General features: G+C 51.3%; 1 protein-coding gene across 1 annotated transcript; it reads right to left on the bottom strand.

Moving 5' to 3' along the window:
* Positions 1 to 26,513: 26,513 nt before the first annotated feature.
* VRK1 (VRK serine/threonine kinase 1) lies at positions 26,514 to 105,872 on the bottom strand. Its single transcript, XM_056108279.1, has 14 exons — positions 105,787 to 105,872; positions 69,640 to 69,734; positions 69,118 to 69,282; positions 63,801 to 63,856; positions 55,617 to 55,686; positions 53,558 to 53,645; positions 50,483 to 50,591; positions 50,275 to 50,367; positions 48,023 to 48,155; positions 47,183 to 47,303; positions 46,836 to 46,894; positions 42,611 to 42,789; positions 30,970 to 31,060; positions 26,514 to 26,585 (listed from the first exon to the last, which is right to left on the bottom strand). Exons 3-14 carry the CDS (start codon positions 69,275 to 69,277, stop codon positions 26,554 to 26,556), a joined length of 1,191 nt encoding a protein of 396 aa, XP_055964254.1. The 5' UTR covers positions 69,278 to 69,282; positions 69,640 to 69,734; positions 105,787 to 105,872; the 3' UTR covers positions 26,514 to 26,553.
* Positions 105,873 to 144,179: the final 38,307 nt, after the last annotated feature.

Below are 144,179 nucleotides of genomic sequence, written 5' to 3'. Positions count from 1 at the left end.
TGCTGAGCCCTGCCCCTGGGTGGAGGCTTTAGAGGCCGCGGGACACGGGACTTCTCAAGTCCCCAACTGCCCTCCCTGGTGATGCCTCTGCCTTGGTGAGGGACTGCGCTGCCACCACAGGGGCCGTTCAGGATTGTTGCCAGTGAGCGGACCCTCAGCCAGAGCCAAGCCCCCAGGTCAGCCCCTCCCTGCTGCCCGGGACCAGTACCCAGACAAAGGCTACTCCCTTCAGAGGGAGACAATGGCCCCAGCACACACTTCCCTCTCAGCTCTGGGCAAAGGCAAAGCAAGCAGCTCCCGAGAAAATCTCAGACACATGAATCATCTTCCCATAGGGGGAAAAAAAATCATCATCTCTCTAGGGGGAAAAAAATACAGTTCCTTGAAAACCCAGCCATCTCCTGCATATGGCCTGTTTAAATGCATTTTATTAAGATTTATACCACTTAATGATGGCTTAAAGAATCACTACATAAACAATACTATTTTCGTGTAGGAGGGCTGGAGTATTTCTAATTCGAGCCAGTAAAACTCACTCTTCGGTGGTTTATGAAACTTGAGTCTGTAGATGTGCAGTGCTCAATTAATGTCAGGCCGTATGGATTTCAATCTGGCTTGAAATATATTTAAACAAATGAAGTAGATACAAATGTTGGCTCTTTGGCCAGCCAGAGCTAAAAAAAAAAATCCATTTTCCATCCCATTTATAATAAGAACTAATTTGAATGTAATTTATCTAAAGCACAATGTTTCCTAATTTTTACACGCAGCCATTACTTATAGTTTAAGTAATAGTTATATCCATGGATCTTAGTGCACTTAATTGAAAATGCATGTTATTAAAACGCAAGACTTAATCCTTCAAAAATAAAAGCATTATCCTTAAGAATAATTGAATACTCAGATACCGAGCAAGAAAGAACGTGGGGGGGGGGGTGAAAAAGCTTTCGTTTAAAAAAAAGGGGGGAAAAATCACTCCCCTTTTTAACAGCACTTCTCTCTTTTTACGTGGTATTAGAATTCTGTCAGACTGAAATTAGCCGTCTCGACCCGTTATTTCAATTCAGATTACTCCAGCCTCTCGTCCCTGTGTCAGACTTGGCATCGGAGTCAAACCCGTCTGCCGCAGAGTGACATGTCAAGGGTGACAGTGACAAATTGTCACTAAGCAGGGAATAACACATGACAAGGCGTGTGTCCGTAATGAGCGCATGCATGCCAGAGCCGGGGACGCACGCAGCTGGGGGCGGGAAATGGGGGAACCGCTTCCTCATGACAGCTCCAAACCCCCTCCATCGTTAAACCACATCAGAGCTTCCTCACCTCTTTCTGTTAAAAAAAAAAAATAAAAAAGGAAATTCCACCAGTGTCCAGTCCAATGATCCACTGTGACCAGCGGAAATCCCAACTTCGGGATGAAGCCATTCTATCCCTGTGTGGCTACACATTCTTCTTCTTTTTTTTTTTAACATCCAAATTTTGTGTTATCTTATTTATTTGGGGTGGGGAGGATCACAGCCAGTGATGCTCAGGGGTGAGTTCTGGCTCTGCACTCAGGAATTAACTCCTGGCCATGCACAGGTGGACCATATGGGATGCCAGGGATCGAACCGGGGTCGGCTGCATGCAAGGCACATGCCCTACCCACTGTGCTATTGCTCCAGCCCCTACACAAATATTCTATTTTTTTTTTATTGAATCACCACGAGATACAGGTACAAGCTTTCATGTTTGAGTTACAATCACACAATGATCAAGCACCCATCCCTCCACCAGTCCACATTCTCCATCACCAATGACCTCAGTATACCCCCCTCTCCCACCCTCCCCCTGCCTCTATGGCAGGCAATTTCCCCCATACTCTCTCTCCTTTTGGTCATTATGGTTTGCAATACAGATACTGAGAGGTTGTCACATTTGGTCCTTGGTCTACTTTCAGCACGCATCTCCCATCCCAACCAAACCCTCCAAACCATCATTTTCTTAGTGATCCCTCCTTTTACCAGCTGCCTTCTCCCCCTGCTCATGAGGCAGGCTTCCAACTATGGAGTAATCTTCCTGGCCCTTGACACAAATATTCTTATGAGGACTTTCTGGGTGGTCCGACAGAACCAAGTGGGGAGAAAATCTCTTCGCTCACAAGCACTCAGAGAGTGAGTGGATTTCACATTGTTCCCAGTATAAGTGACTGTATTTGTATTGTTAAAACTTTTAAAATTAAATACTTTTATTATTAAATTAAAAAATAAATAAAATGTGTATCTCATGGTGATTCAATAAAGAAAAATGTTAATAAGTAAAATTTTAAAATAAAATGTGCATTCAATAAAAATATTTTTAAAAATAAATCTGACTAGTATTTTTACTGCAAGAAAATGCAATCTGCTAAAGAGGTGGGGAGGAATCATTATGAAAACTTAACTCGGGAGGCCACAAAATAGGAAATATCATTATTTTATTTTGTTATCTTCGATTTTCCACATGGGGTCTTGGGAATAGCTTTGATCCTTGTGAGCACTGATGTATGCCTACCCAGGTCACATGAAGAAGTGCTGTTGGATCTTACTGGGTGCATGGGTGGGTGATGGATAGTGGATGGATAGGTTGGTAGGTGGATGATGATCGTTAGTGGATGGATGGATGGATGGATGGATGGATGGATGGATGGATGGTGGGAGATAGATGGGTGGGTAGTGGATGGATGGTGAGAGATAGATGAATGATGGACAGGGTAGATGGATGATGATGTATATTTGATGTGGTGAATGAATGAATGATAGTGGATGGGGGTGGATGGATGAATGAATGGATAAATTGGATGGACGTATGAGCAGATTAACAGAGAAGTACGACAGGAAGTAATGAGCCCATAGGTAATGGCTAGGTTAGGGCTTGGAGAAATCGAATGGCACGGAAGATCTTGGACTGTGTGCTCTTACAGGATGTCAGTGGGAGTAACACGTCTGCCTTGGTCAGTGTAGTCACCGAGGGAGGGTGACAATGGGTGAGCGTGTCCAGGAGGGGACCTGCTGCTGTCTGAAACATGAGGGCCCGAGATACAGCACAGCGGGGAGGGTGTTTGCCTTGCATGCTGCCAACCCTGGTTTTATCCCCGGCATCCCAATATGGTCCCCCGAGTACCGCCAGGAGCAATTCCTGAGTGCAGAGCCAGGAGTAACTCTGAGTGAGCATCGCCAGATATGGCCAAAACAAACAAAAAAAGGTGGAACAGTAACTCAGAGAGAGTACCAAGGGAGACCCAGCGGAGTGGGTGGGCAGAACGAAGGCTGCTGAGAAATCGGTTACAGGACAGGCTGGCTGGCTGGGTTTACCAAGTGGAGAGAGGCGTCCTGGAGCTTTCTGGAAGGATGGAGGAAGCACCGACCAAGACGGCAGCGATGATGAGCTTAAGAGGAGAGAAGCGGAAACTGGCCGTGTGGCCAACCCAGGGGCCTTGGTAAGGAAGCTCAACACACTGGCTGGGGCTGGAGCTCGTGAGAGGGAGACTCACCAGACGGCAATCCCAGCCAGACTCAGGAGCTGGGCCACGTAACACACTCTGATGGCTCTACCACACCCGCACTTTGTGAGTGACACAGCACCTTGAACGCTCTTTATAACTGGCTTAACTCTCCTCTGAACAAAAAAATGGGCACATTTTCCTTCTCCCTTTGCTCTGACTTCATTATAATGGCTCGTTTTAATGAGAAGGTCAGAAATGACTGTCCCCGAGTGCTGGGCGCTTTGTACACGCCAGTCTCTCAGTCCTGTGGAATGTGACTTCCAGCAAGGGAGCCCACTGTGGCCATGGGCCAACCTCAGGGCAAAGAGCAGAAACAGCCGCAACGGCCGCCCCCCACCCCCAGGGTGACGTGTACCCACAGAAAACACCTTCATCAGTCCTGATGATTTTATAAAAACCGTCGATAAAACGGGTAGGCACTTCCATGTACACACACATGTGTGCAAAAGAAATACGTACACAGATGCAGAGACCCACAGACACATGCCGTGTGACACAGGCAGACACACACAGATGTACACGGAGACACACATACGTAGACACACATAGATGTACATGGAGATACACGTGCAGACACACAGAGACGCACAGAGAGGCACTACAGAACCACAGATGCACACAGAGACACATACACACAGATATGCCCACACGCCCCCCCCAGAACTCTGGGGGGGACATGGAAAGACCCTCCCCAGCTGGGCACCCTCTGCGGGGAGGGTGAGTCCCTGTTTCTAAGTCGCCTGCCTTCCAGGCCCTGCCCACTCCCCTTCCTGGGCGAAGGAAGACCTTATTTCCAAAAGACCCCGGTGGACCAGAGGACCTCAACCCATCTTCTTCTTCAACTGACTAATTGTTCACTAATTGTGTTGTTGTTTGGGGACCACACCTGGGCGGGACAAGTGTGCGGCTGACCCAGGCATAATCCCTAGCACCCCTATACAGGGTGATCCCTGAGCATCGAGCCAAGAGTTAGTCCTGAACAGCACCTGGTGAGGCCCCCAACCTCCCCCACCCCGCCCCCATAATTCTTGGCTGCTAATAGCCACGGCCCTGTGGGTGGCCTTTGGGACGGGCCCTCCCTGGGGTGCTCACAGCTGTCATCAGCTTCCCTGTCCCGCCCACCCCCAAAGCTACTGCCCAGTTTCTTTCCTCTCCCTGGGCCTCCTCGTGCCCAGAGGACAGCTGCTCGTGGGCCTCTCAAACACCATCAGTCCGACCTGGCCTGTACCCGCCACCCGAGGCTGGTTTGCTCACCCCGTGTGTGGCCCTCTATTCTAGATGCTTCCAGCTGTGCGCTTCCTATCACTTTGGGTCCTCTGTAACTCTCCATCCTTTAAAACAGAGCATGGGGGGGGGCGGGGCTGGAGCGACAGCCCAGCAGGTAGGGTGCTTGCCTTGCATTCCCAGTATCATCCCATAGGGTCCCCTGAGCACTGCCAGGAGTAATTCCTGAGTGCAGAGCCAGGAGGAACATCGCCTGAGCATCGCCAGGTGTGACCAAAAAAAAAAAACAAGAGCACGGATAGATGCTCCTGCACCAGCCGCTGCAGAGGTGACCACGGGCACTGAACTGGGAGAGACAGCATGATGTCACGGGGTCCGGGGCCAGTCCTCAGGCTGAGCTGAGACCCCATCGGCAGCCTAAGGGGACGAGGCTTCTGCAGAGAGGTCAGCTTGGAGGCCCAAACCTCAGGCGCAGCTCAGAACTTGGCCCCAGAGCGCCCAGTGGCTGGAGCCACCGTGCCCATGGCCAGCCCCCAGGAAGAACATCCATTCTTGCCACCTGCGTGGTGGCCAGCAGCACGGCCCTGGTGGGGCGGGAACTGGGTGGGCAGGCACTGCCAAGGAGTGTCTCCCCAGGCCGCGTGGCCCCCTGCCTCTTGCTCTGGCTGTCAGCAGCGGCAGACCCTGGGGCAGCTGCTCTCAAGCTTCGGGGCCCTGACGGGCAGGAAATGCCTCCAGGTGCCACCCTCCAGGACGCCCGCCCCACCATGCCCACCCCTGCCCTGAGCACCGGGTGAGGAGCTGCTCCCGGCTGCAGAGACTGAGCCAGCACCAGCAGGATAACTCTGCACGAGTACTCTTGACTCAGCACCAGAACGCTGATCCAGAACCAGGTCCATGATCTGGCACCAGCATTCGGATCCAGTACTCTGACTCAGCTCCAGTACTCTGACTCAGCAGCACCCTGATCCAGCACTGGCACTGGGATCCGGCCCCAGAGCCGCACGCATCACTAAGGCAGTGCCGCATGGGATCAAACTGTCTGACCCCTGAGAACCTCTTTGTCAACCTCACCTTGTGCCTCCACCAAGGTGCCTGCAGGCCCATCCTTCCTTCCAGGCCCCCTGGAACATTCCTACTAGGTCTGGAAGCAGCCAGGAGCCCCAGAGACAGCGTAATGGAGGTGGGGGGTGGCGTGCTCTGGAGTCACAGGCAGCCGGGGGCACTGGGTCCAGCTGTTGTGGAAAGGCAGCAGGAAAGGATCACCAGCAACGCACGGACACACGTGGCCGAGCCCGCCCTGTGCGGGGGACCCAAGTGTTCACAGCAAATGTCCTTGATGGAGGCGACCCCTCATGGCAGTGACTCTGGAAAAGCAGCCGGGGGCTACAGGGCGGGTGAGGATGGGTCTGCTGTGGGGGCGGGGGGGTCTCTGGCCCAAGCTCGAAGAAGCCCCCTCCGACGCCCCTGCAAACTGCAGCCCCTCTGCTCTGCCTGCCTCTCCCCTGCTGCTCCCTGGGCTCACAGGCAGCGCTGGCTCCGAGCCGATGCCCCTGGAGCGCGTGCTGGAAGAAGGAAACCACACAGTCTCCACCGCCAGGACACGGGGGGTTGGAGGCGTCTGCAGCGGCCGTGACGTGCCCCAGCCCACCGGCCAGCCACGGCAGGCTCTGGAGTCAGTGTGAGCAGCCACGGGCCGGCGCGGACCCTTGCTCAGCCCGGTGTGGGAATCTATGTGGATGGGGGCAGCGCGTCCTTCCTCATCAGCTCGTGGCCTGGCGCAGGGCAATTGGTTAGCCGGGGTCTGGCTGGTTCCGCAGGCAACCAACACCCTAGAGCATGACCACTTCTTTCCTCGCCCATCAGCTGACCTCAACCACCCCCCAAGGATGCGATCTCACTCCCCCAACCCCCTCCAGCAAGGATGCGAGCAATCTGTGGCCTCATTCCCGTGGCGGGAGGCTATGTTGTACGTGGCGGGGGTGGCAAGGGACAAGGGTCTGGGTGTCCAGAGTGCTCCTGGCGGCTATCGTGGGACAGAGACCCAGCCCCGAAGCCTCGTCCTGTGAACCTCCTACGGCAGCCGAAAACGTGCCCCACGGCAACACAGGGTGGGCGGAGTAAACCCCCTCTGCTTGGTGGCCGGGGGTATCTGGGTCTGTTTTTGCACTCAGCGGCTGCCCTCCTCTTGCATTCAGAGACGTTAGAGGTGCCACCAGGACCCTGAAGGCCCTGGCCAGTGGGTGGCCCCCATGGAGGGCCGGACATGCACCTGCCATGAGAGGGACATCCAAGCTCTCCCCCCCCCTCCCACCCCGCCAGGAGTCTCCGTGCTCCCTGCCAGGCACGGTCCTCGCTCGCTGGCTGGCAGCATCCTGAGGGGTGACCCCCTGGCTCCAGCTCCCACGCCTTGCACACTGGGAAAAGCCTGATCTGCCTCACGTATCCTCAGTCACTGGGAACCCACGGACTCCGCACGGACTTCTCCTCCCCCGTTATTACCGAGCTCTAGGCTGGGGGAAACAGACATTTCTCAACCCAGCCCTTGATCAGTGATTAGCGTTATTGCATAATTGGGGACATCAGAGGCAGGAGTGCCGCGGGCTGCCAGGCCCACGCGCCCACTCAGCCGCACTCAGAGGGGCCGCGAGGAGACGGAAACGCAGCTAATTGCGACGAAAGGCTGTTCTTGGCGCTCACAAGGGCCCGCCCCACCCCACCCCCTCTCTGCTCTTCCTTCGCAGTGCGGCCTGTTCGAGGACTGACTCGCGGAGGCACCTTGTTGGCAATCACGCTCGACGGAGGTAACACTTGCGGCAGGGCCCGGAGGGCGCCCGGGGTCTAGGGGTTTCAGGGTGGGAAGCAGCTCTCCGGGGCTGGGGCGCCAACAAACAGCCCCAGACACGCACCCGCCCCGGGAGACAGCGGGGAATCACCTACAGGGGAGTTTAGGGCAAGTGACAGAAAGAAGGGAGTCTTGGGGCTGGGTGGGCCGTTCAAGAACATCTGATTAGCTACCTAGCCCATGTCAAGCATAGAAAACGGGGGGGACAATTCCTGCCTCCTCAAGGCTCCGTGTGTGTGTGTGTGTGTGTGTGTGTGTGTGTGTGTGTGTGTGTGTGTGCAGGAAAGTCTACGTGATAGTCTGAGCAAGGCAGGAGGGTGGTTCCTGGCATTCAGCGAGGTGGAGGGGCTAAGGCAGCCTAGTTCTGGGGTATCTGACCACCCCTTCCTTGCCTGTATGGGACCGTCATGACCCCTTCACGCCCAAGGCTCCAGGTCTTGTCCAACTTCCATTGGAATCTTCTTTCCCAACGGCCCCCCGGAGCCCCTTTGTGGGCCCATAGCAGCTCAGCCCCTCCGAGCACCCACTGTTCCTGGTCCTTCCTCAGCACCACCTGCTTGGTGGCAGGCTTTGGCCCCACGGAAGCTGGAACTCACTATGACAGGAAACCTCTGCGCAGAGGCTGATGGGGTCTTGGTGGAAATCTAGTGAGGGACACGTGTCCCTCCTGTGCTGTGCCCGTTCTTCTGGCCACCTGAAGGCTCCTGGTGTCCAGTGGTCAAGAACAGTAGTGTCCATGGGGGCAGTGTCCACTTGAAGGGATTAGGCAACTGAGTCTGCTCCCCACCCCTCGGCCTCCTTCATGGGGCCTTCACCAACCTGTCTGCTCTCGTCGGAACACGGGTCATCTGAACACGCATCCACCCACTTCCTTCTCCTCTGAACACGCATCCACCCACTTCCTTCTCATCTGAACACGCGTCCATCCACTTCCTTCTCGTCTGAACACGTGTCCACCCACTTCCTTTTTGTCTGAACACGCATCCACCCACTTCCTTCTCCTCTGAACACGCGTCCATCCACTTCCTTCTCGTCTGAACACGTGTCCACCCACTTCCTTCTTGTCTGAACACGCGTCTACCCACTTCCTTCTCGTCTGAACACATGTCCACTCACTTCCTTTTAGTCTGAACACGTGTCCATCCACTTCCTTCTCATCTGAAACATGTCCATCCACCTCCTTCTCATGTGAACACACGTCTATTCACTACCCTCTTGACACCTAAGGGCAGAGTCCAGGATTCTGGGAACAGTGACTGGACACGCCCAGTGGATGGACACGTGTTCAGACGAGAAGGAAGTGGATGGTTGCATGCCCACTCTGACAGGTCACACTGCGTGGAGATCTGCACCTGCACCAGGGAAGGAGGGTAGTACCTTTGGGGGGGGTACAACTCTAAACCCCAGAGAGGACGGGAAACGGGGCTGTCGTCTTGAGATTCCACTTCCTGTCTTCATGCATGGTAGGGTTTGGGGGGCTCCCCGCCACCCACCAGCCAGCACCAGTGCCCTGGCGAGGCACGGCTGTCCTGGAATCTACTGACAGCCAGAGCCCAGGCCCTGGGAGCTGGGGGGAGGGTGCTGGCATTTCTGGGCTGGGAAACACAGATTGAGGTGCCCGGTGGGGTCCGCGGGGCCTGATCCTGAGGCCGACGGCCCTGGGAGCTGGCGGGTGGCCTGGCCCTGTCACTCACCGAGAAAAGTTCAGTTCCCTAAATGCCATGCGCAGGTGAGTGGGAGAAAGGGCAGAATGGTGTAGGTGAGCGTGTCCTGAACCAGCTCGTGCATAAAAATTGCCTCGCTGCCGGGCAGATGCGGAGGAACAGGGCCTGGCATGAGCAGAGGAGAGCGTCCCCGCACCTGGCACCTGGGGGTGAGGGAACTCTCTCCACCCCCATGACACAGAAAACCAGCTCTGAGAAGAGCAGGGAAACATCCAGAAGAGGCTCTTGTATTCAATTCAGAGAATGTGCTTAAGGGGTGTGTGTGTGTGTGTGTGTGTGTGTGTGTGTGTGTGTGTGTGTGTGTGTGTGTGTGTTTAAAATCTTAAACTCTTGTCCCAGAATTTTTATGAGGAGGATTTTAAAGGTATCCATTTCCGCTGTTCCGTTCAACAAGATACGCAGTGTGGGATTCGTGTGAATCACGGGTGGCTGACTTCGGTTTCTGTTCGATTTTGAAGATCCTGTCGTCGCTGCTCGGCTTGGGGCTCGATCTTCGGGGACACCAACTCTGCAGAGACTCCTTGTTATTCAAAGGTCAAGTGGCTCTGGAACGATTCTCGTTTAAAATTATAAAAACTTCCAAAGGAAAACACCATTTATTGAGTACCTAGTATATTCTAGACACTTGGGTATCATCAAAGATGAGGTCCACAACTGATGTTGCAGCACTTCCGAACAATCTGAGCTTTTTGGAGAGAGAGCAAAAGGGAACTGAGTGAGTGAACAGAGCGAGGCAGGGCGTGAACCTCAGAAGGTTGGTGGTACCAAGAGGATTACTCCATGGCTTGGAGGCCAGCCGGACATTCTGGGGGAAAGGGCAGCTCAGATAGAGAAGGGAGCACCAAATAAAGGGTGTTGGGAGGATCCTCCCAGGATGGGAGATGCATGCTGAAAGTGGACTATAGACCGAACACGATTGCCACTCAATGCCTCTTTCGCAAACCACAGCACCCAAAAGGAGAGAGAAAACAAAATGGAATGCCCTGACACAGGGGTGGGGTGGAATGGGGGGGTGGGAGGGATACTGGGATCATTGGTGGTGGAGGATGGGCACTGGTGGAGGGATGGGTACTCGAACATTGTATAACTGAAACCCAAGCACAAATTTATAAGTCTACAACTGTACCTCATGGTGTTTCACTAATAAAAATTAATAATAAAAAAAGAAGAAGGTTGGTGGGTCTGGGAACAGGTTTGGGGCCCATGTGAAGGACAACCGTGGTCTCTGCAAGACCCAAGGTCTCAATTTGTTGGCCCAGAGAAGACAGTCCCGTTTCCTAGTGGTTTTCCTAAGTAACAAGAGACAACCCAACCTCAAGTTTTGTTTTCCCTGTGTGGCCTGATCACGCATCAGTGTCCTGAGTTCGTGCCATGCTCCCAGAAAGTGCGGGTAGCAAGCACGAATACATGAGTCAGGGGAACTCTGACTTCCAGAGAGATGGGATGAGGGAGAGGGCGGAAAGGGCGAGGTTCTGGGGAAAGGGCTGGTGGGAAAGAGTGGCCGGGACATCCCCCCGCCCTGCAAACTCACCACCGAGCCGTACCAATCTGCAGATCGCAGACGCAATGCAAGCAGGCCACACAAAAATCTGCAGGCATGCTGGTCTCCGGCTGGAAACTCTGGGGCACCCTCGGGAGGGGCTGAGGCCCCAAAAGCTGCACCCACACCCCACAGCTGCCACCATGCCCACAGCCCAACTGCACTACTTCCCAACTCATCTCTGCAGACGCTAAGGCAACAAAAATTCCGGTATACCAGTTTTCAGGCTGAAAATGCTAGGGTTTTCTGGGAGTTGGGGTGAGGACCCTCCCCCATCACCCTGGACTTCCAGAAACCCCAGCCACCACCCCATTGGGTCGTCAGCTCTGTTCTACAGAGCCTGGAGTTCCTAGAGTCAAACTCCACGACCCCGAGCGCCCAGGAGGAGCACAGCCAATTCGCTGGGAACACGCCACAGCAGCCCTCTAAGCCCAGTGAATGAAAACAACAGCACAGAAGGCTGAACTGAGTGAGAACCGGCTCAGTAAACCCTCAGTGACTTTAATGACCCCATGGTGAGCTGTAACAATTTTCACAAATTTTCTTTTCCTGAACTATTTTTTTTTTTTTTGGATAATGCCATTAGCGATTTCGTTGTAACACGCAATATAAAATAAATTATCTCGTGCCTGCAAAGGGGGCAGGCTTGGGGGTGGGGGGTGGGACCCATAGCGGTGGGCTGGCGTCAGAAGACGCCCAGAGCAGCTCTGCACCATGAACAACTGTGTAAACCACCAGGGTGCTATAAAGGGAGGAAGTAAGAGTGGCCGGGGACCACGGCCTTGACTGACCAGCACGCAGGAGCCCACAGGCAGCGAGTGACCAGCACGCAGGATGTCACACATGACCAATGCCTGGGAAACAAGGCCAGAGAGGGCTGACAGAGACAGTCACCCACACGCCAGGAATCGGGTCTCACGGCCAGAAAGGGGATCACCCAGGACCTCAGCTGCCCAGTGCCCACGCCATGGAGGGGCATGGTGGGCCCACCCCAGGGTGGCCCCTGCCACTGAGGCCTTTCTATCCCTGCATTGACCCCGGCAGGAGAGGCGAACGCTCTCTTCGTCCCCAACATCCCCATTTCCTTGAAGGGGGTGAGAGGGTGGGGAGGTTAGGGGTCGAGGGTCATGGCCTGCATGTGGAGGCCAGGGGTCAAGACTTGTGATCTGCAGGTCCAAGGCCCTGAGGTCACTGTCCCCGAACCCCCAGGCATCGCCAACCAGTGGCCCCCGGTGACCCTAAGCACTGCTGGGACCAAGCTCCGAGCATCCGGTCCTGCTTCAGGAGACGGGGCCAGAGAGGGACACGGGGCAAGCTCTGGCCCTGCACTCTGCTGACCCCATGGGGTCCCCATAGGGTCAGCGGAGTCCGGAGTCAGCGCTGAGCACTGACAGGAGAGCTGCTGCCTCCGGGAAAGAGTTTGAGAAAAGGGAAAGGCCAGTAGAGACGGGCCTGTGACAATCCGTTCCCCAGGGCCAGTCCTAACCAGACACCCCTCCAGCCGCTGGGCCAGGCAGGGACCCCTGGTGGTGACGATGGCCAGGCAGCAGCTCGCTGGCCCCCGGGGAACGGCCGGCCTGGTGCGGGGAAGCAGAGCTGGGGGTTTCCGAGAGGGCACTCAGGGCCTGGCATGTGGCCGGTGCCCATCTGGGTGGTCAGTGTCCCACCTCAGCACTCATTCTGGGTTTGCCCAGTCATCCACCGCCACCTGTCTGGCACCTGCCCAGAGTGCAGGGGTGAAAGGCAGGGTTCCAGGGCACCTCCTGCAGATGCCAGAGCAGGGCAGGGGCTGGGCGGGGCTGCCACGTGGCACCGGGACTCGTGGGCCATGTGGAGGAGTCTGAGCACACCCTGCCGGGGCCCGGGGCACTAAGGGCTGCGTGAGGATGGGGCGCCTTCACCCCAGTCTGGGACCCCGAGAGAGGCCGCGCCCTCGGCAGCTGGGCGCCGGCCAGCAAGGACAGACCCTGATGCCTCTTCCTGCTGGCGGCTGGACGACAGTGCCGGAGGCAGGGTTGGCGCCAGGGAAGTCGGCAAACCATGGGAATAAGGGTTGGTGCACCCACACGGGGGTCCTCGGGCACCTCCCTCAGGCGTAGGTCGCTAGTGGAGCCTGGTCCCGTGCCTGAGCACACTGGAATAGCCCTGGCAGCTTGGGCATGGGCCCAGGGGGCTGACGATCGCTGGTGGCGCCCCAAGATCTCCTGGCAACTGCCCCCCATCTCTGCACCAGAACCTGGGGGTCTCTCTCCAGAGATGAGGCGTCATCCCCGAGAGCTGGGTCCAGCGCTCACAGTTCCTCATGGCCACCGGGCACAGGAGTAGGCGCGGTGCCGAGGAACGGCAAACCTGCTGGTCTGTGCCCCACGGCTTCCCCCGTCCCATGCGACTCCCCGTCTCACCAGGCCACAGAGCCCAGACAAGTGCAGCCAGAGGCACCTGTGATCCGCGACACGTCTGAGCTTGAGTCACTGGGTCCTTGTGGCTCAGAAGCCCGTTATTGTTGTTAGGTTCAACAGTCCACCGCGCAGAGACCAGTCCCGCCCTGCCCGTGCCTCTGACAGGCCTGCTCTGCTGCCACAGGAGATGGCCACCTCTGACCATCCCCACCAGCCGCCCAGGTTAAACTCTGGTCCTCAGTCTCGCGCTCCCTCAAGCCATGGGGCCTCTGTACCCATCACCTGTTTCCTGCATCTGTCCATGCAGGAACGTGAATTTGGTCATACAAACGAAGGTACCACGGCTAGTCTGCTGGGCACGAAGCTGGGGTGACACTGGCCCCCACTTGGCCATCCCAGGAGAAGGTCTCCACCCATACTTTTCTTTTGCCCTCTCCTGCCTAGCCCCCCCCCCCCCACGCTCCCTGACCACCTGAGGGTGACACTCTCAGAACTGATCTCTCCCTCACTAAGAGCTTGGCAAGGGCTGGAGCGCTAGGACAGGGTGAGGTGCTTGCTTGGCATGAGGCCGGCCCAGGTCCAATCCCCGGCATCCCACAGGGTCTCCAAAGTCGCCAGTAGTTAATTCCTGAGCACAGAGCCAGGAGTCAGCCCCAAGCATCGCCGGATGTTGCCCAAACACAAACAAAAAAAGCTTGGCAGAAACTTAACACCTGCATTGTAGACCACAACACCCTAAAGGGGGGGGGGGGGGGAGAGAGAGAGAGAGAGAGAGAGAGAGAAAAGGGGATCCGCCTGCCACGGGGTGGGGGGATGGGGCAGGATGTGGGAGGGAGACTGGGAACATGGATGGTGGAGAATGGGCATTGGTGGAAGGATGGGTACTCGATCATTGTATGACTGAAACCCAAGCACTAAAGTCTGTAACTGTATCTTACAGTGATTCACTAAAAAATTAAAAAAAAAAAAGTTTGGCAGCGATCTCGCCCCACACCAAGAACCAACCAACCAGTGCCAGTAAGGAAACAAGCCCAAGAAAGTAGGAAATCGGCTTCCATGCCACCCAAAAATTCTACTTCCTGGCATCGATCCTGAGGGCCAAAAAACTCTTATTCAAAAAAGACACTCGTTCCCTGACACTCACAGCAGCACTGTTCACAGCTCCACATGCAGAAACGACAGAGTGTCCGGGGTAGAGAGCAGATAAAGGAACCAGCACACATGCACGGGGGCTGCCCTTGGCCCTCCCCGTGGGACTGTCACCCGCCACTCCGTCTGCAACCCCCACAGGGCTTTCTCCTGGCCCTGGGCCTTCTCAGGGGCTCTGCCTGCCCCTCCCAGCAGCACCCACCTCCAGTAGACGTCCGTCAGCTTCAGTCTCCTGGACGGTCACTGTCTAGAATCAGTCAACGGGTCTCCCCCGAGCCTCGCCCCCCCCCCCCCGCCCCGATAATAAGTGTCCGGGATAAGCGGATCCAGGAGACACTGCCCCACTTGCAAGAATGGAACCTTCGAGTCTGGTGGTGTCCAGGGGCTCCAGGGCTGAGAACAGGGCTGGAGGCTCATGACACTTCACTAGTCGACAGGACAGATCCCAGCGCCCACACAGAGCCGCACCAAAACACGAAATATTGAGGTAACTAAGAGCCTCAGGGAGAAAAGTGGATCAGGATGCCCACCCAGGTTCAATCCCTGACACTCCATATGGCCACCTGAGCCCACCAAGGGTGAGTCCTGAGCACAGAGCCAGGAGCAAGGTCTGAGCACTGCTGAGTGTGGCCCCCAAGCCACCCTCCAAATAAAACCCGGTTCAGCAATGTCACAAGACTCACAACCAACACACAAAATTCAACTGCATGTCTACATGGTGACAAGTGAGATTCTTGGATCTCCACTGACAAAAGGCAGCCCAGCATCCACACTGCTGAACTGATCTTTTTTTAATTTTTCTTTTTGGGTCACACCCACAACTTACTGGCACCCACTCGAGCAAATCGACGACCAATGGGATGACAAGTGACAAATGACAAGGGTCACACCTGGCGATGCACAGGGGTTACTCCTGGCTCATGCACTCAGGAATTACTCCTGGCGGTGCTCGGGGGACCCTATGGGATGCTGGGAATCAAACCTAGGTCGGCTGCGTGCAAGGCAAATGCCCTCCCTGCTGTGCTATCGCTCCAGCCCCTGAACTGATCTTTTCACGAGATGCGAAGCCTGCGGGAGGAGAGAAATGAGAGAGCAAGGCGAGGGAGGTGCCCGGGTCATATAGGCGGAAGACTTGGCACACGGGGACATCCCAGTTGCCCCCACATCAAACTCTGCGGCTTTCATGCCACATCTGTGAAAGTCTCCAGCAAATTTCTGGTAGGCCAATTCTAGAAGTCGATTCCAAAATTAACACAGGTAAATAAAAGGTTCCAGCTGATTGCAGTAAGCTCTCAAAGGCAGGTGGGGCGGGAAGTCGCCATTCCACATGAAGTTAGGCCAATTGCTGTCTATGCTAGTCAAATACGCGGGCACCAATGGGTGGGCTAGCGGGTGGGCAGAACATCGCTGAAAACCCAGAATTGGACTAACAAGCAGGCCTGACCTCCACGAGGTCCCAGAATAACTGGGAAGCTTGAGACAAAGAAGGAGCCTTGACTTGAAAACTCTTCCTTTACATGAAAACCAACTCCAGACGGCCTCTAGACTGAGAAAGGGGAGCGGAAACGCCACTGTTCGGAAGAAACGGACCCTCTTCAGAATTCAGGTTGGCTGCCTCCAGCTTGACTCTGTGCCTCGGGACATCCCCACGGGGAGTGTCCCCGGCTAGAGGCGGGCTCAGCGGTCAGCCCTGGGGAAGGAGCCGGGGTCCTTGCAAGGAGTCAGGCTCTGTGACGCGGAGGCCCCCCAAGAGCCGCCTATCTCTACTGCCTCTCAGTGCCCCACAGATGGGGGCTGTTGTTCCACCCTGGGGAGCACAGGAGGAAACGGCCTCTCAGGGACCCCTCCATCATCTCTGGCAAAGAACAAAACCACAGCCTTGTCAGGGGGCCGCGCCGGACCTGGGCCAGCACACCTGCCCACTGCACAGTGGGAACCGGCTCCAGGTGCCGGGGTACAGAGAGAGGAAGTCCCAGGCTGAGGGCAGGGCCTTGCTGTGTGTGTGTCCCTGCCAGGGGACCCTCGCAGGCCCAGAGGCTGGCACAAGCACTAACCACCTGGTCTGCAGTGAGAGCAGCTCTGCTAGCGTGAGAGGAGCCAGGAGTCGGTTCTGGGAAACACCAAGTGTCCAGCCCCACTTAAGGCTCTCAACAGTCCAGTGACGGCTCGACCCACCAGGTGGAGGGACAGAAAAGGCCCCATTTGAAGGGGTGGTGCAGGGAGGGGCAGGGGGTACCAGGGCACTGGCCCTGCTCCCTCACATCCGAGTCAGACGGGACCAGCGGACCTGACAGTCTGCAGCACCCGAAGCAGGGGCACTCGTGAGATTGAGCCTCTCTGCAAACGGAAGTCAGACTGATGGTGACGGTCGCGATGTGTGTGTGTGTGTGTGTGTGTCTGGGGGGTGGGGGGTTGCACTGTCTAGAAATGGGGAGAGCAGGGAACCGTCTGCAAAGGTCAGGGTGTCCGGATTAGCAACAGTGCTCAGAATTTAAAAAAATACTGCAAACCCCACTCCCCCCCTCCGCCCCCAAAAAATAGCATAAAATAAAAATACAACGGGACCATCCATCAGGCGAGTGAAGCCTCGACGCTGGCTGGCCTACAAGGCTTTTGCTTTTTTTTTTTTTTTGAAATGTCTGGCAGAATGTTTTACAAACTCAACCCAGCAAGACTACAATTCACCAGAAGGCGCCTCAGATGGTTTTGCTAATAATTCTGATCAGCTGAAATCGAGAAAGATGGCGTTTCAATTATTCAGCTTTCAAAACCGTCAATGTTCAGCTGGAAGATTCAAGGTCCCTTTCTCCCCCCCCCCCCGCTTCCCCACCTCCGGCCAGGAGGACCCCTCCCGGAGGACAAAGGGGCTCGGGGGTCTCTGAGTGCGCCTCCCAGCTCTCCCGGCCACGTCTCGCCCACCCCTCGCAAGTTCCGCGCAACTTTGCTGGCGAGGAAGCCCCTTCCGGGGACGTGGGCCACCCTGGCAGGGCCGGCTGCGGCAATGCAGACGCCATCCACTGTCTATTGGCTTCCGTTTTAATAGCCTTTTAACCAACTTTGTTAATGGACTGAACGCAATTTAGATATGGAACTTGGCTAAAACGTAGCTTCAATTGGCTATTAAAATTTAAGAGCCAACTAAGATAGCTAATTACAAAAAAAAAGAGAGAGAAAGAGAGAGAGAGAGAGAGAGAAAGAGCAGGCAAGCTCCAGCGAAAATGCTAAGGAGAATTAGTAATAGCAAATGACAGTCTGTCTGGTCTTATTCCCAGGGGGAGAGGGACTCTTAACGGAGAAGTCAGCCAGACGATGTGCAGCAAACCTAATTGCATTACTGGTGTTATGGCCGACAAATCTGGCAGCTCGCTGGGACCAAACGGGAAGCCGAGTCTGTCGAACTCGAGGCAGGAAAGCAACTGACCCCCTTGCATCATCCCGGGGGCTGGGGGCTGCCCGGGGAAGTTTATCTGGATTCGCAGCTGACAGCTGCGAGCCTGCCCGCCGACGGAGGGACGTTCCATCAAGCCCGATGGGGCGCAGAGACGGGCCAGCCCGGCACCCCTCCGCCTCCAGGGAACGCTTCTGCCGAGGCGCAGAGCGAGATCGGGGTCCGGAGGGGACCCCCCAGGCGCCTCTGGAGGGAGGGAGGATGGGCCCCTTCTCTGCTGCAGCGCAGACGGACACCCTCGTGACGACAGGGGCAGGCGCGCCCGGCTCTCCCGGCTGTCCCCTCGCGCGTCGTGGCGGCCACTTTGAATCGGGAGGCCCCGGGTCCCTGCCACCCCCTCGCCGGTGTGTCCCCGCTGTGCCTGTAAATGTCAGTCCAGTTTTTTCACGGCTGCGCGCACAGATTAGAAACAGCGGGAGCCCGGAGTATGACTACAGTCCCAGTAAGGACACTTGTCTCCGTGGCACTGCTCAAGTGATTCTTGGAATGCGGGCCCCCGCTGCTTTCTAATATTTACACACAACTGGAGTCATCGGGCGCGGCGCGCAGCTCCGGAGGCGGCCTGGCTTCTTTTGTTCGGGACTTTCCATTCAGGGAGGGGTCTCAGCAACCGCCCCCCCAAACCCCTGCTATTTACAGAACTTACCCCGTGGGCCCCCCCACAACCCCTCTCTCGGCTCCAATTTTGCCACTCAAAGACCGGCCAGTTTCCTCGTGACTGCTTGCTGCCTGGACGCCTGTCTGATGCTCTCTGTGACCATCCGGTAGCGGGCTGCCCACAGCGGGGGTCAGGGAGTCTCCAGGCCTGGCCGGCAATCGCAGGGCCCAGAGAGCCATTTGGCTGTCATTTCAGCCGTCTTGGCCTTCTGAGCGGTTGGTTCACAGGCCACACCAGAGATGGACCTGGCGGCTGGAATTCCTGAAATACTGAGGACTCTCGTTGCCATCCGCACTACACACAGGAAGACAGACGGGAAGGCAGAACACAGCCAGTGATGTACTCCTCATCTTTAAAACGGTCTTGGAGAGACTGGGGATGGGGGGGGACGGGGGAGGGGGGGGTGCGAGATAGCACAGTGGAGAGGGCGTCTGCCTTACATGCAGCTGACACGGGTTCAATACCCAGCATCCCATGTGGTACCGCAAGCACCTCCAGGGATGATTCCTGAGAGCAGAGCCAGGAGGAACCCCAAAAGTCCTCCCCTCCCTCAATAAAAGTATCTCGGGACATGTGGAAGAACGCGTCCAGTCGCTGGCCCCCTAGCACCCGTCCTCTGCCGGAGGACACTGCAGTACCCTGCTCGCCTGCTCACCCCGAGTGCTCCTGGGGCCAGTGTAGAGCGTGTCCCTCGCCCCCCCCCCCCCCCCTTGGTCCCCTGCCCCCTTTCAAAAAGGAAAGGTCTAAGTGAACCTTCTCTTAATTATCGGCAGCCGGGTAAGTGACATTTCCATCATACGCTTTTACACAACACCAAAACTGTAGGGGCACTGGGGTGAGGTGAGAGGCTACATGTGCTCATGATCTGCTTTGGGGACGGGGCGCCTCAGCCGCGCTGGGACCCCGAGAACAAACTCCTACTAGCAACAGTTCAGGGACAGACAACGCTGCACTCGGAGGGGTGGCCGTGGGGAAAGGGGACAGGCGGGGCCTCCGAGTGGACACAGGGCCCAGCAACGTCAGGTGTTCGGGCCTTTCGAGACCACTCCCCAGAGCCAACGCCTCCAGCCCCACTGACTCCTGGGTTGGCACCAAATCCTCTTTGAAGCCAAAATGAAATAATGGCATGAGAACTGGGTTTTGCATGCACTGGGGAGAGAGAGCATGGGGAACTCAGGATGGGAAAAAGGTTGCACGGGCTGTTCCCACAAACAGAAGGCGTGCTCTCAATGACGTCTGCTGAGGGGTGGGGAAGGGTTGGCGCTCACCTGCAGAGGCCCGAGAAGGGACCCTAACTCGCTCCGCTGGAGGCATCACCGGCAATCAGCAGGTCCTTCCCCGATAGAACTTCCCCTGGGGGGGCTGGAGCAATAGCACAGCGGGTAGGGTGTTTGCCTTGCACGAGGTCAACCAGGGTTCGATTCCCAGCATCCCATAGGGTCCCCCGGAGCACCGCCAGGAGTAATTCCTGAGTGCAAAACCAGAAATAACCCTTGAGCATTGCCGGGTATGACCCAAAAAAGCCAAAAATAAATTTAAAAAAAAAAATCCTTCCCCTGGAAGTCTGCCTGGGATTCCCGCTGCCCTGTTCGTTCTTGGAAGGAGGCACACTGGAGTGTGGGGGGAGAGTCTGACCACATGAGCAGGGGTCTCTCACATCTGAGACAGACCAAGACCACCAGCCTCTCCCAAACCAAGAGGAGTGTGTCAAGGAGAAATGTTGGGCCCAGAGAGTCCGCAGGTTTGAAACTGCAGCCCAAGACGGTTTTCATGACCGTGGTCCCTTTTCACTCATTTGCTTCTAACATGTTAGCGGGCGTAGAAAGAACTAGAGGAAACAGTCCCACCTTCATCCGCTCCAGGCTCTGGGACCTCCAGAAAGCTTCACCACATCCAGCCTGATCTGACACGTCCGGCCACCTCCACTCCTACTCGGGATGAGTCAGGCTTGGAGTGAAATGTGACCGAATGAAAGCAGAAAGAGCCAAGTGCTACTACCATGTGCAGGAATTCACGCAGAACCGCTCAATGCAGAACCCTGACAGTTCCTCGATGACACGATCACTTTGCAGTGATCACTGCAAAAATGTCCTACTGTTCCAAGCCCGCTAGAATCGGAACTGGACCTTCTCCCCCCAGCTCTCCGGTTTCCCAGCAGCTTGGCAGCCACACCCACAAACCGCCCCGGGTAATCTCATCAAAGGCCAAGACCCAGGGACTAGAAACTACAGCTCCTGGAAGAGAGCGGATGCGGAATTTCCTAGAGCGACCTCTTACACGCTACCCCGCTTCCCTACCAAAAGTAGCACACATCTGTTTGGTTTTAACATACTTGCTTGTGTTCTCTTAGACACGGGCTTCAACAGCTCCAGAATGAAATACAACGACCATCACTCACTTCCCGCTCATGGTGGTGGGAAGGTGCTTGGTGGTGGGATTGGGGTTTGAGTATTATCTGCAGTGAACTACTGTGATCTACTGCATGAAAATAAAATATATAAAACTTTGGGGGAGGGGCTGGAGAGAGAGCACAGCGGGTAGGGCGTTTGTCTTGCACGCGGCCGACCCGGGTTCGATTCCCAGCATCCCATAGGGTCCCCTGAGCACCTCCAGGAGTGATTCCTGAGTGCATGAGCCAGGAGTAACCCCTGAGCATCGCCAGGTGTGACCCAAAAAGCAAAAAAAAAAAATTGGGGGGAAAAATGTCCTGTCGTAATGAAGGCGAGCCCCCCCCCCCCCACCCTTCCGAAGTCCCTCCATCTCCCAAGCACTGAGGCGTCGGGAAACCCTTCCTCCCACTGCTCTCTGGCCAGCAGGCGGTACACAGCATCACAGAACAAGACTCTCTCCAGCAGACCTGCTCCCCTATGAATTCCTCGTGTGCTCCTGACAACTGAACGGTGACGGGTGTTAAGGAACAACCAGAGGAACTGGGGAAAGAGACCCAGAGAGCTCTGTCTACCCAACCGTCCGTGGCTGGAAAATTTGTGCGAAGACCGAAAATTAACAGCACCAAAGTAGATTCTAAGTGAATTTTTTTCCCCTTTCATTTTGATTTCTGTTAATGTGATCTAAGCAATAAACAGAAATCACTAAGTAAGCTGGCGTTAATTAAATCAGTGTGGCGCTGGCAGAGAAACAGACAGATCAATGAAATCGAACAAGCAGTCCAGAAAAAAAGACCCGGGGACGGAAGGGCTTAATATGCAGGGAAGCAGGGTGGAAGGAGCGGGGAACAGGAATCCCTCTCACAAATGGTTCCGGGTCGAGGGTCGTTGCTGGACCAGAGCCACAACGGTCCTTACCCCACAGCAAACAGATCAGAAATTAGGAACACTGGAACAAACTAGAAACAGCCATACTATGCGTTTCTGATTTTCAGTAGAAGGAAAAGAATTACAATGAAAAAGGACAGAACGTAAAAATCCACAGAAACGAGAAGCATCAACAAACACAAAAGCAGAAACACAAAAGCAGAAAGAATCTGCCACGAGACGGAGGGTGTGATCATCACTGCCACACACGCGGCTCCAACAAACGCGCCAAGGAGACAGAATTGATTCCCAGACCAAAAAAAAAAAATGCTCACGTTCATTAGCAATGATAAAATTTTTTAGCTTGTCACATCAGGCACCCTCAAGGATAGCAGAGTGTGAGCCCAGCCCGTGGCTTTCTCTGCAGAATCTGAACGGGAGGCTTTCTCTACAGTCATTTCACAAAATGCATCAAGGACCTTCCATTTTCATAGCCCTGCCCAATAACACTCAAGAACCCCATTCACAGGGGCCCCAAACAGGGGCTGGAGCAGTGGCACAGCAGGTAGGGTGTTTGCCTTGCATGCAGCCGACCCAGGTTCGATTCCCAGCATCCCATATGGTCCCCCAAGCAACGCAAGGAGTAATTCCTGAGTGCAGAGCCAGGAGTAATACCTGAGCATCACCAGGTGTGACCCAAAAAGAAAAAAAAAAAAAACAGGAAAAAACACTGCTCAGTGTCCACTATTAGGAAAATGGTTGAGAAAGGAACAAAATTCCCTGTGGAAAGAAATGCAAAAGCATTCGAGGAAATCCATGAAAATTCGTGTTACAATAACACGAAAGTACTTAATGCTGGCTTTCGAGGGCAGAGTATAAAGTTTTACATAAGCCCCAGTGACCATTTCAAGTCAAGTTCATACAGAGAAAGCAAGAAGGCGTGGGTGGTGAGGTGACGCGGTAGGGAGGTGGTGACCTTTGGCATTTTTCAGTGAGTCTGTTCTCTATAGCCAAACTCCTGATAATTGGAATACACAGCACCAAAGCACAGACCGGGAAAGACGAACTAAGGAGACAGTCTGTCACGGACAGGGGCGATCCCCTCACTCTCTCCTTCCCGCTACCTATCGCCGTGCAATTTAGCTCTTTACCTGCACATCTGATTGAGTCATTCAAGGAAATAATCAGGGCTTGACTGCTCTGGCCTCTCCTTTCATCTGCCCTCACAGGTCATGGCTAAGAAACTCCCAGAAGCTGTATTTACCTCAGGATTGGATATGAGAGATCAATTGGCAGCTTTCTAGAAAATGCCACGCACAGAGCCCAGCTTCGCGGGAAGGACAAGAACCTGAGGCCCAGCAGACTGATCGCCCCCTCAGGAGACAGAAGCGTCTCTGCTCTCTGCTCCTTCCACAGACCAGAGCATCTCAGCTCACCAAGGAAACCAAACTAGAGAGTATCTCTCAAACTAGAGAAGCTCTGCTCCCTCAGGAGACTGGAGCATCTCTGCTCACTGAAGACACCAAAGCATCTGTGCTCACTGAGAAGAGTGGAGCATCTCTGCTCCCTCAGACCAGAGCGTCTCTCCTCGCTGAGGAGACCAGAGCGTCTCTGCTCGCTGAGGAGACCAGAGCGTTTCTGCTCGCTGAGGAGACCAGAGCGTCTCTGCTCGCTGAGGAGACTAGAGTGCCTCTGCTAACTGAGGAGACTGGAGCAGCATCTCTTGTCATTGAGAATGGAGCATCTCTGCTCGCTGAGGGGAAGGAGCATCTCTGCTCCCTCAGGAGTCTGGAGCATCTCTGCTCACTGAAGACACCAAAGCATCTCTGCTCACTGAGAAGATTAAAGCAGCTCTGCTACCTCAGAGGACCAGAGCATCTCTGCTCACTGAGACCAGAGCATCCTGCTCACTGAGGAGACCACAGTAATCTCTGCTCACTGAGGAGACTGGAGTGTCTCTGCTCCCTGAGGAGACCAGGGCATCTGTGATCACTGAGAAGACTGAAGCATCTCTGCTTGCTGAGAAGAGAACGCCTCTGCTCAACTGAGGAGACTGGAGCATCTCTGCTCGCTGAGGAGACTGGAGCATTTCTGTTCCCTCAGGAAACCAGGACATCTCTGCTCCCTCAGGAGGCCAGACAACTCTGCTCTTAGGAGCTCGGCATGCAGAGGGCAGGAGCACATGGTGCTGCAGCACACACTGAGGTGCCTGGAAACTGGGCTGTGAGGAGGGAACGAAAGGCCAAAACCCACAGAATGCAGTAAGCGGGGAGAAAACGAAAACCATGTGAGACATAAAAAAAAGAACATTACAAATCAGGAAATTCCCCCCCCAAAAAAGCACAATCCCAAATGACAAAGCGCTTATTCAGCGCCCCCCACAACACCCCATCCCCCCAAAAAAATAAAGATAGAAAGAGAAGCCAGTGAGGAAGAGAGGGAGCGAAAGAAGAGCAGAACAGCAAGGCTGGAGCCGCAGAGTCCAACTGGCTACTCTGGCTACTTGTTTTGGATTCCTGCAGCCCTGCCAACAGAGGAACATTCTAGAAAACGCCAGCACTTGTTAAAAACAATATGTGAGGAAATATTTGTTTTCTTAATATTTAACCAACAGGTTTTGCTATGTTTTTGTGTTTGGGGAAAAAAAAAAAGGCTAAGGCATATACACAAAACACACCCCACACATTTTATCCTATTTTAAGCACCAATGTGTCTGAAGCAGAATTTGAGACTTGATCTAGGTGTTACAAACAAACTTGGGGCCATCACGCCGAGGGGAGACCAATTGCCACCCTCCAAAGAATCGAGTCTGGCCCGAGACGCAGCGCCGCCCTCCCTCAGACAGACACGCGTGGAGCCCGGGACACCGGTGGCGTTTGGAAGAGCGACCTTCAAGAACGTCTGTCGTTCTGTTTTGCATTTTCAGCATCTGACCGCTGTGAGATAACCAAATCCTCCCGTCAGAGAGCCAACCGTTACAGACGTCATGGGGTTCGGGATTTTTGAAGCTAGGCACCACCTTGGGAATTCCTGATACATTCCCATTCCACCTATACTATTATTTTTCTCCCATTCGCTTTTTAAAAAATTGAAATATTTAGGCTTGTTCTAATTCTTAAATATTTAAATAAAAGGATTCTGTTATGCAGCTTCTAAGCTGGGACAAGAAGTACCAGCATATACCACCCTCTAGAAAACGCAATTCACTCCCAATTTTCGAGCAAAGTCATACCTAAAATTGTTTGTAACTGCTTAAAAGGGCCAAGAAATAGCACAGCAGGCAGGGGGCTTGCTTGCATGTGGCTGGCCAGGCTTGATCCCTGGCTCTCCCTCTGGTCCCCCAGGTCAACCAGGAGTGATCCCTGAGCACAGAGACAGAGTAAGTGCTGAGCACCACTGGATATGACTCCCAACAAACAAAAATTAAAAAAAAAAAATTTTAAACACACATCTTTCAATTCAAAGCTTTTGTTCCCAAGGCAACTGGAAAAATTCACCTCTTCAAATTCACCAGCACGGAAACTCTGGTTTGCTGTCCAAATAAATATATGCTACAAAAAAATGAAATCAGTAAGGAAAAACAATCCTACAATTGGGAAGGACAAGCAGGTCTGGCTCTACAGGAGTTATTCGGTTTCCTTCCTGGAAGCCCGTCCTTAAACCTTCTTCAATCTGCCCCACCTGGCAACTCATCCGCTGTTTGCTTGCTGTCCATGTTGCCCCTTACACAGATCACGTCATCTGACTTTTGAGCAAGCACGTTCTAAGCCGCAGAGATGGGACGGTGGCGAGGGTGTCTGTTCCCACACACAGCCAACCTGGGTTTGATCCTGGCCATCCAGGGATCCCCCAAGTTCCACAAGGCGCGATCCCTAAGCCCTAAGTCCCACCACGGGTACCCCCTCCAACCCCCCCCAAAAAACAAAACTGACACCAAGGAGACAAAGAGTAGAGGCAGTCTGCTGAGACCACCCCCCGGGAAACCCCCCCGCCATCCTTCCCCTACACCAAGCAAGCACAAAATCAGTGTCCTGGGTCAAGAACCGGCTCCAGGGGCCGGAGTGATGGGACAGTGGGTAGGGTGCTTGCCTTGCATGCAGCTGACCCAGGTTCGATCCCCAGAACCCCATATGATCCCGAGAGTCGCAGCAAGAGTGACCCCTGAACTCAGAGCCAGGAGTAAGCCCTGAGCACCAGTGCAGGGCGCCCTGCCTCCCGGGACGCGACCCAAAAGCACATTTTCTCTCTCCCCAAGATACATTCACTACCTCCCCTTCCTCCCTGACCCTCCATACCTGGTCCTCGGGCTCCATACTGACAGTGCTGAATAAATGCACGTCGAAGAGGAAAAAATAAATACAAATGAAATCTTATAACCACAGTGAACTGTGTGTTGAGATCGCAAAAAAGACTTTTATTTTATGTTCGAGATTTCCTTAGGACTCTGACAGGCATTTTATGAAACACACACAATTCGAAAAGTGCAAGCCACAGACGGTAATTTTTCTTAGGTACCTTCCAGAACCACAGACATACCACTCGGGTGGGAAGAACTTAAAGAGCAGAACCTCAAGATTTTGAAGTTTCATAAATTAGTCTTTAATAAATTGTACAAAGTATTTATTTCAATTAAAAATTTTTTTCTCAAAAACATAAGCACTTCATTGCTACCCCTACCCCAGAAGACTCATATGAAAGTAAAACACTGAAAACAGAAAAATTCAGATGCAAAAAAAAAAAAAAAAAAAAGGAAAGAAAAGAAAAAACAAACTGGTTCATGGCATTTGATTTACTTCCGGACTCTCTTTCTGGTTTTCGAACCTTGAAGAGAAAACAAAGAAATTTAAATCACCATTAAATTATGAGCACAAAAGAAGAACAGAATGGAAGAATTTCTAATAATAAATATTTAAAATTACAGACTGAATAAGTTTTGAGAATTAAATACATGCACGAGGTTTAATCTGTCAATGCCCCAGAAAGATTCAAAAATCGTGTTAATATGTAAAAAGGGGGGGAAAAAGACGTTTATAACACGTCAGCCTCAAGTTTTACCAGAACTCTTCCACTGATATAACGTATACAACTAGAGAAATACCAAAGTTTTTTCTCTCAATTTGTACAATTTAAAACTCTAATGCCTAAACGTAAACTAAGGAAGCCCTCTTTCCTTGAAAGGAACCAATGAGATCACACACATTACGGAACGCAAGACCTTCTTTCCAAAGTCTGCTGCTGTTAGGACTGAGAAGGGACCAAGGGACGGGTGCGACAGTAAGAGCTGGAAATGGTCACTCTGGACTAGAACTGGCTGTTGAAAGGAGGTAAAGGGATGGACATGGTGGCCTTTCAGAACCTGTATTGCAAACCATAATGCCCAAACTGGGGTGGGGCAGGGAGGGGGAAGGAGAGGGAGGGAGAGGAGAGACAGAGACAAATGGAGAGATAGAGACACACACACAGACAGACAAATGGAGAGACAGAGAGACACAGACAGAGAGACACACAGAGGCAAAGAGACAGGGAGAGAGACAGAGAGAGAGAGAGAGAGAGAGAGAGAGAGAGAGAGTGTGTGTGTCTGCCATAGAGGCAGGGGACAGGGGCGGGAGGGAAACTGGGGACACTGGTGGCGGGACATGTGCACTGGTGAAGGGACGGGTGCTGAAACTTGGTATGACCGAAACCCGACCATGAACTCTGTAACTGTCTCACTGTGATTCAATACACCCCAGCTGTGACACCTCAGGCCACTTCCTGCCACACAGGAACCAGGGTGCTGCCTCCCGGGGGCTGGCCGCAGGCTCCCGGGCAGGGATGCCCAGTAGGCGGAGAGCACGGAGCGGCCCTCCCCCTGGGAGATGGAGACGGAGCCGGGCACGGCCACGGCACAGGCCCAGAACTGCAACCACACCCTCGGGGAGGGAGCCCCCACCACGTCCCCATGGCTAATCACAGCAGCTTCCGAAGGCTTCCCCATGACAGGCTGCTTCATGACTTGACTGGAAATCAATTCTGAAACCAGTGACTTTTCTTTTTCCAAGTCCTAGTTTGTGTTCAAATTGCGGTCTATCAACTAAAGCAAATTGGAAACTTGTAGGAAATGTTCTATAATTGGGGGGGGGGGGGGGGGGGTGTGAGCTGGTTTCAGCCTTGGGACTTTGTCTCCAGGTTTTGTCACCTTCTTTTATCACTTACCTATGTTTTTTTTTATTTTGTCTGGGGGCCACACCTGGCAGTGCCAGGGCTGACCCAGGTTCGATCCCTCATAACACACATGGTCCCCAGAGCCCGCCAGGAGGGGACCCTACGCACAGAGCCGGGACCAAGCCCTGAGCACAGGCAGGCGTGGCCCAAAAGCAAAACAAACCAACGAAGAATTTTGAAATGAATTTTTCATGGAAAATTGACAATGTGACTGTTATCAGCATAACAGGGTATTATAAAATCCAGACCAGTAAGAATCACAAGAAATCTCAATTAGTTTGTATTCTATCACCGTATTACAAAAGACCCTAAAGAAAACAATTATAGCTATACTCAAGTACTGTAGTATCCCTCTCACTAATATCCTAATTTGGTATTTTACTCCTAAATACAACTGTTCTTTATCCCTTTCAAACTAGGTTTAGTTTTCCACTGGAAGGAAAATGCTATCACCGCCTGGAATTTATTATATAATCGGGATTATGTAACTCAGAGACACTCTGCGTGCTATGAATTCAACATGTCACCCTAAAAATCAAGTATGACTACTTCAGGGAAAAAAAATCCCATTTCTCTTCACATCTCTTTAAAAACATATACATATCTTCATAAAGTATCGCCACTGGTAAAAGGTCCAATCATAAGACAAATGTGCAAAATTGATATTTGAACAGTAAGAAATACAAGTTTGGATTACTCTTGCATGACTCCTTTTTCCTATGACTGTATCATTCAAGAGGGAAAAAAAAAAAAAAGAAAATTTCTGTGCAGGGTACCCTAAAAAAGGATCTTCTTGACCAGATCCCAGATACTCAGCGGCAAAAGAGCTGGCTTTCCTCACAGTATCCCCAAGAATGGACCCCACCTCCTCGCAATGCCCCCAGGAGGAGGCCACTGACGACTGTCCACTTTAGAAACAGCGGGGACAAAGTATCATGACGGCTTTAGCTAATTTTAAGTATAATTCTGAAGTATTGGCATGGCTTTGAAATGCCAGAATACACATGGTTTTTTAAGACTTATCATTTTGTGGGGGAAAAATTACTTGCAGCAAATAACCAAATTTTCTCAATTGGTAAAAATTATGCCTTGCATAAAAATAAAAGGATTAGAGGCCTCTGTTCTTCCTGAAAACCACCCGTCACCCCCTCTCTTTCTCTGAGCAAACCTACACAATACACATTTTGAAAGCTTTCAGAATGTGTTCTTACACAATAGACCCCCAACTAGTCAAAATGAGTTTAGGTGTATCAAGAAAATTATACACGTTTTTAAAATGGTCTAAATAGATATTAAAGGAAAGCTGCTCCCATTTTGCTAGGCACAGCATTCTGAAAGATCACACAGTGAGAAAAATCTCTTACCATATTGTAAACCATAAATTGTGTTTGAAAATAAAATTGTTAATGAAGAAACTGACATTTCTGAAGCTGCTGTTAAAGGTAACCGTTCTTGAAATACGTTTATGACACAGTCTCAAGGCACCCGCACGTGGAACTCACGATTGTATTACAGATTTCTCTTAGAAAACCTCAAATGTAATAATGAGCCTTCTTCAAGATCCCTTAAACTAATGAATACAAATACATATATTTTCGTGAACCCGTGGCCTTTTTTCTTTCCCTTTTTGTTTGGCTAGAAGCAAGAGTATCCTACCAGCGCGGGTAATATTTCCCTCAATTTTTCACTATTCAGAAAGAGGGAAAAATACACCTCGACGAGATTTATACTTTGGGGGGTAGAAAATAAACCATAGTGGAAAAGTAAGCGTTACTTAAGTACAGCAACTCCAAGTTGATCTGCCTGAGGATTTGGTCATTCTTTACCTGACGCCAAAACTATGGACTGTTCCAGAATTGGCGACGGGGTGAACTCTCCTCTTGCAGTGAGGGAGATGAAACAGAAACGCCAGTACGGCTTCTCGCCCCTAAATCTAGCAGTGTAAGGCCCTTCTTCAGCTCACACTTGAGAGGTGGAAATACTCTCCCTCTACTTACAAGCCACATGGCAGCTCTCTGCCTCAGGGCCGCCCTCGCACGGACGGGCCCTTTCCTAAGCCTGTCCCCGAACTCTCTCACAGGCTCAGTGTCCCCGAGTCTCCCCACTTCCTTTCTTCCTTCCGGGGAGGGCAGCTGCGAGACGGGGCTGCGTCCACTCGGCCACTTGCTCCCTTCCGCCTTCTGGCCCGGGGAGGGGAGACTGGAGCCCCGTGCCTGAGCCGGTGCCCACACCCACCCCAAGTGTCTGGGATCAAGAAAGCTCTGACATAAAACAGCGACCCCCAAACCAGCCTTTTCCATCAGAGAAATCAAGAGACATTTCAGGACTGACAAGAAAATAAATGAACAAGGGGTTGGAGCGACGGCATGGGGGGGGGGGGGGGCACCGTGGCGTTTGTCTTGCATGTGGCTGACCTGGGTTCGATCCCTGGCATCCCATATGGTCCCCCAAGCACCAACAGGAGTGATTCCTGATTGCAGAGCCAGGAGTGACCCCTGAGCATTGCTGGGTGTGAGCCAAAAACCAGAAAAGAAAAAAAAAAGAAAGAAAAGAAAGAAAAGAAACGAACAAAAGGCAGAGAAACTGAAAGGGACAGAGAAGCCTGCGTGCCGGCAGGGAGCACCGGTACAGGCCAGACTCGGGGAGACTCGGGGAGCCAGGAGCCACTGCCCACCAGCCCGGCCTAGCTTTGCCCAGACAGAGGAGCCTTTGTCACACAGGAGCCTGCCTGGAGATGACCGCAGGCCCTGCCCCCGCTGAGAGCAGTGCAGGGGGGTGACCGAGACTTGGGTTCTTCGCAGCTCCACGGAGTGGGCGGGGCAGCTGAGAAAAGCTGCGTGCCCAGCGACGCGGACACCAGTGAGGCCTTAGCCCCACCGGCAGGAGCAGAAAGAGCACCGGAGGCAGATGGGGAAAGCGGGACTGCGCGACCCTCAGGTCTGGACGGCTGTGACCCGGTGGGCCCGCGGGGAGAGGGGCCCAGGCGGGCCGCGGGACTCACGTGTCTGGACGGCGTCCTCCATCTGCGCGCTGGAGCAGCTCATCTCCTCCACGCCAGACTCAGCGTCTTCCTCCTGCTCTTTCTTCCTCTTCTTGGGGGGAAGGTGGAGAGAGGGGAGAGGCAGTTAGAGCAGCGAGCAGGCGCACAGTCCTGTCACCAGACGCGCCGCAGGAAGGGTGGGGTGGGTGGCAGAAAGGCGCCCCGGCCCTTCGGCTGCCAGCTGGCCGGCCTGGTGGGCAGATCCGTTAGGTCCACCTTGAATTTTCTCCGCCTCATACAGGCCATCACCAAAAGCCATGTTCGAACTGCGTGGCCTGCTTACAAAGAAACTTTCTGGTTTGTTCTGGCGCCACACCGGGTTGTGCTCACAGCTCTCTCCCAGCAGTGCTTGGGGGACTCTATGGGCTCTATGGGGTGCCGGGGATTGATCCCGGGTCAGCCCTGAGCTGTTCCCTACTCCAGCCCTGAAAGCCTCACAGCTCGGGTTTCACAAAGCAGGTGTCGAAAAGCTACAGTAAAATGACAGTAAATTGCATTGAATGAAAAGTTGAAGAAAGCAGGTCAGGGGCAGGGGCACAGCGGGGAGGGCGCTACCCTTGTGTGCAGCGCACCTGGGTCTGGTACCGGGCGCCCCACATGGTCGCCTGGGCACTGCTGAGGAAACTCCTGCCTGCGGAGTCAGGAGGAGGCCCTGGCACGGGTATGAGGCCCCCCCCCGAACACCCAAAGTTAAGGAGACCTAGACAAGAATCCCAAAACTCATTAAAAGCTTTGTAGATCAGTGCCTAAGTAAATGACCGCCTTTAGAGTACATGAAATCCCAAGCAGCTGGGTCTCCCAGCGCTCTCTGCAGTGCTGAGCTGTTTTGCCAGTTGAGTAAACTCAGGGGTCACATGTCACCAGCTGGTCCTCCAAGTTTCGGTTCATGCCTTTCACTGCAGTCTTTGCAACTAGCCCTCGTAAAGTTTTAAAGTGACCTCACCTCTTGATCCACACGTAACACCAGAGAAGGATTATGTCCCATGAATTTCAACTTTGTCTTTCTCGTTTAACTTCATCCCACTATTGACTCGAGCTTTCTCTAAAATACGCTCACGCCACCTAGGAACTCCTGAGGGGGCTCCCCATCTCAGCCACAGTCGCTGCTGGTCCTCCTGACACTTGTCGGCAGGTCAACCCTCCCGGAAAATTCCTTTGCTCTGGGCTGCCCTGTGCCACTCTGTCCTGATTCCTAGGGGCAACTGGGGTTTGGTTCCAAGAGAACGACCTGAGAAAGCTCAGCTCGAGTCAAACCACGCGACCTTCAAACCTCCCCTGGTCAAAACAGTCATTATCATCTACGTGGGACCATCCGCCCCCAACTCTCGCCAAGTATCCATCGTCAGGTGGCGACGTGAGGATGAGGACCCAGAGGCACGCACCAAGTCACAGAGGAAGAGTTCCCCTGGACGAAAACAACAGCTTGACGAGACCTGAGGACACGTGAAAAGGTTCCCGTTTGGCAGATCGGTAGAGGGAGGTATTACTTCTCAAAATCCCCTCTAAGGGCGGCCGTAACGTCACAGAAGGGACGAGAGAAGGGGGAGAGTCTTCCATCTCTCTTTCCAAAGTGTGGCTTCGTGATTACCATCTAAACCCTGCTGGGTGAACAGATTGGTTCGATAATTACATACAATAACGGCAGTGGGCAGGTAACCCTCAGCTGGCACCGGGCAGCTCCCCCGTGAGAACGTCCATATGCAAACGGCACTGACGCCGTGCACGGGGAACCGCTCTCCTGCCGCCGCTGGGGCTGATCAACGCCAGCCCAGACTCCAAGGTGAGCATGTCAGCAGATCTGTGATGCATTAGGCAGGAATAAACACAGACACTCGAGTTCGTCTGGACCCGAAGGGAGGAGGAGGGATACTTCGGGGCTCCAGGGCCTTCCATCCGGGAGCGGAGGCATTTCCCCATCTCGGGGAAGGCGGGCTTGGAAAGGCTCGTGATAAAGGAGCTAGCTATCTGTCGCTCCCCACTTCGGGGCCTTGTGCCTTCCGCGTGTTCTCAGGCTTAATAAAAAAAAAAAAAGGAGCTTTCTTCCTCTCTGGGCAGGTAAATTGCGTAGGAATGAAAATCAGACCGTATTCAATCAACAAAAGAAACACCTGCGCTTCACGCAGCCCTGCCTCCCGCGTCGCCGAGTGTGCGTGGAGAGAACCGGCCGGGGTGGGGTGGGGAGACTCAGACGGGGAGGGGGCTGGGTGCCCGCAGCACACGCGCCCGGGTATGTGATCTGCTTTGTAAGCGGGCGCTTCTCAACGCCCTGCCCCCGCGGCCACCTCCCTTCCCTCACCTGGCAGTCTCGGGGGCGGTGGGCAGCGTCACCTCTGGCTCCCTCGGGACAGAACGTCTCCCCCCGTGGCTGCACAGGCCTGGTTTTCGTCACCCTCCACCCCCAGGCTCCCGGGTGCCTTGTCTGCATCAATTAGCGAAATCGAAATACTGTCCAGGGGCAGCAGACTGACTTCTAAGGTAAACCGAGGGTCGAGTTTTCTTTCAGTTACAGCCTGAGGACTGCGGGTTTATGTCAGAGGGTCCCAACACGCACGGACCACACAGCACGATTCTGAAGCGTCCGGGTGCGTGTGGCTGAAAGCGAGCCCGCGAGCAGCCACTCACTTCTGACTCAGAAACAGGAAGGCGAGACGCGTTGGCTAATCGTCTGGCCGGAGACCAGTTACACACGGAGCGCTCTCCTCATGGAAAGAAAGAAAAATCCGCAGAGGCAAAAGCAGAAGACCAGGTCTCTGCTCCCCAGGAAGCACATCCAAAGCCCCTCTACGGACGGTCCCGGCCCTCTCGGAGAAAAGCCAAACTCAGGCTGGATAAAAGGAGGCCCCAGGCACGGGACTCTCCTGGTGGGTCCCGAGTCACACGGAGTCACTCGCGTTTGCTGCAGAAACCTGGTGGATACGACCAGCAACTGAACGCTCAATCTTACACATGCAGCGAAGGAAAAGCAGGCCTCCACACAAAAACATAGTAAGGCGCACAGTCCATCTTACTCCACTGACTCAGGCCCTGCATCGCTGTTCAAACGGGGCTTACAAATACCGTTAGAAGGAGACATTACGGGGTCGGAGCAATAGCACAGTGGGTCGGGCTCTTGCCTGGCACACAGCCCAGCCGGGTTCGACCCCCAGCATTCCACATTGTCCCCGCTCACTGCCGTGGATGATCTCTGAGTACAGAGCCTGGAGTCAGCCCTGAGCATCGCTGGGTGTGCCCCCTCCCCAGACGCCCCCAGAGGAGAGGACATTCCAGTCTGCATTACATGTTACACTGCCAGTGGGCTCAGGTTCTGCTGCATGGACGGGAACGAATGCTGGAGAAAATCCACTCGAGATTCTCTGCTGGTGCCGCCCGGCCACCAGCTGACCTCACTCCCCTTCCGGCCGAGCTCCAAAGGAGGGCGAAGTGGGCGTGGAACCCCATGGCCCCTCGTCTCTCCTTCCTTCTGTGGAAGCTCCCGAGGGCGAGAAGGAAGATTTTCTCCTTTGTCTGACCTAGTGGGCAACCAAACTTACACGGTCTACACCCCGTTTCGGAGGGAAGAAAAAAAATCAGAGCCCCCTGCCCCCGAAATCTACCTTCTGTAAGGGAACAGAAAGAGCCCCCCCGCCCATGCACCTGAGGCTACTACCCCCCACCCTGGACAGTTCCAGCGACCCCCAGCCCCAGGCTGGAACCCACTCGGGAAACACTGGGCTAGCCCAAAGGATATGGGCTTTGGCATTTTATCCACAAATACCTATGAACCCACACTACCCGAGAACCTGCTCAGCCACTGTCGTAGCAGAGATGGTAGCAGACTTCAAGGAGAACCAAACCACGCAAAACCTCTGACACTGAAGTGAGCACCGAGGAAGTACAAGGGAGGGAGTCCCGGGAAGTCGTCACGGAGGCGAGAACAGGAGGACACGGACACGAGGCGGGTGTGATGTCAGGATGCTGGACACGTGAAACCTACTACTGGCACGGTGGCAAAACTGTGAATCATGGCGACTAAAGTGAACTATTTAAGGAAGCAGGAAAACTCACACAAGCTTGAAAGAAAGCATAGAGAGATGGGACCTGGGTCAGGAAATGCAGAGGGACAGAGAAATCCAAAGACAATCTCCAGCCATGACTGCTCACTGCTGGAGACCCGGCTCGGTCCTGAGGCCACGGGGAGGACACCAGCCGTTGCAAACGGCCACAGGGCATTCACCAAGGACCGTGTGCTGGGCATGACCACCAGCTCCCACTTCCAGTTGAAAGGCAACACCAAGAACCAGATTTAAATAAATAATAAAGTAAATTTCAAGAAAAAGGACAACTTATTTTATAAAAACATTCAACACATAGATATCCAAAGTTTCTAAAAGCCACATTTTAAAAAAAAAAAGTCCCTAAGCGTTCCATAATCGAGTCTTCTTCAAATAAGCCCAATTTAATCCCCCAAGGATGGGCTTTCATTCCAAAGACAAATGCAACGTGGATGATTTTACAGTAAACAATTTCATAATTCGTTGTGATCTATTCTGAAAGTAGGAAGACGACGGGCAAGTCAATAATCATGCCCTTTCTGGGGCTGGAGAGACAGCACAGCGGGTAGGGCATTTGCCTTGCACGTGGCCGACCCGGGTTCGATTCCCAGCATCCCATATGGTCCCCCGAGCACCGCCAGGAGTAACTCCTGAGTGCAGAGCCAGGAGGAACCCCTGAGCATTGCCGGGTGTGACCCAAAAAAGCAAAAAACAAACAAGCAAAAAAAGAATCATATCAGTGGATAGAAAGAATCCAGCGAATATGGAGTCTGGGCATCCGTGTTCTTCACTAGCTCTTCTCTTGCGACAGAAACCACAAAGGCACTGCAACTGGTGCAACAGAAATGATGGATTCGGGAGTCAGCCCCAAGCTCGGGGCGCCCGTGGACAGTCAGAGCGGGTGACACAGCTGCGTGCCCAGGCAGCTTTTGTTCTGAAAGAGATGCCCTGGGTTCTCCAGTAGGCACGGTGGGTCTATGGCTTACTGGGCCCCTCTGAAGTCTGGTGAGGTGGGAGGCCGCTGAAGGGTGTGGTGGGTCCTATCTGGGGAAAAGCACTACGGGAGGGAGCAGGTGACCATGCCCAGCCTGCCAGAATGACTGCATGTCAGGTGACACTATGTGCAACACTGGCCCCCAGATTCCGGGAGCTTCCCAAAGGCCCCTCTGTGGACGGCGTATCTCACTTCCACCTTGTCCCAAACAGTGGCCGCTCACGATCCTGCCGTCCTTTACAGCCCGAGGACCGAGAGACGACAGCGTGATGCAATCTGTGGTCACTGACAAACAAAGGATCGTTCCGATAGAGCCGCTGTACTAAGGCCCGGGAAACCAATGTCGCTGGATTCTCGGCTATGCTGGAATCAGCACTAAACCCCTTTATTCATGAGCTTTCCTGGGAGGGTCTAAGACCCGCACCATTAATGCAAAAAAGAAATGTTTGGCAATATTGTCTCAAAGACAATTTATGGGAAGACACAAAAGGCTATGTTTCAGTAATCTGATCTATTTTATGCCAAAAATCAGGCATATGCCTTGTGGACATCAGTGCTGAAACTCCCCATGGCAACTCTGTCAGATGCCCCTTCTAGGGGGACAGAAGAAGAAGAGAAGGAAGTCCCGACCCCCACAAAAACAAACTCGCTGGTCCAAGGGCTCACTTAGCCCCTGAACTCACAGGAAGAAGGTATCTGTCATGAAAACTTTGAACTTAAACTAGTAGGTGAAAAGCCTTTCCAATTCCAGCTGAGGAAACAGATCATTAAAATTAGCCATTCCACAAAACACACAGAACCAGACCACGAAGATCACCCATCCTAGGGAAAAATCAGAGAACCAAAAAAGAAAGACACCAAACAGAAAAACTAATCTCTTTGCCAAGAGTTAGTAAGAGCGGGGGAAAAAATCGTCATTACTGTTCTCAAACTTAATTAGGTCTTTCATATCAGTAAGTTGAAATATAAAGAAGATAACCAGATCCCTTACAATCCAACTGAAAACCAGAGGAAACCAGTGAGGTAAAGTCAATCCACGATCCACGAGGAGACGCCGGCAGACCCACGAGGAGACGCCCGCAGTCCCATGAAGAGACCCCAGAGATGCACGAGGAGACGCCCACAGACCCACAAGGAGATGCTCTCTCTGGAAGGACAGAGTGGAAGGAGCTCCAGAGGGGGGCAGTGGCAGGAAAGGAAATCTCACAAAACAAGAAGGCAAACTCCTTAAGAGTTAAAGATGGGCTTCAAGTCCCACCCCACGCCAAGAAAGATGCTGAGGCCGAAAAACAAACACGAGCCCATGCATCGCCACTGATTCTCAGCACACCCGCAAGGCCAGAGCGGAGGAAAGAGGCACACAGCTCTGGGAACGGAAAACTGCGAACTCTGACAGAAGCCACCCTCACAGAGCGGGGGCCAGGGGACAAACGAGCGTGGCCTTCAGCTCCGCACAGGGCCAAACTGCCCTCCAACTGCAGAACGGGGGCCTGTTCATTTCCCAGGGCTCGCAGCCCCGGAAAAACTGAGTCCGGGGGCTGGAGCAATAGCAGAGCGGGTAGGACGTTTGCCTTGCATGTGGCTGACCCGGGTTCGATTCCCAGCATCCCATATGGTCCCTTGAGCACTTCCAGGAGTAATTCCTGAGTGAAGAGCCAGGAGGAACCCCTGTGCATCGCCGGGTGTGACCCAAAAAGCAAAAAAAAAAAAAAAAGAAGAAGAAGAAGAAGAAGAAGAAAAACTGAGTCCAAGACAAAGAACATGAAGAGTAGAAAAAAGACTAACCCCCAAAGCAGTCAGGCCCTGAGCAACTCCAGAGAACTAACCCTAGGAAACCAAGCCCCTGGAAGATGAGGCCAGGGGCCGTACTAGGAAGGAGCTGCGTGAGAAGGTCTGCTGACCTTGGGGTTACAGACTCCGGTCTGTGCAAATGTGCACACGCGCAAATGAAATGTGTTTTAAAAAAAAGCAAGTAGGAGCAGACCTGCCCCACCTGCAGGATAGTGAGCCCAGAGCCCCATCAGGGAGCGTTCCAGAAGCCCAGAGCTCACACGAGGCTTTGGGGAGAGGTGGCAGGCGGGCCTTGGATGGCTCCTCCACGTCATGAGCCACGTGGGGAGGAAAAAAAAAACACGGGTGCACTGAATTCCACTGTGGAACCCTGCACCGAAGCCGCTCACATGTCAGAAGTACTGAGGAGCTCCGGGGAAACACACACACACACACACACACACACACACACACACACACACACACACACAAAACTTTTGAGTCTCTATTCATACAGTGACTCACCAAAGCAGCATCAACAATTCGGTTTCTTCCCGGGCTGGGAAGAGCCTAAAAAAAAGGGAGAATAACAAAGATCATTGAGGACGGCCTATTTCAACAGTGGCGAGCCATTACCCAAAATAACGACGAAAAAAGGGAAATAAAGGAGGAGGAGGAGGAGAGCAGCGCCCAGAGCTAAAGGGAGGCCAACGGGGACAGACTGTGTAGGAAGTAGCCCCGAGCAGTGCCAGGTGTGCACCCCCTCACCCCTGCACGCACACACACACACACACACACACTCACGTACACTCACACATACACACACACACACTCACGTACACTCACACAAGCACGCACACACACACATACACACTCACGTACACTCACACATACACACACACACTCACGTACACTCACACATACACACACACACACACACTCACGTACACTCACACACACACACACACACACACACGTCAAAAGCTACGGAGAAGAGAACCCCAATGTACATCTCTCTTTCACTGATGACTGATATTTTTATCAGTCAACGGGGTTCTTATCAGTCAATGGGTTTCACCAAGCTTTTGCTTCTGTAGCTAGGAAAACAAAAGCAACTTCAGGGAAAGAACAAATAACCGGATCATAGAACCAGCTCACCCCACAGCCACAAGATTCCCCCTACACGCAATCTACCTGCTGGCCCAAAAAAAAAAAATCAAAATACCAAACTCTCTAACGCAAACTAGGAGAAAGAGAAGACGGAGGAGCCCAGGCCCCGCAGCAGTGACTCCGGAGGCCTGACCAGCCTTTCCTAGCACCCTTGGGGTCAAGAGGGAAACTTAGCATGTTCGGGAGCAAACGAGAAAAGGGGAGGAATAATCACAGCAAAAGATTGGTGAGGACTCTAAAAAAATAAAAACAACCAATCCTTAGGTGCACCAGAGACTTAAAAATATCCTAAAACGTTGAAAGAAATGAAAAGTAAAACAAAAAAAAATCATACCAAATAGTAATAAAAGTCATAGAAATCTATTAGAAATGTCCAAAGACAAGGCAGACAGCTGACAACCGAAGGAAAGGAAGAAAGCATTTGGAATAACGGAGAATGATGTGCGAAAGAGTGGAACCTAGAGCTGACCAGACGGGACGCGTGTGTCCACTCACAAGGACCACCATGAACATGGCTGAGACAAAGGACCGGAGCAGAACCGATGAAGGGACATACCACAGTCGTGGAGCAGAGAAGAGCAGCACAAAGAGAACGGTTCCAAAACAACGGCGAAGCAATGCTATGCCGATCAAAATTCCAAAAGCGTGTTTGTGGGAATCGGTAACTCATTCTAACGTCTGCATTTGTTTTTTTAAATCAAGAAAGCCTAACTATCACCACACCACTTGAAATTCAATCCCGGAGGTGGGAAGATGGGAAGGAGCACTGTTCCGGGAGCCAGAGCACGCAGTGTCTGGGAAGGGGAGCCTCGCCTCGCTTCACACCCCGGCCCTGCTCGGCGACTCCCAGGGAGGACGCCAGAGAGCCCGGCAAACGGTTTCTTGCTGACCTAGGCACGCAACTTAATCAAAACCCGACAAGAAAGCAACTAACGGCGGTATTAATGTGCCTTTACCTGCTGGGTTCTTTCCAGTAAATTAAGCTGTTCGTAACCCAGATGGGACGGGAGGAATTCTTTCAGGATGGGACTATGTGTTATTGATCGCCGGAGCCCCAGGGGCCTCGTCGGGACCAGGTACATAAATTAGACCTTAAATATAATTGCTGGATGCTGATTTAAGAGTACACGCTGAATCCAATAACTGGTGGGCCGACACTGCCGGATTCTAATGAAAGTGTTTAGTTTTAATCAACAAAGGCAATCTTGGGCTGTGTACTTTTTAAGGGCAGACTGACACAGTCTCTTTCTTCCTCGTGTTTGTTCTAACATCCCCACATCCTGGGCTTTAAATAAAACTCAGGCTACTGATGCCGAAAATATTGCCAAGGAGATAAACTCATATTTCTCCTGTTTCCGTATAAAATGTGCCTTAGTCTAATACGGCTGTAGAAAGACGTGGTCACCAATTCTCACAGGTTCGATCGAAAAAGGTATTTCCTACAAACATAAAGATAGACGCTGCACTGATAATTACCCCCTTTCAAAGATTTGAGTCTGAAATATACAAAGTTTCTATACCTTCTTAAAAGTTTTACAAAACGCAACCAAAAAAAAATAAAAAGTCAATGTGCAACTGGAAGGTTCAACAGTGTCTACGATTAAACACCAGCGAGCTCTGAGCCCCCTCAGAACCAGCAGAGTGGCGCATGGACCCACGAAGATACGAGACACAAAGATACAAGACACACACAGACACACAGACACACACCCTCTGATTATAAATCCCTTCCTATTAAGAGATGAAATGCTAATTTCTCAAAGCAGGGCCTGTCCTTGCACAGAATCTCCACTGTGTCAGCATGCGGGGTTCTGCCTCTGACTTAGATGTGGTTATTAAAATCTATTTGGAGAAAATGTGTGTGTGTGGGGGGGGGAGACTTTGACTAGCTCTAACTCACCATAGAAAAAAGACCAAATGGCAACAGAACGACGACTCATCTATGTCATCTACAGTTATACGCTAGTGAGTGGTTCCAAGACCTTGCCAGACCTTAACTCACTCATTTCTTGTAGTAGGAGAAACAGTGCTGGGGGGAGTAAGGGGAGGGGAGAGCAGCAGCCAATAGAGAAAGGCTCTATCGGGGTTCACCCCCCCATCCTCACCCCCAGGGAAGCTTTATACATGGGAGGTATGATCCGACAGGACACCTCCAGCTGCCTGAACTAACCAAGGACACACGACAACGATCAGGTCACAGATGTCAGCTCTGCAGCAAACTGCACTGCTCAGCTAAAGGGAGCCGACCCGCAGACAGCAGACCCCGACAGACCCGCAGACACAGACAAAGACCCCAACAGACCCGCAGACAGACCCCGATAGATCCGCAGACAGCAGACCCCGACAGACGCACGGACACAGACCCCGACAGACCCACAGACAGCAGACCCTCTGGGCATCCCGAGAGCGACCCGCACCCACCACACCCTCCCGGCACAGCCCCGACAGACCCGCACAGCCGGGCTGGCACAGGCAGCCTCGGGGCATCAGAGAGCGGCGGAGAGACGGCACAAAGCCCACCGTGAACACCCACAGAGGGAAACTGTTCTGAGCAAGAACACACACGCGTCAACAGGAAGTCTGGACTGACGCCCCACCACACACTCTCATTCCCGTTGTGTGGCCTTCCGTTCAAAGCTGGCCTGGAAAGGTGACGCTAATTATACTTAAGCACAGATTGAAACAAAACCCGAGGAAAAGGCCCATGGAGATGCAAGTGGAATAACGGAGGTTCTGTGACAAACTACGTAGCCCTCATTAAAATAATCAAACTCATGATGCAATTTCAAAATGTCTATCTTCTTCATAAGTTATAAGCCATTGAAATCCTTTCATATACAGCTTATTTTTAAAGAAATTTAAAAATGTTAACCCTTTTTCTTATAGCCTGGAATAGGTGATTTCCAGAGGAACGTATTAGAATTTAAAGAGGTAACAGTAAAAACGGTCACTAATGTAAAAATTTTTTTTCTTCGAGAGGTAATTTTTCAATATTAGATAGGACACAATTATTATCATTTGACCACCAAAAATAACCAACAAATAAAGTTAACATATACCTATAAAATCTAAATATACCAACATATTTCAAACCATGAAGTTCATTACTTAACATTCCTGTCCAAAAATAAATCTTACGTGCAGATACAATTTTAAGGGCAGATCTATTTCCTTAAGAGTAAATTAATGTTCAATAGGTAAACATGCCACACCCATAAGCAGGGACACATCCAAATGGCAGTTTTCAAGTAATTCTTTGAACCGCCTAGTTTTCAAACGGTAAACACACTCTAGCCCCACGAACAAGGAAAGCTGTGGGCCGGGTCCCAGTCAGAGATGACAAGGGCGGAGAACGCCCGGACCAAGCGTGACCCCGTCAGACTTCCGTCCCACGCGTCTCGCTAGAAAACTCCCGAACTGCTACCAGACACAAGAAATACATACCCATTTTACTACAATGGCATCTACGTGTTTCTGTATGACAGTGTGCCGTTACAGAATGGTGATGATAAACATTTCATTACCTAGCAATCTGCTATTATCTCTTTATCGACTACTGATTTAATTTCTAACACTTAGCATTTGCCGCGATTAAGAGCACGAGAAGCCCAAAGGATAATTCAGTAATAAAATTCACCTTTGTTATGGTTTTTGCTTTCAAACCTCCGTTCTCCACAACACTGAGGTCCAGTTTGCCATCGTCCTTACTTCCTATAGCTTTAAGTCCTTGCAAAAGAATATCGCGTAGATTTTGATAAAGAGGTTTCTCAGCATAGTCCAGGAATTTCACTGTTTCCAAGTATTTAGCAATTTCACCTAAAGGAGTAACACAATTTTGCAATTCTTTTAAATCACATTTACGATAGATTTACTTCTTACTTCTAGAAAAGAATTCATGGTTCTAATAAAATTAGACAGCAAACACAATCTTGTTTGTTTTTTTCAATAGGAAGTGCTGAACTCAGGAGGTGTTGGGTAAGTCAAATAAAAATTGTATTTGAGATACAGTGTAAAAACACTTCTGTAATTATGGGACACAGTAAGATAGACGACAACCTTAAAATTTAAATATGTACAGAAATAACGGCTGTAGTTTTAAGACTATAAAAAAAATACAAAAGGAACTAGAATAAAGATCATGAAGCAAATTGTCCTGAAGTACACGAATTTAAGAGCCAATATTTTTTGCCAAGAAAGTCATTAGTTGTACAAAAGATAGCAGCACACTCTGTGTAAATGAAACGTACCGAAAACAAGCTGAAAGGAGGAGAAAGAAGAAAGACCTGGTCTGTCCACAGAAGAGAAAAACCAGTTTCTGAATGTTAAATGTTCACTGAGGCAAAATCGTATCCATGAAAAGAAACCTTACTAGTCAAGAACAACACCTGTCAAGGGAAGATCGCATCTCTGGAGACAGGCACTCTGGTGAGGGTGTGGTGTCGGAACGATGCGTGCACAGAAAGTTTAATCAATAGTATTGTAAATCCTGGTACCTCGATAAAAACGTTTTATAAAAAAAAAAAATGCACCTTTCAAGTCCCACCGACATATATGCTCCATCTTATCTTTGTCCAATGAGCTCATACTGGCTCATACATGGGCTCTTGGGTATATGACCGTTACTCAAATCCCAAGCACTAAACCTGCCTCTTTGCACCTTCCAGGGGCGGGTCACTGATAATTGGAGCTCCTCGGTCACTGCTCTCCTCTTCCCACAGCCCAGGCCAGTGAATTCAAAGACCTTAGAGAGCTCCCTCCCTCCCTCCCTCCCTCCCTCCCCATCTCCCTCCCCTAGAGACAAGGAAAAAGACAAAAAAAATCCTTACAAGTTTCTTCACAGGATGAAAGGGTTCTATAGAAAACTAAAAGCAAACATCACTAAGCATGTAAAATACTGAACACTCGCACTTGGAGAGAAGAAAACAGCAAGGCTGTCCACTTTCATCACCTCTCACCAGTGTGACAGCAATCTCCACTTTTGCCGATACAGTAAGGCAAAACAGGCAACAGAGTGACACGAAAGGTGTAAACGTTAATTCACTAATGAGAGAGTTTATGTGGAAAGCCTCAGGGGAGGGGCCTGAGCAATGGTACAACAGGTTGGGCATCTGCCTTGCACACAACCGACCCGGGTTCAATCCTCAGCACCCACAGGGTCCCCCGAGGCCCACCAGGAGTGACCCCAAGCACCAGTGGGTGTGGTCCAAAAACGTCCCAATAATTTAAAGGGAACCCAAGGGATGTGCAAAATCCTCCTAGGAATGTGACTGAAAGACTTAGTAACACAAGTTCGTCTGATGCTGACCAGTGCCGGACACTGCAAACTCACTCTCATCCTGGCGCACCGGGAAGGGGGTGTGTGGAACCGACAGGTGACTAACATTCGCACGGACACAGACAAAGCTAAGCAGAGCCGAAGAGCAAAGTACAAAGGCACCAAGCACGAGCAGGAACAACCCTGACTGAAACAGAAAACCCAAGGCTGTGACCCCCTCTGGCTCTCTCACCGGCCGGGATCCAGAGACTCGGAAATAAATCTCCAAAGAGACCAAGAAATCTCAGAGATTCTTCTGGACCCCGAGCAAAGCTGAGTCACCCGGGGCAGCCCAGAGGGGTGGGTGAGTCCAGCCCCCGCCCAGACAGAGCGCTGACAGCCAAAACCCTCCACACTCCACACTAGCTGCCATGCTCACGGCCAGACTCCAGTGTTTGGGACAAGCCAGGTGTGTCAGTTTTGTGACTGAAATCTCCTGGCTTTCACTGAGTCCGGGATGGGCTACCTCCCCCCCATCTCCCTGTATTTCCAGAAGCCCCGGCAGTCATACACACACCCCCAAAACACCACCCGGTTAAAAAATTATCTCCAGTTGTATCATGTTAAAAATTCTGGACTGAGGGCTGGAGCGATAGCACAGCAGGTAGGGCGTTTGCCTTGCACACAGCCAACATGGCCGACCCGGGTTCGATTCCCAGCATCCCATATGGTCCCCCGAGCACTGCCAGGAGTAATTCCTGAGTGCATGAGCCAGGAGTAATCCCTGAGCATCGCCGGGTGTGACCCAAAATGCAAAAAAAAAAAAAAAATCTGGACTTCCTGGAGTGACATCTCAAACTCTACAACACCTATAAGCCAGGAGCAGCACACCAGATTGGATGGGAGGCAACACAGAAGGCATCCAATCTCGATTAACAAAAGATCAAGCCAGAAGTCTTAATCTGTAACTGCACTTTCTTAATCTTTTATACAAGGGCTTAATCGCTCCATGGTGAGATACACAATCCTGACTAGCTTTCTTCGGAGGAAACATTATTCGATCTTTTTTTTTTCCAGCAAATTATTAACAAGCAATAAAAAAATAAATCACTGGGGGCCTGCAATGGGGACAGGCTTAAGGGTGGTTGGGAAAATCAGAACTACTGGTGGTGGGAAGGAGTGACGGCAGTGAGGTTGGTGTTGCACTAGCGAACGCCGCAACAAATCATCAGGAACAACTTTGTAAACCACAGTGTTTATATAAGGTGTAAAGGAAAAATAAATTTAAAGAAAAAAGAAAAACACAAACCCAAAGCCATTAGAATGACTTAAAACCTACCTTAAACTGGGGTTAGCAACCTCACGAGGTCACACAACCAAATAAGGAGATGGTGACAAGTGCAAAACACTGTAGCACTGCCCTCCCGTTGTTCATCGATTTGCTCGAGTGGGCCCAGTAACATCTCCATCATGAGACTTGTTGTTACTGTGTTTGGCATATCGAATACGTCACGGGGAGCTTGCCAGGCTTTGCCGTGCGGGCGAGACACTCTCGGTAGCTTGCTGGGCTCTCCGAGAGGGGCTGAGGAATCGAATCCAGGTCGACCATGTTGGCTGTGTGCAAGGCAAACGTCCTACCGCTGGGCTACTGCTCCAGCCCAATGCAAAACAAGTGCTTTAAAATAAACTTATGCTATACTATCAGTGAATGTCTGATTTTTATATACCTACATAGATGGGGTCACATGAAAATTTTCAGATGAGTGAGGAAAGTTTAAAACACCCAGACCTGGGGCTGGAGAGACAGCACAGCAGGTAGGGCATTTGCCTTGCACACAGCCAACCCAGGTTCGATTTCCAGCATCCCATATGGTCCCTCGAGCACCGCCAGGAGCAATTCCTGAGTGCAGAGCCAGGAGGAACCCCTGTGCATCACAGGGTGTGACCCAAAAAGAGAAAAAAAAAAGAAAAAGAAAAAATCTGGGCCTGAAAAATAAGCCTTCCTCCAACTCACAGGGCACTGGGTGTCTCCCGGATGGGGCCATGGCACGTGGTTAAGGGCACGCCTCTGAGGTGGACACTCCTCAGTTGGCCCCGACCCCCTCCCCGGGGCAGCCACCGACAGCAGCGTCCTGGCTAAGGCTGTCCCCGAGACACACTACTGACAATTCCACTCCCGCTTCAGATACACAAACCCACACCCCTGCTTCCTGTCTCCAGCGAGATGTTGAGTGAGGACCGGGATTCTGTCCGCTTCGAGAGCAGATCCCAAGAACAGTCAAAGGAGTGAGTCGAGTCCTTCCCAAGAGCACCCAAGGAAGCTCCACTCACATAGCTCACTTTCAGAAAACTCTTGAAGAGAGAAGGGTCACTAGCATGATTACACTCAACACTACCTACCCAGGGGCTGGAGCGCGGCACAGCTGCCGGGGGCGCGTGCCTCACACACAGCCAACCTGGGCTCCATTTGCCACCTCCATCCCCACCCCCACCGCCCCCAAAACCCTACATTCTTACATGAAGGGATTTTCCACAGATACCCTAGAATTCTTTCAGAAAACAAAATCCTTATTGAATATTTATGAACATTTAGGACGCATTTTCCTACCTGGCTTGTTTTTCCCAGGAAAACATTTGTCCATCAAACTTGCAATATTTTCTCTGTATCTGTTAAAAATTAAAGAACGAGTTACTGCTTGAAGCCCGATGCCACAGAAATTTGTCAATATTTAATAACAGTAAACAGCACATTAAGCAACAATGCCGTACATTCTGAATGTGCTCCTAGACCTTCTTCCGAGATAAAATGAAGGAAAGACTTGTCACCGCCTAGTAAGTACCTCGTTTCCACATCAGTCCTGGTTAAATCCACAATTCCTATCAAGAAACCCTGACGCAAACACGTCTGTCTGACCACAATTTGGTCCCAATAGTTTAGCACAAGTTTTCCGTTACCTAATTTTGGAGTCTCTAACGTAGTTGGGGTCTTTCAAATTGTCCTCCCAAGGAAGGTGGCCACTCAGCCACTGGACCATGCAGTAACCAAGTATCTCCAAGTCACCACGTCTTGATGGGGCTACGGATACAGAAGAGGCAGGTCAAGCCCACTCACACAAGAGTTAGGGAGGAAGTGCAAGTATACACAAAGCAATACGGTAAAAACGGCCACCGTCGTGGTCTTTTGTATCATAAAATTCTGACTGCATTCAAGAAAAGGACTGAATGAACGTTGGGCAGCATAAGAAAAATAATTGACCCCCAACTAATCATTGGCTTTAAAACTCAAACTGGCGTACTCAAGAGTTTCAAACCGAGACGATTAGTCTGAGGAATAAAATATAAAACAATGACACATCTAATTTTGCCCTTGGAAATCCTAAAGATATTAAAAAAGCTAGCGCTCGTATGAGGCCTTCAAAATTGGGTTTTAGTTCCTGTAAAATGCTGGGCCTGGGAAAAAACAAATGAGGAGCAAGAGGCTCATTCAAGAGGCAAAAATATAAAGTATGCCGGTTACAAAGTTGCAAATTCACAGAAACTTGGGGCTTTTAGGGAGAAACTCCCCTCCCGGCATTCTGATAAAGCTCAATGAAACCAAAGCTGTCCTCATGCAGTGACTTAGCCGGGCTTCAGGGCTAAGGCCCTGGTCATCTGGGGCGCAGGCAGGGCCCCCTGGCCCACCGGGGCGCGTGCAGCCTCCTCCATCCTTCACTGGCCCCCGGGGCTCCTGAGCTCTTATTCGCTGACTGGAGCAGATCTAAGGACCGACAGGAATCCTGCCGGAAGCGGACGTACCCACGCCGTTGTGTGCGTCGATGCTGGTGAACTCCAAGGTGCCGTCGTGGCATCTCTTCGGGTCCTCCTTGTACTCCTTGTGGATCCCTTCCGGGCAGTAGCGATAGGCAAGGCCATAGTCGACCAAGTACACCTACAAATTCCCAAATGCCAGAACCGATTACAGTCGGACCGACGGCACAGGAACTCGTTCACGCCCCCGAAACAAAACAGTTACTTGAAGCTGGATCCTCTGCAAGGCCACGCCACGGCCCTCCCCACAAGTCAGACACGACATGCCAACAAAAGCAAACACTTCTTTCCCAAACACTTTTTTTTTTGGCTTTTTGGGTCACACCCAGCAATGCTCAGGGGTTCCTCCTGGCTCATGCACTCGGGAGTCACTCCTGGTGGTGCTCGGGGGACCATATGGGATGCTGGGAATCGAACCTGGGTCGGCCGCGTGCAAGGCAAACGCCCTACCCACTGTGCTATCACTCCATCCCCAACACTTTTTTTGGAAGGAAGGAAGGAAAGAAGGAAGGAAGGAAGGAAGGAAGGAAGGAAGGAAGGAAGGACGGACGGACACATGCTCCAAGAGCCCATGGCTCTAGTCTAGCTCAGCATGTCCAACGGGCTGAGGGGTGGGGCGATACGCCCCCACCGTGGGCTTCCACTTGAGAACTGCACAAACAGGATGGGACGGGGTGATGAGGAGCAAACGGGAGAAACGCTGGCCTAGTCAACTGCGCACACTCCTCACGACCCCATCCACCTCCTCCACCACAGGAGACGTCTCCTCCACTTGAGCAAGAAGGGTGGACCCTAAAATCTCTGTCAGAGTTAAAACAAAACTGAGCATGGAATAAATCATAGATACCGTGTGCAATACACCTGCCGCCGGCTGACACAGACAGCTAACAAGGACAGGACGACGCGGGTCCCTTCCTCCCGTCCCTCCCTGCCTCACTTCTATTTAAATACCAACGCAATGAGACTAGTTCATAAACTGGAATGGTGACCTAAAGAACGTTAAGTGAAGCTCTTACACTCGCATATCTGTGTGCCGTGTTAGCACAGAGCCAGAATCTGGTCTGCTTCTGTTCCAAAGCGACATGTGACGCCTCTGATTCTCGTGGGCTGTCCCCACACGTTTGAGTGTGGCCACAAGAGGGAACAGAGGGGAAGGCGTTTCACACCAACAAAAGCAACTAAGAACGGAAACCAGTTGCTTATCCCTTTATCATTATATGGTGCAAATCTGGGCTACCTCGATCAATGGACACCTGTCTTGGAGATTCTTAGCTGCTGGTTTTTAATCTACACGTATTTAAAACGGAAACAGCCGCAAGTCCTGGGACCGGCTTGCTGATTCTGTCAGGATGCAACAGCGGAGCCTCTTCCCTCTGCTGGATCTAGAGCCCGCACGACGGAGAGAGGGAGAAAAGCACCTGCACGTGATGATGCCGGCAAACAAAAGAGCCCCAGGGAAAAGGAGGCCCTGAGCACGAGGGCGGGCGGAAGTCACATTCCGAGCAATGAAACCCGGAACCCTGAGGCAAGCATACAGTATCGGGGTCTTCCTCCATCACACGCGACCCAGCACAAGTGAGCTTGGAAGCGCAAAGTGACGCCCTACAGCCCAGCTGTGACATCACCAGAGTCACCGGCAGAGCGGCAGGCGACCGCGTATCCCCACCATCCCCACCACAATGACCCGAAGGAGGGCGGAGCGGTAAGCTTTTCTCCTGTCCTCAAAAAAGTGAAAATTACAAAGCAAATGTAATGCACATTTGAATTCCAAACACCGAGGGCATACAAATTTAGACAGCTCAGATATTTCTGTAAACCAACTGATTTGAATAATCAACATGTGAAAGACCGAATTTTCCAAGTAATAGAACACTTATATTTGACGGATTTCTTGAACAAAGGAAATAAAAAAAATGACAAAGCAGACAGGCAAACATAATTCATTGGTGCACTATATAATTTTAAGCTTCCACCCCCAAATAGCTATTTGAAATTCATTTTGTATCACGAGCACTTCTTCTGAATATTATTTAGGGCAAAATAGCCAGCTTGATAAAGTGCCAACAAATCGCATCAGAACGAGAATGTTAACGAGATAAAAGTGTCAGGAAGAGATATCATCATCACCATTATCTATCTCAAAAAGTGAAACTTCTTTGGGGGTTCAAAAGTTCAACGGAGCCCTATTTGTTTCCCAACAACAGGTCTCAAGCAGGAGAAACGGAAGCTGCGAACAGTACCTGGTCGGGGTTTTTGGTGCTCAGCAGGAGGTTCGAGGCCTTGATATCGCCGTGCACGTACTCATGCTCGTGGATATATTCCAGAATATCCAGCTACGAAAGCGGCACACAGAGTTAGTCAGCGCAGTACCCCACACCGACCAGCAGAGGGCCAAACGGACCGCAGCCAGCCCTTCCCGGGTCACGCACGAGAGTGGGGCTCACATACGATTCTCAAGCTCAGCTGCAAGACGGTTTTCCGAGAGAACCTTTTGGCACTGGCTTCATAGATCTTCTGAAGGTCACTCCCAAAGCGGTCCATTATCATGAACCTGTAACTGAAGACAAACAGGGAGGTCAGCGAAGGAAACAGAACGCGGGAAAACCTCCCGTGTGGAGGCAGAGAGCGACGCTGACACACGGAAACCGTGCCCTGTCCTCGGCGGCGGCAGGGCTCAGAGCCCTGCGAGGTCCTGCCCAGGGCCGCCCAACAGACTCGCCCCCAGCACAGCAGGAGTGGGAAGGCCAGGGCCTCTCCTCCCCCAGCTCTGCGGTGGCGGCCTGCCTATTTCTCTATTTCACGGCACACTTGAGCAGTACTGGCCGCCCTAAAGCCAAGGAAGAGTGTGCGTACAAAACCAGACAGGTTCCTGCTTCTGTAGCCTTCTGAAAATTTGAACACCAAAAAGACCGCCAAGCGATATCCCAGCCATCAATGATTCATAAAGCTGCTTAAAAGAATTGTACGTTAAGTGCTCACCTGCCAACATCTGGAGAAGAGATAACCCAGAAAATCATAATGACCTTGGCTTCATCACAAATGATGTTGTCACCTTGGCCAAGCCGGGTCACTCCCGTGGGCCCCGGTGTCCACAGGAGCACGTGCGTGCTGGCCGGGGCCCCATCTGTCAGGGTCCCCCCAGTTCACCCAGCAGCCCCGCAGGAAGACCCCGTTCCACTTACTCAAGTCTCCCACACTCGGGTCAAACCACTCGGTGAGCCACTAGAAACCAGCCACGCAATCACCCCCGTGCAGGGACCTGCCCGCCACCGCCACACCGCCACCCTCATCCCTACAGCCCTGGCAACTGTCCAAGGAAGCGCGGACAGAGCGCTGAACGCCATCCGACGCCAAGTATGCACTGTTAGGAGACAAACACCCGTTTACCTATGTGATGACTGGCTATGGTAAGAATAAAACATGGTGGGCTGGAACAATATTATAGCGGGGAGGGTGTTTGCCTTGCACGCGACCGGCCCAGGGTTCGATCCCTGGCATCCCCTAAGGTCCCCAAGCACTGCCAGGAGTAATTTCTGAGTGCAGAACCAGGAGTCACTCCTGAGCGTGGCGAGATGTGGCCCAAAAGGCCAATCAATCAACCAATCAATAAAACGTGGCAAGTTCAATAGGAAAGACGATCCGACATCCCAAGGCAGTATGCCGGGGTTGGAGCACCACGGCAGCAGGCTTGCCTTGCGAACAGTGGACCCCAGCTGGGTCTCCGGCAGCACCAAACATGGTCCCTCAAGCCCACCAGGAGTGACCCCTGAGTGCAGTCAGGAGGAAGCCCTGAGCACCGCTGGGTGTGACCCAAGAAGGAAAAACAAAACACAACACGCCAGATTTTTTAAAAATCAGGATTCTGGGGCTGGAGAGATAGCACAGCGGGAAGGGCATTTGCCTTGCATGCAGCCAACCCGGGTTCGATTCCCAGCATCCCATAGGGTCCCCTGAGCACCTCCAGGAGTAATTCCTGAGTGCAGAGCCAGGAGTAACCCCTGAGCTTCGCTGGGTGTGACCCAAAAAGCAAAATAAATATATAAATAAATAAATAAATCAGGATTCTATCCAATCCTAACTAGGAGTGAGTCAGAGATCATCTGGCCTCAAATCTTTGAACAAATAAAAAGAATCACTGGTGGGGGGTGGGGATGAAGTGAGTCGTTCAAAGCCACGCAATTAGTCAGTGGGAAAATGCATTTACTCTTCACAGCCTCCAGGATACGAAACTCTCAGGTGAGGGAGGGAAGAGAGATCCGGACTCCCTGGTCCTCTGGGGAAACGCCTGAAACGGTGCGGGATGGGACGGGAACACGGGCCCAGGATGCCTTCCCAGCGGGCGACGCGTATGATTATTACAAAACAATACGCGGAGAATAAAACACCACCTTCCCGACATGCCAAGCAGGGCGAGAGGCTTGCTTAATCCGGCCGGGGCTCTATTAACACACCCCGTTCCGCAGAGCTTTGTTCTTATTCACTGATCACTCCACCACTTTGCGAAACAATCCCTTAATGGCCTCCCCACTCCGGAATTACACTCCTCTGTACCACTGAGCAGAAAAATGAAAGTTATTTCTAAGTAACCCCTCTCGAGTCAAGCCCGCTATGTGCACTTTCCTGGGGACTTGGATAAAATGATGCAAATCATGGAAAAATGGAAGTCAGGATAAATGATTTAATCATGGTAATAATCACGAGCAGTTTCACGATCCTTACGCCGTTCGAAACGCCACACACACGTTAATTCAAAGTCAAAGGGAAAACTAAGGACTCCTCGCGGGGAAGGTAGACGGAGAGACCGCTCAAAATACGGGCGACTTCTGCCCAAAGAACGACAGCGATCGTGTTTTGAAGAGCTTCAAACCGGTGATGCTCCGGAGAGTCTGCCTGAAGGAGACGCTTCCGGGCACCTCATGTCGAGGCAGAGACGGGCTGGGCCGTGCTCATACGTGTCCCGCCCCTCCTGGGCCCATCGATGCGTGCACAATGTGACCCCTCTCTCGACCCCTCTCCTCACAGTGCACCCCTGCTTAGCCAGCCGTGTTTCAGCATGAAGCAGGGGGTGAGAAGGTCTCAGGGGAAACGCCCCCACCTTGCCAGGAAGGCCTGAGTGCATCTGTTCTAGAAGGTTCCCTAGCAGACTGTGGGCGCCTTGCTCTGACAGTTTCCTCTTCATCTCCGCAATGACTGTGAGCTATGCACCGTTGATCCGGTCTCGTGGCGAGGAGGTGGGGAGACGCTGGGTCACTGTCTCAGCGCAGCGCTGCCCCGAAGATCACATAGCCCTGGGTGCAGGTGCTCCTGGCTCGGCAGCTGGCACAGGCCTCAAGCACAGGACCCCACAGAAAGGAGGCACCTGCCCTTGGCGGCTACTGGGGCGTGGAGGAGCGGAAGCCAACAGGCTCCTCGCGGAGACACCCCCGCACGGCCCGGGGCGAGGTCACGGCTGGGGCTGCCCGGCCGCCTCCATGCAACACTGCACCTGAAACCGGGAAAAGCAAACCAAGGCGCATCCCTTACCTTTTGCCGTTCTTCTCGTGAAGGCCGGAGCCCCAGTACTTAGGCACGCCCAGGTACTTCAGTTTGTGGGCGCGGATCCACTTCTGAACTACAAATCAAAGCAGATGTGCGTGACTTCAGGTCTGCTGCACATAAGCCACGTTTTGTTTTCTTTTTTTTTTTTTTTTTTATTTAAAGTTTTTTTTTTTTCCCCTTTATTTTATTTTATTTTTTTAAAGTTGTAGATTTACAATTTTTTGTGCTTTGGTTTCAATTATACAATGATCAGATACCCATCCCTCCACCAGTGCCCATTTTCCACCACCATGGATAATATCCCTCCCACCCCCATCCCCCCATCCCCCCGTCTCTGTGGCAGGGCAATCCCCTGTGTTCTCTCTCTCCTTTTGGGTGTTGTGGTCTGCAAAAGAGGCATTGAGTGGCAAACATTTTCTTTTAAATGGAATCACCAGGAGATGCAGTTACAAAGCTGTTCATGGTCAGGTTTTGGCCACACGGTATTCCAAGCCCCGTCCCTCCACCAGTGCACATTTCCCCACAGCAGTTTTTAATCAGCAACTGCAGAATACACCGATGATATTTCACTTTACACACTGGAAAGGAAGTGTACGGTGCATGATGGCCAAAGAATGAAAACTCCTCCAACACAATATTTGACTAAGAAATTTTCTTCTGTCCTAAACATTGTCTTTAAAATAAAAAATGTGCAGTTATCCAATTCCACAGCAGCACCCAAAAGCTGAGAGAGAATAGGAGGGAGTGACCTGCCACAGAGGCAGGGTGGGATGGGAGGATGGGGGGTGGGAGGGATAGTGGGATCCGTGGTGGTGGAGAATGGGCACTGGTGGAGGGATGGGTATTCGATCATTGTATAACTGAAATCCAAGCACAAAGATTTGTAAGTCTACAACTGTACCTCATGGTGTTTCACTAATAAAAATTTTTAAAAAATGTGCAGACCAAGTTCTGCATTGGCAATTAATATCTAATCATATAAACATTGACTTGCTTCCACGGGGTACTTATTTTTTTTATGTAAACCTATAAGGTTTTTACCTAAATCTAAATGCCTTCAAAGGACACCGAGCTCGGGGAGGACGGAAGCCCTGAAAGAGGACCCGCGGGCAGTGTGTGTGTGTGTGTGTGTGTGTGTGTGTGTGTGTGGCGGGGGGAGAGCAACCCGGGAGGGGTCTTCCGTAGTTGGCTCTTTTTTCTCAACTATGGGCATTTTCCGGTTTTGTTCTCCAGGGTCTAGAAAAGTTTACCCCCAAAGATCCGGAAAACGCTGAGACAAACTCAGGAACTAGAATGGATTCTCCAGGTGGGGGGCAGGGGGTGCCCCCAGACCAGCTAGTGCTGGAGGGCCCCTCCGTGCCCAGGGAGGATGTGGCACTATCACTTCCAGATCTTGTTCTCAATGTTAACACTATTACCTGCATCTTGTTTGGAATCTATTAGCATTTATCCTAGACACCGATATGCGTGAAATCGCAAACGCATCATAGAGGCAGTTCACTATCTTGGAGCCGGACAGTTGACTACCTAGCGAGAACCTGCTTTCGTGTGGCTGGCCTGGGTTCAATTCCCAGCACTGCATGAAGCTCCCCAGCCCGCGAGCGTGATCCCTGGGCAGAGCAAGGAGTAAGCCCTAAGCACTGCTGGGGAGGAGCCCCCAAACTTAAAACACCGAGAGACTGGATATGCAGTTCTTCCAGGAGTAAGGAAACAGAACCTGTCTACGAAGTCGAAATTCACAAACTCAGAGGCTGGGGGGCCACCCAAGGTCCAGAGATGCACGCCTGGTATGGTCAAGACCCAAATTCAACCCCTGGCACCGCCGAGCCCAGCCCTGGAGGCGCCGACACCAGGAGCCAATGGAGCACTGCCCCGTGCTGGCGGGCAACGCCCCCATGGGAGTCGCCGGGAGCCCTGTGCAGTGCTCCCGAGGCCACTCAGAAAAACAGGGCACAGGCGGGAACTGTGAAACACAAAGCCCGGGCGCAGCTCACACACACAGGCACGCATCTGACGCGGGAAACGTGTGAAACACAATTCTTACTTTGCTCCGCTTTGGCAGCTCGCTGGTAGAATTTTAATTCGGTAAAAAGAGGTCCATTATCGCTGGGCTCCTAAAACACAGAAGATGATTAGGGCTAAAAGTACTGAAAGCGACTGAGCTTTCAGTGAACCTTCAAGGGGATAAACAGACCAATTTTTCTTTTCGAGTAATATTTTTAATACGCAGTTTGTAAGTACGTGTCAGCGATAGCTCGATTCTTTAGGATGCTTTTTAGATATTCTCCGAGTGGCCCGCGAATCCCATCTCCCCACCGGGTTCCAGGTCTGTACAGAGTCTGCCCACCGCACACAAGAGCCACATGGAGCTCACAGGAAAAGGCAGGGGCACAGCGTGGGCAAAGGCCCGTCCGAAAGCCTCTGAACTCAGTCTTCTCAGTGTCGCTTGAGCCAAGCAAAGGTCAGCGACCCTGCTGGCTATCGCGAGCGGGCACCCAGTCTTCTGAGATTTAATCAGATCCCACTGCCTGACTTAAACCATCAATGGCAAAGTGACAATCCCCGTCCGTGGCTCCTTGCGGAATCTTGCCAATCAGAAGAGGGGGAACGTTCTGGAACGGCAGAGCACAGCCGCCCCTCCACCTAAGGGGCCCCCTTCCTGACCCTCACTCCTGCGCTCTCCAAAGCAGAGTCGTGCCGTTGCTTCCCGTGCGAGAACTGTCCTGCTCTGACTAGGGGCACACCCCGAGGTGCCACACGGCCACTCCTGTCCCTCGCTCTGGAACCAGCCCAGGCCCTGGCGCACCCGGCTGCCCAGGGCAGCATCTGAAGACCAAAACGGGGCGTCAAAATAGCTGACAGATAACGACGGATAATATGACATCTAAAGAGGTGTTTTCTCAGGGTACAACTCGCCTCTGCACAAACAAAATTAAGAGCTTGCTGGAAGTCCCACTTGTTATATAGGAAATGAAGAAAGAGACCATTTTGTGAAATTTTAAATGATAAATAAAACCCAACTGGCTTCAGGCAGCAGCACACAATCCTCCGGGCACTGCTGGGGTGTGGCTCTGGGGACCCTTGGCACTGCCCGGGGGGGTCACATATCACCCAGAACCATAGCAGCGGCCTCAGGTCCCACCACTGAACCCCGCCTCGAGTGCCAAGAAGGGCTGGGAATGGCCCTGACCCTCCTGAGCACCACAAAATAAATAAAGTATGCAAATTAAAATAAATGTACTTTTTGTTCTATTAAAACTGTTTAGTATATATCCGATATTTGATACTCTGCACCGGAACTGTTTATTGAGAATCAAAAAATTTCTGGAGAGTCAAAGTACTGAAAACTTTAAAAGAAGGAAACATTTCTAAAAGGATTTGAAAATGAAGAGAGGAACACATCTAAACTGCTTCTAGGGTCGCTTTTCTTTTGGGGGAAATGGAACGCTGCCTTGGACAGAACAGCTAAACAGCTGGCCCTTAAGCCACGCATAGGGAGATTTGATGAGTGAGACCCTCTACTTTAACTCAGAGAAAATTTGCAGTTTGGGGTTCTTAGAGATTCTGCAAATATTTGTTTTCCCCCCTCTTTTCATTCACGATACTCTCACTATGACAGAAGTTGACTCTGTTCCTTAAGGTTCAAATAAAACCACTCTGCTTAACTGTTTATAATGGGGGGGGGGGGGGTCGCTGGGATGACAGTACAGTGTGGGGGGCGTTTGCCTTGAATGAGGCTGCCCGGGCTTCAATCCCGGCACCCCACACTCTCCCCCTGTGCCCCGCTAGGAGTGACCCCTGAGCGCAGAGCCAGCAGTAAACCCTGAACACCACCAGGTGTGGCCGACCCCCCCTGAAAAAATCCTGCCCTCCCTGAAACACACACACACACACACACACACACACACACACACACACACACACACACAAATGCTTGCTGCAAAACTGATGGATCTACAAAGAAGTAGGCCCTGCCTGGCCAAACTCGAGCCTTGACGAGCAAACGGCAGTACGGGCCCCTCCGACATCGGACGGGAGCCTGGAAACGGGGCCGGGCCCCGGCAGCCGTGCGAGACGGTCGTGGCGGGGGGTGACGTCGGGGAGCAGCCCCCCAGAAACGAAGGAAGGAAGGAAAGGGAGCTGGAGCAGGACTCCTGGTAGAGCGGCTCTCCGAAGGGCCACTTTTCCAAGAGCTCGTTAATACGACTCAAGTTTGGAAAGGGTTTCCCTGAGACAAATCCTGGCTTATTGCACCATCGGTATCAAATCCTGATTTATTCGGTTTCAACCTATGCCATATCAACTTTAATTTTCAAGCCTTCCTTCAGGCAATAATTTATTAAACTTATAATAATGAGACTCAACCTATATAAATCAGGCTATTCTAATGAAAGTCCCACTGCAAGGGAGGCACTTTGAGCTCATTGCATACTTTTTTCTAATCCAATAAGATTCCATTATGACAAAATAAAGGAGCTACTTCCCTGGCACTGCACTCCAGCCAACGCTGGCTATTTCTGTTCGAGAAAATACCTTCCTCATAACGAAAATTTTATTAACATATTTCAAATCCGAAACACTTTGCCAAATCTATAATAGCCAAGATTCAGAAAAGAAATTGGGAGTGACATTTTAACTAGAATATCACTAAACGTTTCTTTAAGACTTCTAAGTGTCAAAATGAAGATGACAACAGAAAAAAAACTTCAAATGTGAGATGTTTCAATGGCGCCGTCGAAAGGCGGCTGGCTGCCATTTCCAACTGAGCCGAACGAAGTTTCTCCTTCCGACCAGCGGATGAGGATCTGCGAACGGCGAATTCAGGTCGCTCCTGCTAACATCAGGGACGGGAACGCAGCGGGCGGCAAGCGTCTCCCCAGGGAACCTCAAAAGCCAACTTCGGGGGCTTCCTCCTGGGAGTGACCGTCAGCTGGCATCTCTCGGGCACCAGGATGCAGGGAGGACAGTGGACCCCTCTGCTGCCCCCACGCCGGGGCCCGGCCCCCTGCCCAGAAAGTCACTCGGTAGGAGGGACAGTATTTCCAGCGGGTGCCCAGAATACGGACATGCCTGAACTTCACCGAGGTCTATGGTCTATTTGCAGTTCTTTTCGGGGTGCAGATTTGCACGTTAACAGCAAATTTCTGAGGAGGGTTCCCACCACCAAAGAGCCACATGGGAAGCCCGGGGTGCCCGCACGCCCCTCGGGAACACAAGTGATAGACAGCTACACCCAGCCCCGCTGCAGGCCGGGCCGGGCCGTAAGCCTCCCGGGGTGCTGCAGTGAGCAGGGCCAGCGGGAGATGCCACCCCACAGCCATGCCCCGACCGCGACTCAGGCCATCCTCCTGGGGAGCAGCAGCTCGGCTGTCTCCCCAGCAGTGAGCAATGCTGGCTGGGCCGCGTCCCCCCGGAGACAGGCTCGGCACGCGCTAGCGGGTGAGGCAGAGTCTGCGCTTCCCTTCGCACCTGCAGCGCTCGGAGAAGCTGCCGCCCGTGCAGCAGGCAGGAGGAGATTCCTCCCCAGAATACTGTACCTGCTTGAAAAACCCAATTTCCCAACAGCCCCCGAATGTTTCAAGCGGCTCAGACGTGGTTCAGATGACGAAACTGGGTAAAATCAAATACTCGTAGGTTTGTACGTAATGGACCGTTTCAGTTTTTGACGTTACACGGCTCCGAGAATCAAAGAGTCGCAGGGGTGGGAGGGTCAGTCCGGAGTATGCCCCAGAGGCCAGCGAGAGGCTGGGGGTCACGGTGCCTGGCGAGGGAACCCAAGTATGATTCTGAGTCCCGCATGGCCTGGGAGGCTCCCAGGACGCTGGACCTGAGAAGTATCCAGCATTAGGTACCAGAGTCAACTGTCCGGTCCAGGGGGCCAAGGACCACCTGGAGTGGCCCCAGGCCTCCTGAGTACTACTTGGAAGGGCAAAAATAAGAACAACAATTCAAAACTAATCCAAAGATCGTAATGACAAATGCGATGAACCGGCTCAGAAGGCAGAGAGCAGACGTGGGGGGGGGGGGGGGGGGGCCCGAGTCACAGGCGGTGGGCTCGCAGGGCTGGGACCCAGGCTTGGCATGCACAGGGCCCAGGTTCAATTCCCATCACCGTATAGAACTGCCAAGAGTAATCCCCGAGCACAGAGCCTGGAGTAGCCCCTGAGCACTGTCAGGTGAGGCCCCCAATATTATTTAATTACAAAGAAGTTAGAGATAGCAAGAACCACGGCAAAAGAAAGTCTTCAACAGATTAAAACAGGCTTTTAGGAGCAGTACGAAGAGAACACGCTAGAAAAATACTCCCAAATAACGTGAAACCAAGTTAGGAAGATAAAATAGACACATGAAAACTAGTGGCATCAGAAGGATCTTCGCAGGCGAAATTTTTTAAAAATGAACATAAAGTATGTCCTGTAGCAGTTTAAAGGGATTCAGAAAAGAAAGACGTCAGGGGAAAAAACAAGCAAACACCAGTTCTTAGAGTCTCTGTTCGAGAGGAGAGAAAAGTCAATAATATTGTTTTGTTTATGGCGTTCTTCCAGAATCACACAACAGGCAGTCCTGAAAATGTTACAGAAATATTAAATGCAAAAGAGAAAGCAACTGAATATTTATCACTGTCTTAATAAGCGAGAGGAGGGGATGGAGGCGAGGGGAGCAGCCCCAGCGGGAGAGAGAGGCGCGGGGCCGGGAGTCAGGAGAGCCACTCCGGACGAGCCTGCCCCATAATCATGCAAAATGGGTGATAACAGAAGCGAAGTGACACCAAATAGCCACTGAAATACTTAGAATTGCGAGAAAGAGGGGCTGGAACGATAGCACAGCGGGGAGGGCGTTTGCCTTGCATGCAGCCGACCTGGGTTCGATCCCCGGCATCCCAGAGGGTCCCCCGAGCACCACCAGGAGTGATTCCTGAGTGCAGAGCCAGGAGGAGCCCCTGAGCATCACCGGGTGACCCAAAATAGAGAATTACCGTATTCCTAAAGTAAAACACACCCAGAGCAGCTCGGGCCAGGGCTGGGGCCTGTTTTGCGAGCTGGAGCCTGGGGGGTGGTGTCCACTTTCCCGAGGGCAGGAATGGCCGTGCGGGGTCAGGGGTAACCCGAACCTCACTTGCTTTCTTCTCATCCGGGGCGGGCACTCTGTGAGGATCCCAAACAGAGCCTGATCTTTCCCACGTATTTTATTGTTTTAATTTGTCCTATCAAAGGCGTTAGATAATGTTCCATAATTCCATGCAAATGAACCCCCAGTTTAATAACGAAAATTTTTCATCCCTCTGATTTAGTGGCAAACTGAACATAGTCCATCACTGAGAAGAAAATCCCCAAATGAAAGAACGAAATGGCAGGGAACGGGCACCCCCACGTGCTCGCCCCCCTAAACTCAACAGCAGGCCGCATGCTGGGGACAACCGTCCTCTGTGACTGAAAGGCCACGCGAGCCCCACGGCCGCCCCATGCCCTCACAGGCTCTCTGCGTGAACGAGAACGGGAGGCCCTTTGACCAGGCGCTAACCACTCGACCACCCGGACCAAGCAAGGGCACCAGAGGAACCTCACTCTGAGGAACCAGAAAGCAAATGCGAGAGCAATGCCCTCAGAGCAGAGGTAAAAGCCCTCGCCGAAAGGGTGGCAAATCGGAAGGTCCGGTCTCATGCAGAAAGCAAGACGCACCATCACTAAATGCGTCATGTGTTGAAAACAGTTCCACACCCCAACAGCAGTCAGTACAATGGTCACAGCAACAGAGAAAGGAGACGTGAAAAAACATTTTTTCAGGAAATAAACAGGCAGACTGCCAACTGAGAGAACAAATTCACGATACATCTACGTGAAAAGAGGCCTGGTATCCCGAACCCCTCTCACTGCTCAATTCTAAAAAGCAAAATCCCCTCGATTTTGGGGGGGGGGGGGGTTTAGGGGGGCGGCCAGGGCTGTCGGGCCCCGTGGAAAGGTGTCGGGGCAGGGATGTGTTAGTGCCAAGAGCCACACAGTGCCCCGGCCCTGCACCCAGGAAGGTCTGGGCCTGCCCCCAGGCCTGGCACCCACAGCGGTTAATAACAAGCACTCAAGTCAGTCACCACTTAAACGGGACATGGTGACACTCTCAGGACCACGGCTCACAAACCCGCCCACCCAGACCCCCACACGGCGAGCCCAGTGTGGAGTGGCCGCTCACCGTGACCGGAGAAGGGGCCACACAGTGTGACAACCCCGGAAATCTGGCGCTTGCTTAAAATACATCTTTCCTATAAACCCGCAATTCTACTTCAAGGTGTTTATCCAAGAGGGATAAAAAACCTCTATAAATGGAAGCTCTCTTCAGAATCGCCCCCAAACTGGAAAAACTCCCAGTGTCTGTCAACAAGCAGCTAGGAAAACAAGCCCTAGCTGAGAGGGACTAGGACTCAGTGACAAGCACGAACGCGCGACAGAGACACCGACAATAGACGGGGACCTTGAGAACATGCAGCGGGCCGGGCCGGCGGGGAGGGCGCCTGCCTCGCACGAGGCCGGCCCGGAGGGGGGGGGGGGCCTCCATCCCCGGCCCCCCTTAGGGTCCGCTGAGCCCCACCGGGAGCGACTCCCGAGCGCAGAGCCAGGAGAGAGCCCTGAGCACCGCCAGGTGCGGCCCCCGAACAGACGAAAGGCAAGAAAGACATTTCTGAGCCTGAGCCACCAGAAATGAAGCCCATCCTCACACATGCAGGGACGCGCTCGGGCAGAAACGCCTGACCCTCAGCAGGGGGGATCGCAGACAAGTGGTCGCCTCCCCCGGGGGCAAGAAGCCGGGTCTGGGCAGGGAAGGACCAAGGACCCGTGGGGACGACAGAAGCCTTCTCCATTCTATAGAGATGGGGTTACACTTGTCTGCATCTGACAAGTCGACGAATTATTTAGGATCTCTCTGTTTCCTTGTACAAATGACGCTTCAATTAAAAAAGGTTTGTCTTTTTTTTTTTTTTTGCTTTTTGCTTTTTGGGTCACACCCGGCGATGCTCAGGGGTTACTCCTAGCTTTGCACTCAGGAATGACTCCTGGCAGTGTTCAGGGGACCATATGGAATGCTGGGAATTGAACCCAGGTCTGCCGTGTGCAAGGCAAACGCCCTACGTGCAGTGCTATCACTCCAGCCCCAAGGTTTGTCTTTTTTAACCAGGAAAACAATTTGGATCCAAGAGCGTGAACTTATCTTCCTTTTCCTTTGTGTGTCCCCACCCCCCCGTCCCCCCTTTTCATTTTTTGTGTTTGGGTCAGACCCAGAGGTGCTCCGGGCTTACTGCTGGCTCTGTGCGCGATCAGGTTCTGTGTGTGCAGTGCCGCAGAGGTCAGCCAGAAGCAAGGCCAGTGCCCTAGTCCCTGAGACTTAACCCTTAAATGGTCCAAGCTAGTCCTTTTCGGCGGGAGTCAAAACAAAACAAAAGACCCTAGGGTAATTCCAACCCAAGAGCTCTAGCCTTACAAGGGAAAAGGGCAAGAAACGGAGTTACGTGGGGATGTGTCCAAGCGACAGAGCCTGTCACATAAGTCAGCAGAAACATTTCTATACACTTATCAAAGAACACAGGCAGAAGAGCTAAAAGTCCCGGTAAGCAAAAGAGGCATAATATGACCCCAAAAATAGCAAATCACAACTAAAATAAATCAAGCTAACTAGTCAGAGCAGACTGATAATCAATTCCTTACTGATTTCTACAACAGGATGGCAAAATTGTGGAAAATGATCACCGTCCAATAAATAATGTCATGCAATGGAAGAGAAAGGGAAGAAAAGTTAAGTCACCCCCGGCCTCCAAAAAATTTGACCCCTGGAAGTTTTTAGAAACAAATTCAAACTAAAAAAACAACAACAACAACAAAATTACACTGAATTAGTGTAGCGCTACGGAATATGAAAAGCATCTCACTGAGTATAAATATAGCTGAAATAAAAAGAATGAGCTGAATATTTTTATTCCACATCTGCATACCACTGTGCTTTCATTCATTTTCCCCTAAATACCAGTGCTCTCTAATTCAAACGAGAGGAGAGGGACTTTTTGAACTCAAGTTATTTAAAACTATAAAGCTACTTTTGTATCTCATTAAATATTTATGAAACATTATTAAAAATGTAATACCTATGGTTTCATTAATTCTAGTTAACAAAAAAGATGTTCTGCAAAATAAATATGATACTAAATCAACAGAAAAGAAAAAAATCAGCAGAAATATTTCCTTACCACTTTTACCACACAGGGTGCGTCACTGCCGACAGATTTTGAAGAATTCATATCAGCTGTGGAAAAAAAGACACAATATCAGGATGATATTAGCAGCACAAGCAGCCCATCCCAGCCCTCTGCTCACCGTGACGGCAGCACGGCTATTGAACTTCGATGCAGCAGGGCCCAGACGCAGCTCACGAGAGCATTACAGAGGAGAACATTAATATTTTTTTTTCATATTTTAACATATCTGCAACCTCCTAATCACTAAGACCATGGTCATAATCACGAATTAAGAACGGCAAACTACGACTTAAGGGTTTTGAATTCAAATGTGGACGTGGGCTCTTGGCAGCTCATGATGTCATCAATTCCCAGGAAGATGCTCACTGGGGCAACACACTCAGTTCCCTGGGCCCGGGGTCTTCCCTGGGGTGTGGCAGCAGTGCCCGGAGACCACCTGCTGGGGCTGCGCTGGATGGACTATAGCCCCACAACTGCCACGCTTACTAGGAGGGGACACCAGCAGGCGGAGAAGAGGGAGTGTAGGTGGGCAGGTCAGGGCGGCTGACGCGAATCAGTCATCTGGGCTGTTGGCACAGGAACTGCACCTGCCTTAGAGAATCGTTTTAACGTGGCGGCCATTTGATCTCACGTGCACCTACGAAGGAGCACCGTGTCCCTGTCTATGGAGCTCTCTATGTTCTCTCTGTTGAAGTCACTCTGGCAAGGGCAAGCACGCAGAGGGCTGAGGCCCAGGCTGGCATCCTGTGGAAGGCTCGGCCTCCACACCGGCAGCAGAGCCTGAGCAGTAAGACAGCGGGGAGGGTGTGTGCACACGGCTGACCCAGGTTCCGTCCGGGGCATCCCATGGGGTCCCCCAACCACTGCTGGAGCGACCCCTGAGCGCAGAGCCAGCTGTAGGTCCTGAGCACCACACCGGGCAAGGAGTGGGCCCTGAGCACTGATGGCGAAGGCCAAAAAATCTAGGGAAAATATTTTGTGCAAGTTCCTAGGAAACGAACTAACCGATGAGCAGGGAGAACTCATCCCTGATCTCAGACAGCTGGCCTTTCAGACCACAATCACTCACAGGAAGCACGATGATCAGTAACACCAAACAGCGTGGCATCATGGGGGGAGAACCCCCCCCCCCCAGATGCTGCCCACACCCTGTCCAAAGGCGCAAGAGAATGAGTGAGTCTGTGACAGTCCGCGGAAGGCCCCTCCGGGGAGAATCGCACACCGGCCGGGCCGTGGGGCCCTCTGCAGGGCAGGAAGGACAGCGAGGAAGGGGAAGAAGAGAGGACGGGCCCGAAGGCAGGAGGAACACGAGTGCCAGCCCTGACGGGCCACGTGATGCTACTGGTGCGTGGGCTCTGAGTTTGGGAGACAGGCCGAGGCTCCTTTGGGAAGAACGGTGCACTGGGGACATGGTGGGACACAGGAAGAAGGACGGGCTTTCATCCAAGCGACAAGGGGGTCGGACTGGAGACGAGATTCAGAGAACCAGCAGTATCTGCTGGCAAACGGGATCCGGGGGTGAGAGGAGCCACGGGAAACCCGAGGACTCAACCAGAGCTCAAGCTGCTACCTGCTCGCCCCGAGACAGGTGAGGGAGAAGTGGGTGCTGTGAGTGGGTACTCCACCCTGGGGGGCTTGCTGAGTATCAAAGTCTGGGTATTAAGCAGGCAGCTAACATGTGAAAACCTTGGGTTCTGAAGAATGGTCCGGGCTGGAGAAATTAAGCAGTTCCTCATTTAAAGCCATGAGAGTGGTAAGTCCCCTTGGGAATTTGTGCGGAGGGGCAAGAAGGGACGGAGCCCAGAGGCACTGTCATGCCCGCTGAATGGATGAAGAGGGGCCGGCTTGGGGCCAAGGGTCGCTGATTCGTGGAGAAGCGCTGCAAAGAGCTGCAGTGAAAATGTTTCGGACCAAAGAAGGAACCCCAAGTCATAAAACTGGCTGAGTCTGGTACAAGAAGAGGGCCGAGTTCCTTACGGAGCAGCCCCAAGGAGCGTCACTTAGGCGCTAAATTAGTAATAAAGCGAGGCCAGGTTTTTTCAAGTAAGCATTTACTGTATGAAATATTCAAAGGAGTACAGTACCTGTACCAATACTGCACAATGCACAAGAGGCTGTGGGCTCGGAAGAAGGTCAGTAACTCACTGAACAATGTATAGAGCAAAACCGTAAAGCATTAGAAATGAACAGAAAAGCTCTCATCAAGATGCACGGCCTGTTCCGGGAGGAAAGGAAGTTCAGCGCCGCGTGGGAAGTGTTAGCGAAGAGTTAACCCAAGGGGACTGGAGGGAGGGGAAAGCCCGACACTCAGCTGAGGGACAACGAAGCCAAAAAGGCATCATCTCCCGGGGTCCCCACGAGGCAGGGGGGCAGCCGAGCGAGCGGAGATCCCGACAGACGAAACGGACGAAGATGAAAGAGACCAGACTCCAGAAGGGTCCTGTCTCCCATCCTCCAAAGTTCGGCATTTGATCCTGCAGGCACCGGCGATCAAGTAAGACGTGCGAGCGGGCATGTCCTCTGCTGCCACAGCGAGGGGACTCCAGTCACGCGGCAATAGGGGAGAGGGCGGGGGCACGAAGCAGAGAAGAGGATGCAGTGCAACAGTGAGCCTCCACAGAGAACACGACGTCCACAGGGACAGAGAGAGGCGTAACGGATCGGCGAGTGCCCGCGGTGACAGCCAGGCCCAAAGGAGGCAGCCGGGAGGAGCGGCGGGAATGCAGGGCTTTCCGGGCTGCCTTGAGGAGCATCACCCACGGTGGCGCCCTTCCCGTGCTCAGCATCCAAGGATGCAGGCGGATGCTGTGAGTGGAGGATGCTGGACGGTGCCGTGGACCAGCTGCGCAGAGGCACCTGAGGGCCACTGACGTGGGTCTGGACCCGGGAGGTCATACCCCAGACTACTGATAAAATCGACGGAAATCAGGAATAAGGAGGCAAGCAAGGAAATCCCAAGGCTCAGAGAGAACACGCAGAACGAGGAGTCGAGGGAAGCAGCTGGGAACGCAGAAGTCCTCCAAGGGCGACCAAAACGCCTCTGGGGAGAGAGGAGAAAAGCCAGGCAAGAAGGGATGCTATGGAAGGCACCGGAAGTGATTCCCATGAAAAGAAAGGCAGAGGTATTCAAACGCTACAGAAACTAGCCGGAGAAAATACAAAAGCAGTCCTTTCAATTCCCTGGCAGAAACTGCTGATGAACCTGAGTAACAGACTGACCACGGCAAGTTCACAGAAGCAAAGTCTTAGCACAGAAATCTGTCCAATCATTAGGCACGAAAAAAGTTTATGCTAGACAGTACTTCTGGTGATAAATGCATATAAAAACAAACAAATACAGCTGACTCACGGGGAAGGCAAGTTCCAAATTTGCCCAAGGTTGCCAAAGCAAATGACACCTGGTTGTTTCGATCACCTTCTCGTTCCTAATATGGGCATATCACAAAGTCACCCACCCTGTGGTGGTTTCTGCTATCCACTACCATGGAGTCACGAGATCAACAAAATACACGGTTGGCAACTACAGCAACTGACTGAGCCCACGCAGTTTCCTCTTCGGTGGGATCCAGTCTGGGTCACTGAACTGAGGCGGCCTCTGGCAAAACCTCAACTGCTATTTCCCAGAGGCAGACAGGTGGAGGGGAGGAGAGCAGTGGCCCTCCGCAGCTGACCAGCTGGAGCCCAGGGTCCGGGCCCCAGAGCGGCCGTGCTTTGCCTGTGCAGCAGTTCTCACGCCCACTGGATCAGAACCATTCTGGGCCTCACACTGCACTTCCTGAGCGGGAACCTGGCAAGGGCCACGGGTGGGAATCCCATGCTCATGCTCCGCTGTGGTTCTAGACTTCTGAAAACCATGGTGCCACCGAGGAAAAAAAACGGGATTCCACTTCTGAAAACAAACTCCATAAATCTCCACGGGAGAAATTAAACAATTAGATAATTATCTAACTAAAGACTAGAGGTGGTGCAAGAACGTAGAATGGAAAATTTAAGAACAGCAAAGGCAAAGATGAAACAGACTGCATCACTATAATCTCAATGAAGAACACAGCTTTAGAAGCAACGAGAAAAAGTGTCTTTTAAATCAGCACTACAATTAACGTACAGAATCTCAGGGTTCTACACCGGCTCATCCAAACTTCAAGATATGAAGCCCAACAGCACATTAACCACACCTAACGTGCAGTGTCTACATCAGTTTCCCGATTCGACTGTACTACTCGGGTTTTACATTTAGGGCTCCCCTTTCCTCCGCCCACCCCACCCCCAAAATCTACATCTGTTAAAAGATTTGAAAATCTCCAAAATAAAACAAAAAATGCAAAGAACAAATCAGAATTTGGTGACAATGAAAAAAGAAAGATGTACATGAATTTCTTTAGAACTCAAAAAAGATGGAGACAATTTTACGCAGAATATATTTTAAATGTAGGGCTACGTGTATTTACTGTAGCACTGTCGTCCCACTGTTCATCGACTTGCTTGAGCGGGCACCAGTAACGTCTCCATTGTGAGACTTGTTGTTACTGTGTTTGGCATATCGAATACGCCACGGGGAGCTTGCCAGGTTCTGCCGTGCAGGCAGGATACTCTCGGTAGCTTGCCAGGCTCTCCAAGAGGGGGAGGAGTCGAACCCGGGTCAGCCACGTGCATGGCAAACACCCTACCCTCCCTGCTATTGCTCCAGCCCGGTATATATATATATATATAAAATATGAATATAGTTTCAGCAGTTAATTTAGTCTCCTTAAAAACAAAATTCCAGAATCAGATGACTTTAGAAAACTTTCAAATCACTAATACCCATTATTTTTTTACATATATTGATTGATTTTATTCTGTGTGAATTATATGTCAAATAAAAGAAGTTTTAATTTGTAAAAGAAAAAAACATATATAAATATAGTTTCCTGCCTGTTTCCATTTGAACTTTTTTTCCTTTTTTTTTTTTGAGGGGGGGTGATCACACTCGGTGATGCTCAGGGGTTACTCCTGGCTCATGCACCGAGGAATTACCCCTGGTGGTGCTCGGGGGACCAGATGGGATGCTGGGAATCGAACCCAGGTCATCTGCGTGCAAGGCAAACGTCCTACCCGCTGTGCTATTAATAACAATAGTTGACTATCTGATCCTTTTTCTATAATAGTGCGGTAAATCTCTGCCACTCGCATGATGCATTTTTACCTGATCATATGATATTAAATTGACTGAAACTAGGAACAGCAATAAAATACAGAAGCAATGGTGCTGAAACTTCTGACAAAGGGTTCGACCTGCTGGCGTGCCCGCTACGCGCGGTGCCCTTACCCAGGTAGATGCACCCGAAGCCGCCCTGGCCGATGGGCGGGCCCAGTTTCCATTCCTTTTTCGTCATGTCGGTGATTATCTCTCCCGCGGCAAAGTGCTCTGCAAGTTGCCTCTTGGCAGGCCCTTGTCTTCCGCCTTGAGCTGCCTTCACGCGCGGCATTTTCTCTGCAACATTAAAGGAAGAATCACTCAAAAAAGGATCACAGTCAAGGTGCTCGGGACATTCTTCACCAAGGAAAAAAAAACTGGTGCAACAAAGATGTCGCTGGGAGTCCTGTTAAGGGCCATGCACGAGTTCTGATGATGATAACTCAGATCCCAGCGGATGATGGAAACTCTAGAGAGGAAAAATCTCTGCAACTGCCGGCTGGCAAATGCTCTGTCCCGGGGGCAGGCTTCGGGGAAGGGGACACCCACGCACACGCGACAGACGAGCTCAGGCCACGTCTGCGGATGCTCAGCCCCATCAGGGCTCTCTGCAGACTGACCGATGGGGCGGCAGGGTGAGTGGGCAGGACTTACTGCAAGGGGAGAGCTGAGATCTGCGCCGAGGACTTGTCCCCAAGGCCTCACGGACACGGGCCCCGCGGCAGAGTCACTCTAGTGAAGAGACAGACCTGCAGAAAGAGGAGCGGGAGAGAGGGGGGCTGTGTGGGCCTCCGGGTCACCGAGAAGGCCAGGCTGACGCCCACTTCCCTTGGCTTCCCTCCCCGTCAGCCGTCCTTCCAGAGACGAATCGCAACAGTGAACGGCAACATCCCGTGGAGTGGCGTGTTAGAGGCCGGAAAGAACAGTGGCCTAGAGTCAGAAGCCCCGGTGGGCTGCGGGTCCCACACTGAGCCCGGGGCTGCTCGGGGGTCTCTCTGCTCGGCTTTCGGGCTCTCAGAGGAACGAGCTTCCGTGGGGGACAGGGCTCGAGACAGCGGTGGCGGCAAACTCAGTTCTTCAACCACGAACCGAGAGACTTCAAAGAAATGCCTGCAAGGACTCCATGGCTCCCCAAATGAAGATAAATAAATATCTAAATTTAAAAACTGATAGCAGGGGCTGGAGTGATAGCACAGCAGGGAGGGCGTGTTTGCCTTGCATGCGGCCGACCCGGGTTTGATTCCCAGAATCCCATAGGGTCCCCTGAGCACCACCAGGGGTAATTCCTGAGTGTAGAGCCAGAAGAAGTAACCCCTGTGCATCGCTGGGTGTGAACAAAAAAAAAAAAAAAACACTGATAGCAGTAAACAATTACTTGCAAAACTGAGATTTACCAAGGTTCCTAGGGGGACGAGGATACAGCAGAGATCTGTTCTGATAATGTGGACGTGGCGTCACTATTTCAAGAAGCGGGCACCCCACACACACACACACCCCACACACGACCATCCAGTTATCACACTGGGTGACACTCAGCCCAGGCCAGTGTGTGCTGAAAGTGGGAGACGGCAGGTAAGTAAGGGGGGTGGGGGGTGGAGAATCCTATCTGGCTTTGGGGCCCCACCTGCTGGTGTGCAGGGGTTGCTCCTGGCACTGTGGAGGGGCCGTGAGGGTCAGGAACGGGAGCCGGGCTTCCTGCAGGAGGGCACACACTCTGCTTTTTAACCCGCCAGTCCCACTACGGAACGGTTTAACCAGACCAGCCCCTCGGGGCCTGAAAAGTACAGGACATGGGAGGACACGGCAATTCAAGATGCAAGGCTTAAAAAGCTGTACGTGTAAATCTTTTAAATTCTGAAGGTATCTGATCCTTTACCCGCCCCCCGACACACACACACACACACACACACACATACACACACACACACGTATGTTCTAGTCCTATTCACACAGCACTGAGCATCCATGTCTTCTCCCCGATGTATTCTTGAAATACCACTTCCTACGAAAAGAAACCGGGTTCCAAACTGGCAGGTTTGAAGGCGGAAAGGCACCAGACAAGCTTGGAGCACCTTGTTGTTCCCAGACACCAAGGAAGCGAACGGAAACTACTAACACTAAGTTAGAGACGGCCAACGAGTTAGCCTGGAAGACGATGCCATCCCAGAGAGGGGGCAACTCTGAGTCAATACTAATGAACAACTCACGACCGTGGATTAAAATCCCAACGTGGGTGAGTCCAAGAGTTTACGGTTTTAGGAAAATATATGCGGTCGCCCCTGAATAGCAGAAAGCCAGCGGTTTTGAAACCCAGTGAACAAACATCTGTCCTTTCTCACTGGATTAGTGGGCAGCCGAGTAGAAGATGAAGAGGACCGTCTCCTCACAGGGAAATTTCAGCTAAGAGATGAGAATGGCGTAGGCCTTAAGCAAACACCATTTCCCACCTCCTAATGAATTAATGGGTGCAGACTTGTGACTGATAGCTATTAACGTACCCAGACATTATATTCCTCTGACAAAAGAGCACGCCGTTACCCGTGAAGCAGACCTGACAAAAAGAAAATACAAAATAAATACCCTGGATCTAATAAAATCCACCACTTCGCAGACTCAAAAGAGAACAAAACAACACGATAAACGGTAACACAAAAGTACAAACAGCAAGATTGTGACCACTGGGAAGCCTATTACGTGTATTTATGTAATTGCACTTCTTAAAAAAAAAAAGATACAAGGGGCTAAGAGTTAGGAGAGAAGAAAACTAAAATATATATGGAACTAAGGAACACTCCGGCAAGATTCCACTTATATGAAGTATAATAATAAAAACACCTCAGTGCATTCAGCAATGCGAAACCCATTAATGATGAGACAAGCAGCAGACACTGTTTAGGGAGGAGACGACGGGCAGGGGGAGGAGGAAGACCAGGGCCCTGGAATGTTCCAATCAGGGTGATATTTCAATGTTCATGACAGCAAAGTTTATCAAGGTTTAAGAAAAATTAACCAAGGTGCACATGTATGATTGCTTGCATTGCTTTACATAAAAGTAGCACAGTAAATGACACAATTCACCAGCCGGAGAGGCACGAGGGGCTTCAACAACAGGAAAAGCACCGCATGTCGGAGCTGGCACAGGACCATGGACAGGGCCCTCGGGGGGCGCTGACTGCATAAAGGGCAGAGGGCAGGAAGAGAGAAGGGGAAGGCAGCAGAGGGAGGAAGCCTCAGAGGCAAGGGGCTGCGCCCCCTCCCCGAGGGCCCCCCTCTACGGACCGCCCCCCTCCCCGAGGGGCCCCGCCCACACTGGCCAAGCCCAACTGCTGCTCACTGGAACCCCAGCCAAGATGGGGAAGCGGTGCTGAGAGCAGGACGCTGGCAGCTGGCCCTGTGTCGGCACGGACTGGTCAGTCTCTCCACACGGGCACACACAGGGGGGCCACCACTCTGGGCAGAGCTGCCCGTTTCTGCCAACACTCCCCGCTCTTTGTGGAGCTCTACAAAGTGCTCCTGACCTCCGCTCCCAGCAGTCTCCCAGCTCCAGAGAACGTGAAATTTAAGTTCCTCAATCTCCTTGGTTCCTTTCGAGGTGATTTCTGAAAGGACGGAGTATTCAAAACCAGAAATCCCCACTCAAAATCGTGCTGACACCAAGAGCCCTAAGCACGAGAGCCAGTAAGCCCGTGACACTTTTTGCAGAGCCCGACACGCGAATCCCAACCACCACGTCCCTTGGCACACCCGGGGTGGCCCAGAAAACGACAGGACACAGCCGCACTGAGGCTGCTAGCAGAGAAGGCGCTGGCAGGCACCGCGCTTGACAAGAGCATCCTTCCCTGCAATCCCTGCCCATCTGGAGCAGAGCAGAGCCACTAAGGTAGAAATCCAACAGAGGGGCTTCAAAGGGAAGAGAAAGAGACCCTCCCAGGCTTCATTATGTGCGACGTGACCACTTCCTTCCCACTGACAGGACGTGAAAGGCAGGCGCACGTGGCGGGCACGCCAAGATGCAGATCAAGATGCCCTTTGCGGAACGCGCTCCTGGAAGAGCCCAATTAGCATATTCCCCAAAATTGTAATTGTAAACAGAGTAATTATGGTACTAAAGTTATTAAATACACAAAGCAAGCTTGGAACTATACATATTCAAATAGAATTTCAGTGGCTGATCAACTTTTATGCCCGAAACAATACCCTAATTAATACTCAGCTCCGATCATAAAATGGTCTTCTGTTTTCCAGATAACATTCCAAAAAAAGTTCTGCTATGAATATTAACATAAAGTTTTGTGAATAGATTTTTAAAATTTCAATAGCTATATTTATCACAATCTGGTACTGTATTTAGACAACTGGCATTTTTCAAGTCCTAGATTCAACTGGGAATCGATTCTTTCAATCTGCCAAAGCGCTCCGCTACCTAGCGTGGGTCAAACCAGGCCGCGTCTCCGCAGGGACACTCTGGGCCACAGGCGCAGACTGGGCGGGGCGGGCGGGCTGGACTGGGGCCATGATACGCTGTGGGGCGCACCAGCGTGCTCCCCTAAAACTGCCACGCACCTCCAAGACTGGGGCTGGGGAGACCTTTTCTTTAAAGCCACAAGCCGCTCTGGTCTGTTCTCGAACCTTCTGGAGACCTGTGACTCCCAAGGCTGTTCTGAGCCCGCGGGAGGCCACCACTGCCCAGGGGGCCACCTGGGTACCTTGTCATCAGCCTCCCTGGTCTCCATGGCCCTTCTGGGCCCCAACACCAGGCTGTCGGCGTCAGGGATCTCAAAGGCGGACCCCGGGGCAGGCTTCTGCAAGGTCCCATGCTCCCTGAGAACAGACGCGCGCTGGAGAACGTGACACCCGTCGCCGTTGCAGGGGCCCCGCTGATGGCACCACTGTCTCCAGCGGTCACTGCGAATGCGCCATTCTCCCAGGAGACCCACCTCGCCCTGATCCGGAACAGACACACCGGGCCTGGCTGCAGGGAACAGAAGTCCGCGTGGGAACCCTCCTGCCCGCCTCCCCCACCCTCGGGCCTGCACCTTTCCTTGTCTTCTCTCACATCCCATGGCCCCTCTCAGGGCTGAGATGCCGGACACCCCTCGGCTGCTCTGCTCGCTCGGACCCGTCAACGGAGCTCTCCCCATTAGTGTGCTCTGGTCTGGGGGGCGGGATGGTTGGTTGGTTTGTGGAGGGGGGGAGGGAGAAGGGCTTTTCATTTTTTCTTTTTGGCAACGCCTGGTGATGCTCAGGGGTGACTTCTGGCTCTGCACCCAGGAATTACTTCTGGCGGTGCTCAGACGCCACGGGACCATCTGGGGTGCCAGAGATTGAACCCCAAACCCGGTTGGCCACATACAGGGCAAGTGCCCTCCCCGTGGCATTCTCTCTCCGGCCCTTCTGTTTAAAAACTAGTTTTTAAATATGCTCAGGGCTCACACGTTCACAGAAGGGTTTTGTTTGCTTGTTGGCGTTGTTTGGGGTTTTGGCTGGTTGGCCAGTTTTGGGTGACACCAGAGGTGTGTGGAGCTGACTTCTGAGCACTGAGATGGCTCCTGGCGTGCTGGGGGTCACAGGGAGTCAGACAGGGTCGGCAAGCACCTTCCCTACGGCTACGGCGATGCTACCGTCCAGGCCTGCCGGGTCCTTACACTCCCTCCATGGGCCCCTGCCTGCTCCTGTGCCATGCCGAGGGCAGTAACGGGACCCACGACCCCGCGCGGGACTCCCCTCCGCGCCCTTTCAGTCCGTGGCTCGGCGACATTCAGCACTGACGTTCTCAGCGGCCGCCTCTACAGGACGCAGCCGGGGCTGGGGACTCGGCCGCGGGGACCGATCCTTCCCAGGAGCTGGCCAGGGCCAGAGCAGGCCCCATGTAGAGCACTTGCCCTCCTATGTGGCCCTCGTTTAATCCCCAGCACCACAACAGGGAGGAAAAAAATACATGTTTTCCACTGTTTTTGTTTTCCTTTTATCTGCGAAGTGCAATGACAATACATAACTTTCCATGCGGCTCCCTTTTACTTCTTCTTTAATGCTGCGACAAAAGGATACTCAGGACCTCTAGAGCTAAGGCACATTGACTATCATTTTCCAGGATCTCAGCAGGAAGGGAGGAAGGGAAGGAAGGGGGGCGTGAGGGAAGGAGGGAGGGAGGGAGGGAGGGAGGAAGGGGAGGAGGAAGGAAGTAAGGGAGGGAGGGAGGAAGGACAGTCATCTACACTTTCACTAACACCAAAATATTATGAGAATAAATCATGTTTTAAAAATTATACATTTAAATACAATGTTCTTGAAAATAAAAATCCTGGAAATGACAGTTTTTAAAATGAAGACAGAGGTATGCCCTAAAAACCTAACTGCCACGTGCAGTTCTTCGGCTCAGAGATCCTGAGGACAAAGCGCCCGGCCTCTCGGAGCTAAGCGCCCTCCGTGTTCACGGCAGCACCAGCCACAACCCCTAGGAGGAGCAAACCACGCCAGGGCCCCAGGGCCGCTCCACAGAGAGGAAAACGCTGCCCTGGCATGGGGACGCAGGAACCACCAGCAGAGGCTCCAAGGGGCAGGAAGGACCTCAAGGACAGCCTCGGGGTGAAACCGGCGCATGCCAACAGACAGACACTGTCCGGCTTCTGCTTCTGCGAGGTGCCAACCAGCACCATCATATTCTCGGAAACTGCAGATAACGCGGGTTGCCTGGGGCTGGCAGAGCAGATAAGGGAGGGGCCGTTTAACGGGGCACTTTCAGACCTCCAGGAGGAAGGGCGGGAGCCTCGTTACCGCCACTCAACCAGCTCCAAATGGCTGACGGGTAAATGTTAGGGCACACACAGGGTTCCTCACCACCACCACCACCACCAATCAAAAAAGTTTCTAATTGCACTAGATTAAAAAAGAAACTGCACTGCACTGTCATCCCATTGTTCACTGATTTGCTCAGAGTGGGCCCAGTAACATTCTAAGACTTGTTACTGGGTTTGGCATATCGAATACATCACAGGTAGCTTGCCAGGCTTTGCCGTGCAGGCGAGATACTCTCAGTAGCTGGCCGGGCTCTCGGAGAGGGGCGGAGGAGTCAAACCCGGCTCGGCCGGGCTGGCTGCGCGCAAGGCAAACACCGTACCCCTATGCTATCGCTCCAGCCCCCCCCTCAAAAAAAAAAAAAAGAAACTATGCTGAATCAAAATTCCACGCCTCTATCCTTGATAGTCAGCCCCGGCCGCTGCCCCGAGCCCACGCGTGACGAGAGAAGCAGCACAGGTGGGTGACATCATTCAAAGGCCGGCTACAGGTTACACGGTGACAAAGGTCACTGCAGACTATCTGAATGCGCGAAGGAAAGGGCCTATTCATTCCCTCAAGTACTTAACCTGTCCCCTGGCAAGTACAGTTCAAAATGTTTGCTGTGCTGCAACAACAATAAAATGCTCTGTCCCTGGATGCGGGCGACCTAGGTGACACAGGGCAGGGTCCAAACGTGAGACCTACACTGTCCAATACTTTGGAAAAACATCGCCCGCCAAGCACGGCTCGGCGAGGGCGGGTTGGGCCCGAGCACGTGGGCCGGCGGCACAAAGCGAGGGAACAACAAACAAGGGACGGAGGTGGACAGCAGTGACCGGGGCGGCAGGGCCGCGGGAAGGCGAGGAGGCCCCCAGCATCAGAACAAGAGCCCCGAAGGCCACTAGGTGCAGGACAGGTGTTGAGACATGCACTGCACTTGCATTTGAACTCACACCGGTTTAATCCAAACTAAAATCATGCTCTGAAGACCTAAGTCAAAACTGCTCCCGCTGGCCTATTCCTCACCAAAGCCTTCCACTTCATAGATTTTGCTAGCGCAGCGTGGGGATTCCGTTCTCAAAATCTGTTCCTTCTATCAGCAACAATACGCGCTCAGTCCACACCCGAATCCTACCGGCCCTGGAGCACACAGTCGCCCTCACGAGGTGACCTCGGGGAGAAACGGGCAGGGAGCGACGACTGCGTTCCGTTCTGAAAACGCGCAGGGCAGGCTTGGTCCGATTCCCCTTGGAACCAATGTGGAAGTTATCCGACGGTATGTGAAGGGTGAGATGCTTAACACGTTTTGTACGGGGAATCTAAGAACGTGACCACGCCACAGGCCCTCTTGAATTTAAAATAAAAATAATGTGTTCTACGACGCTCTTCATTATTACAACGGGTGCTGTGTGCCTTCCCCACGGCCCGTGCGCAGCTGGCGTTAATACGTGCTGGGGGCCGCCACAGCAAACAGGGAGGGGACGAGAAAGAAAGCAGGCTAAATCCCTGCCCTCATTAAACTTTCTTTTCACTTTTTTTTAGTAAAACATGCCCTTCGTCCAATGGTAGTAAGTGTTTGAGAAAAACAGTAAGCAGGGCCAGGCAGTGACTTTCCAACAGGATCAAGTAGAGCCGCACAAGGAGGTGATTCAGAGACGCGGCGGCCAGCCTCGTCCGGAGGGAAGGGGCTGGCCAGGGAGACGGGGCGGCCGGGCCTCGCTGCAGGGAGAGGGGAGATGGGGAGGGTGGGCAGGCCCCCTCCCCCCCCACCACCAGCAGGTACCTGGTGACATGGGAGGTGAGGAGCAGGCAGCTCAAATTGCTACTTGTTCTCTCTCTTGGGTGTGGGCAGGGTGGGGTGGGGGAGGATGGGGGGTGGGAGGGATACTAGGACCCGCAGTGGTGGGAAATGGGCACTGGTGGAGGGATGGGTACTGGATCATTGTATAACTGAAACCCAAGCACAAAAATTTGTAAGTCTACAACTGTACCTCATGGTGTCTCACTAATAAAAATTAAAAATAAATAAAATAAAATTGCTACTCTATCTTCAAGGCAGTTACTGGACTAACCAATCTCTGCATTAATCCTTCGGAACAAGAAGGGTTCAGAGTTCCTTAAAAACTACGACTTACAAGCCAGAGCAACAGTAGAGCGGGCAGGGAGCTTGCCTGGCACGCGGCTGACCTGGGTTCATTCCCCAGCATCCCATGGAGTCCCCCGAGCCCGCCAAGAGCCAGGAGTAGGCCCTGAGCACTGATGAACACCCCCACACACCCGCCCCCCAAAATACCCATGATCAAAAGGTGGAGAATAAGTTTAAGTGGCGGGGGTGGGGGCACACACCATTTTCCCTTTAGAAATGTTACCCCTCACATCCCCAAAAAACAAGTTTTCAGTGCCAAGGAGAAACAATTGATGTTCGTGACAGATGGTCTAGGAAACACACTAACCATCACTTACTCTAGATTTTCAAAGCTTTACCTTTATGACAATTTAGCTCATCAGAAAATCAAACTCTTGAAATCACTCATTCCAGAGCTATTTATGAAATACCTCTTAAAGGCCGGGGAAATAATTCAAGTGGCGAAGCACATGCCAAGCACATGTGAGACCCCAAGTTCGAGCCCCTGCTCCTCGCGGCCTTCCAATGCGGCCGACAGTCCCCCCTAAGATACTTGAAGAGGGGCTGGAGACACAGCGGGTGGGGCACTTGCCTGGCACACAGCCAAACCCAGTCTAACACCCAGGGATGTATGGGGTCCCCGCCAGTACCCTCAGGACTAACTCCTGTGCAAAGAGCCGGGAGTAAACCTTCAGTGCTATTGTGACCAAAATCAATGATCACTGTAGCACTGTCCTCCCGTTGTTCATCAATTTTCGAGCGGGCCCAGTAACGTCTCCATTGTGAGACTTTGTTGTTACTGTGTTTGGCATATCGAATATGTCACGGGTAGCTTGCCAGGCTTTGCTGCGAGGGCGAGATACTCTCGGGAGCTTGCCGGGCTGAGAGGAGCGGAGGAATCGAACTCGGCTCGGCTGGGCCAGCTGCGCGCAAGGCAAATGCCCTACTGCTGTCCTATCGCTCCAGCCCATGACCAAACTACAAATAAATAAATATATACACATGTAAACGAAAGCAAAATACCTCCAAAATATGTGCCAGGAACTGGAGAGAGAGTAGCAAGATGAAGGTGACTAGCTGACCCCAGTCTGAGTGCCCTGGAACACTGCTGGTGGTCGTCCAAAACTCCCCTGTCAACCCCCCCCCCCAACCCTCCCTCAAAGTGCCAGAAACTGTCAGTGGCAGAAACCCGAAGATGAATCAAAAGCAAACTTCTCTGGCCACCACACGCGGCGCCTAGTTTAATAGCAGTGCATCAGTTACGATTGAATATTATACCATCAGCTTCAGACAGGGATCCATGAAAAGCCCTCCAGGTGGCAAATGTTCTGGAACCCTTCGATGAAACTGTTACAGGCACTGAGCAGCGGTCCCTGGAACCTAGGCAAACGTGCTCCCGGTGTTAGTTCTCGGCCCCGCTTCTGCCCTTTCCAGCTTGGCCCAGAAGTGCAGAGCAACAGTATAGACCCAGTTACACAATCAGCTCGGTCCTGCCGCCCCTGGCTCGGTGCTCCTGTGAAGCCAAAGGTCCCCCTGCGCAGAGCCCCGTCTCCGCACACTGCAGAGATGCTCAGGACGTGAGCCCCGGCCCGAGGCCCTGGCCCCCACGGGCTGCAGCCTCTTCACCAAGTCGCTCCCGTTCGATGCAACTGCTCTAGCTTTGGAGGGTTCTAGTAAGAGCCCTTCCAGTCCATTTTAGAAGTTATGAATTAGCAGGTGAATGCTTCGAGGGGAGTCACAAACACCACCCTATTTCCATCCTGTCTCATCCCAGGCCAAAATCACTCATTTGTATTTCAAACTTACTTGGAATTCAAAAGTAATTACATATTTTGGTGTAAATGGCTTCCTGCCAAACTAGATAGTAAAGGAACGAAATCAAACACGAGCTCATCGGTCAACAAAGAACTTCATCACCTCTTCTGCTAAATTACATCAGGAACAATTTGAAAGCAATAAATACATCGCGAGACATTTCTCTTACAAATGAGCCAGCTAATCAGAAGTTGATTAATGCATTTGATTAGTGCTGAGAAACCGTCTCAAAATAAAATGCAGAATCTTGAGTTTACACGGCCACTTCCCAACACAGGGGCTCTTCAAATACATACTTCCTGCTGTCCCCAGACGTCCCACAGCTGAGAAAGGGCGGGAAGGCTAGGAAGAGTGAATAAAAGGGTCCTCATCCCCAGCACCCCTGAACATGACGGCCCGCCCCAGAAGGCTGGCACTGAGCGCCCGCCCCTGCCTCCCTCAGAGTATCAAGGAAAGAGACTCGCGGCTGTGCGGCGCCTTCCGTAACATGACAAACAGAGTCAGTCGTAACATAGCAAACCGTGAGAACACAGACGTGAACCTCCAGGGATAACCATTCTATAAACTCATAGGTTTATCCCTTAAAAAAATATTAAGCTGAACTCAAACTGTGATATACTCCTTAGAAGGAAAAAAGAAAAAATATAGTTTTCTGTTCACACCTAAGCTGGAAAGAACTAGGTGAAGACTGGCGCTTCGAACTCTGGAAGAAGAAAAGAGTGGTTGGTTATCTTCAGAGAAGAAAACTGTGTTCCTATTCAGAATCCTTTTTACTTGTATTAGAAAAAAGTGACGTTCAGTTTAGAACGGTTTGGCACGGAGAGTCACTTGTCTGAAGTACACGCCGAGGTCCTACCTTTCCAGACCGTTTCTGAGACTGTTCGGAGAGCAAGGGCTCAGCTTCCCGATAAAACACGGCATCGTCCAACTTCAACACGGGTGCAAACACCTCCCTGCCAGCATCCCCAAGGGCCGCGCTCCCCCAAAGCTCAGAAGCCGAGGTCAGAGGAGCCCCACCCAGTCAGAGGGCCGTGGACCGCAGCAGGCCAGAGGGGAGGGCTGGAGGCACCTCTCCCACGACTGGCCAGGAAGAAATGCTGCTTCACAGAACAAGAGCTGGCGCTTCCCCACAATTAGAAAGTCAAATAGATGGTAATTATATAAATACTCTGAGGTAAATGTCGCACAATGACAATCTGTAAATGACGGATTTCTTTTCCCATTACTTCTTCTATTTGCAGTGCAGAATTGAGTACTGAGCCCTGCGATGAGTTCTACGTGTGCACTCGTAAACCTCCACAAGATAAGCTAATAAACATCAGTTCCCGGTTACCTTCCACCCGGGGGGCGGGAAGGGGGAGCTCAAAAAATAACTCTCGAGATGCCGCGAAAGAAAACGAAGAGGACTAAATAAACAGACCATCTTGATCACAGGCGCACCGGAATCGAACGCTTCGTGGAAACCGAACAGAGCTTGTCAGAACCTCAGAGAAGGGGAACCAGAGCGGCGGCTGAGTGGGCAGGCTGCCTGTTCTGCGCACGGCCGGCCCGGGTTCCATCCCCAGCAGTCCAAAGGGTCCCCCGAGCCCCCTGCCAGGAGAGACCTCCGAGCACAGAGCCAGGAGCACTGCCGGGTGTTACTCCCCGACCCCAACCCCCAGAAAAAGAATCTCAGAGACAGTGATCCCCAGCAACACAGGGAACACTCGAGCCACAAGAAAAACAGGTAAATTGACCAAAATTTAAAAATTTAAAACTTCTCCATAAAGGGGCTGGAGCAATAGCACAGCAGATAGGGCGTTTGCCCTGCACGGGGCCAACCCGGGTTCGATTCCCAGCATCCCATATGGTCCCCTGAGCACTGCCAGGAGTGACTCCTGAATGCAGAGCCAGGAGTAACCTCTGTGCATCTCCAGGTGTGACCCAAAAAAGCGAAAAAAAAAAAAAAATTCTCCATAAGTAGAAAAAAAAAAACCAACTCAAAAGACAAATGCAAAACATGGTAAGGGCTGCATGGCTTCGTACCTAAAGACTCTCCCTGATGCTTTAAGTTACACCTCACTTGGGGGGATCACGCCACAGGCTGGCATATTGGGGCATGCAGGAGCCCGAACTGAGCCCAGTGTCACACGGTCCCCAAAGCACCGCTGGGAGTGACGCCCCTGTTAGCACCTGAGCACCACGTGTGACCCAAGAACAAGTGTTTAAAAAGGAAGGAACTTAAATCTAATTATAACTTAAATTTCAAGAGGAAAATCCTTAAAAAAAAAAAAAGGAAAATGACATGGGAGGCAAATTCACAGAAAAGGAAGCAGAAATGGTCTGGGTTCTTTCGAGGGGGATTTTCAAATGCCTCCACAGCTGAGCAGGACATCTCTGTGCCAGGCCTCGGGACCACCGACGAGCACGGCAGTCTCCCTCCCGCCTGCCCCGCCAGCCCTGCCCAGGGTCACCGGAACATTCCACATGGAAATACATCTAGCAGATTTTTCTGAATGTAATATAGGGACCATATATCACTGTCACACTCAGAATTAATAATTCTTTCATATCATCTAGTAAGTGTTCAAATGTCCCTGATTGTCTCCAAAAAAAAAAAAAAATTCTAAGAGTTGATTTTTTAGTCACTGCCATCTGCTTCAAGTGTCTTTGAATCTCTCTCAATGACAAGTGCCACCTCCCTAATTTTCTTCCTTCCCTTTGTCACTCACCCTCTAAGATTTCCGTTTCGGGAGCCGGAGCGACAGCACGGCGCGTCGGGCGTGTGCCTTGGTCACGTGGCCGACCTGATCCCCGGCACCCGACACGGTCCTCCAAGCACTGAGGAGGGATTCCGGAGCACAGAGCCGGGATCAGCCCCAAGCACTGCCGCGCGGGGCCCAGAAACCAAGACAAACCTGTTTTGAATACTGCTGACTGTTTCTTCAAACTGGCTTCTGGGGGTCTGTTTAGCTGCCACGACTGAGCTGCCCAAGCTGGTATCAAGCCCCTCGGCCAAAGGTCACCGAGATCACAGCCAGAATCACACCGGCAGGCCGGGGGGCGTGGGCTCTGGGCTCTGACGGGGGCCTGGGCTAGGGCCGGGGGACAGGAATGGTCCCCAGGAGGCCGTGGGCACGGGCAGTGCCGTCCTTCCCGCCGGCACCTGGGCCACCCTGCCCACTCACGCCAGCAGTCCCAGGTACGAGACGTCCAGGGTCCTGGGGGGTGGGGGGGGGACTCCCTGTCCAAACCCTCAGGCCAGCAGCTCCCACAGGCCGGCCCCGAGGAAACGGTGAGCTGGGCCCAGGGAGAACAGCTCCTCCCGGCCACCGAGGCTTCTCGGCCTTCTAAGTGGACAGAGCTGGGAGAAGTGTAAGAGAAAAGAGGTCGTGGGTTTATATTCCCATATCCCCGTTCCTGCTAAAATTTAGGAATATAAGATTTCTGCTGAACTTCTGTGACTTCGGAGCTTGCCTCTCGTGTCTCTTTTCTCCTTTGCTTAAAGTCTGAATTGCTAACACATTAACTTCAATAACTGATATTTTGTTTCTCTTTGATTTCTTAAAAATCCGTGCTACCTATTTCCAAAGTCAAATTCCTACAGTACAACTGGTCAAAAGCCCAGCTTCCACCCGCCCACACCTCTTGTTCTTCCCCTTTGCAGAAGCTATTGTTCTCGGACTTCTTACTTTCTTACACAGCACAACACACTGACCTGCGTTTTCTCTGCTTCTCAGGCAACAGGCAGAACGTTACACACCTAATTCTTCGCCGCTTTCCTCACTAACACTAAATGGCGAATAGGCTCAGATTCATTCATTAATAAAATGCAAATTATAATGAGACTGAATTTACAATTAAAATCACACTTTTCAATGATCAGATTAGTCAGTCAAGTTCAAAATTAGAAAATGCACGGGCTCGTCAACCGAACAGGCATCATCTCTCCACAGTTCAGACGCACGCCCACTTGGCCCGGCGCGCCCCTTCTTACCCTCCAGGTATGCTCACAAGAGAGAGAGAGAGAGAGTGCGAGAGAGAGAGAGAGAGAGAGAGAGAGAGAGAGAGAGACTGCAGCCCTAGATGCAGTGACCGAAGTCCCACACACACACGAGGAAGGAGTTCTAGGAGATGAATGACAGCACACCACAGGCTGCATCACTCAATGCAGCGAAAAAGGAGGGCCTTTGCCTCGCACACAGCCGACCTGGGTTCCATCCCCAGCACCCCATACGGTCCCCCAGTCCTGCCAGGAGTGACCCCTGGGCACAGAGACGGAAGTAAGCCCTGAGCACTGCTGGGTGTGGCCCAAACACCAAACAAAATTTTTTAAATTTTTTTTTTGCTCTTTGCATCACACCTAGCGATGCTCAGGGGTTACTCCTGGCTTTGCACTCAGGAATCACTCCTGACAGTGCTCAAGGGGACCATATGGGATGCTGGGAATCGAACCCGGGTCGGCCGCGTGCAAGGCAAACGCCCTACCCGCTGTGCTATCGCTCCAGCCCCTAAATTGTTTTAAAGACAAAATAGATTGAGGCCGGAGATACAGTGCAGCGGAAGGGTACTTGCCTTGCATGCAGCCCACTGGGGCTCCAACCCCAGGACCACACATCCGGTCTCCCAGCACCACCAGGAGGGATTCCTCGGCAGAGACAGGAGTCAGCCCTGAACGCTGCTGGGCGTGGCCCAAAAGCAAAAAAAAAAAAAATTTTTAAAAAGGCGGAACTAGATCTATACACACCAACAGGGCCCAGACTGAGAGACAGTTCAGTGAAAGAGGAAGGGCCACACATGAAACTTCCCATTCACGTGTAGTAGGAGACGCGGGCGGGGACAGACAGGCACACCCAGGGCCCAGGCCCCGCCGGCAGGGGAGCCGGCGGCCGCCTGACCAACAAGGGAGTTACGAGCGTCACTCGCCCGTCCCCCACCCCCAGGACACAAACACACGCTCGGCTAGCACCGACCACACTGCTGTGCTCAGCCACATATGTCACTGCCACCAGGGCATCTCCCTGAAAACCGTCCTGGGTGGGGCAGACACCCAACACTCGTGGGCTCGCACCCCAGCAAGGGGAGGTGGCTCCGGAGTAATGCCCAGCTCAGCCTGAGAACCGCAGGCACAGGCGCCTGGGAATTCCCGTGTGCTCTAACTGTCCTTTGATATCAGACTTGCGTGATAGATTAATAATAGATATATTAAACTTGTAACTCGGCGGGAGAGTTCATAATCTACAGGTTCCGAGCGATGAAAGATACATTCATGACACATCAAACTTCCATGACTCTTTCAAAATTTCCAGGCTGTGTGATTCACTGATGTTTTCTCAGACTGTCAGATTTTCAAAACTGTTCCAATATGCTTCCTGGAGAAAAAAAATCCCACAGCAGTGGCTGAGCACCTGCAAGCTCAGGCACCAAGGGGCAGCTTCCCCAACTGAGGCCAGCTCCCATGCAGGTTACTCTCCATCCTCATCCTCTCGGACCGCCTCGGATCACTCCTGACTGCACGCGCTCACGTCTCGGTCAGTACGGACTCCAAGTAAATGACACACCAGGCAGCCGGGCCAGGCGCTGGTTCCGTGTCAGGACACGTCCTCTGTGAGCACAGGGACGAAGTGTGACCCCCGAGGAGCACAGCGTGAGGCCTCGGCGGTCTCTGTGTGGTGCCAGCGGGTAGGTGAAGTATCACTGAGTCCTGAGCACTGCTTGGGAGATGCCCCTTCCACCTCCCCCCAAAAATACCACGCATATACAAGCACTGTGGCGCTGGAGCACTGTCCTCCTGTTGTTCATCAATTTGCTCTAGCGGGAACCAATGATGTCTCCATTGTGAGACTTCCTGTTACTGTGTCTGGCATATGGAATACGCCACAGTGAGCTTGCCAGGCTCTGCTGTGCGGGCGCGATACTCTCGGTAGCTTGCCAGGCTCTCCGAGAGGGGCAGAGGAATCGAACTCGGGATGGCCAAGTCAGCCGCGTGCAAGGCAAACGCCCTTCTGCTATGCTATCGCTCCAGCCCATATTCAAGGAAACATATGTATACATAAAGCTCCAGTCAAGGGGCTGGGAGCTCAGTGGTTAGGGTTCAATCGCATACCCAACACGCAGCCAATCTGGGGCAACGGCCCAGCACCACACGGTGCCCGAGCGCCACGAGGTGCAGGCCTGGATGCTCCCGAGAACCATCCGCAAGAACAAAGCACTGCTGGGGTCGCCCCACAGGCCGCAGCAGCGCACGGCTGGGCCCCTGTCCTGCACTCACAGCCCAGAAGCACCAGCAGGACCCCGGGCCTCCTGAGCACTGTTTGGGAGTACATCCAACTAAACTCTCGCCGCCCGACCCTCGGGCCCTCAACTGAGCCCTCCACCCGGCCCACGGGCAGGCAGTGTCACCAGAGGTGGCCGGGGGCTCCTGGGAATGTCTGAGGGGCTGGGGGAGGCCTGCAACCTCCTCTCACAGCCCGAACCCCACCCTGCCTGAAGGTGGGCAATGCAGACACTCACAGACTCTCACTGAAGGTGAACACTGGCAGGACGTTCCTGCATGACTATGATCCTTTGTTTTTGCTCAGTGAATCCTACACGCACAAGTATAAACCATTAATTACAACTGCCATCTCTTCCATCTGAATGAACCAATATATGACAACGGCGACTGTTCCCCTCCTCACCAAGTACCTACGAGGCAAGCTGCATTTCTCTAACTCTAAAAATGATGACGTAAAACCTGCCCATTAGTACCCTGGCTGCAGGTAACTCACGCACGACCCCACGCCCTGGAAGTCGACAGGGCCAGGCAGGACGCAAAGGGCAGCTTTCACAAACCCCCGATGGCAGCAAGAGGGCACACGGCAGGCCCAGTGACAGCCCACGGCCCAGCACGGGAACCCCCAGGCCGCAGGGGGATAGAGAAGATGGCGAGGTCGAGGGAGTACCCTGAGGGTCATAAACTGACCCTCAACCTGTCGACCCTGCGGCACAAGTCCAGAGCAGGAAGCTGGCCCGGACCCCGGGGAATGCTGGGAGGGCCATGGCCATGGGCATGCCAAGCCGAGGTGGCAGGCAGAGAGCCACGGGTGGCACCAGGGGAAGACAGATGCCACAATGACTGGCCCCCGGCACATCTCAGGGCGGACTTCATGGGGACATGACCAGGGCAGAGGAAGGCCGGTGCCGTGTGCCAGGGATGGACGCGGCAGCATGGACATGGAACAGAGATTCATTCACTGGTTCGGCAGCTGTGGCTGCTCCGTGGGGACTGGCACAGGAGCCAGGAGGAACGGGCAGCATGAACCTACCTGAGCCCACACAAGCCGGCACCTCCTCCCCAGCCCCAGAGCCTGTCCACGCCATGAGGAAGCCAAGGGACCCGCCAAAATGCTGGGGACAAGAGCTGTGAGCGGCTCCCCAGCACCCACCCGCGGGAACCTTCAGGTGCCAACTTCAAGGTGCCCGGGGACGCGGAGCTGTTCAGCAAACATCAGGAAACGGCCTGACAGATGCCCTGGCAGGAGAGCCAGAGCGGGCACGGGGACACTGGGGTCAGAAGCCGAGCACTGCGGAGCACTGGCAGGAAGGAACCAGCGCCCAGGGGACCAGCTGCATGAAACCAATGAAAGAGCACAAAAGACGGAAAAGAGAGCGAAGAGAAATGAGGACAATGTCAGGATTCCGGAGTAATCTTAGGGAAAATAGTATGTCACTGTCCTCCCGTTGTTCATCAGTTTACTCGAGCGGGCTCAGTAACATTGTGAGATTTGTTGTTACTGTGTTTGGCATATCGAATACGTCACAGGGAGTTTGCCAGGCTTTGCCGCGAGGGCGAGATACTCTCGGAAGCTTGTCGGGCTCTCCAAGAGGGGTGGAGGAATCGAACTCAGGCCTCGTTCAAGGCAAACACCCTACCCGCTGTGCTGAAGAAGAGGAAGCAAAGACTGCCCAGAAAAATCACAGTGGAGAACTTCCCCAGTGAGAGCAGAGACAGACGCCCAGACCCAAGAAGCTCCAAATTCCAAACAAATCCCACCGGAAGAACTCCAAGGCACACAGTAAATAAATGGCAAAAACCTGAGAACAGAATTCAGGGAGCAGCATAGCGAAGAAGGAACTTAGGCAGACAGGACCCCCTAACACCTTCACAGAACATCTAGCACGAAAATCCACTGGCCGGAAGAGAATGGTCAGACAATAGCCAACAAGCTGGATAAAATAAACATCCAGACAAGAGCATTCAGTGCATCTGATTATCACTCACATTAACGGGAATGACACCGCTTTTGGACAAGCAGCAGGTAAAGAGGTTCAGGGCCTTCAGATCAACTCTGCAAGAAGCACTACTTGGTCTCCTTTCAAAGACCCCGATGACTGAGGCATGCCACCAGAGTAAGTGAGCCTCTTAGGAATATTTGAAAGGCAAGCCACTTTCCGGGAGCATGAAGGCAAGACAGGAAGGAGAATCTGATCGTGGATGACATCTGTTGATTTGTGAAACTGCATTACTTCTCCAATTTTTAGAAGTTCAAGAGGGAAACGGAATGGACAGATACAGTGACCAGGATACGAAATGCCTTTCAAAACTGGAATTGGTGTCTTGAATCACAACTCACTGAAAGAGAAGGTCAAGCTTCTGGCAAGGACTGAACCTTCCAATAAAACCAGACCGAACACGTCTGGGCAGGAGCTTGCCACAGTCATCAAGAAAACTGCCTTTCAACAGAAGCTTAGAAGAGTACCTCAAAGGGTACACTGAGGCTGGAGGGGTAGGTCCAAGGGCATGCCCTGCACGTACAAGGCCCCGAGTTAGAGGCCCAGCACCATCTGGCCCCCAAACACCGCCAGGCCCGATCAGCACCACGTTGCCAGAGTAAGCACCTAACCCCCAGGACCCCACCACAGCCGAGCCGAGCCTCACCAGGAGTAGCGCCTTGGCCCCTGAGTTCCGCTGGGGAAACCTAAACAAGTAAATAAATAAAACACTGATCAAACCGGAGAAAATATAAAGCTGAGAGATACTGTTTGTACAACAGAGAGCAGAACCCAGATCCCAAAAGAGTTCTAGTGAGAATAAATCAAACTAAACCCGGGTGCTAGGGACGTGACTCGGCGACAGAGCACTTACTCACCCTGGGTTCGATTCTCAGCACAGTCGGGTGAAGACGGTGCCATGAAAACTAAAACCCCACCGGGGTTACGGCACTGGCCATTGAGGTGGCCAACACCAGTTCAAAACCCCACCCCGTATGGCTCCCTGAGCACAGCCAGGAGTGAATCTGAGCGCAGAGCCAGGAGTGAGCCCTGAGCATGGTGGGGTGTGGCCCCAAAACAAAAGTAAAAATCAGAAAGCGTGATCCAACACACCTGCGGCAGAATGAAAGGGAACCCTGTCATCCAGGTCCTTCCTTTATAGACGGTGCTAGGCCAGCTCAGAGGACACATCAAAGGCGGGCCACGCTGGGGACACAGACACTCTGAATTCCAGGCTCCTGGACTCAGGTACTCAGTGGCCAAGTCATTAGGAATGAGCAGGATGGGGGCAGTGGAGGCGAGAGGGAGGGTTTACCTAGACCCCAACACACAGAAAATCAGTTCCTTGAGATTTAGACTGAAAGGGAAAATAATAAAGCTTTATACAAATAATATTTGAGAACCTCCAGGACCACAGAGTAGCAAAAACTTGCTAAACAAAACACACACAAAAATCATTAAGCATAAAATTCAAATACTGGTAAAATGGGATTTAAATTTAGAATTTCTGTTCACCTAAAGACACAAAAGCCAACCAGCACGTCAAAGGATGGAGAAAACTACTTTGAATTCATTTAACATCCAGAATACATAAAAGAAAGAAGAAAAAAAAAACCTCCCATATTTCAGTAAGGAAAAAAAAAAGCAATTTGTTTAAAATTAGCAAAGGTCTACTTGATGAATGCGTCATAGCATATCCAAAGAAAAGTGAGGTGACGAAAAGGGTTCTCAAATCACCGGAGAATGCCGATTCAAACCTCACTGAGCTCTCTCCAACACAACCACAGAATGGGCGGGGGGGGGGGGATTTTAATTTTTAACTGTACCAAGTGGAGGCAAGTCCGCAGAGCACACGTAGGAGACTCTCACTCTGCTTGGCACAACACGCTGGAACACGGTGGGACATCAGCCATCCCAGCTGAAGAGACATGGGCACTGCAACCAACAAATCTCTTATACCACAACTGGAAAACAGGAGCAAGAATGACCACGACAGCTCCAAAGTACGAACTATTCCAATATTCCCCCCACAAGAGAATGGACGGTCTGGGGTACCTCATTTGGTTTTCAATGATCAAAAACGCATTGATGTATCTCCCATAAAGGCATGCAGGGGTTGGGGGGTGGAGAGACAGGACTTGCATGCCGGACGACCCCAGTTCAGTCCTGAGCACTGCATGGTCACGCCATCAGGAGTGAGCGCTAAGTTCAGGGCCAGGAATCGCCAAAAAAACAAAGGAAAAGACAGTCTCTGGCGCTCTGCTTGAAACTACCAACAAGCAGGCTGCCAGCACAACACACCCCGCCCGTCAGTCACCCGTCAGTTGGGCCAACGCCCAACTGGGACTTCCACTTCCCTGGCCAGCGGGAGAGACTCTACGTGACCCCAGCCCCAACCCTTGTGGACAACGGTCACGCTCCCCCACCCACGCCCCCTAACCCCCCAGTCTCTGGGCATCGCAGAACAGTGAGCGCTCACGCCGTTAAGCCCCAAGTGGTACATAGCATGTCACACAGGAATGACCAGAACGAGAGAGGTGAGAAACAGACTGCGCCAATCCCAAATCCCTTCAATGAATGAAATGTGATGCCCTCAACCCACGGGAGAGTTTCCAGGGACAGGGAAAGGAAGGCCAATACATGCCACAATGCGCAGGCTTGGAATAAAGGAGAATAAAAGTGGAATTCCATTTGCGCGAGACCTTTAAGCCAGGCAAAAGGAAGCTAGAGTTCAATTAATTTTTAACTGTGCCAAGCGGAGGCAAGTCCGCAGAGCATACGTAGGAGACTCTCACTCTGCTTGGCACAACCATCAAGAAGTCAGAACAGCAGTTACCTGGGCTGAGCTGGCCCACGAGCGGCTTTGTGGGTGTTACAATGGTGAGCGCCCTGATGGAGGTGTTGGGTACGGTAGTGCTTTCACTTCGTCAAAAGACAAGATCACTTGTACTTGTACTAAGGACTAAGAATCGAGGCACTCTTGCCAGCACATTTCCTCTATTTCAAAGATAACGTTTTTAAGTCGAAACTTGAAATGTGAATGGACGCAAGACCATAAAGGAGAAATACAGACGGTGTCCAGTCCCCAGCCTGGCTGGTGGGGGAGCCCCGTCCACTTCGGGACGGATGAAGACGAGGCAGGGGGCAGGCCTGTCCATTCGCTATCCAAGTGCCCGCCCCAGCAGCCCCGTCGGCCGCTTCCCGACAGCTCTGCTCATTTTCGACACCCTTTGTCCTGCATCTTCAGTTTGGTTAACGGTGTCATCTACCAGTTCTTTGAAGCGAGGAGCTTGGTTATTGAACACGAATTAGGATGGCCAGGAGTTCAATCCAATAAGAAGAACCCTAACAGGAGAAATAAAAGCTCCTCTGATCAGACCCCAAAACGAATCCATAGGACAAGATGAGAAAGAGAAAGCTAGCATAGGTGTAGGTAGGGGTTCTGGCCGGCCCTAGACTCCAGAGAGATTCCAAGCTCATCGACTGGTGAGAGCTGACGGTGAGAACCCAGTCCAGCAGGCAAGTGGACAGTCTCCCCTCGACTAATTCTCACTCATCAAGCCAGGCCAGATACTACTCACTTAAAACTGGAATTCGGAACATGAAGGTCTGCTGTGGTGATGTCGATGAGACCAGGCCCCGTAAAAGGCAGGTCCCGAGCTGGAGACGCTTCGGCCCCGGGCTGAAAGGCACAATGAGGGTCTCCACGTCTTTGAGAGGACAGTCCCTGTGGCAGCCTGCTGTGTGTCCACGGGAAAGGATTTGCTAGAAGACATAAGCAAGCCTGGGGGGTGTGGGCAGGCGGCAGGGCAGCCGGGAGCCTGCGGACACCAGTGGCAGGAGTGGGGCTGCCACACTGTATGCCTGAAACACTTCCATCAACAGTTCCGTAAAGCACCGTGCCTTAATTAAAAGTAGCACTGGAGCACTGTCCTCTCGTTGTTTATCAATTTGCTCAAGTGCACACCAGTAAAGTCTCCATTGTCAGACTTGTCATTACTGTTTTTGGCATATCAAATACGTCACGGGTAGCTTACCAGGCTTTGCCGTGCGGGTGAGATACTCTTGGTAGCTTGGCAGGCTCTCCGCCGAGAGGGGCGGAGGAATCGAACCCGGGTCTGCCGTGTGCAGGGCAAACGTCCTACCCGCTGTGCTATGGCTCCTGCCCAATTAAAAGTAAATACATACAAATATATACATTTATATATAAGTAAATGTATAATGACCTCCACTACCCAGCCGTTGCCACGCTCCAGGATGCTTTCCGGATCATGCAGCAGCTTTGCGGCTGCGTGACACATTATAAAACACTTAATATCCATCTTCCAGAATTGCCACACCATGTGTGATAGGGTTCAAATATGGTTTGAACCATGGGAACACCTACAAGGGCAATTAGAGGCCGCCCCAAAAGCCTCTATCCCTCTCGGAGAGCCTGGCAAGCTACTAAGAGTATTCCGCCCCGCACGGCAGAGCCTCACAAGCTATCCATTGTGTATCCGATATGCCAAAACCAGTAATTACAAAGGGTCTCATTCCCCTGACCCTGAAGATGTCACCAATATGGCAGCGTTGAGACAGATGAGGAAGGAGAGGCCGAAAAAATCTCAAGGTCAAACTAGACTGCCAAAACGAAGAAACACAAAAATGACTGTCTGTACTTTCAATGCACATATGCTAGCATAGGATAATAAACATACCCTGGTAAATATATATTATATAATAATATGCAATAATATTATTATGTATTAGTAAATATATATACAAAGAACTTCTTACAGTCAAAACTATTAGAAACAGGTAGGCCGTTTCTTCAGCAGTGACTCTCAGCCAGAACCAGCTTCGTTGTCAAGCAGCAAAGGGTTCTGCCCACCCCTCCAGCCCCCGGCGACAGAGAATGTCCTGGCTAAAATCTCACGAGTCCTGCGGTGGGATACGCTGCCCCAGGAGTAGTGAGTTTCTGTCACTGGGCGCATTCTGCCAAGGACCACAACTGTGATCATGTTTAACAGAAGACCTTCAGGAGCACTGGGGAATGAGTTTTGCTTGGTTTTGCTTGGGGAGGAGAGTTGCGGCGGGGGGGGGGGGGGTTCATTTTTAAAGGATCTGGGGCCAGAGGAACAGTACAATGGATAAGATACGTGCCTTGCACGCAGCCAACCTGGGTTCACCCCCGGCATCCTTTAGGGTCCCCTAAGCACAACTAGGAGTGACCCCTGAGCACAGCCAGGTGGAGCCCAAAAACCAAACCAAAAAAAAAAAACTGTTCGGACTGACTTCAGATAACACTCCAGAGAAAGATATCATCAAAGATATTACAGTGACGGTAAAGCGGTGGAGGAGTGGTGGCGAGGATTCTGATGACGGTGGCAATAGAAGCCACTGAAAACGCCCGGTGGGGAAACCTCAAACCCCGAGAGTCAGGGACAGAGTTCGGCTGATTTCCATAATCACTCCAAGAGTCTGTTTTGTCCTGAGCCAAAGGGCAAAGGAGACGGCCCCGATGTCACAGTCAGTCCAGGCCTGGGCCCCCGATCTCCACCCACCCAAGTACACACACAGACGTCGCCCCGGCTTTTGTGCTCCAGCAAACGGCCGCAGCAGCACGTGCTCTCGACGTGTGGGTAACGCCGGGCAGGTCTGCCCTCACTGCGAGCCTCGCTGGCGAGGAGAGAGAGGCCAGGATGATTTGAAGTAGTCCTGCGATGGCGCAGAGAACAATTATCCTGATTGTCCCCACTTGCCTACTTCCGCGAGAGCCAAAACGCCCGTCCAGAGCCACGGAATCTCAGTCAGGAGCTGAGATTAATGATGACATCCCTTTATCCACAGGCGTGAAAGCGCGGGATGGACAGACGTTTGAACATCCCCGACTGGGAATCCTGCCCTTAACAAACACACTAGCTGCAGAGACATGGTTTCTTGGCTGCCGACACTCACGCCCATCTGTCAGGATGGCAGTGTGCCTGCTCACATGTTGGTCAAACTGTCACTAGGGCATAGATGCCAAGCAATGATAGTTTTAAATGGGCAGCTTGCATAGCACCAGAAGAGCTTGCTCTTCTGCAGAAAAAAAAAAAATTACTAATTTTTCTTTTCTGTAATAATACTGAAGGGCTGCAATCGCAAATTAAATATCCATGGTCAATCTCAACACTTCGGAGGGAAAAAAATTAGAAACCTAGACGACTTGAAGACAATCAGACCAAGGAAGTGAAATCAAACAGGAAAGGTATTTGGAAGCCATAAGGTAGCACGCTAAAGCCCTTCGCACCGCCAATCTTTCATTAAGACACATCACGGCCACCTCGCATGCAGTGAAACCCTTTGCTCAACAAGTCTTCGTTGGCTTTTTTTTTTTAATGGAGTGAAATACAGAAATCCACTGATATTCAGGAATTTATCTCACATTAAATAAAGTTCGACCTGCTTAGTGTGTTCTTCTGAAATGGCTATTCTGAAAATCCCAGGACTGTAATCTATATCCAAGATAACTGTTTCAATGTATAAAGGAACGCTGAAGTCAGACGCACAGTTTTTGCAGAGAAAGGACACAAGCAAAGAAAAGACTGCTAAAGAAAAGGCACCCGGAGGGCTCTGTCACCTGTCACATCCCACGGACTACCCGGAGGTATCCCGGAACTGCATTCAGGCTCCTATTCCCTTACAGCCCTTTGGAGCGCTGGCAGCAAGCGGTGACGCTGCCTGGACCCTCTTCCCCTGACTCGGCCCTCGCTGCGAGCTGAGCCATTTGCTGTTGCTCGGTCCTCGGTGAGTCTGAAGAACAGCTGGTCCATCATCATTCTCTGCATAGTTCTTGATGTACAAGTATCAGCATGTACTGATTAAACAACCCCTGAGTCTCCTTCTTGCCATGCTAAATAAAAGTGATTCCATTAACTTTTTCTCCTTGGGCTAATTCATCAATTCTTTGTACCATTTCGGTGACTCTTGAAACCTCCAGGCCTGCGGAGAAATGTCAGTGCCGTCCCTGGCGCGTCCGCGGAAGCCGCTCTCCTCCCTGCTCTGCAAGCTGCCACCGACATTAGCGCGAAGGACTGAGAGGGTCCGGCAGTTCCCACGGCACCCCACGGAGACAGCCCGGCCGCTACCGCGCCGAGAAATGAGACAGAACATCCTGAAGTGGCACCACGCGAGCTTTCTGGGGTGATCACGCCAGGAGTGATTCCTGAGCACAGAGCCAGGAGTCGGCCCTGAGCACTGTCGGGTGTGATCCCAACACCTGACACCTCTCCCCCAAAGAAAAATCACTTGATACATATGTATCAAAAAGCAGTAAGTTGGTGCTAGAGCAGGGAGGGCATTTGCCTTGCACGTGGCAGGCCCGGTTCGATCCCCAGCATCCCATAGGGTCCCCTGAGCACCACCAGGGGTGATTCCTGAGTGCAGAGCCAGGAGGAACCCCTGAGCATCGCCGGGTGTGACCCAAAAAGAAAAAAAAAAAGTGTTACGTCAAGGGTCATAGCTGCAGCCCATCCTCCCTAAGTCCTCATGTGACCCCCGTCTTCGCTTCCCCACTCTCTTCCACGTACATCTTCCGCTCCCTCAAGAGACGGCCAGTCCCTCTCTGCTCCCGGAACCATTTTGCCCCTCCGCCTCTCAAGTGTTGATTGAGCTCCATGCCTTTTTCAAGATTCAAGTTATGCCCAAAATCAATGACTTTTCAAAACTGCTTACTCATTTTCGTAGTTTATCTTACTGGAGTCTATACTCAACTAATTATTTTTAAAAAAATCAAAAGTCACAAAATCACAAAGCATCCTGTTATTCGTCAATTGCCTCGAGCAGGCCCCAGTAACGTCTCCTTCATCCTAGCCCTGAGATTATATTCAAGGCTCTTTAGGAGAATGAGAGACCCACCATTGTTACTGGTATTTGGCATATTGGGTACGCCACAGGGAGTTTGCCAGACTCTGCCGTGTGGACAGGCTACATTCAGTATTATTTAAAAAAAAAAAAAAAAGTAAATATGATTCAACGGCAAAAACAACCTTCAGAGCAAGTGATTTCAGGAAAACTGAACAGCTGTAAACAAAAGGGAACAAGACGGAGACCTCCAATCCGGTGTGAAAATCTATCCAACATGGACCTAAAGGTAAGACAAACAATTATAACCACTGAGCAGAAAACCCAGGGGAACATCGTCCTGACATCGTGTTAGCGGCCAAGGTTTCTGGGTCTTGCGCGATACCACACACGAGCCATACGGCCACAACTTGCTTAACACTAAAAACATTTTGTGCTGGGCTGGAGTCCTAGTACAGCAGGTAAGGGGCTGGCCTTGCACACAGCTGCCCGGGTTCTATCCCCAGCAACCCAAGGGTCTCCCGGGCCTGCCAGGAGTGATCCCTGAGCACAAAGCCAGGAGTAACCCCTGAGCACTGCAGGGTATGGTCCAAAAACCAACCTCCTCCCAAAGGAAAACACCCTTTCTAACCGCCAGAGACACTGTCGAATAAGATGCCCCAGATCAGGAAACTCGATTTACAAACCACCTATGTGGCGAAGGACTTCTATTCAGAATAAAGAATATTCTTGCTGGGGCTGGAGCGATAGCACAGCGGGTAGGGCGTTTGCCTTGCACGCAGCCAACATGGCCAACCCGGGTTCGATTCCCAGCATCCCATATGGTCCCCCAAGCACCACCAGGAGTAATTCCTCAGTGCATGAGCCAGGAGTAACCCCTGAGCATCGCCGGGTGTGACCCAAAAAGCAAAAAAAAAAAAGAATATTCTTGTATGAGCTTCTATCCAGAATTTTAAAAAATAAACTCAACAGTAAGAAAGGAACCCAAATGTACAAGGGGCGGTTTGACCAGACGTTACCGTGGAAGGTGCACATGGCATGAGCAGATGATAAAGGACACCCGCGCCATCAGACCACAAAGACACTGAACATCAAGCCGAGAGGAGCCAGGAACACATGCCGGTGAAGATAACTAAACTTCGACACGGCCACCACCGTCAGAAGCAGGCGAGGGTGTGGGAGAACGGGGGTGGGGGGGGGGGGGGCTCACGTGGCTGACACGGCTGAGGGGCAGAGCGGCTCTGAGCGAGGAAACGACACAGCAGGTGGGTCCCTGACCCTCCGAGAGCAGAACCGGGCACCTCTAGCTGTGTTCGAAAAAGCCAAAACAGCTTAAAATAAAACGTGACAAAGATAAGCAGAACACAAGTGCCATGAGGAAACGCAACACTGACACAGAATTCATGACTCCTCTACTTACTCAAATTCCAGCTTTCGCTGTTTTGCTCGCTGTTTTAACGCGCGTTCTCGTGTGCAAAGACGCCTGAGCTCATCACAATAGTCGGGGTGAAAATCGATCCCAGCAGCCCCACGAAACTCCCTCCCTCCCGCTAGAGTCACGCATCTCCCCGCTCTCGCCCAGGCGAACCGTCCAGTCTTGTCTCCCTGACTGACAGCCCAAGCTGCGATTCAAACAGGCCCATCCTGACTGTACGACCTGTTTTCCTCTCTCAGTACTGGGACCCGCCCACATCGCTGCATGTCAACAGTCTGATCCCTGTTGGGGGCTCGTCCCGGTTCACCCCGTCACCGGCCTGGTGCTATTTCTTGGTTCTGGCTATTAAAAGCGAAAGCACAAGCAAAGCCCCCGCCTTCGTATGACGGAGCTCTCACTCTCCGGGATGGTGAAGGACATCATCTGGGACATATGTTAAACGTGGTGCTGGGCACCGAACCAGGACAGCTGCACCCTAGCTGAGCACCTCTGGCTGGACTACTATTCCAGCTCTAAAAATAGGAATTATGGTCAACATTTTTCCTGACTCCCAAATAATGCTTTCCTCTCCAGCCCCTGTTTTGGGGTCCCACCCAGGGATGTTCAGGGGTTATTTATTCCCAACTCTGCACTAAGGAATCACTCCTGACAGTGCTCCAGGGACCAGATGAGATGCCAGGGATCGAACCCACTTCCAGCAAGGCAAATGCCCTCCCCAATCCTTTCCGTCTTCCTTCCTCCAGCAGAGACTGTAATTAGGTCTCCCCTGACAGAGGGGGGGTACTGTCACAGGCCCGAGAAAGCACAAAAGGAAGGCACTTGCCTTGCATGTGGCCAACCCTAGTTCAATCCCAGGCACCGCCTAAGGACCCCCTGAACAAGGCAGGAGTGACCCATGGCACAGCGCCAGGAGCAAGCCCCGAGTACCACCAGGATGGCCCCAAAGCCACCATCTCCTCCCACCCACACCCCACCTCCCCAAGAGCCGAAAGAAACAGCCAGGTTTCCCGTTTCTACACCTTCCAGGCAGAATCTACAAAGACTTCAGGTCTCACAGCCCTGACGCTTAGGACTGTGAAATGTGATCACGATGCATTTATACATAGAATCATCAAACCATAACACTTGTTCAGCTGTTTGTTCCTTAGTAAAACACTGAGAAAATCAACCTGGAATAAAGCTGGAGTAAGCAATAAGATTTCCGACTCCCTGTTTTTTTTTCTATTTATTTTTCAAGATAGTTGACAATGAGACAGAAGAGGGAGTCTCTTTGGGTGCCTGACAAGGAACTAAGTTCAGAGCGGGCAGATCTACCCCCAGCTGCAAATGGCAGCAAGGAAACCAGTCTGCAGAGAAAACGGAATGGTCCACAAAAAGAGAACTTGCTGTGCGGGGTCCAGATCACCTTCCAGTTCTCCCTTGGTTCCCCGCGGGATCAACAGGCCACCTCTGCTGTGGACACATTAATATCTCATAAGTCACAGGTGTCCTCCCTTCCACTTGCTTTAAAAGCCTGTGACAGAAGAGTGCCAAACCCCAAACTGATGAACCAGCAACTTAGTGACATAATTCCCACCCGGTACCTCTTCCTACATAACAACTGTCTTAGCAATAAATGTTGTAAATTATGTGTGTGTGTGTGAGAGAGAGAGACAGAGAGAGACAGAGACAGAGACAGAGAGAGTAATATCCGCCCGATTTACCTGCCCATGTGAGCAGCACCCACTTAGTTTCCAAACCACTTAAACGGGCTGCCACACAGGGAGTTAACAGAGATGAAGGTAGCGGCAGAGAACCCTCAGAGCCTCCAGGGCTAAATTGGGAACATGATTCACAAAGCGGTTTTTGTTTCTTGACAAAGAGAATGCAGGGGGAAAAAAACTTATTTTGCTGAAGAATGTTACTAAATGTAGAGTGGTTTCTTGTCACTACTATTTATTAATGAACATTGAAAACCTAACTCCTCGGGACGGTACAGCGGGGAGGACGTTTGCCTTGCACGCAGCTGTCAAAGGTTCAATCCCCGGCAAACCACATAGTCCCCCGAGGACCACCAAGACTGATCCTTGAGCGCAGAGATAGAGAGAGCCCGGAGCACTGAGTGTGACTCAAAAACCAAAACAAACAGAAAAAAAATCAAACTCCCTTCACCCAAGCCACACGCCAGGAAGCGCGGCCGGAGTGTCCCAGATCCTTTACGCAGTTGACCGTGAAGTGACTTTTGGCCACTTCATTTCAGAAATCTTTACCTGTGGCTGGATTTTCTAAGATCTCCACTCCCAGGTCCAGGCCCCACAGCGGAAGCAGCGAGGATCCAGAACAAGACCCGCAGCAGGGACCCGAGCAGAGGGCACAGTCCCATGATTATGGGAAAGACGGGGATCACGGGGAGAGCACGAAACACCTCAGTGCAGCAACCTGGCCTGCTGAAGGCCGCCGAGGGGGAGAGAGAGCCCAAGCTCGGGGCCCCCCATGGGAACATAACGGTGGGCATTTGGGTCAAAAGGGTCATTCATTCCTTCATAACTTAAAAGAGCACAGACGTACCCTGCTCACACCTCACAGATCGATGCTCTGCAAGGACTCAGTGACCTCGCTAAATGAAGCCTACATCCGATTTAAAATGCCATTTTCAGGGCCAGAGCGATAGCACAGCAGGTAGGACATTAGCCTTGCATGTGACCAACCGGGGTTCGATCCCCAGCATCCCATATGGTCCCCCAGAGCACCGCCAGGAGTAACTCCTGTGTGCAGAGGCTGGAGGAACCCCTGAGCATCACCAGGGGTGACCAAAAATAAATTTTAAAAAATTTTAAAATGAATTAAAGACCTCAACATCAGACTGGAATCCATAAGGCACACTGAAGACAAGGTTGGCAAAACCTTCCAGGACATTGAAGCAAATGGTATCTTCAAAAATGACACGCCAACTGGCCAAGCAAGTGAAAACAGAGATAGACAAATGGGACTTAAACTAAGAAGCTTCTGCACCTCAAAAGAAACAGTGACCAAAATACAAAGACAGTCCACAGAATGGGAAAGGATATTTGCCAAATACACATCTGACAAAGGGTTGATATCAAGGATATACGAAGTACTGGTTGAACTCCACAAGAAAACATCTAACCCTATCAGAAAATGGGGCAACAAAATGAACAGAAACTTCATCAAAGATGAAATCCGAATGGCTAAAAGACACATGAGAGTGGAAAGCGGGTTTGAGCCGGGCTCGGGGGAGCGGCGGGGACCTCATGGGAAGGGGGGCTTTGTGGGCCATCCCCCACGCCCCACCGAGGTCGCCAGCTGCCCCCCACGAGCGGCTCTCCGGCACGGCCACGGCCCCGGAGGCACAAGGACTTAGCACAGAAAACCAGCCGCTTGGAGCAGAAAAGCAAATGGACTTGTGTTGATCCGCGCCACCAAGCCTGCCCGGAGGGGGAAGGGCGTTGACCGGCCCGCCCGCTCCTCTCTGGAAAGAAAGATGGCGGCCGCACGGGAGCCTTGTGGAAAGCGGGTTTGAGCCGGGCTCGGGGGAGCGGCGGGGACCTCATGGGAAGGGGGGCTTTGTGGGCCGTCCCCCACGCCCCACCGAGGTCGCCAGCTGCCCCCCACGAGCGGCTCTCCGGCACGGCCACGACTCCAGGGCACAGAAATCAATCTCTTAACTAGCTAACATTTAATAGAAATTCTTCCAGGGTCAATAAGTAAAATAGCAGAAATTCAAAACCGCGCGGCCGCTATTGCGGCCGCGCGACATCATTTTATTCTTAAACCAACTTGTAGAAAGCAAATCATTTCACAACGCTGTTTCAGCATGTCTGATTGGGGGGGGGGGGGGGTGGGTCGTAAACTCTAAACAATAATTGTGCATCTTCTATCGAAATAATCTATCTAGTCAAAGTAGATAGAGTATTAACTAGAACTCATCTGCCTCATAAGAATTGGGAGGGGTGGGAGGTGGGGGTCTATTGGGGTTCGGGGTTAAAAATGAGTATTGGTAAAGGGAAATGTGTTCGGTATCTACATGACTGAGACCTAAACCCGAAAGCTCTGTAACTTTTCCCACAGTGATTCAATAAATAAATAAATTATAAAAAAAAAAAAAAAAGACACATGAGAAAATGCTCTACATCATTAATCATCAGGGAGATGCAGATCAAAACAACAATGAGATATCGTTTCACACCACAGAGACTGGCCCACATCCAAAAGAACAAAAGCAACCGATGCTGGCGTGGATGTGGCGAGAAAGGGACCCTCCTTCACTGCTGGTGGGAATGCCGACTGGTTCAGCCCTTTAGGAAAACAGTATGGACGATTCTCAAAAAAATTAGAAACTGAGCTTCCATTTGACCCAGCAATACCACTCCCAGGAATATATCCCAGAGAGGCAAAAAAGTATAGTTGAAGTGACATCTGCACTTATATGTTCATTGCTGCACTGTTCACAATAGTCAGAATATGGAAAAAACCCGAGTGCCAGAGAACAGATGACTGGTTAAAGAAACGTTGGTACATCTACACAATGAAGTACTACGTAGCTGTTAGAAAAGATGAAGTCATGAAATTTACATACAAGTGGTACTACATGGAAAGTATCATGCTAAGAGAAATGAGTCAGAAAGAGAGGGACAGACATAAAAAGATTGCATTTATCTGGGGAACATAAAGTAACAAAATAGGAGACTAACACCCAAGAAGAGCCGCGATAAGTACCAGGAGGATTACTCCATAGCTTAGAGGCCAGCCACACATGCCAGGGGGAAAGGGAGCTCAGATAGAGAAGGGAGCACCAAGTAAAGGGTGTTTGGAGGATCCTCCCAGGAGGGGAGATGCAGGTTGAAAGTAGACTATGAACTGAACATGTTTGCCACTCAATGCCTCTTTTGCAGACCACAACACCCAAAAGGAGAGAGAGCAAAAGGGAATGCCCTGCCACAGAGGCGGGGTGGAATGAAGGAGCGAGGGAGTGAGAGGGATACAGGGATTAGCGGTGGTGGAGAATGGGCACTGGTGGAGGGATGGGTACTGAATGTAACCTGCCCACACGGCAGAGTCTGGCAAACTCCCTGTGGCGTACCCAATATGCCAAACACCCGTAACCATGATGGGTCTCATTCTCCTAACTCTGAAAGAGCCTTGAATGTGGCACTTTTTAAAAAAATCTCAGGGCTGAACAGATGACTGGTTAAAGAAGCTTTGGTACATTTACACAATGGAGTACTATGTAGCTGTTAGAAAAGATGAAGTTATGAAATTTACATACAAGTGGTACTACATGGAAAGTATCATGTTAAGCGAAATGAGTCAGAAAGAGCGGGATAGACACAGAAAGATTGCATTCATCTGGGGAACATAAAGCAACAAAAAGGGAGAGTAACACCCAGGAATGGCTGAGATTAGTACCAGGAATTTTGCTCCATGAATGGAAGGCCAGCCACAGGCTCTAGGTGAAAAGGAAGCTCAGATAGAGAAGAGAGCACCAAATAAAGGGTGTTGTGAAGACCCTCCCAGGGTGGGAGAGACATGCTAAAAGTGGTCTATAGACCAAACATGACTGCCACTCAATGCCTCTCTGGCAAAACACAGTACCCAAAAGAAGAGAGAGAGAACAGGGAGGAATGCCCTGCCACAGCGGCAGGGTGGGACGGGGGGGGGGGGCGGGGGGGGGGATGGGGGGGAGGGATGCTAGGACCCGGGGTGGGGGAGGATGGACACTGGTGGAGGGATGGGTACTCGATCATTGTATAACTGAAACCCAAGCACAAAAATTTATAAGTCTATAAGTGTACTTCATGGTGTTTCACTAATAAAAAAAAATGATAAAAAAAAATAAATAAAAAAAAAAAAGAAAATGGAAAAAAAAAAAATCTCAGGGCTAGGATGAAGGAGACGTTACTGGGGCCTGCTCGAGGCAATCGACGAACAACAGAATGGTCGTGATCGTGATATATATATGGAGCTGGAGAGACAGCACAGCAGGTAGTGCATTTGCCTTGCACACGGCCGACCCGGGTTCGATTCCCAGCATCCCATATGGTCCCCTGACCACCACCAGGAGTAACTCCTGAGTGCAGAGCAAGGAGTAACACCAGTGCATCGCCAGGTGTGACCCAAAAAAAATAAATAAATAAAAATAATAATAATAATAATACAAAAGATACCACCTAAAACCTCTAAAAAGAATTTATTTTTTAAAGAAAATGCCATTTTGGAGCCCGAGGGCTCAGGGCTGCACACAGGTGCTGCACGCTGTAGGCCCAGGCCCCGCCCTGGCACCGTATCATCCTTGAGCTCTGCTGGGAACAAACCCCAAGCACCAAGCCACGATTAACCCCTGTGAGCACCGCTGGTGGAGTCCCTCCAAAAAGTTCTTTTTGCCCCAGGTTTTCTACATTGTATCACTATACACCTATACACTTCCTAACTCCTATGGTGAATGTGTTAGATAGCCAAAAACTCAGCATCATCAGCTACATCACCATCATCACCATCTCTACACGGTTAAATAAAGAACTTTGCTTAAGCAAGAACATTCCAGGCAGCAAGCAAGCGACCACAGGGCGCAGAGTGCCAGAGGCCGCAGGTGAGTGAGTCCACCTGAAAAACCATGACGGAGTATCCTGATGGCATGAAACACCATCCCCGGCGGAGAAAAGGTCCAGTCCTACCAATTCATTCTCCAAATGCCTCAGTTTCCCCTCAAGGCCTGTCACTGCCCAGAGTCAAACAGGTTTGGTGCTTGACACAGGCAGGCGGCGGCGTTCACCCATCAGTCTAAATTCAGAGCTGGCCGTCTCCAACTCAACACCGCCTTAAAGGCTCACGGTTGACAGTGACGTGCCTCAGATCTGCAGGTGACCACTTCACTTCACTTTCATCAAACTTCATTTTGGAAGGAAAACGAGTTTTCATTTTAGATGGCAGGACGTGGCTTGGTGGGACAGCGTAGAGGGTCTTTTGGGCATGTAAAGACCTGGGTCCAGTTCCCGCGCCTCCAAACAAATGCTTAATTTCAACTATAAGATTAAAGGGCTTTTAGTTTTATTTTTCAAATCAAAATCCTGTTCCGAAGCCTATCAGAGATGGTTTGAGGTAAAGAAACAGTCACTATAAAATCTTTTTCTTTTCGAGGCATCAGGAGAGTTGTGTTCTCAAATACAGAATTACCAAAAAAAAAAAAAAAAGTGGAGCTTTCTCTTTAAAAAAAAAAATAATAATAAGAGTATGTTCGTGGGGCTGGAAAGATAATATAAAGGGTAGGCTCCCTGCCAGGCACTCAGCTGACCTGTTTGATCCTGTCACCCCAAATGACACCCCAAGGACAAGCCAGGCATGATCCCCAAGCAAAGCCAGGAGGAAGCCCTGGGCACAACCAAATGTGGCCCAAAGTAGGGTGGGGAGACTTTTTTTGTTGTTATTAGGCTCTGTTGATATTTGTAAAGCTTTAAACACAGACACACACACACACACACACACACACACACACACACACAAAGGATCACAGATCATAGCTTGTTTTCCCACACACTAATAGCCACAATTTAGGCCACGTAACCAGGGCCCCTGGCCATTCAGCTTGCAGGACCACCATGACCCTCAGCACCCCCCAAACTTAAAATCCCAACTGCCCCGGGCCCTCCTGGACTTAAGAATAACCCTAATCCGAACGGAAGGATTCCCAACGCAAGGGACCCTCAGCTTCCCCCTGGCAAACCTGAATGTCCCCATGCCCAGATGAAATACAGGCTCAGCCAAGTCAGGACAAATCTTCCTGAAATCTTCCTAAAAATCTTCGAAACCTCCCAAAACAAACAAGGAAGACCGACTTCCCCCCCCCCACTCTCCTAATTTCAATTTTTCCCCCCCATCCTTTTGGACCACACCCGGGGATGCTGCGGGTTCCTGGGGGGTGGGGGTGGGGGTGGGGGTTGGGGGGTGCTTTGCACTGGGGCATCACTCCCGGGGCTGCTCGGGGGAGTCGGAGCCCGGGCGGGGGCCGCGTGCAGGGCAGACCCCCTCTTGCACACCCGCTCCCCGTCACCTGTCAATCTCGGACCGGGCGGCGGGGGCGGGGCGGGACGGCGGGGTGGCGGGTTCGAGCCCCGGCGTCGCACGGGGACACCCACCCACCCACCCAGAGCCCCGCCAGGAGTGGAGCATTTCCTGCGTGCAGAGCCAGGAGCAACAACCCCTGAGCATCGCCGAGGGGGGGAACCCAAACGGGAAATATAAAATCAAATTAAATGTAAAGAAAATAAAAGGTGTCCAGACCGAGCCCCAAACAGACGTGATAGGATCATCAGCATCATAAAGAAGAAGAACTAGAAGGTGTCCCGGGCGCTGCAGCAATCCCCCGAAGCCACCCAGCTGCCAGCAGCAAGGCTGGAACTTGCAAGCGCAGGGGTGCGGGGGTGCGGGGTGCGGGAGAGGGAGGCGCGACCCCCGGAGACCGCGCGGGCGCTGCCCCCTCCGAGCTCAGCCCGGGGCGCCCGGGACCCCCGGCTTGGCGCTGCCGCGGCCGCCCCCCCGGCCTCCCCCGCCGCCCGCGGCCCGGCCCGGACCCCGCGCGGACCCCGCCGTCGCCTACCCCGAGCAGCGCGGCCGCCGCTTCCCGCCCAGTACGAACTTCCCGCCGCTGTCGCCGACTCGCAACTCGGCGGCGGCGCCGGCCCCGTGACACCCCGCAGCACGGAGCCCTCTGGTTGGCTCGTGGCGCCGGCGCACCCCGCAGTACGGAGCTTTACTATTGGCTCTTGCGGAGAGGGCGGGGCCGGGGAGTGGGCGGGGCCGGGCTCGGGTGGGAAGGGCGGGGAAAGGGGCGGGGCCTGCGCGCCGGCTTCCTGGGCAGGCCGGGAGCTGCGCGCGCCGGCGCGTCCCGTGCATGCTGGGAAATGGAGTCCTTTGGGAGGCCCAAGGGAGTGCCCGCACCCTTTCCTTGCCCAAGTAGCCCAAGTAGGCGCTGGGGAAATGTGGTTCGCAAGCGCTGGAATCCAGATGTGGTTTGCCTTCTTCATCGGAAACCGAGATGAACCTTGCCAGAGTTTGCAGTAGCTTGATACGGTAAACATTCGGCTTATTCAGAAACTGGAAGAAACCCGAGTGCCCAAGAACAGATGACTGGTTAAAGATGTACTTTGGTACATCTACACAATGGAGTACTATGTAACTGTTAGAAAAGGTGAAGTCGTGAAATTTACATACAAGTGGTACAACATGGAAAGTATCATGCTAAGCGAAATGAGTCAGAAAGAGAGGGATAGACATAGAAAGATTGCATTCATCTGGGGGATATAAAGTAACAAAGTATGAGATTAATACCCAAGAATAGCTGAGATCAGCACCAGGAGGATTACTCCATAGCTTAGTGGACAGCCGGGCATTCTAGAGGAAAGGGCAGCTCAGATAGAGAAGGGAGCACCAAATAAAGGGTTTTTGGAGGATCCTCCCAGGAGGGGAGATGCATGTCGAAAGTAGACTATGGACTGAACATGTTTGCCACTCAATGCCTCTTTTGCAGACCACAACACCCAAAAGGAGAGAGAGAACACAGGGGATTGCCCTGCCACAGAGGCAGGGGGGATGGGGGATGCGGATGGGGGGGATATTATCCATGGTGGTGGAAAATGGGCACTGGTGGAGGGATGGGTATTTGATCATTGTATAATCAAAACACAAACACAAAAATTTGTAAATCTACAACTGTACCTCATGGTGTTTCACTAATAAAAAAATTTGGCTTATTATTATTGTGCTAGATGCAACCTAGGAAAGAATACCTAATGCACCCATTGGTTGGGGGTCTCTTCATTCCCTTTGAACTCGCACATCTCTCTCTGTTTGGGCTCCACTAGCAGAAATGTTGTGTGTCAAAGCAACTTGGTTCCATGCAGTGCCTGGTCCCATGCACAACTACTACTTCTTGACCTCGAAATCTTCCAAAACAAACAAGGAAGACCGACTTTTTCCCCTCTCCTAACTTCATTTTTCCCCCTCCAGAAGCAAACAGCATGTATTACCAGCTAAGTTGCTTCACTCTGAGTCTCTGTCCAGAGTCATGAGTCTGCGGGATAAGTGAAATCCTCTCCAGACAGCATGTAGCAGGTGCTCAGTAAATGCAGAAGTAGAAACATTCCTCTGCCCGCCTGTGTCTAAATCCTACTTGTCTTTCCAGGGTTCTCCCCGTGTCTGTCTCCCCAGTATCTTATCCTGGCCACAGTTGACATTTCATAATCAGTTGAAATTTCTGAGAATGTTTGAATTTCTTGTGGACTGGGACGCTGGTTAGTGTCAAATCACCCAGAGAGATTCCCAACAAAACCAATGAAGCGGTAAACTCGGGTCCCCCCTGGGGCCTTTTCAGAGCCCTGAGAAGGACTTTGACAAAGTGTGTGCATAGTGTTGAGGGGGGATTGTTTGCCCAAGTATGATATTTTTATTATGATTGTCTTAAAATCGACCCCTAAGTTGGGAGCTTCCGTTCCCACAAATCCTGAGACTGCTCATACATGAGACAGGGTGGATTTGTGGCTGGTTAGTAACCTTCACCCATCCAGATACCCTTGCCAGCTCAGGGACGTTCCAGCTGAACCTCTTGAAGTTTCCCCAGGGGCCCCTGGCTTCTGTTGATCTGGGCAAATGGGAAGACTCTCAGAGGACCAGAAGGAAAGAGAGGAGTTGGTCAGGATGAGTGTTTCTGTAGCCCCTGCACCTCTCTGGCTCACGGTGACAGTGACATGCCTCAGATCTGCAAGTGACCAGGGGGCAGGGCAGCTGTGCCCTGAGTTAGTGCTCCATCCCCAGGATCCACAACTCTCACCTTCATTAATTGTCTCGTGGCAAATAAACCTCCAAGCCCTCCTCCGAGCTCCAATGTGTCACTGGTTTCCCATTGAGCTCCTGACAGAAACACCTTGCAAGGTGAGCCCTCGATGAATATTTGTCTGTGAAGACGGCTCCAGATTCACACATCTTCAGGGTGTGGATTCCCCCCCAGCAGGGCTCTATGGCCAGAATCCATGGAGAGAATGGCATCACACACACACACACACACACACACACACGCACACGCACACGCACACACACACGCACACGCACACGCACATGCACACACAGATACGACTTGGAAGGGGACTTATCTGTCACCCTGGGACCACATTCCCCCTAACCTCCCTACACACACACAGATGAAATGTCCCTGCCTCCACGCTGGGCTGACAATTGGCTGGCCTTAAAGCACAATGAAACCAGCCAGAGCGCTTGGAGGATTCCAAGGTGAGAATGGAACGTATTTCCGCTGGAGCTCCTCACTCTCGCACCCTCCGCCGGATGGCTGGCTGTTAGAACGCGCCTTAAACGCAGCGCTGTTCCCAGGCCGTTGCCAACACCTCCAACACCACCCACCCGTGCTGAGATGTCCCAGCACTGCAGAGCATGGCAGGACAGCAGTCCAAGCTGCCATCAGTGACAGCATGTCTGTAACGCTGGAGGTGGGGAGACCACTCGGGGACATCAGAGACCATTGGGGGAATCTTGATGAGCTGGTAGGTCGGGGTGAAGCTCGGGGCTGTGCAGATTGGTCGGGGGGAGGACTTGCTGTAGCTGGAATGAAAGAATTGAACTCAGGAGCTCGAGTACAGTCCTGCCATATAGTTCAAGATATTCTTCCTGGGGCTGTGGAGCGATAGCACAGCAGGGAGGGCGTTTGCCTTGCACGTGGCTGACCAGGGTTCGGTTCCTAGCATCCCATATGGTCCCCCGAGCACCGCCAGGAGTAATTCCTGAGTGCATGAGCTAGGAGTAATCCCTGTGCATTGCTAGGTGTGACCCGATAAGCAATATATATATTCCTCCAATACGAGCTGATGTTCTCTCAGCACTTTCGGGAGCCATGGTTTGCCCCACCCCCACCCCGCTCCATGCACCCCAGGTAGACAGGTTTCACCGATGCTTTAGGAAGCCACATGTGGGCTGGAGCGAGAGCACAGTGGGTAGAGCCTTGCAAGCGGTCAACCCGGGTTCGATTCCCAGCATCCCATATGGTCCCCCGAGCACCACCAGGAGTGATTACTGAGTGCAGAACCAGGAGGAACCCCTGAGCATCGCCGGGTGTGACCCCAAAAAGAAAAAAAAAAGGAAGCCACACGTGTGGCAGACCCGGTGCTTTTTCTCAGTCCTTCAAGGGCAAAAATACAATCTCAGAGTTAAATGAGTCCAGGTCCCCTGATTCTACCCCTAAAGGTTCTACTGTTTGTCTGCCTCCGGACACAGCCTTCGGATTTTTGCAAACTGCTCCTGAGGAAATTGTTTCGGTGCAAGGATAGAGATTTGTCTATGATGCTGGTCTCATCAGGTGGTGGAATTCTTGACCGACAGGTTACCATGGGTCAAGTAGGGTCACCCAAAAATAGGTTCCGTTCAGTAAAGAAAAGTCTTCCAGTCACCTGGCAAGGGCAGAGCTGAAAACAGCGTCAACGTGGCTGGCTCTGTATTAATTTGCTCAAGAGTTGATTCATGAACATCCTTCTCTATTTCCAGGAAACTCTCCAACCTGGCAAGCTGGGGACCAAATCACAAAAATAAAAATAATAATAATAATAATAAAAAGGTTTCAATAAGTTCATATTGTGAAGTTCTGGCAGAGAGCTGGTCTGAGAAGATCAAATATGGTCAGTAGGACACTACACTGCCCTGGCAAGCTGCCCAGCAGTTACTGCCTTGACCCCTGAGTCAGTTCACCAACACTGTGTTTCCACCTGTAGTCTGGGAACAAGCTACTCTGGGTCAACCAGTTCTCCATGGCCCCCAGGCTGCTGGCGAGGGAATGAGATCACGTCTGAAAAGGGCTTTGATCCACCTGGAACAAAGCTACTCCAGTGGCATTTCCCAGTGTCTGAAACCTCCCAGCAGCACCAGGAAATATCATCTCCTGCGAACAAAGAAGAGTGGGGAACAGAGTGCTTTGGGGTCTTCCCATGGCTTTCTGCTCCCTGACACACATTTGCTATTTCATCTCATCCCCAGAGCCCAGAGTTCTTGTTTCCATTTAGCAAGAACCTTGGAACATCTACTATGTGGCAGGCATAGTGTCCTTAATAGATTTATAATCCAGTAGGAGAGCCAGCTGTATTCACAAATTCTGCCTTGATGAGCTTTTATCATATGCTGGAAAATCGACTTATGCTACCCTACAATGTGATGTGTATTCGGGGTCCCACGTCCCAGAGACAGGAAATTATTGTTCAAGATCTCAATGCTGGTGACTGACAGCGTATCCTGATTCCAGTCACAGCTGCTGGAAAGTGGAATGAGACAAGAGGCAACTGGAGGCTGCTAGATTCTGTGCTCTGAGAAGGCAGGAGGAAGACCATACCGTCCTGCTTCAATGGCAAGATGTCACAGATCTGGCTGGAATGAATCTAGTGACTCTCACTGTAGTCGAGATCAAATGTGACCATTGTTGAGGATTATTGATTGTTCTGAGGCCCAGTGTAAAGAGATAAATGTTCCCTCTGCCTCCCTTCTTCATCCTGACAAAGATGATATAGTGATGATGGTAATGGTGACAGTGATGGTGGTGATGGTGATTGTGGTGGTGATAGTAGAGGTGATGGTGGTGTGATGGTCGAGGTGATGGTGGTGGTGGTGGTGATGGTAGAGGTGATGGTGATGGTGGTGGTGATGGTAGAGGTGGTGATGGTGGTGATATTGATGGTGGTGGTGGTGGTAATGGTGATGGTGGTGATAGTGATGGTGGTGGTGATGGTAGAGGTGATGGTGGTGGTGATTGTCCCTTCCCTACTATGTCTCCCAAAGAGATTTCTGGCCTTTGTCCTCAGCTGCTGGAAAGTGATCACTACCATAGTACAACTACTAGTTGTGTCTTCATTTGCCTGCGTGCTATTGGTCACAAGATCATCTACCAACATGACAGAGAGGGAGAAGGAGAAAGAGAGCGAGAGAGAGAGCGAGAGAGAGAGAGAGAGAGAGAGAGAAAGAGAGTAGAGGCATAATAGGAACTCAGTGAATGAGACATGCCTGAGTCTGAAGTCACCCTCTGCCACATAATTGCTGTGCAACTTTGTACTAATTACTAACTCCTTCTACCTCTCTAAATGATAGTAGTTACGGGGGTGAGGGTTAGTATCAGGCCTGGCCACGCCAGATGGCCTTAACATGTCTAACAGAAAGACCAACAATGCAATTCATGGTTGACGTTTTCGAGCATGTAGTTTGGGTCAACCATCATGAGTTTGAAATCAGCCACATGGGTCTTCCAGGAGATCTTTGTGATGGAATCCCAGTGAAAATGCAGGACCCCGAGGTTGTGGTGACTGGTTGTTACTACATCAACCTGTTGTCACACCCAGGCACTGGGGAAGTGACACTGTCCTATCTCTTGGGAGAAAGTTCGGCATCTAGAAACCTTCTGGTCCCTGTTCCTGCTGTGGGCCACTTCAGCACTGTAGTCCTTCTTGGAAGTAGACTACACCCATGATTTTTTTTTCCAGTTTTCAGGGAGTTCTGCTAGTCCATCTAGAGGATTATCAAAACTGAAAGTGATTAGGGAACCAAATCTTACCCCAGCCCCTCAACTCCTGTCAAACTTGCCATTGATATCAGAATTAAAGATGGTGGACTGGGTTCCCTCTAACCACAGAGTTGGCTGGAATTCTCCTGAGTTCCTGAGCCCCAGAGCCCCAAGGTCAGTCTCCTTATTCTTCTCCTTTTCCGTTGCTTGCTCCAGTGCTCTCTCCTGTTCGCATGCTAGCCTCCAGTCACTTCAGAGGATTTTAGAAGTTCTTAACTCTCTTAAGTCCCTCTTTGCTTCAGACACCTAGAATGGTTGCTCTCCTCACATCAAACCTTAATTCAGTAGTGAAGCTGGCCCACAAAAATGACATCTCTCATCAACGTCAATAGGCAAGCGATCACATTTGAATGAAGTCAGGCTGTTTTGCAATCAATACCCATTGTAATTGGCAGCAATTTATCTTATTTTTTTTCTTTAGTAGCAGCATGTAAAATAATGGAAATATCAGACACTGGCAGATACTGGCAACTTGGATCTGGTGACATTCTATGTCACAGGTCCTTGCATTGTCACAGCTCCTCTCCAGAGCATCTTCCCACCTTTATACACACTAGGTTGCTCTGTTGCCACAGACTCCCAAGAGTCTGAACCTTTTCTTCTCCCGTTTCTCCTCCCCCAACTCCACACTTGATGCTGGGAAGACAAATGTCTTTAGAGCAAGAAAGAGGTAAGATGGAAATATATTAATATCACGACCATCCTGTTGTTCATCGATTACCTTGAGCAGGCCCCAGTAATGTCTCCTTCATCCTAGCCCTGAGAAATTTTTAAAAAGTGCCATATTCAAGGCTCTTTCAGGGTTAGGAGAATGAGACCCATCAATGTTACTGGTATTTGGCATATTGGGTACGCCATGGGGAGTTTGCCAGACTCTGCCATGTGGGCAGGTTATATTCGGTAGCCTGCCAGTTTGTCCAAAGTAGGAATGAGATAATAAGATGTCGCTTCCAGGAGCTGGGTTTTATAGTCTCTGGGTTTTGGCTGTTGATGGGATTACACGGCGCCAGGGGGCCAGTTGGTGGGTGTGACCCCTGCCTACTGGAGTATGGAAGATCTGGGTGGAGGATACTCAGCCCCGATCCGAGCAGGCTTGGAGATCCCAGCCCCGGGACCTGCATGCCTTTGTTCCTCTGCCGGTACCTTCATGCATGTGGAGAGTGGTCTCAGCATGATGGTGGCTGGTTCTAGAGGTCTTTGGCTGCCTGAGCCCTGGTCGAAGCTGGGTTCTATAGATTATAATATATAATATAATATATTATATAGATTCTTCATATTCCAGTAAGCAGGGGTCACACCCACCAACTGGCCCCCTGGTGCCGTGTAATCCCATCAATGGCCAAGACCCAGAGACTATAAAACCCAGCTCCCGGAAGAGAACAGCGCAGTCTCCTGCCCCCGTGCCTGGCTGTCCTTGTCGGGGCCCCTTGGAGGGGAGCCGGTTGAGTTTTCCTCCCCACCCTGACCAGGGCTCCAGCAGCCAAAGACCTCCAGAACCAGCCACCGCCATGCTGAGACCACTCTCCACATGCATGAAGGTACCGGCAGAGGAACAAAGGCATGCGGGTCCCGGTGCTGAGATCTCGAAGCCTGCTCGGATCGGGGCTGAGCATCCTCCACCCAGATCCTCCATATTCCAGTAGGCAGAGCTCACACCCACCAACTGGCCCCCTGGCGCCATGTAATCCCATCAACGGCCAAGACCCCAGAGACTATATTAAGATACTATATATAATATAATAATATATATAATATAGTATAACTAATAGGAACATGGACTCTGTGAATGAGAAACGCCTGAGTCTGGAACCTCCTTGTCACTTAATTGCTGTGCTTCTTTCTCTCACTGGTTGCCCTTGCTGACTTTCCCTCCTCCTCTACAAATGGTGGCAGTTGTTGGGATGAAATGAGGCGATGTGTGTTGAGTTCTTGACACCTAGTAGGCGCTCCGTAAAGGTTGCATCCTCCTTCTGCCCGTTCCAGCCTTATTTTCCTCCTCCGGAACATCGTGGGTCCCAGTCCTTCATCTCCAGAGCCGCACGGCAAGCGTCACTTGTTGTCAGTGACCTGCCTTCAGCTCAGGTCAAATATAAATACACGTGGGCCTCCAGCTGCCAAGCTGCAAACCAGGAAAGGAAGGAGAGCTTTTCAAAAACAAAAGTAAATTGTTGCTTTTATTTTTGCAACCATCCAACTCTTGTTATATTTTGATTGCAGGGCTGCTCCAAGATCCAGGGACAAAAGACACTATATATAAGCATTATTATGAGACTCAAAGGGGCTCTGAGAAAAACAAAAATCCTTTTTATCACAAGAGAATTGCAGGGACTTGTTGCCAAATATAGTCACCACATGAAAGATCCATTTTCCTCTTTCCACGCATCATCACCAGCCCGACTACCTTGCTTAGTGAACATCATAGGGGATCAATTCATCCAACAGCAGGTATTTTAAAATAATCATCAGGAACGTAGTTCAGCCATTACCCTGGGCGGGGCACGGTACTAGGTTCTTTTGATGAAGACACAGTTATGGTCTCATTTGATCTTCCCAGGTACTCTTTGGGGCTAAGAACCATTATTAGCCCATTTCCCTGGAGTCCTGGAGAACTCACGAGGCTCAGGGTGGTGGGACAGGGCTTGGTGCTGTGATGTGAGAGACTGCTTCTTCTTTCTCTCCAAGGGTACAGGGGATTGTACATGGAAGAATCAACCCTGGTCTGGAACTACAGAAATCTGGAGTCTGATCATGTAGATGAGGGTCAAGATCAGACAGGAATGGGTTTTTTTCATACATTTTGTTTTCATAAAGTAGTTCACAATAGTTCATTACAGATAGTATTCAAACACCCACGCCACCAGTGAGCATCTTCCCATCACAATAAGAGGGGATGTGTGAAGATTGTTATATTTCATTTTGGAGCCATTTAAGCACCTATATAAGAGAATACAAGCAAGTATGATAAAACCAAACAAACGTGTGCTACTTTAGGTACATCAGGGGCTAGAGCATAAGAGGTCGCATGGCCGCAAATGCAGCCACGTGCTCCAGGAAATACTGCGTCCCTCTCTTCCGGGAGCTTTATTTTATAGTCTGTGGATCTTGGCCATTGATGAGATTACCTGGTGCCGGGGGCAGTTTGTGGGTTTGGCTGCCAAGCTACTGGAAAACTGAGGGACTGGGGGAAGGAGGCCCAGTGCCGATCCGAGCAGGCTTGGAGATCAAAGCCACAACAGACAGGAATGTTAGTGTTTTGGCATTCTTTGAGAAGACAGGGCATTGGTTGAAATGAATGACTTTATCCTCCTCTCTCCTCACCAATTTCTCTGGAATCTGTGACTCCCTTGGAGGACAAAGGCCCAGAGGAAGCAAATCAGAGAGCAAAGATGAACCTTTCAGCCTCTGTCTTTTTTTTTTAAGTGTCTGAAACTTTGGGCAGAATCAATATTATTCAGAGCTTTTTGAGTTTTAAAAGCCTGGGCGACTGAGGCCAAGTGGGAGGACAGGCCAGAGCAAAGCCAGAATTTCAAGGGAGCCTGGTCCAGCCCTCCACCCCACAGCCCCCGCGGGGAGAGAAGAAGAAGAGGAAACTAGGATAAGGATGCAATGTATTCTGAAGAAGTGCCAGAGTGCAGCCTACCTGTACCCCAAGAGCAAGCCCAGAGAGAGGCAGTAAGAGAACCCTGTAAAAGTACAGCCGATGGATCTCAGACTGTATGACTTGACCTTATCTCCCAGACTCTGGGCTGCTGGCTCTCTCCCTGCCATAGACACTGACCTCAGCCATGTCCCCGTTAAGTTCATGTGCCAAAGTGCTAGCCCCCAGGACCTCAGAAGGGCATTGTCTTAGAAAGAGGTGCTTCAAAGAAGTGATTAAGTTCAGGGTTGGGGAGATAATACCGCAGTTAAAGCACATGCCTTGCATCTGGCTAACCCCAGCTCGATCCCTGGCACTATATGGTCCCTTCAAGCATTTCTGAGTGTGACAGTAAAGTTCACACCAGACTGACTAGGAATATGAGGACACAGTCTCACATAGAGGGACAACCACATAATGACAGGGAGAAGAGATGGTGTCAAGAGGCAAGGAGAGGAGTCTGGAGCAATAGCACAGCGGGTAGGGCATTTGCCTTGCACTTGGCCGGCTCGGGTTTGATTCCCAGCATCCCATATGGTCCCCCAAACACTGCCAGGAGTTATTCCTGAATGCAAAGCCAGGAGTAACCCCTGTGCATTACCGGGTGTGACCCGAAAAAGCAAAAAAAAAAAAAAGAAGCAAGGAGAGACTCCCCAAGGAACCAATCAGCGGCTCTTTGACTTTGGTCTTTAGGGAAAATAAACTTCTGCTCTGCCAGACACCCCTTCTGTGGCATTTTGCTAGGGCAAACCCAGCAAGTGACTATACATGGAGACCCCTAATTAGCGCTGTGTGTCACCTGTGAGTCAACCCTTCCCTCCTGTCCTTCCGGGACCCTTGGTTCCTTCTCCAACTCTGGGGTCCCCATGATCCCTTCCCCACACCAGCGTCTGCAGCTCCCTAGCTATGCACCTGGCCAGGTGACCTTTCTCCCACCACTCAACTGAGAGCGGAAGTTGTAGGAGTCCAAAGAGATGCCAGTCCAACCCCCCCAATGTGAACCAGGGTTGCAGAATTCTGGGAGAACTGCAGACAGAGACGGGAAGGAAATGGGTGTGTCTCTGGGGTCAAGGAGGATGTTCAGTAGCACATCCCAAAACATTTCATGCAGAAAAGACATCCACACTCCTACATTCATTGCAGCACCATCCACAACTGTCAAAATCTGGAAACAATCCAAGTGTCCGAGGACAGATGACTGCATAAAGAAACTGTGGTACATCTGCACTGCAGCACTGTCCTCCTGTTGTTCATCGATTTGCTCGAGCGGGCACCAGTAACGTGTCTCACAACAAATTGTGAGACTTATTGTTACTGTTTTTGGCATATCGAATATGTATGTCATGGGTAGCTTGCCGGACTTTGCCATGTGGGCTAGATACTCTCCGTAGCTTGCTGGGCTCTCCAAGAGGGGCAGGGGAATTAAACCCGGGTCGGCCGCATGCAAGGCAAATGCCCTACCCGCTGTGGTATAGCTCCAGCCTGTGGTACATCTACACACTGGAATACCTGCCACAAGGGAAAATGAAGTCAAACAATGCGCTGCTACATGGATGGGTCTGAAGAGGATCGTGCTGAGAGAACTGAGTCAGAGGAAGAAGAAGAGACACAGAATTGTTGGGGAACAGTTTTTCCCCAACTTGCCCAGACACATTGCACACCGGGTCTGGGCAGACGTGGGGTGAAGGATGATAGGCGTGTGGAGAAACCACTTCAGGAGACAACCAATGGCTTTTTACTATTATTGCCAAATACACACATATTTTATAGGGGGTCTCGGCTTGAGAGGATGGTCCAATCACATAAAGTTTAGCATTACTGACCTATCACCTTTCCAACTCTGCTTTGCCCCGGCCCAATTCCAAATAGGGCTAGATACTGCAGTTAGGAATGACTTGCTAAGTGTAGATGGCAATTCTTGGGTGAGACTCAGGCTGGATACTTGGTGCTTGTCAAATGCGCCCAGACACTCCCTACTGGGTAGCTATGCAGGGACAGATCTTATTTGCCATGTTCTACACAGAATGATCTCTAGTGTGTGGGGTATAAAGAAACACAGTCGGGGAATAAGCAATGCCCAAAGGCAATAGAAGCAAAAAATGTTGAGAACTGGTCTTCAGCAGGAAGTCTGTCACTGTGACAATGGTACAGGGTAGTGGTCACTGGGGTGATGAAAGGCGGTTAAAATGATACATATGATTCCCTGTCTACAACAGTATTATAAGCCACAGTGCTTTAAAGGAAAGAAGGAAAAACGCAAGAGGGAAAGGTATTCAGGAGGTTTTCTCCATGGCTTGGAGGCCAGTCACACGTGCTAGGGGAAAAGGGAGCTCAGATAGAGAAGGGAGCACCAAATAAAGGGTGTTGGGAAGATCCTCCCAGGATGGGAGAAGCATGCTGAAAGTAGACTATAGACCGAACATGATTGCCACTCAATGCCTCTTTTGCAAACCACAACACCCAAGAGGAGGGAGAGAACAAAAGGGAATGCCCTGCCACAGAGGCAGGGTGGGATTGGGGGGATGAGGGGTGGGAGGGATACTGGAATCATTGGTGGTGGAGAATGGGCACTGGTGGAGAGATGGGTACTCGATCATTGTATAACTGAAATCCAAGCACAAAAATTTGTAAGTCTACAACTGTACCTCATGGTGTTTCACTAATAAAAAAAAAGATGGAAAGGTGTCTGCCATAAAGGCAGTCTGGGTGAGGGCAGGAAAGAAGTTTGGGGACATTGATGGATGGAAGGGGACACTGATGAAGGGACTGGAGTCGGAACTTGTATGCCAGGAACTCGATCATGAATAACCTTATAATTTAGTGATCCACAGTGACTCCATTTTTATTTTTATATTTTTATTTATTTATTTTATTAGTGAGACACCATGAGGTACAGGTGTAGACTTACAAATTTTTGTGCTTGGGTTTTAATTATACAATGATCAAATACCCACCCCTCCACCAGTGCCCATTTCCCACCACCACGGATCCCAGTATCCCTCCCACCCCCCATCCCCCCATCCCACCCTGCCTCTGTGGCAGGGCATTCCCTTTTGTTCTCTCTCTCTTATTGGGTGTTGTGGTTTGCAAAAGGGGCAATGGGTGACAATCAGGTTTGGTCTATAGTCTACTTTCAGCATGCTTCTCCCATCCTGGGAGGATCCTCCCAACACCCTTTATTTGGTGTTTCCTTCTCTATCTGAGCTCCCTTTCCCCCTAGCATGTGTGGTTGGCCTCCAAGCCATGGAGTAAAATTCCTGGTACTAATCTCGGCCATTCCTGGGTGTTAGTCTCCTATTTTGTTACTTTATATTCCCCAGATGAATGCAATCTTTCTATGTCTATCCCTTTCTTTCTGAGTGACTCCATTTTTAAAAAGGACTGGAAATGGGGTCTCCAGTGATGCCGTGGCCAGAGAGAGACAGACTGGGAAGGTGACATGCAGGCCAGGGTGCCGCCCCCTCCCCCAGCCCCCCACCAAATGAGATCCGCGTAACGTGTTTCTCTGTTTCTGCTCACAGGTCATCCCTCCTACCTTGGGAGAGGAAGAATCATCAGCAAGTTCAGGAATGAAACTCCTTCCACGCAAACAATCTGGGCCTTCACCTCTAACAGGTGTGGCTTGATTGCCGACCATTAGCGACCATTAAGAAGAGAAACCCGGGTTGTGATTTGTTTGAATTTCTCTGGCTCGCATCTCACACCAGGGAGCTGAGCTCAGCCAATATTTTCATAAGCAAAACACCTGCCATGGAGGTATTACGCATGATTTAACAGAGGTAACATTTATCTTGGGGAGTTAAAACACAAACCCAAGGATCATTTGTGAACTTGATCATTCTCTCCCCCGACTGTCATTGGTCTCAGCTTAGCGTGGAGATAAGACCTGGGGAGTTTTAAAAGTCTGCCGAGGAGCGTTGTGGGGATTTGAGACATATTGCTGAGGGTTTGACGCATCCTGAGTTTCAATTCCCTTCTGCTCATTTACCCGGGATGCTTCTGGAGAATCCAGATGCAGTCGTAGGTGCTGTGGAGTGAAAAGGACCCGGCAGTGGCTGTCCCTACGAGGTCATGGTCTCTCAGATGGGCCCAAAGGACGGCACCAACTACCACGAGAGGAGATTGCCAACCCCCTCAAGATTCCCCAAAGAAATTCCAATTCCCGTCCACGCCTCAGAAAAAGAGCGATTTGAACAGAGCATCAGGCGTTTCTCTCTTTCGTCGGCTCCTATAGCAGGGGGTGCTTGTTGGGTGGATGAGATCCAGAGTGAGAACTCAGGGATGCACGGAGGGCTGAATTCCTGCCCTCCACCTCCCCCCACCCCCTCTCTGATCTGCCCACCTGCTCCTGCCTCTAAGGGTAAGAAATCTGTAGTGGAGGCCGACTCTGGTCTCCCGGCCCAGGTCTGGGGGGTAGGAACATTACTGAGTTGCAAAGGTGAGGCCACAGTCCCCTGTCCATGGCATCTGAATGCTGCTGACTATCACCTGGCTCCTGTCAGTCCTCCCCCCCCCCCCCAGGTGGACATCTGGGGTTAAAGCCTAAGGAAGCCCTTTCAGTCACAGGTAAATCCTGTCCTCCAAGCCCACATTTCCGGGGCGATAGTACAGTGGGGAGGGCGTTTGCCTTGCAAGCGGCTGACCCGAGTTCAATCCCCGGCATCCCATAGGGTCCCCCAAGCACCGCTAGGAGTAATTCCAGAGTGCAGAGCCGGGAGTAACTCCTTGTGCATCGCTGGGTGTGATCCAAATAAGAAAAAACAAACTAAAAAAAAAAAAAAACAGAACAGAAACCTGCATTTCCAACCATAAAACAGCCCTCCAGAGGTTACAGCCCATGTCTCTGTTTCCATTTCTCTCCAATGGCAGAGGAAAGAAGGTGGGAGGGCTCGGCTGAGGAGTGCCTGAACCACTGGCCTAAGACAGAGCTAAGGCGAAGACAAAGAACTGAGGAGAGGCGACTCCCTCCCCGCCCCCCACCCATGCAGAGGCCAGGGCTGGGCGGGTCACTGGGCAGAGGCCAGGGCTCAGCACTGTGGTCTTGGAGGTCCAGGATTGGGCCTGGCCACAGCTGGAATGCCCTGGGGCCAGGCAGTGCTGGAATCTACTGGGTCTCGGATTGAACCCTCTAACGCTGGGTGCTTTCTGGGACCTGAGGAGCACCCCCTTATCCCTGGGCTTCTGGGAATGCAGCCTCAGAACCCCACCCTACAGCCCCCCTCCCCCCTCTACTCACTACCCTGTTCTTTTCTTCTCTGTCACCTACTGGACACTGACTGACGTCTGCTCCTGCAGGACGCCAAACGCATCCTTGCCGTGGTCCCCAAGACCCTCGTTCAGCCTTTATCCTAGGGCCTTACTCCTGGCATTCAGTGGAACCGCACCTCTGCACGCTCTTCAAGCCCTCCTCCTCAAACCCTCATCTCTCTTGGCTTTTCTGGAAGCTTCTTCAATAACATTTCAAGCCAGAAATGTGACTGTACATCAATAACACTTGCGGTTTGGGTTCCCACTTCGAAGTCTTCCAGAAAAGCCATCTTTTTTGATCCCATCTTTTTTTTTGTTCAAAGCTCAGAGGTCTCAGATCTCAAAGGTCGGGGAGAAAGGTTTGGGGCTCCCAGCAGGTTGTGAGAAAGGAGAAGGAGGGTCCATGAAAACAGGAAACCCAGCTGAAGATCGTGGACAAGTCTCTGTCAGGCAACCTCCCTCTGGACAGAAACCCAGAGTGGCCGAAGGGGGGGGGGGGGGTGGCTGGTAATCAGGGAGCCCCAGCAGAGAAGATGGCGCTTTTTTCACTAAGAATGTTGTCCCCCCGCCCCGTCCCCCACTCATTTCGCCTGTCCCAGGCAAAATAACGCAAGAAGAAAACCACATTTTTGGGTTTTGTTTTAAGCCACACCCACGGGAACTCAGGGCTTCCTCTTGGCTCTGTCCTCAAGGACCACTCCTGGCGGGGCTCAGAGAGCCACATGGGGTGCTGGGGATCAAACTTGGGTGCACGGTAAATGCCCTACCACTGGGCTGTCTCTTCAGTCCCCAACCCCATTCTTATAAGCAGGGAGTCGGCCCTGAGACAGTTCAAAACAGGGGAAGGGGCATGGCAGGGTACTAGGAGCCTTGAGGGCAGCCCTGGGCAGTCCTAGAACCCAGATGGGTGGCGGGAACACAGAAACCCCTTCTGAAGGTTCAGTGCTACCAGGTTAGAAGAGCCCGTTGAATGTCTCAGGTTGCATGTGGAACTCCACACCCAAGTACATGCCCAAGATCACCTGGGGGTGATCCTCAGGTCCCACAGGCTTTCAGCGGGAAGACTGTGTGCGAGGTCCAGGGGACTTAAAGCAGAGACCCGGGAAAGCTCAACAGCCTGAGACAGCTAACAAGGGAGCTCAGAAGCCCTGCTCAACCCTTGGCCAGATACTCAATCACCCCTCTCTCTGTCACCTTTAAAGGGTTCGCCACCAAACTCAATGTCCCACGTCACTTTGTGATTCACGGAGCTGCTTCTATTCTGCACTGGGGGTGGGAATCTATATTAGAAATAGCTAAAATATGGAATCAAACTAGGTGTCCAATGACAGATGAGGGGATTATGAAGATGAGGTATATACACAGTGGGATACTATGCAGCTGTAAGGAGTGGTGAAATCATGCAATTTACTGCAATCTGGTTGGAACTGGAAGATCTCGTGTTGACCACAGAAACTTTGTAATGTGCCTGTCAAGTTGACAGGTGGGAGTGGGGCAGGGGTGGGGTGGGGAGGGAATATGAGGACACTAGTGGAGGGAGGTTGGCACTGGTGGTGTTGAGGGAAGCAAACTAGGAGAAGAAAGACAAACCCAGGATGATCTCACTAATCTATCACTGTCACTGTCTCTGTTCTCCCGTTGTTCATCGATTTACTCGAGCGGGCCCAGTAACATCTCCATTGTGACCATTGTTACTGTGTTTGGCATATCGAATACGTCAGAGGTAGCTTGCCAGTCTTTTCTGCATGGGCGAGATACTCTCAGTAGCTTGCCAGGCTCTCCGAGAGGGGTGGAGGAATCGAACCCGGCTCGGCTGGGCTGGCTGCGCGCAAGGCAAACGCCCTACCGCTGTGCTATCGCTCCAGCCTCTATGTAGAATACCGGATAAGGAAATGTAGTGAAGTAAATGGGGGTGCCTAGATCACTCTTACCTCAGTGTTTAGAGAGGAGAAGGACAGAGAGGGAAAGAAATCAAGGGAGGTGGGAGAAGAGAATGGGAAGTGATGGGTTAACAGGTATCAGGGCTTCAGATATATTGGTGATATGGGTGAGTGGTGGAGCCGTAGACCCAAAACACGGTCTCAGCAAAACTGAAAACATGAGATCTAAATGGTAACCGTTGAAACTTTGTAATGTGCCCGTCATGGTGACAGGTGGGGGTGGGGTGGGGGGGGGGTAGGGAGGGAATAAGGGGACACTGGTGGAGGGAGGTTGGCACTGGTGGTGGGATTGGTGTTGAAATATTGCATGCCTAAAACTCAATGATGAAAACATTATAAATCACAGTTCTTTGATAAAAAAATATTATTAATAATAAAAAAAAACAACAGAGCTAAGCAGAGTGCTAGCATTAGCCCATAAAATCTGCTGGGTGAGTATGTCAGAGCTGTTTGGGAACTCAGAGAGGCTGCCTCAACAACGCATGGGCATGTGTAATTTATTAATATGTACTTTTATTAGGAAAGACATATCATTAAGCATGCATGCATTTCTGCTGCTGGAGTGTGCACGCACACACGCACGCACGCGTGCGCGCACACACATACACACACACACACCGTATGATCCTACGGTGAATCACTCTGGCTTGTAGCTCGGTTTATTTGTAGGTGTCTATTACTGTTTTTAAGCACTGTGGGAAACAGCAGAGTGTAATAGGAATGACTCAGTACTTGGGTTAATCAACTCAGTAAGGAAATTTCCCTGGGTAATCAGACTGAACAGAAAGACGGAGCACGTGCTGGAGATGGATGGAGGGGTGGGGACAGAGGCAACGACGGAAAGGAAAACTTTCCTGTCGTCACAAAGGCACTTTGGGTCCCCCTGATGAAGCATACCATTTCTCTTTTCTGATAAACTTAGGTTGGCAGCCCTGTTGCTTTCTTCACTGGGGTTGCCTCAATAACCCTGGTGACTTCAAAGAACAGAAATCAGTTCATACCTTTCCAAAGACCAGATGTCTGAGCCCAAGGGGGCACCCCTGCAAAGGCAACAGGTGAAGTTATCTGCATCTCTCTGGGATTCCGAAAGATTATAGGCTGGTACAGGTATGAGGTCAACCTCTGCCCCCTTACCCCCCACCACCTCCTCTGTGCACACCCATCTCCCCATCACACCCATCCACCACCTCTTTTGGCGTGGTCATTGAAGTCAGGGCCACCAACATCCAGGATGATGTCATCGCAACATCTGCAGAATCTAAATAATTAGGTCATGGGGGTGGTGGGAGGGATGCTGGGAACATCGGAGGGGGAGAATGGGCACTGGTGGAGGGATGGGTACTCGACCATTGTATGACTGAAACGTAAGCACAAACGTTTGTAAGTCTGTAACCGTACCTCACGGTGATTCACGAATAAAAAATTTTAAAAAAGAAAAGAAAGATGAGGAAAACAATAAAAATTTATCAAAGTGTCAAAAAAAAAAAAGGCAGAGCCTCCTGCCCCCGCGCCTAGCTGTCCTTGCCGGGGCCCCTTGGAGGGGAGTGGGTTGAGTTTCCCTCCCCACCCGGACCAGGGCTCCAGCAGCCAAAGACCTCCAGAACCAGCCACCACCATGCTGAGACCACTCTCCACACGCATGAAGGTACTGGCAGAGGAACAAAGGCATGCGGGTCCCACGGCTAAGATCTCCAAGCCTACTCAGATCGGGGCTGAGCATCCTCCAGATAATAAGACATCTTATTATCTCATTCCTACTTTGGACAAATTGGCAGGCTACCGAATGTAACCTGCCCACACAGCAGAGTCTGGCAAACTCCCCGTGGTGTACCCAATATGCCAAGTACCAGTAACAATGATGGGTCTCATTCTCCTAACCCTGAAAGAGCCTTGAATATGGCACCTTTTAAAAAATCTCAGGGCTAGGACAAAGGAGACATTACTGGGGCCTGCTCGAGGCAATCGACGAATAACAGGATGATCATGATCGTGATCGTCAAAAAAAATAATTAGGTCAGATCCACAGGCGTGGGGGGGTAGATGCGTTTTGGTGGGGGGGACACACAGTTCACTATGTGAACAACACCACACAGCAGTCACTATGAATGCAGCTGCTGACTTTCCATGCAAGAGGATTTGGAATGGAAGAAGAGCCACTTTTGCACCGACCCTAGGGGTCTCTGTGCCTGCATCATTCTCTACCTCTCTTCCCCTGAGTTGGCCCCTCCTCCACGGACCTTCCTCCCCCCTCCCCAGACCTGGCCCCTCCTCCCCTGAGCTGGGGCTTCCTCTCCAGACCAATGGTGTCCAGGCTCTAGCTGAGTCCCCACAACCATTCTCCAAGGTCCTCGCTCTGCAGAGAAGAAAGCCCATAAAGGTAAAATTGACTGCTCAGTGTCAGACACAGGGAAGAATCAAGGCATGCACCTAGGCGGATCTTCCCCAAAGTCTCTTCCTGCCTCTGTGTGGCCACAGGCTCTTCAAACGCATCTGTAAAGCACACAGTCTCCTCAGAGAGAGAGGCAACCCGGTCCTCATGGGAGCCAGACGTAAGATGTTCTTCCATCTAGGACATGCCAAGGGTACCTTGGGAGGCAGTGGAGGCACCGGGTGAGGCACAAGGAGGAGTTTTGATGGAGGTTAAATTCACAAACAGAGCAGCTGATGTCCAGAGAGGTTAAGTGACTCCACCCAGAGCACGCATAGCAGAAGCCACGGTGTCAGTTCTAACTCTGCAGAAGAAAACTTGCAACGTTCTGCACTGGCTGTGCCAAGGATTTTACTGTTGGCAGCAGTTTTAAACAGCAATGCCCTTGCAACACTGCCAGGAGGCTCCCACGGGGGTGGGGGAGACCTCCCCAAAAGCACAGGTTCCAAGAGGAAAGCATGGGGCTGGGTGTCTGCAGACGGTTAAAGTCCCAAGTGACCTCGAGCAAGTCACTTCTATCCTCTGAACCTCACTCCCCACAATATAAAGCAAAGAAGTTGGACTTAGTATTATCTCAAAAGTGCCTCTGGCACTGGGCGTTTATTATTCCTGACCTTCTAGAAGCTGAGCAAGCCTGGGGCCAAACAATGCTGGTTCAAACCCCAAACGGATACTGTTGTTCCGGTGCCTGACACCCTTTCCTTCCTCTCTTAGCAGCACCCCTCCATCCCTAGAGACGGGTCTGTAACGTCACGTGGAGTTGGCAGGGATGGAGCTCCACCTTTTCCGCTCTAGAGTGTGCATGCGACCCAGGCCTAGCCAATCAGCGTCATTTCCGCCAATGTAGTCGTTTGCTCAAGGATCAACACGTGATCCGAACTGAAACAGTGAGGTTCTGTCCAGGGACTTTCTTGGCAGTACCATAAGGTCTCACTCTGCTTGCAAGAGTCTGGGGTCAGGGCAGGCGGTTGACCTGTAGTCAGGAGACAGAGGACAGCCCCATGTGGGAACATTGTTGGGACACCTGAAGAAGCCCCTGCCTGAAGCCAGAATAGCCACTGTAATACCTCCCCCAGTCCCTCCAACTCCCCCCCAAACACACCCTCTGCCTTAAGTGGCTTTGAGTTATCACTTGCAACTAAAAGTTTCCCCGTTTATATAAAAGCCCTCATTTTAAGGACAAGAAAATGGAAACCCAAAGTGGAAAAATAGCTTTTCCGTATAATTTAACAGCAGAAAGCACCTCAGAACCCATCAAATTCAATTCCTTCTATTTACAGGAAAAAAAAAAACTGGTGTCCAAGAGACAGGACTTGTTATGTGTACACACACACACACACACACACACACACACACACACACACACATATGCACTGCAGTGAGTTGTCTTATTACAATGCTGAGAAGCTCTGTTTATCATCAAACATTTCATACATCCTATTACACGTGATAGAATTATTATCTAGCCTGGTGCCGTGAAAGGTTCTTTCCCATAATGGAATTTTATCCTGGAAGTGTATTTTGGTATTAAAAGGTTCCACTTTATAATGTCGATGGTTCAATCTGTGATCTAAAAGGCACTTAAACACTTTGAACAAGAGGCATAAAAAGCTTTTATTGCAGACGCCTTGCCGGATCTACCATGCTGGATCTATGTTTTCCTCCTAAGGCCATTCTGCAAGCGGGCCCTGCTTGCCGCGGCAAACCCCAGACCCAGGCTGGACCTCCAGCGAGTGAGTCAGCCCCGACCCGAGCTCTGGGTTTACCTGTGTTCCTGTGTGCTAATCCAGAAAGTTCTCCGCTGGGACAACATCATGCTGCATCATGTACCCTTTCAGCAAAGTGATCCTAACCGTCAGAGGGCCCAGGAGCACCAGCCTGTCTCTGTCTTCTCAGCCAGGCCACTTCCTCTATAAAGCAACTTTAATCATTGTAAGCCCCCATTACTCTTGGGAGGATGGAGTCCATCTCCAGCCCGGTATTGATAGGTGCTTGGAAGATACAGGTTTCCTGTCGCTGGTCAGTGGGATTCTTCAGTAACAGAGGGATTTGGGTAGCACTGAAAGCAACGGGGCAGCACACACGATCCCACCCTTGAATTTCTGATCAGTCAGGTTTACCCTGGGCTGTGGAACCACGTTATAAGCCTTTATTTCCTCGTGGTAAAGAAGCATTGGAATATGACACACCACTCTCTCGGTTTCACTTGTGGTCCATGTCCCAAAGCAGCTATCTCTGACGCCAATTCCATATGACCTTTCTGTTTAGTGAACTGTCACGAGGGGAAGAAAAGGACAAGATCACTGCCTCTTGGTCATAAAGCCTCCCGTTGCGAGAAGGAGGGGACAAGGGATAGTTGTCTGTTTCATGCCCAACTCATGGGAGTTGAAGGCAAGAGTAGTCCCCAAAGAGGCTGCCTGAAGTGCCTCAGTGAGGCATGGAATATCGGAACATGGCTTTCCAGAGTGCAGATAATGGACCAGTGGCCCCACCAGAGTTGAGGAGTAAAATACAACTGGGAAATAGGGTACCCTGAAATTTCCAAAGCCCATCAGCAGATTCAACTCTCATAGTCAAAGGAAAATGGTATGCTTTGGTTTCCTTTGGGGAATTCCAAAATATATTCCAACACATTGGAATTGTTCATCACCATCCTGGAAGGCAAAGCATGTTGGGTGGCAGGGTAGGGCAAGACTTCCAGATGTGGAAATGGAGGTGTGTTCAACTATTTCCTTGCCCTGGGCATCCTTGTCTTTCCATCTAGGAGCTCCAGTATGAAGTCACGTCTCAGGCCTCATCGTCCTCATGTTCTCAGTCTCTTCCTTCACCTGGTACCCCATGCTTACAAAACGCTCTCTGCTTCTGCTGTGCCCTCGTGACAACAGCCTCAGAAATATGGTGTCTGGAGAGAGATACTCAAGGGGGTTGATTCCTGGCACTGTATGATCCCCCAGGCACTGAACTTAAGCAGCTGCCAAGCCACTGCCAGCTGTACCATCCACTGCCCTTCAATATATAAAGTTTCAAGGAGCTCAGATTCTACAAAGGAAGACGGATACAGGAAGAGTTGTCCTGCAGAAGGATAAGCATCATGGTGCTGACACACACCTCCTAGGACAGGATGAGGAAGCCTTGTCTGAAAGGCCAGTTGTTGCCTGAAGAAATCATCAGAGGGGCTGGAGCCATAGGACAGCAGGGAGGTCGCTTCCCTTGCACACAGCAGACCCAGGCTCAATCCCTGGCACTCCAGATGGTCTTCCCGAATCCCATCAAGAGTGATGCCTGGGCGGATGTTTCACTTGGGGCGCCCCAGAGGGGCGTGAGTGAGACCCCTCCCTGCCCCCAAGAGAACCAAAAACCTCCAGAATCCAACCACTTCCATGCTCAAGGCCACTCCCCACATGCTTGGGCCGAGCTTCACCTATGAGTGAAGTGACTGCGTGACACATCATAAGATACTCCCTACCCATTCTCCATAAGTACCACACCACATTTTGATGGGGTTCAATAGTAGGCAACAAGTCATAGAGGGAAACATATACATATATATATGCACATATATATTGCACATATACATAGGTTCAGATATATATACGAAAGCCCACATCACTCAACCTTTAACAACATGTTAGTGATATCCTAAAGAATGTCTTAATGGCCCCTGCCCAAATAGAACAATCTTCACACTGTTTCCTCCATGGATACTTTTTTGTAGTATTTTCAGCGGTTTTTCATAACACAATCACGATCACGATCATCCTGTTGTTCATCGATTTCCTTGAGTAGGCACCAGTAAAGTCTCCTTCTTCCTAGCCCTGAGATTTTAAAAGAGCCATTGCAATGGTCTTTCAGGATTAGGAGAATGAGACCCATCACTATTACTGGTATTTGGCATATTGAGTACGACATGGAAGGTTTGCCAGACTCTGCTGTGTGGGCAGGATACTTTTGGTAGCCTGCCAGGTTCTCCAAAGGAAAAATAAGATAGTAAGATGTCAAGCGGCTGCAAATACGGCTGCACGCTTCCGGGAGCTGGGTTTTATAGTCTCTGTGTCTTAGCCGCTGATGGGACCAACCTGGCGCTGGCGGCAGCTGGTGGGTGTGACGCCTACCTACTGGAAGATGGGGGATCTGGGTGGAGAAGGCCCAGTCCCAATCTGAGTAGGTTTGGAGACCTCAGCCCCGTGACCCGCATGCCTGGGTTCCTCTGCCAGTTCTTTCTTGCATGAGGCCCGTCTGGACATGTGGAGAGTGGTCCCAGCATGGCCGTGACTGGCTCCGGAGGTCCTCAGCTGATGAGGCTCTGCTCGGGGCGGGGGGGAGGGGGGAGAGAAACTCAACCCTCCCCCCTCCAAGGGAGGACAGCCAGGCGTGGAGGCAGGAGACTCTGTGCTGTTCTCCTCCGGAAGCTGGGTTTTATAGTCTCTGCATCTTGACCGCTGATGGGACCAATAACAAGCCATAGAAAATACATTATTTCGGTTCTTTTCTCTTTTCATAACAAGCTATAGAAAATATATTATTTCAGTTGTGCTTTGGGACAGAGCTTGGGGCTTGGGATGGACACATCCCAAATTTGGTGGTGGGAAGGTGTCATGGTGGTGGGATTGGTGGTTGAATATTAAATGTAATCAGATATAGTGAACTACCTGATTAAAAAAAAAGAAATTAAAAAAAAAAGAGTGATGCCTGAGCACAGAACCAGGAGTAAGACTAATCAGTGAGGGAGGAGTGAGTAGGTAAGAGGGACAGAGTCGTGAAGAACTGACCAAGCAGCACATGCGTGGGTCTTCAACCCCCTTCAGAGGTGGGAAGAGCTACCCATTCGTGAACGCGTGCACATGAGCCCGAGTGTGAGCGGGCCATAATTAGCTCTGTGCTTCCAAATGATAGTTCTGAGACCCCGTGGGGCGGCCACCTGGCGCACTGGATAATGAATGAGAAGCAGGAAGTGCTTTAAAGGTTAATGACGGCTGCAGATTAGCTGTCAATCATCTGATGGAGAGGTGGCATTTATCTCCCCTCCTCTCCAATCAGGACTGGCCGTAGGGATTTGTTGGGCCAATCAAAAGTGGGGAGAGGGATGCTTGATGAAATCTCCATCCAGCTTATCCCAACTGTCGGTGATTCCATCCAGGTGCCCACAATGGCCATGCTGTAAGGAAACCGAAGCTAGTCACCACATGGAGGGAGAGATCGCCCACCCTGATCCGGCTCTTCTGGTCCTCCCAGCCCAGAGCTGTGAGTGCAAGTGCCATCCTGGATAACCCAGCCCTGGCAAGCACAGTGCGGAGATGAATCAAGAAACACAGCAAGCCACCGGGCCCACGGTCCCCACAGCCCATCCTCCTGCACGAGCTGTCCAGGCTCTCCAGTTCTCTCAGTCATCCAAGTTGGAGGAAATCATGGAGAGTGGAGACCAGGGGCTAACCTGCCAAATCAGATCATTAAACAGCTGCTGCTTTAGCCACAAGTTTGGGGGAAGGGGTGGTGTACCATAAAGAAATGATCAGAGAGAGAGAGATAAATAGAATATGGGACAAACTCACGGCAGAGTCTGGCAAACTCCCCTTGGCGTTCCCAATATGCCAAATACCAGTAACAATGATGGGTCTCATTCTCCTAACCCTGAAAGAGCCTTGAATATGGCACTTTCTAAAATCTCAAGGCTAGGATGAAGGAGATGTTACTGGGGCCTGCTCGAGGCAATCGACAAACAACAGGATGATCGTGATGGGACAAACTCTAAGCATTAAATCTGGCATGCACACAAAAGAAAATCCCATTGTGGAATGATAGGAAGTAATATGAACATGGGTGCAAAACGTGCACGCGCATACACACACACACACACCACACACCACACACCACACACCCATGCATGCTTCTCGGGTATGGCTCCAGAGCGTCACTTCCTGCCTTCTGCCACCATGTGTCACTTTGTAGTCCTGATCCTGAACGCCTGGGGACAGTGTCCCACTTGGGAAGGCACGCGCGTGGTGCCCATGTGGACAGCGTCATTAGTAGGTGAGCCTTGCTAATTAGTGAGAGGCCATGTCAGGAAGCGAGTGGGAACCCCCCATCAGCCGCCGTCTCCTTTCTTGCAGAAACGGCTCAACAGTGATCTGTGGTCTGTCTGGGTCACCTCCAAGCCCTCATTGCAAAGCCAGCGAAAACCTCCCTTCACGGAAGCCATTTGGGGATATTTCAAGCTGAGCATCTTCCTCCTGGAGCACCAAGGCTATATTGAGTAGCCCCAGGCCAAGCAGCCTCGCCTCTCCCTTCGGAATGGATGGAGCCGATGGGGAGAAGCCCTGGAAGCGGGGGCTCCCACAGAAAGGAGAAAGTGGACGTGCTCCCCCAGATCCGGCCCTGGGACCGTTGGCACTGATCTGAGTCTCCAACACAAGAGCTGTGGCAGGGGCCACGGGACGATGCTGACCCGTGAATTAGTCCATCTGGGAGAAGGGGCCTTCAGGCCAGCTGTCTAAGGGCTGTTAGGGGCTGAATCGTGTGTCCCGATGCTCCAGAGGTGATCGGGAGAGACCGTTCAGGGGGCAAGACTTTTGCCTTGCACACAGACCAAGCACCACAGATGGTCCCCTGAGTCCCACCAGAAGTGATCTCTGAGCACAGGGTAAGCCCTGAGCACCTCCAGGTCTGCCTCATCTCCTCCCGACTAAAGAGTTTCTAAGTTGGGGGGCTGGAGTGATAGCACAGCAGATAGGGCATTTGCCTTGCACGTGGCCAACCCGGGTTCGATTCCCAGCATCCCATATGGTCCCCTAAGCACCGCCAGGAGTAATTTCTGAGTGCAGAGTGCAGAGCCGCGAGTAACCCCGGTGCATTGCTGGGTGTGACCCAAAAAGTGAAAGGAAAAAAAAGAGTTTCTAGGTTGGGAACCTACTCTTGGCTACCTATCTTTACAAGAGAGAACATTTGGAACACACACACACACACACACACACACACACACACACACACACATGGGCTGGGGACACACTGTCTGAGAGAACCCACTGGAAGCTGGAGCCCAGAGCAAATCCCACCTAGAACAGTTGGAGTAAGCAGCTCAGTTAAAGCCTGGGCTCCAGCCTCTGGGCCCCAGGGTGTCAGAGGAAGGAGCTTCCGGTCGGGCCCTTCCCCTTGTGTGACCGTGTGGTGGAGGCTTCAGGAGCTGAACAGGAAGTTAGCCCCACACCCGCTGTGGTGCATGGACCTCCCTGTGTGCAGACAAAGCCACGTGCCCAGTGCAGGGTAAGGCAAAGCCCTTATAAAGAGCAACAGCGCAGAGAAATGATCCCACCCGGGGAGCCCCGCGAGCAGTGGCCTGTGAGACGGGGGAACCCCCAGGGTCGAGGGCAGCACCCCATTTGCTAGGTGTCAATGTTGTGGCCCATCTAAAGCTGCCATCTCCAAAGTGGGCAGTACTGCCCCCTGGAGGCCTCTGCGGGGGGCAACGTCAGCCTCAGTAGCCAACAGCACTTGGTATTTTCTCAGGCTTGGAAGAGAAGGTGGGTTTTCCAGGGGAGCTCAGGGTAGACCAGGTAAGTCTGAAAAGGGGCCCGGACCCTCCCTAAACAGAACCCCCCCATGACATGAGTGGCCAAGATAAGAGTCCTCTTCCCACAGAGGAGTTCGTGTGACCCCAAGAGGCCAAGGGGTGCTGGCCAACGCCCAGTCTGACCCCCAGTGCCCTGGTGGCCGGAAGGCTCTGTGGGTGGGTTTCAAACCATCAGAGCTTCTAGCGAAAGTGCCAACTAGCAGGTTCTCATACAGATCCAGCCCAGAGCATACTGGGGTGCTCAGGGGACGGGCTGCCCGACTCCCAGAAAATCCCGCGTTTAGGGGGTCTGATTCAGAGGGCAGGACGCCTGCCCACCCAGGGTCCATCTCTGGGGCCAACGCTGTGGTCGATCACAGTTTCCAAAACAGCAGCCAGGGGGTCCTCCGAGCCGAAGAGACGCAGGAAGGAGACGAGGAGGAAGAACTGGAGACTCGACTGGTTCTAGACCCTTCCTGAGGCTTTCTCTCTCTCTCTCTCTCTCCACCCCCACCGGCTATTCTCAGGAAGGAGGCTGGGGTGCCTCCCCCTGGCACCCCCGCAGGATGTTTCTCAACAACACAATGAACAACAAGAGCACTCTTGGCAAACTTTAAAGAAAATACAGCTAATTGCCGCTGACATGCTCCCTTCCGCGAAGCCCAAGCAAGCCCTGGGCTTAATCACACGCATTATTGTAATCAGCCTGCCAATCCCGTTCTGAAATATTTCATTTTTTGACATAATTACAGTAGCATACCCACAACCCATCAATAATATGGATAAGGCAAGATTGATATTGTGCTTCCAAATGGGACCTGACAAAGCCATCAAGCCTTTTTGTTCCGAGGAGAAAGGTGGCAGGGCTGTGGAAGCCTGAAGCTCACGGCGCACGCTCGGGCCGCCGTTCCCCAGACTGTCTGGCCCGTCACTCAGGAGAGGCAGGAAACCCACTCGCACGGGGAAACTGTAATTGGGAATTTTCAATGATCCCGGCCCCCTAGGTGCTGTGCGTGGGGAGAGATAAGTTCCCGGTGAATGCAACGACGGCATTGTGCAGCGTGGCCTGGCGCGAGTCACTCTCCGGTGTTGATTTGTCTTGTTGGCCTCATTAGTTCCTGACTGTCTACCGTCCTCTTCCTGTCCACAAGTGGTGAGGGTGCTTGGGCCACCCCCACCCTGCCCCCCACACTTCCCGTTTTTTTTTTCCCTTTTCCCTGTGGGATGCCGCCTTATTCCTGGAGGGGAGCACAGAGACGCAGGCCTGACCCTCAAACATGACCGTCAGCGGCTCTGTCTGGTTCAGGCCTGCACGCTCAGGGGGACCCAGGGTTCACGGGTGCCAGCGCTGAGGTCGGTGGGAAGAGGAGGGGGCTCAGAGCCGAGGCGAAGATGCTCTCACACCAGCCTTTGTTCTGGAAGCATCTCTGTGGAAGGCATCCAGCTGGGTGGGTTTGGTTTGCAGAAGGTGTGAAATCACTGGACAGCAAGCCCTTGTATTTTGTTTTGTTTTGTTTTGTTTTGTTGCTTTTTGGGTAATGCCCGGCGTTGCACAATGGTTACTCCTGGCTCTCCACTCAGGAATTACTCCTGGAGGTGCTTGGGAGACCATATGGGATTCCGGGAATAGAACCCAGGCTGGCCGTGTGCAAGGCAAATGCCCTACCTGCTGTGCTATCGCTCCAGTCCGACAGCAAGTCCTTGGGGTCCAGCAGGGGGGTTCAGGCGCACGGCAGCCATCCGCCCCCTGAAACACACGTTTATCAGCCAGGTGAGGGAACTCTGACCTGGGCGCCTGACTTCCGGAACTTAGAGGCTGTGGGTGCCCCATGATTCTGCTTTGTCCTGAGCTGACCGCACATGGGCCTGGTGAGGGCACAGAATACACCAGAACCTTCCTTCTCTCCATCCCTTCCTCCCATCCATGCTTTCGGGCTGGAGCATGTGGCCTTGAACCGTTTCATGTGGATGCCTGCAGGCACCTTCCACGGCCTCCTTCTCCCAGGGGACCTCTGTAAGTAGGGGTCACTGGGTGGGTGTCAGTCACGGCGTGAGTGGTGCAGGACCCTGGAAGAAGGGCGCATGTGCAGAGACCTTGGAGAAAGGGCTGGGTCTTGGGCTTCGGATCCCAGACGTAGCTGTTGTTTCAGGATCCTCCCCCCGAGTATGCCCATAATAAAAGCATCCCAGAAGATAATGAAGAGTGAGAAATCTAACTCCCAAGAAGAAGAAAAAGCAAGAGAGCAAAGAAAACAGAATCTTTCTAATAAAAAAGCTGGAAGGGAGGGTGTTGGAGTACACGGATCTTAGGTTTATCAGGTTGCACCTATCACAGTGCTCCCGAGTCACTCCCATTACTTTGTCCGTAACTACTTCTATGCTCTCTTGCCCAATCAATTCCTAAGTTACAAAGCATATTAATTAATTGTCTTCCTGTATCTATACAAAAAGGACATTGCATTAAAGTAAACTATTCAAAGGAGAATAATAGAAAAACATAAAATGCTATCAGTGGAGAAAGAAATATGATGGTGTTAAATTCTTTTATCTCAGAGTGAGTTTTATTTTTTGTGTATTTAAAATTTTTTTATTTTCTAAAGTAGGTTTTTTTTTTTTTTGCTTTTTGGGTCACACCCGGAGATGCTCAGGGGTTACTCCTGGCTTTGCACTCAGGAATCACTCCTGGCGGTGCTCGGGGGATCATATGGGATGCTGGGAATCGAACCCAGGTCGGCCACGTGCAAGGCAAATGCCCTTCCCGCTGTGCTATTGCTCCAGCTCCCTAAAGTAGTTTTTTTTTTATTTTATAAAGTAGTTTGATATTCAAACACCAATCCCACCACCATGACACCTTACCACCACCATGTTTCCGGTGTTTCCATTCCCAACCCCAATCCCTGCCCAAAGCAGAACCGAAATAAGATAGTATTTCCCTCTAAGGTGGGTTGCCTTGTACTTTGAATCCCATCAAATGTGGTGCGGTACTCTTGGCGTATGGGTAAGGCGTGTCCTATGAAGTGTCTCGAAGTTGCAGGAATAGGTTCACTCCTGGCTGAGGCTCTGCCTGAGCGTGTGGAGTGGCCGCGAGCATTGTGGTAGTTGGGTTGTAGAGGTTTTCGGCTGCCGGGGTGGGTCCCTTGGGGCAGGGAGGGGTCTCACCCGCCCCCATATGGGGGCGCCCCCAGTGAAAGAGCCTGTTGCGAGGTCCAATGGCATGGTTATGGTGAGTGTCATGTTATGCTCCCTTCCGGGAGAGGACATGTGAGTGAGTTTTAAAAGATCCGGAAGTACATTGTTCATAGAAGAACAACCTAAAAAATAATCCCAAGGAACATAAAGTAACAAAATAGGAGACTAACACCCAAGAGTGGCCGAGATTAGTACCAGGAGGTTTTCTCCATGGCTTGGAGGCCAACCACACATGCTAGGGGAAAAGGGAGCTCAGACAGAGAAGGGAGCATCAAATAAAGGGCGTTGGAGAATTCTCCCAGGTTTGGAGAAGCACGGTAAAAGTAGACTATAGACCAAACATGATTGCCACTCAATACCTCTTTTGCAAACCACAGCACCCAAAAGGAGAGAGAGAACAAAAGGAAATGCCCTGCCACAGAGGCAGGGTGGGATGGAGGGGTGGGGGGGTGGGAGGGATACTGGGACTCGAGGTGGTAGAAAATGGGCACTGTGGAGGGATGGGTACTCGATCATTGTATAATTGAAATCCAAGCACAAAAATTTGTAAGTCTACAATTGTACCTCATGGTGTTTCACTAATAAAAAATTAAAAATAAATAAATAAATAACCCCAGAATGATAGTATAGTGGGTAGGGCATTTGCCTTGCACCAGGCCAACCTGGGTTTAATGCCCAGCATCCCATAGGTCCCCCCAAACCTGCCAGGCATGATTCCTGGGCATAGAGCCAGCCCTGACCTTCCCCGAGTGTATCCAAAAAATAAATAACAAAAAAGTAACCCCAAAGCACTGAAAACAAAGGCATCAGAAAGGAAGGCAAGGGCTAGAAGAGAAGACAGTTACAGTGATGTCACTCAAACATGGAATAGAATGCAAGGCAAAGTGATCTTTCCTCTTGATAAAAAATATAATTTAGGGGGCTGGAGTGATAGCACAGCAGGGAGGGCGTTGCCTTGCACGTGGCCGACCCGGGTTCGATTCCCAGCATCCTGTATGGTCCCCTGAGCTACCTCCAGGAGTAATTCCTGAGTGCAGAGCCAGGAGTAACCCCTGTACATTGCCGAGTGTGACTCAAAAAGCAAAAAAAAAGAAAAAAGTATAATTTACAAGAAGGTGTAATAGTGAATTACTTTTGCACCGGATGGGGGTATTTTTTCAAATTTTAGTAAAAAGTAGAAAATGAAGCTGAAAACGTACACATACAAAATCATGCTTTTTCACAAAAATAAGTGGATCTAATAGAGAATGAAATAAAAATATAAAAAGAATTACATAGCTCAGTTCACAAGCTTCATGTCATAGAAACGTGGTCTTTTGAGTTTCAACAATCAAGAAATATGCATTCTTCTCAAGAAATATTCATAAAATATGATCCTATAGTCCTTCATATAGGAAGTCTCTTCATAAGCAAAGACAAAAATTCAAACCAGATTTCTGATCACAGTCCAATAAAACTGGAGTTAACCGCGACAACAGCAAAATCGAGTTCATCTGTTTTAAAATGCTAAAATGCCACGCGAACTAACTTTGAGGTTAGAGAGAAAAGCAAACTGAAATTGAAAACTATTTAGAAGTTCTCAGTGAGATGGGGCTGGAGCAATAGCACAGCAATTAAGGCACCTTGCACACAGCACGCCAGGGTTTGATCCCCAGCATCCCATATGGTCCTCCGAGTACCACCAGGAGGGATCAAGTGCAGAGCCAGGAGTAACCCCTGAACATCACTGAGTGTAGCTCCACCCCCCATGTACACTACCCCACCCCCAAAGAAAAGTTCTCAAATGAGAGCTCTGCATACAAAAATCTATGGACATCAGGGAAGTTGACCCTTAGGGGAAACCCTATAGCCTAAAATCTTCTACATGAGAATAAGAAAGATCGGGGCTGGGGAGACAGTACAGTGTGCCAGGCTCTTGTCTTGCTTGTGGCTGACCTAGTTTCAATCCCCGGTGTTCTATATAGTCCCCTGAGCAGTGCCAGGTGATCCCTGAGTGCAGAGTCGGGAGTAAGCCCTGAGCATCACAAGTCATGGCCCAAAGATGAGTGTGAGAGAGAGAGAGGAGAGAGAGAAGAGAGAGAGGGGGGAGAGAGGGAGAGAGAGAACAAGAGAGAAGAAAGAGAGAGGAGAAAGAGAGGGGGGGAGAGAGAGGGAGGAGAATGGAAAGGGGGGAGAGAAAGGAAAGAGAGAGGAGAGAGAATAAATTATCTAAGTATTTAACTCAGGAAACTGAAGAGATGGGAAGGAAAAGAAAATAAAACTAAAGACACTAGAGTATCTGTAGGGACTAGAGTGGACCAGATTCACCTGCCGGAATCAGTGGGGGAGGGCTTTTGCCAGGCACACCGCCCACCTGGAGGCGAGTCTGACACCACATATGGTCCCCTGAGCCCACTAAGGCTGACCCCTGAGTGCAGAGCCAAGAGTGAGCCCTGAACACTGCCAGTTGTGGCCCCCCAAAACAAAAAAAAAAAACAAGCAACAACAAAAGACTACAGACAGCAGAAGGAAGAAATCAGTGAACATAAAAGGGAAAAAAATTAAAAAGGAAATAAAAAGTTGGTAAAATTAAAATTGAAAATTACATTTTTAAAAAATGTAAAACTTGGTAAAAAAAAAGTCAAAAATACAGCAGCCTTTGTGTTCACTAGTGGACACAGAACTGTTTGCTCAAGGGTGTTATGGGGCAGGGGGGTGGGCGGGAGGGCTGGACCGTGGGCTTTGCGGGCAGGGGGGCTGGAGAGTGGGCTTTGCGGGCAGCGGACTGGGTTCCCACCACAGTACCACATGGTCCTGCTCAACCCCAAGAGTGGCCATAAGTCAATCTCTCAATCAACGTGCTAGGGATGAGATGAACATCTAGGCGAAGAGAGACACAGGGCCAGGCTAGGAGCACCTCCAGCGCAGTTGCTGAGGCAATGCACTCCCCTGGGATGAGTTTGGCCTCGCAGAACCCCCTGAGACCCTCTACACTGGGATTTCATGGAGACACCTTGGCCAGGACCAAGGAGGAGCCATTTCTGTCCACTTTCCCGTTCCGGAGGAGAATATGAGGGGAAGTTTGAGAGCCCCAAGAGTCTCCGTCTTTTCTGCGAACAGTCACCATCAGCTCAGCCCAGAGGCTCAGCAGAACAGAGCCTACTGCTCCCGGGAAAAGTCACTGGCCTCACCGGCCATGGTAGGAGCCGGGGCAGGAACCAGTAAGCACTTCTACTGACTCATTCCCTGGGAGTCGGCAGGACCAAGCCCAGCTGCTAATCCCATATTCGCACTGGGAACTCTTTGTAAGGAAGAAATTAGCATCTGTCTTTTTTCCCTTCCTTACATTTGGGGCTCTCTTTGTTGTACCATTTGGCCTAAACCCACGTAGTGCGCTCAGGTCAGAGTTCCCGAAACAAACACAAACGTAATTCCCCAGCGTGGCTCAGAGGACCATTCCTGTGGAAGCAGGGACCAGGAAGGAGCTCTGCTCTCTTCTCTGTCATGCCGAAACAACTAGGTGAGAAGAGAAATAAAATATAAATATTAGGAAGACAGAACTCAGACTTCTTGTTCTGTGAAGGCAATTCTGACATCTGCTCATGAGGAGTACCAGAACGAGTGGAGGAGTTTAGTCCTTGGCTGAGTATCTTGGGAGCTACATATAGTGAGAACAGGCAAGAATACTTACCTATGACAGAACATAATAGAGGAGCAGAGGGATAGTTCAGGGGTTAAGGTCCTTGCCTTGCATGTGGCCCACCAGGGTTCGATCCTTAGCACCACCTCTGGTCTCCTGAGCACCGTCAGAGTGATCCCTGAGTACAGAGGAAGGAGTAAGCCCTGAGCACTCCAGAGTGTGTGGAAGGAAGGTGGGGGGAAGGGAGGAAGGAAGGAAGGGAGGAGGGAGGGAGGAGGGAGGGAGGGAGGGAGGGAGGAAGGAAGGAAGGAAGGAAGGAAGGAAGGAAGGAAGGAAGGAAGGAAGAAGACGGGAAAGAAGGAGGGAAGGAAGGAGGGAGGGAGGGAGGGAGAAGAAGGAGGGAGGAAGGAAGGAAGAAAAGGAAGGAGGGAGGGAGCAAGGGAGAGAAGGAAGGAGGGAAGGAGGGAGGAAGAGAAAGGAAGGAAGGAAGGAAGGAAGGAAGGAAGGAAGGAAGGAAGGAAGGAGGAAGACGGGAAAGAAGGAGGGAAGGAAGGAGGGAGGGAGGGAGGGAGAAGAAGGAGGGAGGAAGGAAGGAAGAAAAGGAAGGAGGGAGGGAGCAAGGGAGAGAAGGAAGGAGGGAAGGAGGGAGGAAGAGAAAGGAAGGAAGGAAGGAAGGAAGGAAGGAAGGAAGGAAGGAAGGAACGGAGGGAGGGAGGAAGGAGGAAGGGAGGAAGAGAGAAGAAGGAGGGAAGGAGGAAGGGAGAAAAGGAAGGAGGGAGGAAGGGATAAAAGGAAGGAGGGAAGGAGGGAGGGAGGAAGAGGAAGGAAGGAAGGAAGGAAGGAAGGAAGGAAGGAAGGAAGGAAGGAAGGGAGGGAGGGAGGGAGGGAGGGAGGGAGGGAGGGAGGGAGGAAAGGAAGGAAGGATGGGAGGGAGGAAGGAAGGAGGAAGGGAGGGGAAAAATACAAAGGGCCTGTTCACCAAAAGTCAAAAACAAAAGAACAGGGGCCAGAGTGACAGCGCAGAGGGTAGGGCGTTTGCCTTGCACGTGGCCGACCCAGGTTCAGTCCCCGGCATCCTTCCAGCACCGCCAGGAGTAATTCCTGAGTGAAGAGTCAGGAATAATCCCAGAGCATTGCTGAGTGACACCCAAAAAACAACAACAACAAAAAAAACCACAAATGAATAAATAAACTTTACGTGAATGTTCACATCCCGTTAAAAAAAAAAAAAAACCTTTCAAAACCAGCACATTTAGCTTTAGAGAATGATCTGTGTGCAATTATTCACCAGTAAGATGTCAGTATTCCCCATGTGCGCGGCATGTGACTAACTTGAGTTGGATTCCTTGCACTCCTTATAGTCCCCCGAGTTCACTAGGAGTGATTCCCTGAGCACAGAGTCAGGAGTAAGCCCTGAACATCACTGGGTGTGGTCCCAGAACAAATTGCAGAAGGTTAAAATCTATGCAGAAGCTATCAATTTGTAATCTATATGTTATTGCATAAACTAGAAGATGAACAAATTGGCAAAAAAAAAACCTTTAAAATCCTATAAGATGTAATGGTTCTTTACTTAACTGAGACTTACAAGTAATATAATATTTATCATAGTATAACAGTAAATGAATACATGATCTATAGTGCCTGGTGGGTGTTGGATTCTGGTCCTCTAAAATACATAGGGTAGGAGGGTGGAAGAAATAGGCGACAGCCTTTGACTGACTTTGCACGCACATGATCATGACAAAATTGAGGCGCAACCTAGCAGAAAATGGACTGTGTGTGCAGAAACAATTCAATACACATGTGCGCGTGCACACACGCACACACACACACACACACGGGGAATGGTTAGCAACTAAATGCGGGATGCATAGTCTCACAGTAAAAATGAAAAGATGCTGGGGAGATATTACAGTGGGTATGGCACTTTCTTTGCACACAGCTGACCCAGATTCGGTACCTGGAAACCCATATGGTGCCCTGAGTAATGCCAGGAGTGACTCCCGAGCATAGAACCTGGAGTAACCTCTGAGCATCACCAGGCATGGCCTAAAAACCAACAAAAAAAGAAAAATTAAATGCTACTTTTCACCTCAAAAACTTAAAAAATACCCCAAACCTTGAAAGAATAATATTGTCCCTGAGCACAGAGCCAGGAATCAACTCTGAGCACTGCCAGCTGTGACCTTCCCTCCCCGCAAAAGAACACTGCAGCATGTAACGGAAAAGACACTTTGCCCCCGTGGGTGCGAGTGTCAGATGGACAGATCTCTAGAGATGCACTGTACACTGTCCTGTTGTTCATCGATTTGCTCGAGCAGGCCCAGTAACGTCTCTGTTATGAGACTTGTTGTTACTGTGTTTGGCATATAGGATACATCATGGGTAGCTTGCCAGGCCAGGCTTTGCCATGTGGACGAGATACTCTCGGTAGCTTGCCGGGCTCTCCAAGAGGGGTAGAGGAATCTAACTCAGGTCGACCAAATTGGCCACGTGCAAGGCAAATGCCCTACCACTGTGCTATTGCTCCAGCCCCACCAGAGATGCATTTTCCATAATTCTTGTGACATTCTTTAACAAAGCTTCCCTTTCTGGGTCTCTATCCTAGAAAAGAGTAAGCATCCAATGCCACAGAAAGTATTATCATCCAGAAAAATCTGTTTCTTCAATCCATCCATCTACCTATCAGGTCTGGAGTGATAGCACAGCAGTAGGGCGGTTGCCTTGCACGCGGCTGACCTGGCCAACCCAGGTTCGATTCCTCCGCCCCTCTCGGAGAGCCCGGCAAGCTACCGAGAGTCTCCCGCTTGCACGGCAAAGCCTGGCAAGCTCCCTGTGATGTATTCGATATGCCAAACACAGTAACAACAAGTCTCACAATGTCACTGGGCCCGCTCGAGTAAATCGATGAACAATGGGAGAACAGGGACAGTGACAGTGACCTACCGAATAATCTTTCCATCTGTCCATCTTTCTACCTAACTGTTCATCCATCTACCTGTCCCTCTACCCAATTCATTCATCTTTCCTTCCACCCCACCACCTCCCTACCATTCCTTCTACCCATTTATCCACTTCCCCTTCCTTCCTTCCTTCCTTCCTTCCTTCCTTCCTTCCTTCCTTCCTTCCCTCCCTCCCTCCCTCCCTCCCTCCTTCCTTCCTTCCTTCCTTCCTTCCGTTGATCCTTTCTTCTTTCCTTCCACTCATCTCTCATCTACTTGTCATCCATTCATCCTTTATCTCTTCTTTTACCCATTTGCCCACCCATTCTTCCATCTGCCTTTGACCCATCCACCCATCCATTCAACAGCATCATTTCACATTTGTTGAAGACGTATGGAGGAGGGTAGACATCTTTGACTAGAATATGTCACAGTTGTGCCGTTGAGAAACTCAAGAGATCATCCCGTAAACCAATCAATGTAACACACTGTGAACAGTGCTACAATAGAGCCCCCAACCCCCATCCCTTCCATCACTGTGTTCTTTGTGCTTCTGTGTGCTTTCCACTGCTGAGGCATATGACTCTCTTCTGAGGCTTTACCTTCGGGGTGGGGGGAGTGTTGGTGTTCTCAGTTCCACTCAGGGAAGGCCTTTTAGCAAGGAGCTGGAGAGTCTTAGAAATAGTCTCTAAGCAGAGACAAGAGGAAGAGCCTTTACAGAGGGACTAGAAGACTTAAATACAGAAACATGATTTCTGAACACATGCGACATTCTGAAAACCACCAACAGCGGGGAGGGGTAGACTCGTGTGGGAGGCGGGATGGGGGAGGGGCGGGTGGGGTTCAGACTGCAGGTTCCAGGAAGGGACAAGAGGCATATGTCTCTCTGCAAGATTTCATAATCCCTCCTTAAATTCAGGTTGCGGAAAGCAGAACAATCGTTCCTTAGAAATCTCCCTAAGAAAACATGCAAAGAATCCCCAGGTTGTTCCTGTGTTAATCTGTGCTGAGGGCTTGGGTTTAGAAGTAGCTTCGCAGAGTATATTTTTAAAGTTTCATTATGCCACTGTACATCAAAATAGGTCAATATGAATTATAATGTGGTCATGCCAATAGCAGTTGCAAACACAATATTTTAAGTTTATATTGCATTCCAAGACCCATAAAAATTATTCCGAATGGCTGTTTGCTTTTCGAAGCCAAATGAAAAGGTATTTGCAATTTTATTATTAACAAATCAAATCACTGATACGATATTGGATTTGGTACATCTCAAACTGACTGTGAGAGAAAGCTCCTCAGCGGTCAATTAAGTAGCCTGCCTGGTTTATGGCTCCCTATGTGTCATTAAGAATAAGCGCCACACCAACTCTGATTTTATTTTGATTTATTCCAAGCATTTCCCCGCTCGGAGAGTTTCTGAGTGGCGAGATTTCCCCCCCTGCGGAGGCTGACTGGGGTCTGACCAGGATGACGGCCACCTGCACGGACTGGACGAAGGGTGGGTGACTGGAGAATGAACGGGTGGGTGACCCATGAGTGGGGGGCGTGCCCAGCTACTGGGGTGAATGCCATTTGCATGCACACCAGAGTTTGAGAATTAGAAGCTCAAGCATTGAGTTGCTTTCATAGGAAGGAGTGCTGGTGTTCGATCTTTTCCATTTTTCAATTTAAAACACTGATTTTTAGTTTTGGGATCCCATCTGGTGATGCTCAGGGGTTACTCCTGGCTCTGTACTCAGGAATTACATTTTTTTTTCTTTTTGGGCCACACCCAACAAAGCACAGGGGTTACTCTTGTCTCTACAGTCAGGAATTACTCCTGGTGGTGCTCAGGGGACCATA

This window comes from Sorex fumeus, unplaced genomic scaffold (genome assembly GCF_029834395.1).
Source record: "Sorex fumeus unplaced genomic scaffold, SorFum_2.1 ptg000201l, whole genome shotgun sequence".
In the NCBI taxonomy this organism is placed as follows: domain Eukaryota; kingdom Metazoa; phylum Chordata; class Mammalia; order Eulipotyphla; family Soricidae; genus Sorex; species Sorex fumeus.
The sequence above is the reverse complement of the archived record's forward strand: the minus strand, read 5'-3'. Positions and strand labels throughout refer to the sequence as shown.

What these genes read in the sequence shown, in the direction of transcription:
- VRK1 (XM_056108279.1), bottom strand. Translation starts at nt 69,277, where the DNA reads ATGCCGCGCGTGAAGGCAGCTCAAGGCGGAAGACAAGGGCCTGCCAAG. An exon ending in CACGAGAAGAACGGCAAAAG is followed by an intron (nt 50,592 to 53,557) that starts GTAAGGGATGCG and finishes GTTTGTCTTCAG; the next exon opens with TTACAGGTTCATGATAATGG. An exon ending in GCACCAAAAACCCCGACCAG is followed by an intron (nt 48,156 to 50,274) that starts GTACTGTTCGCA and finishes GGGAATTTGTAG; the next exon opens with GTGTACTTGGTCGACTATGG.